Source organism: Marmota monax, unplaced genomic scaffold, assembly GCF_021218885.2.
Source record: "Marmota monax isolate L192 unplaced genomic scaffold, Marmota_monax_Labrador192_F-V1.1 WCK01_AAM20220418_F8-fsc00008, whole genome shotgun sequence".
Classification (NCBI taxonomy): Eukaryota; Metazoa; Chordata; class Mammalia; order Rodentia; family Sciuridae; genus Marmota; species Marmota monax.
In genome coordinates, this window is record NW_026694432.1 from 14,237,121 (window position 1) to 14,378,721 (window position 141,601).

Genomic DNA, 141,601 nt, shown 5'->3' on the forward strand with positions numbered 1-141,601 from the left:
ACTTAGTCCTTGTCCCCGTTCATTTATTGTAATGCAGTCTCCTGAAGGGCTGTGCATGTTTTTGTTCAAAATGCCCCCCGCCCCCCACCCCCGCTCCCCTGCTCACTCAGACTGACAGCTAACAGCATCATGGCGGCCTGGAGGACCCTATGCATGCAGGCCTGCCAGGCCTCACCTGCACACTCCTTCCCTCCTGTCCTGGCTCACTGGCGTCCTAGTGGCCACGGATGAACAGCAGGTCCTGCCCAGCCTCAGTGCCGTGGACGTACTCTTTGTCTGGAGCAGCCTGGCCGACCTGCCCTGGCCTTCCTGTCTGCAGTTGTAGTCCCCACTCCAGCTCATGGCAGCTGTTGAATCAGTTCCCCCCTAGCTTAGCGCCCCATCTCCAGAGGTTTCTCCCTGACCACCTGCTCTTCTTCCGGAAGCCTTCGGTGACCATGCCTCCTTTGCCCTCTCCTTCCCTCTACCAGGTGGAAATCCCAGGGGGCTGAGTGGCTGGCTGGAGTCCATCTGCTCATCCAGCCTCTGCTCCCTCTGGGTTAGCGGTGGGGGATGGAGGGCTCTTTGCTTGGCCTGTGCTTCGCGTTGCCAGAGTGTGGGACATCAGGATGGCTGGGGAAGCCAGCTGGGGGTGAAGTGTGTACAGCAGGCCTTGACGCTAGCCTGTCACCTCATGTGTTGGAGCTTCTGGAGCCTTGATCCTGGCCAAGGAAGGAAGGGACACTGGACATCGGGGAGGAGAGGCTTGGTTGGGTCTGGGTTGCAGGGGTGTGTTTGTTGCGATCACTGTCCCTACACATGGGAGAGGTCCTGACCTCAGCAGTGGAGAACGGGCTTGCCAAGGCTAAGCTGGGAAGTGTGGGTGAAGGAGCAGGTCGGGAGGGGGTCAAAGGGGGGGTCCCTGTGCCTGGAGTTGGCTAAATGACTTGTCGTGATATTCTGGTGCAGCCATTTTGATCAGGTCTTTGGGACATTCTGACGTAGTCCTGAAAAGACCCTTTTTGTCATGAGGTTAGGCGCACAATAGACAGCTTCACGTCCTCCCCCCCCCCATCCCTGAGCCTCACCCAGTTTTCCACACTTAGCCCATCCCGGAGCCTCAGGGGTGGGGTGCGGCTCTGGGCTGGCTGCCTTCACAGAGCCAAATTGTCTTCTGTACCCTCAGTGTGGCCCGTGCGAATGTGACATGGCGCAGTCTTTGTGGAAAACTGTTTGGCAGTTCTTCAAAAAGTGAATCAGAATTACCACCTGAGCCAGCGAGCCCACTCCTGGGTACACACCCAAGAGGACCAAGTGGAGGGACTCAAATACTGGGACGTGAATGTTTCTCACAGCAGCACTCACAATAGACAAGAGGTGGAGACAACCCAAATGTCCATTAACGATAAGAGGATAAACAAAATGTGGTCTAAACCCACGTGGGACTCTATTCAACCATAAACAGGAATAGAGTTCTGATACAGGCTACAACAGGGATGGATCTTGAGAATATTATGATAAGTAACATGGACCACATGCCAGAGGATAAATGTTATATGACTCCACTTTTGTGAAATATTGAGTGGGCAAACTCATAGGTACAGGAAGGAGGTGAGAGGTGACCAGGGACTAGGGTGAGGGGTGAGTGGGGGTTAGTGCTGAATGGGTACGGAGTCTTCATTAGGGGCAATGAAAAAGTTCTAGAATTAAATGCTGGTAATGGTTGTATATCATTGTGAATGTCATGAAAGGCACTGCCCTGTACACTTAAAAGTGGCTAAGGTGGTCATTTTGATGGTATGTGTCTTCTATCACCATGAAAAAATTGAAAGAAGAGAGTAGGGGTGGAAATATGGATTTGGGATTCAACATTGTCCTGGTGGGTTGTCAAGGCCACAGGAGAGGATGAGATCACCCAGGGAGGGTGTGGAGAATGAGGAGAGATGCAGGGTCTGGGATGGAGCCCCAGGACCTTCCCAGCTCAGAGGTGGGCTGAGGCCGACAGGGAGAGCTTGGAAGGAAGCCAGAGAATGGTGCTGCAGAAGCCTCGGTCGGTGCCTTAGCTGGGACTCTTCACTGCGAAGGACAGAAATGCAGGGCTGGGATTGTGGCTCAGCGGTAGAGCACTTGCCTGGCATGTGCAAGGCCCTGGGTTTGATCCTCAGCACCACATATAAATAAATGAATAAAGGTATTGTGTCCAACTACAGTTAAAAAAAAAAAGACAGAAATGCAACTTGAATTAGTTTGGGCATGGAAGGGGAATGTATGGGTTCATAGAAACACAGGAAGGGCAGGGATGGATGCCTTGGGCTCCTAACAGCACCTGGAGTTGGCTCTGGAGTGTGTCGAGGCCCTCTCCCTTTCCCTTGCCTCCTGCCTTTCCGGGTACTGGTGGGACTTCGCATAAGACTTTGCATGAGGTCACCAGCAGCTCTGAACTCATGCCTTCCCAAGTTTTGCCACCATTTGCTTCACTTAGAATCAATTGAAATAATCTGAAGATTATTTCAGGCCTCACCTGAAGCATGTATTCACCCTAATTCACTCCAAGGGTCCCCATGCATGGCTGACGGTCATCTTTAGAACCCCAGTATAGTGGGGGACAGTCCTGGGTGGACAGAACAAAGGGCCCATGGAACCGGAAAGAGCGTAGAGAAGGAAGGCGGCGTGCTGTGATTGCCAACTCATCAAGACAAGAAATGGAAAGTCTCGATGTGTGACAAAGGAATTGTAGGTGAAGCTGGCACAGGCAGGGCTGTGGGGTGTCTTGGCGCAGCAGAGATGGATCATTGCTGGTGGGTGGTGGGCGAGAGGGTAGGAAGCCAGGGAGGAGAAATGGCTGTGAAAGCCAGGAGAGAGATAATGAGGTCGCTGCAGGGGGTTAGGGTTGAGGAAAGGTTGGGCTTTTGTTTTATGATGGGAAAGACTGAACTTGCTTATGTGCTCAGAGAACTAGCGGGGAGGCCGAGATCACAGATTTAGGAGACAGCAAGGAAGTGGGGAGAATAGGCTCCTTGGCACTTGTAGGGAGATTAGAGAAGTAACAGGTGCAGCATCCTCGCCACCCCCGTCCCCCCACTGTGCTTCAGGGGGAGAGGGAGGAAGAGGAACTGGTGGTCTGTGGGCTTGGTGACAGTCACAGGGAGAGTAGGCTTCTTGGACAGCTCTGCTTTCTCGGAGAAATAAAATGGAATGAGCCAGAACACTTGCCAGGAGAGACATTGAGAACACTGCCACCATGGTCAATGGTCAGGAGACTAAGGCAGGGCGTCACCAAGATGGGCAGGGCTGGCTTTGTGGGCTGCCCTCATGGAGCCCAGCACAGGGAGAAGGGATGGAAACACTCATGAGGACTGACGGGGGCCAGGCGTTCTGCTCAGCAGGACAGTGGGGATACTGCTGGGACAGGAATTTGTCGCAATCTTCATCTGGGCAAGAGTTTGTTACCCTTTTACTGTAGGCCTGGCATGGGGCGGGTGCCATTCCTGCTGTGGTCCAGGAGAGAAGCAGGCATCTGTTGGCACGTGAGATGAGGGTGATGTCAGATATGGTGCTCAGCCTCGCCCGGATACAGAAGGAGGGGAACAGAGGAGCGGCTGGTGGATGGGGAGAAGGGCTGCGGGTGTCTGTGAGGTCCTGAGTGGAGGAGCTAAGTGGGGGGGCTGGGCGGCAGCAGCAGTCCACAGTGGGATGACCTGACCTTGCACGTGTCTCACACCTGTCCTTCTCTGGTCTGAGTTTGAGCCTCCCAGGGGCTTTGGATCCCATTCCTTTGGGCTCCCTTTGGGACCTCGACCTTCCCCTACCAACCTCATACCATTAAACATTCTTAAATATCCCTTTCAACGCTCTCCTCCATGCTTGCCGTCTCCATTTATTTGGCCCTCACTGTCCCCCCACTTCACTGGGACCTGGCTTCTTCCTGTGTCCCATCTCTGCAGACCACTCTACTGCCTCAGGTACCACTGTATGAATCTACTGAGTTCACTTCAACCCTTACTGAATTTGACCCACATCAGCCTTTGGTTCTGAAGATCACTTTCACCTTCTAGAAACTTCTTTCTCTTGGGCTTCTTCCTCCTCTGTGACACTCATATTCCCTTGGCTTTGTTGACACCTATTGACCTAAGCTTGGCTGACTTTCCTGCATTCCGTTTGGCCTTTCACCCTCCATCCTTGGGCATCTTTTCTGGTCTCCCTGCATCTCTGTACAGCATCACCGGCTCTCCAGGCTCATCACCTCCCATCACAGAGGGCAGCCCTCCCCTCCTCCCAATAAGAAGACGCTGCAGACAGTTTGGGGCTAACTGAATATGTAAACTTCTGGCCAGGAGTGGTGGCACATGCCTGGAATCCCAGGGATGTGGGAGGTTGAGGCAGGAGGAGCCAGCCTCAGACATTTAGCAAGGCACTAAGCAACTATCAAGACTGAAAATAAAAAATAAAAAGGGCTGGGATATAGCTCAATGATTATGCCCCCTTGGGCTCAATCCTCAGTACCAAACACACACCACACACACACACACAAAAAAAACCTTCTAGTGTGGGTAGAATAAGAAGGTACTCTATTACCTTCATTTGCTATATATATTTTAGAAAGTCATATATTGTATAAAATACATTAAGAAGTATTGCTTTTCCTCTCCTCATATTTTATGGAGCCATTTTATTTAATAACATCAATTAACATCAATTCTGGTCAATATTAGACTTTTGTTCTCATTGACATTTTACAGAGTACAAAAACTTTATTTTGGGGCTGGGGATGTGGCTCAAGCGGTAGTGCGCTTGCCTGGCATGCGTGCGGCCCGGGTTCGATCCTCAGCACCACATACAAACAACGATGTTGTGTCCGCCAAAAAAAAAAATAAATAAATAAAAAATAAATATTGAAATTCTCTCTCTCTCTCTCTCTCTTTTAAAAAAAAACTTTATTTCTGTCCAAGTTATTTGTGTCATAATGCTTTTTGATTCTCTATGAGAAGCTGGAGGTTTTATTCTTGGCCACAAAAGGCTGCATGATATTAGGTGCGTAAATTTTAAAAATCATCCAGTAGGTGTGTCTGTTCGCTCCACAACATAACCACTTCCTCTATGGTTTTTAAAGTATGTCTTATTTTTTTTTTAAGGGCTTGCTTACAAAGACAAAACTTGCAGTTGTAAGGTTCTACCCTAGGAATAATGATGAGATTTTGTGAAATGTCTTTGCCTCCATATTTTCCGATTCTGCCAAGTGACCTCCATGAATATCCCAGACTTCATTGATTGAGGTTATTTCAGGCTAATGAGTTTCCCCCAAAGAACATTTTGTTGTTCAAAATGCAATAATTGAGATCATGCCCCATAATGCATAACACTTCGTAGGGACTTGATTATAAGTCAAACCCTTCCTACAAGAGGAGTAATTTTGGAACAAAATCTTCCCTTCTGTTTAGGCATTTGTGCTGACTCCCAACTCTATATCTCCTGGTTGATCCTTTTGCTAGATGTCTCCACCTGTGTGCCCATCAGTCAGTCAGTCAGTCGACACTTTTTTTATTGAGTGCTTACTATATGTCAAGCACTGTCAAGGTGCTAGGGGGAGCCTGTGATGAGCACAGCAGAGTCAGTCCTTCCGCTCTAGGAGCTCATTTCTGTGGGGACGTAAAAAGAATAAACATGTAAACGAATAAGAAAATTTCATCAGCTAGGATGAACTACAAAGGAGACAAAATGAGGCCTGGGATAGAGAGTGCTGGTGTGGTGCGTGCTTCTGGGGAGGGCTGGTCAGAAGCAGGCTCTGGGAGTGGGGCTGTTTGATCTGCGATGTGAAAGCCGAGGAGACAGGTGTGTGAGACTCTAGGGGAAGGACCTTGCCAGCAGGAGCAGGTGCAAAGACCCTGAGAAGGAGAAGGTCACTGGGCAGGGAGTGTGGCCAAAATGGGGAGCCAAGGATGTGGGCTTGGTGAGGAAGCCAGGGCCCACCCACGGAGGGTCTTGCAGGCCGCGGTTGGAAAGGTTTGGTTGATTTTTGTTTTTCTGGTCTTGATGGGAAGCCACTTGGAGGGTTTTAAAGCAAGGGAGTGACTCGATTGATTTGATTTACTTGCCAGAAAGGTCTTTCAGGCTGTTCTGTGGAAGAGGAATTTCAAAGGAGCGAGAGTCGGGGCAGGGAGACCAGTTGCTGCAGGTGTCCAGGTGTTGAAACACCAAGTGGCTTGGGCTGGGGTTGGAGATGGTAGGGAGTGACTGCATTTTGAATGTATGTTGGAATTACAGCCAACGTGACTTGGCAATGGTGTGGGTGTCATTATGAGGAAAGAGACTCCTAGGCTTTTGAGTGGAACAGCTGGGTGGATGGAGATGACATCTTCCAAGGTGGGGAAGACTGGGAGAGAACATGAATCTGTCCTTGGTAAGGGGGATCAGGGGTTAGACGAAAGCGGATCCATGAGTCTGATACTCATGGAGAGGTTACATCCAAACTCATAGATGTGGGAGTCATCCACTTATAGATGTACTGGACGAGATCAGCGAGGAGAAAGAGTACAGAGAACTGGGCCCAGGGAGGTCTTTGTTTAGAGAGGAGGAAGAGACGCCCATGGGCATCAAGGCCTGTTGGTGAGGTGGGAGGAAGCCCTGACCTGCCCGGGAGCCAGGAGAAGACAGGGCTGAGGGAGGAGCTCTCATGGCCAGATGTTGCTGCAGGGGTAAGATGAAGCAGAAGAACTGGGCACTGGATTTGGTAACTTGGAGATCATGGGTTGGAATGAAATGACGAGGAAATGGAGACATATGTAGATAAATTTTTGAGGATTTTGGGTTTTGTCAATGGGATAGTAGCTGGAGAAGGATGGGATTGATGTCAAGAGAGAATTAAAAAGAGAAAGAGATGAACATATTATAGGATATTTGCAGAAAGGGAAATTGTGAGTTGGGGGAGAGGGTACCAACTGTGCTGTACAGTCTGGAGCCGGTGAGAGGCGATGGAGCCTGGCGACCTGGTGAAGGGGTTGTAACAGGAGCAGGGATGCTTTGTCCCTGTCACAGAAGGCATAGCAGACAGGTACGCTTGCCGGCGAGGTGGCCTGGTGGCTGTGGAGATGAGGCGTTGTGCTAGCACTCAGCTATTGCTCCTGTGCCCCAGGGACACAGGAAGCAGTCTGTCGGCTGGAATGGAGAAGGCAGTTTGAGGAAAGAGGAGAAGGTAGAATATATAGTCATCTGGGAGAATCGGATTCAAGTTTTAGAAAAATGTAGGATTTCTTTGAGATGCTGAGTGTCCATTTAAGCTTTGTGATCAGAAGTCTAAGTTGAGACCAGTCAGTCCGGTTGTATGGTGATGCCACATGGAAATGCCACATGGAGAGGGTCTTTCCAGGTCTTTGTGAGCACAGGAGGAGCACACAAAGGCAAAGGAGTGGAGGATAGCTAGGGATTCATACCTGTCTGGGGGCCGGTGGTGTCTGAGCTGGACAGGAGGGGAGGGAGGCTGTGGAGGGGGTGACCGGCAGGTCAGTGGATGGGCAGGAGGACTGCTGGTGTGGGAACGAGGCTGGGTGGGCTAGCCAGATGGGAGACGAGGCAGCTCCTGGTACAGACAAGGTCTAGGGTGTGGGAGGGTGGGAGGGTGGGACGGGTGGAGTTGGAGTGAGGAAGTCTAATCTCTCTTGGAACTGAGAGGTCTTGCTGATGGACATGAGATCCCTAGGGATGATAACAATGTAGTCATGGAAAGGCAACAAGCCAGGGCTCTGATGGCCCAGAAATGGAAAGGAATAACCATGCTTCCCTTTGAATCTCAAACTCAATGTGTTTGAAGCTGAAATCATGGCGTCTCCCTCAAACCTGCTCCTCCTCTGGGGCTTCTGACTCCAGTCAATGGCACCACCACCCCGAGGCAGAAACCTGGATGACACTTTGATTCCTCCCTCGACTTGATCCCCACACCCAACGGAATCACCCAATCTTTGTGATTCTATCTCCGTAAACATTTCTTAAATCCAGCTACTTCTTTCCATCCCCATGGCACACGCCTTGCCTGGTTCAGGCCTTGTTTTTTCTCTCTCAGACAATTGCATCAGGTTCCAAACAGGTAGCCCTGCCTCTGTGCCTCCACATTGTAACCAGAGACACTGCAAATTGGATCATGTCCTCTCCCTGCTAAATCTCTCTGGGGCCTGTCATTGTCTTTAGGTTAAAGTCCTAAAAATATCATGAACAGATATTTATAAACCAAACTTGCATGATCCTGCATGATCCCTGATTCCAGCCCCTCACCCGACTGATAGCCATCTGGGTTTCCTTCAATCTTTGTCATCAGATTTGCTCTCCTTTGCATACCCTGTCCCCTTGTCTGGAATCCCACCTCCTTCGCTGGGCGAAACCCTCCTGTTTCTCTTGCCATCAGTGTAAGAGGTCCCAGGGAGCCCTTTCCTGGATGCCTGGCTATTAGAGCCTCCTTTCTCTCTCCGCCAGTGCCCTGTGCTTCCGCCAGTGTGCCATGAGATTGGTAGCTGTCCTCTTCTCTAGAATATAAGCTTCATGAGGCCAGGAGTCCTGTCGGATTCTTCCCAGCACTCAACACAGAACTCTCAGGTGAAAGTTAGCAATCAGGATTTGTTGACCCGAATCCAATGGAAGATGGTAGGGTGGAGTGGGTTGTGGTCCTGGGAGTGGGCAGCTGAATGTTCTGGAAGGAGAGGAGGCCACAGAATGAAAAGGACAGAGTAATGCACAGGAGGTTACCACAGTCCCAGATCACAGGAAGACACCAGAAGACCCTTGGCCATGGGTCAGGAGTAGACAGCAGCAAAGGGCACAGGAAAGGGGGTGGCGGAGGAAAATGGCAGTAGCAGGAACAAGTGGGGATTCTTCATGAAGATGAGGGTGGGTCAGGGTCTGAGGGGCGGAGAGCGCCGTGTGCAGGGCTTGAGATCCTGGGTGAGGTTGAGGATGAGACAGTCCGATGGCCCAAGTGTGGCCTACAAGTTGAGTTTCAGCTCCCTTTGGAAGCTTCTGGCCAGTCTCAGGTGGTGTTCTGCCTCCACCTGGCTTGTGGCTTAGGACTTGAGACCTCTGGGGAGTAGCATCCATGGAGAAGATGAGCTCATCATAGGCAGGACCCCCCAGCAGCCCCTGGAATGGACTCCTAAACTCTCATGCGAGTTGGTTGCGTCTGGGCCTCTGGCCTGGACTTGGGAGCTATTTTTGTCTGAGCAGTGTGTGACCAGCTGGTTTGGTCAAGAGTGCTGCCCTGCTCTCCTGGGTTGGATGGTCACAGCTCTGGTTTGAATTGGGGGCGAAAGCTGCCTTTGTCTCCTGGGCTCAGGAGTTAACAGGTGGTGCCCTTGTCACAGTGTCCACTTTACGCTTGGAATATAACCTTGCTGCTCTGCCACTGCAGCAGATTTTTAAAATGGATGAGTTTCTGTCTCTTCCCCTCTCTCTGCTCCTCCCTGATCTCTCTCCTCCCTAATCTCATCTCAGGGGAACCGAGATTACCTTTCTTCCCCATGTAAACAGCGTTATCTGTCCTGAGTACACACCCACCATAGGAATGAAGTAATCCAGACTTTGGGGATGGTACCAGTGATCTCAGAAATGACAGTCTCCCAAATTAACGAGTGAATTACAACTCCAGACAGAGAACATGCGGAATGTAGCCTTTGAGTCACTGTTTAAAAGCCCCCTGTTCCTGCTGATGGGCAGAATCACAGCCTTTGGGACAGGGGTCCCCTGTGTTTCTCCTTTGCTAGCAAAGCAACAAACTTTTCTTTATCCTTTTTCTCAACACTGTGTCCTCGGTATAGGATTGGCATGGGGACAGGAGCTTTCAGCAACAATAGATGGAAATGGTGCCCTGCCCATGTCCCCTTTACTGGAGGACACCCATTTCCCAGCTGCTGTGAATATTAACTGCTCATGGGTTATAGCAGACCCTGGAGAATTAGCCTCAACTGCACCAAAGCTATCCCCACCCTCTTTTCAGCTGGCCATCCCGCTATCACAAGCCCAGTGTCCTGGCCTCCAGGGGGAGACAAGTTGGTGGTGAGATTTATGATCTAAATCCCCCTCACCGCACCAATCAGGCCTCGGGCTGCTCCCTTCCTGCTCAGTTCAGCCTCTGCTCTGACTGGCTTCCCTACAGCTTCTTTCACATGCACCAGATCCCTGCCTCTGGCTCTGCCTCTGGGAACTTGACTCGAGAGGGGGTGACCTCTGATTTTGTCCCATATTCAGGGTGGGCATGGAGGCTACCCAGTGGGCCTGGAGGGACCCCCCTCTTCTCTAGGTCCAAGTTTCCTCATCTAGAAATGAAACTTTGAGGCTGGATTTAGGTAAAACAACAAATCAATCAAACACGAAGCCACTTTGCTGACCTCCCGGGCTAGGTGTGGTGGAAGGTTCAGATAAACAGGACACACCATCCTTCCCCCAAGCACCTCACAGCTCATTTACTCATTTAACAAACATTTATTGAAGGCCAGCAGGGACCTGGTGACTCAGCATCCTGCCCTCAAGGGTTCATAGGCTGATGGGAGACACTGGGGGGAACTGGCCACCAGATTCGGGGAGAAGGGCAGAGGAGAGCAGCACCTGGGCGGGCGGGCGCATGGGGAGGTGGGGAGGCTGTCCTTGGGGTTTGAGGACAGGTCACAGAGGAGGCAGGAAGGACATCCCAGGGAAGGGGAGGAGCGTGGTAGAGGCCTGAGGCCTGCCACAGCATGACTATGGGCCCGGGAACCACCTGCCTTTGGTATTATTGTGGGTGGGAAGAGAGGGAGCCGGCGAGGTGGAGGGCTGCGGGGCCAGGTTGAGGGCAATGGGGATGGGGTGGGAGGATTTTTAAAGTGAGAACAATGGCATGGTCAGATTCATGAAGAGATCCATCACTCCATCCTGGAGAGGAGGGCAGGCCTGAGAGGCGGGGGTAAGGCTGGGAGTGGAAGGGGCCAGATTTGGGGGTTGTTTGGAGCTGGGAGTGCTGTGTTGGGATGCAGGTGTGAAGGCTGGGGGGATCAGCAGGAAAGGACAGCTCCCGGCTTGGACAGTGGGGTGGGGGGGTGGCAATGCCCTTCATGAGTGGAGTGGGGACTTTAAGAGGAGGCAGGTTTGGGGGAAGATGACGGGGTCCCTTTGGAGTTGCCGGGGGTGTGAGGTGACTGTGGGTCCCCTAGAGGGCTGTTTAGTGGCAACTGGTGGGACTCAGGGGCAGGTTCAGGCTGAAAGCATGGTCCTGAATCATGGAGGCCTGAGGACTGGGGTGGGGGAGGATGAGGCTGCTCAGGCAGTACATGGGGGTGAGAAGAAGAGAGCTGCCCTAGATCCAAGGATCCACCTGGGGACACATCTCCTGGACAGCCTGGGAAGTTCCATTCTGCCCTTGTTCCAGGACAGTTCACTCCCACCCTCAGGAACTCCCCTACTAGGGACCCATACTGGGCAGAGCTGGGGAGGTCAGACATGGGAGGCAGAGGCCTCTGAGGTCACACGCTTTGCATTCATCTGAGGGACACTCCCTGGGAAGGAGCTCCTGTGGGCACAGGGTCCCCATGCCTCCCTCTTCTCCTGCCTTGGTCAGCTGGTGGCAGTGTCGTGAGGCCCCTGGTTTAGCCCCTGCCTTTGGGCATTCCCCTCCACATTCTGGTGGCACAATGTGTGTGAGTGGGTGGGGTGGGGAGTGACAGGAGGATCTGAGGTTCTGGGGCTCAGATGACCATTGAGTCATCTGGGGCCCCTCTCTGAGGTCCATTGGAACTCCCGTACTTCCTTACCCACCACTCTTCACTGGGGCTGCAAGTACTTGGAAAATCATGTTTATTAACAGGTTTGACATAACCTGTTGTCATATACAAAATCCCCACCAGCCATTAGGTCCCCTGAGGCTCGGGACCCGGCACCAAAACCGTACCCCTCCACTGCGTCCTGGCTCCTGGGTGAGCTTCTTGAGCCCCCACAGCCACCTACCTGCTCTACAGAAGATGTCACTGCCCTTGTCCATTTTCCTTAGGGGACAGCCAGGGGATCTGGGGATCCTATCTGCTGATCTTGCAGGTTATGGATACCCACCTGCATCTATTGGGGTGAACCCTGCCTTTATTAGGACAGAGTTCCCATCTTGGGGGTGCCCTCCCTGGGAGACCACATACGGTGGGCACGTGTCGGGTAGACGACTTCGGCGACCAGACTTCCGGCGCCGGGGGCCGAGGATCTCCATGCACCTCTTGCTCACCAGGTAGGTGACCTCACTGAGGTTGAGCAGGATGCAGATGGCCGCGGTGGCCACCATGAAGTAGGTGAAGACCTTCTTCTCCGTGGGCCGGGAGATGTAGCAGTCCACGGTGTGGGGGCAGGGATCCACCGAGCAGGCCACCACGCGCGGCATGTCATAATCCTGGTAGAGGCGGTGGAAGATGTACAGGAAGCCCGCGTCCACGGCGGCCTTGAAGATGAGGCTCAGCAGGTAGGTCCACCACAGCCCGCCGCGCTTCTTGCTCAGGTTGCTGTACAGCGGCGCCGCCCCGGGCCCGTGTCTCAGGCGGTGCCTCCGCTCGCGCTCCTCGCGGTAGGCCACGTGCATGACGACGAGCAGCGAGGGGCAGGTGACCAGGATGAGCTGCAGGGCCCAGAGGCGCACGTGGGACACGGGGAAGAACTCATCGTAGCAGACGTTGGGGCAGCCGGGCTGCTTGGTGTTGCAGATGAAGTCCTTCTGCTCATCGTCCCACACCTCCTCTGCGGCCACCACGTACACCAGCACACGGAAGATGAAGACCACCGACAGCCAGATGCGGCCCAGCGCCGTGGAGTACTTGTTCACGCCGCTCAGGAGGCTTTGCAGGAAGGTCCAGTTCATGCTGATGGCTTCCTCGGCACCTCACACAGGGGGGTCTACACCTGGGTGCCACCCACTCAGGCCTTGGGAGCCTGGGAAGACCTGGAAATGGGCACCCTTGAGTACGATGTGGGGGACAATACCGGTTCACAACCGCGGGGTCATGGTGTCCTCACTCGCAGGGACTTGGAGGGGGAGGCATGGCCATCACCCCCATGTCACAGGGAGGTGAGTCCAGAGGCACCTGCCTAGGTCCCACAGCTGGAAGTAGCAGAGCTGGTCTTGAACCTTTGTCTTCAGGTTCGGGAATCAGGGATTATTTTATTCTACAAAGTAATAAATACACGTGAGAGTAATCATGCTGCCCCACAGGCCGGCCAGCCTCTCTTACCCCAGGACTGGTGAAGAGAATGAATGACCCCTGGCCAGGCTGGACCAGGCAGGAGGTGTGGGGGTGCATCCTTTAGGGTTGTCAGATGAATCCAGCTTTGACTGAATGCCAACAGGTGCCAGGCCCCACACCGGGCATGTCCGCATCTGCGCCTACGTAGATCCCAGGACAATCTCCATCCTCACTCCTCCTCCCTGGCTCCAGGAAGCTTCCCAGACATCCCCTCCTACACTAAACAGAGCCCTTTGAAATTGTGGTGGCTTGGCATCATCCCTGCCACCTCCCTGCCTTGGCGCCGGAACACTGACGGTCTCCACCACAAGTGGGTTCCTCTGGAATTCCAACTGTTTGAGCTCCAGGGAAGGCCAGGGATGGGCACCTGCTGGACCCTGGCACGGTGTGTAGCCCACCATTGCTTTTCTTTCTCCGAGACTCCCCTTCTCTGACGGCTCGGCGGCCTTGGCTGGCTACCTCTCGGGCTCTCCTCGTCCAGGCCCTGTTCTGTGTCTGTCAACCTCCACGGCCTCTTATCTGGAGTCCTCATCCTATTCCATCCCACGGCCTGCCCTCTCCTGTCTCTATCTCAGCCTTGTTAGGCACCAAACCCCTGGGACACCTGCCGAGCACCCTTCCACGGCAGGCCACGTTCACCTGTCTTTCTTGTCAGACCGCATCTCATTCATCTGTCCCCACCATCCAGCTCTGGGTCTGGCCCAGCAAACACGCAATACATGTTGGTTAAACTGCAGCGAAGCCCCACGCGCCTTCCCGATCCCTCTTCATCTCTTCTCCGGTCCTCTGGCCTCCCTTTGGTCTGGCAGGGGATTCCTTCCCCTCCTTGGAGCTCCCCTGGGGTTCTCTAGGGACCCTCACCCCTGTATTCTGGCCCCCAGCCCCAGCTCCCCCGGGGTTTCCTCAGCCCTGCTGGCCCCATCTTCCTGGCCCTGTCTCCTGCCCTAATAGGTCCTCACCCTTCTTGAGTCCAGTGGCTGCTCTCCTGTCCCTGGCTTGTCCGTCAGCCCGAGGGCCTCCCGGAGGCAGCTTTTGTTCCTCGCTTCTGAGTGGGGTGGGGCTTTCTGAGCCAATGAGCCGGGCGAGAGTGATCCGGGTGGGTGGGTAGGGCAGGTCGGTGGGCGGACTTCCCCGGGCACATATTCAGAGCAAACACCCGGGTGCTCCTCTCCTGGCCTACGCCTTCTCCCTAACCTCGTGGAGGTATGTGGGTGAGACTGCAGTGAGAGGACAGGACCTGGTGCGATCAGGCCCAGGATGGCACCAGTGGCATTGACTCTTCCCCTTCCTTCTGCCTCATTTCCCACACCCTCTTGTCCCCAGGGCCCTCTCCTGCCCTTTATTCTGGAAGCCTGGTTCTGATGTCCTCAGCAGCTGACATCTACAGAAAGGAGCAATTTTGATTCAGCCCAGGACCACGTCCTACTCTGGTGGGGATTTTTCTGGGGATTAGATCTTGAACTGCCTTTGGCTTGCTCAGGGGGGATGGGAGGGGCTGGCCGTGGCCTTTCTAGATGGGCACCTGCTGCCCTGCTTGAGGCAAGGAATGCAGGTTGGCAGCATGAAATGCCCCAGTTGTCAGGGGCCCAGACACAGCCTCACTCTCCCTTCCCTGTGGACCTGGGCCTCTGTGCTTCTGGGTAAGTGGGTAAGGCCTTCAGGGACGTGGGGTACCCACTGGGGCTGCAGAGGACCCTGGGCCTGCGTCTGGCTGGCACAGTGAAGGTTAATGAGCAGCCAGGGAGGGGCCCCTGTGCCTCATTTCCCACAAGCATTTATCGAGTGCTTCCTAATAGCAATGATTAACATTTATGTGGCCTTTTACAGCCAGCTAACCCAGTCCACAGCCATGAACTCATGAGTGCTCACAGAACTCGACAGGCTGGGCATTATTAACCCATTTTGGAGAAGGGTTGAAGCCACCTCCCCAGAGTCCTGTTGGTGCTTGTGCCTGACTACAGGTGTGCGCACCTACAATCCGGGGACTTCCCATTGCAGCATAGCCACCCCCACACTGAGCTCCATGACCTCTGTAGACAACCCTCGGGGGCTGAGGGCCAGCCTTGAGCATGAGCACGTGGCTTGGTCTCCAGCAGAGCCGGAGCACCCCTTCTCTGGAGGAGAGGATGGCTCCTCATCTGACCCAGTCAAGTGCATCCCAGAGATTGAGACAGTGACCTGGTGAGGGTGACAAAGCCCAAATGACCAAGGGTACCTTAAATCAATGAATGCATTGACCTTTATTAAGCCTTGTTGGTGGGCCATGCGCATGGGGGGGGTGGCTGGCCTTTCTGATCTCCTTTGACACCCCTCCTCACTATGGTCCTGGGAGGTGGCCCTCAGGATCTTTAGATGTGCCTAAGGCCACCTGCTGGAGCAGTGGCCAGAGTTGGGGGGTAGGGACCGGATCCCAGGCCTTCTGAATCCTCCCTTTGCCCCCATCCATGAGAGATGCTGGAACTTTCCGACCCAGGGCTCCCTGCCAGTCCCGTCCAGCCCGTTCCTCACAGGATGGTTTTCTTTGCGTAGTCTTGGGGGTGGTCTGGCAAGAGAGGCGGGTGAGGGTCTGAGCCCAGATAGATGAGGTCGTCCGAGAGGAGGTCTTTCGAGGTGACACAGTCCGGGTGATGACCCTTGTGTGTGGCCCTTGCTCTGCGCGCTGCCAGGCACTCACGACACCTCTTGTTCACCAGGTAGGCCAGCTCCACGAGATTGAGCAGGATGCAGACGACGGCCGTGGCCACCATGAAGAAAGTGAAGATGTTCTTCTCCGAGGGCTTGGAGATGAAGCAGTCCACTGTGTTGGGACAGGGGGCCGCGTGGCACTTGACCACGGGAGGGAGGGTGTATTTGGGGTAGAAGGAGTGGAACACGTAGAGGAAGGCGGCGTCCACGCCGGCCTTGAACACCAGGCTGCAGACATAGGTCCACCACAGCCCGCCCCGCTTCTTGCCGGGGTTCAGGTAGAGGCGCCCGCCGCCCTCCCCAGCTGTCTCCCGGTACTTCTTCTCCCGGGCCTCCCGGTAGGCCACGTGCATGACCACGAGCAGCGAGGGGCAGGTGACCAGGATGAGCTGCAGGGCCCAGAGGCGCACGTGGGACACGGGGAAGAACTGGTCGAAGCAGACGTTGGAGCAACCGGGCTGGCGGGTGTTGCAGTCGAAGTCCTTGTGGTCATCACTCCACACTCGCTCGGCCGTCACCAGGTAGACCAGCAAGCGGAAGATGAAGACCAGGGACAGCCAGATGCGCCCAAAGGCTGTGGAGTACTTGTTGACCCCGCTCAGGATTCCCTCGAAGATCCCCCAGTTCATGGTGGACCCACGTGTCAGACGCCACTGCAGGGAAATGAGAAGAGTCATTTCCCACATTTGCGGCTACTCACTGGGAGGCTGTCAGAGAAACGCGGCATGGACATCGCCGTCCTCTACGTGTTCCACTCCTTCTACCCGGGAGAGAGCTGGGGTCTGATATCGTCCCCATTTTACAGATGAGGGAAACTGAGGTGGAGAGGGGTAGAGAAGACTACACCAGTCAGAGCAGAACTGGGACGTGGGCACAGGTGGTTAAGCCAGAACCCAGCTCTACCCATAAGGCAGCCAAGGTGGGTCCAGGGGCCGCTCACTCCTCTCAGGTCGTAAAGAGTGAAGACGTGCGGGGTTGGGACCTGCTGCCCTCTCTCTCTTCCAACCCTGACCCCTCCTCAGGGGCCTCAGCCTGGGTGATCTCTTTCTTTGCTGAGCCCTGAGCCCGGCCCTCTCCCTGCAGAGAGCCCCCTCCAAAGGGGAACCTGTCCCCATCTAGTCCAGCCTTCAGTACATCCAGGCAGTGCCCTCTGCTCAGGTGTGACTCTCGGGAAGCCAGGCAGTGGCAAGCCAGCTGACATGCAGATGCCCTGGGCCTACCAGAGTAGCCTGGCAGTCCAGTGTTCCCCAAACCAGTGTTCCGTGGAACCCTGTCCCACCCGCTGGCAATATTGGCAATACGAGTAGCCAGAGAACAGGGTTCTGTGTTCACGAAAAGTCGGTGAAATCCAGGGTTCAGAGGCATGAGAGAGGTCCCTTTACTCAACCATGCTAATAAATCCCCTGTGTGATTCTCCAAAAGAGGGACAAAAAATACATAGTATTGTCTCAACTCCTTTGATGGCAGAACCCCGTTCCTTCCCGACACGTGTCTGATGGAGGCACGGGAATGCTTTCCCGTTAACCCGGCTGGTGCATGTGGCACGAGGAAACACACAGAGGCAGTTAAGGAAGGGGACTGCTGTGCAGGGCGAGGGGTGCCCTCCTCTCTCAGGAGGCCTCTGCCCGAGACCCATGCACTGTGGTCTCACCCGCTGCACACCCAGGACCTCAGGGAGCCTGTGGGCTCAGCCTCTTGCACTAAGGGGCGCTGGTCCAGTGGGAGGTCCCGGGCCATCCTGGGCCCTGCATGATTGCTGAGGAGGGAAGCCGAGGGCGGGGTGGGGGTGGGAGTGGGGGTGTGTTATCAGTTTGCTCACTGTAACTAGTAAGCCCTGGAGCGGGGACTTGAACCCATGCAGCCGGCTCAGGAGCCCACCCTCTGGGAACTCCCTATCTCGGGCTGGGCCTGTCCTTAAGTTTCCGTGAGCTGCCCGCCATGAGCAAGCCCTCCTCCACCTGGTGGAGGCTGGGCAGTCTCTGCTCTGCACTCCGTGTCTCCTCACCACCTACTTCTTGGCCGTGTGGCCCCTGCTCTGAGTCATCTGTGTGTCTGCTCAGTCCCGCCTGAAGTGGGTGGGCCTGGCAGGTTCCCAGGAGCACCCGGCAGGCCCCAGGGGCTCTCTCCCAGTCCAGCCGGCTTGGGGTGGGGTGGGCGGGACGCTGCAGGCCCAGGCAGAGCTGAGCTCCAGGCCCCCTCTCAGCCCCTCTCCCACTCAGCTCCTGGCTCCCACCTAGACCTGCCTGGGGAGATCAGGAAGAGCCTAGGGAAGAGGGAGGAGCCCTTCATTCCCCCGCGACTAGGACCCGGGTGGCCCATGTGTTCAGCCCACCTCCCCTAACGGCACCAGAGAAGTCTCCCCTGCCAGGTGGGCTGGGGACAGACACATCTGGACTTAGAAGTCTCTACCTGAGTGGCTGCTCCTCAGGGCTCTCCTGGTAGCTGCTCCTGGCAGCGGGTGGTGGGATTCAGCAAGCAGCCTGACTTCATGTCAGGAGGGTTTCTTGGGAAGCTCATTCCTGGGTCAGAGCTCCAGAGCAGCCTGGGTGTGGCAGACTTGCTGCGGGAGGAGGAGCTGCAGCCGGCACTGCCATTGGATGGGCTTCAGCCTCCCAGACAGCCTCTCATGAGGCTCAGAAAACTTAGGGGTTCACTCCTCTGAGGGTGGTGTTGAACCCAGAATCCTGGCTTCTCAGGGGAGAAACATAGGTCCACTATGACCCTCTGCTCATGGTATCCCGGGGCTTGTATGGGAGCATCTGAAGCCTGTCATACCCTCTCATTCTTCTGAAATGCTTCACTGCTGACTCTTGGGCCTCCTCTGGCTTCTGTGGGCTGCTGTTCAGGTTCTTGTCTCTTTCTGGTTGTTTCTGAGTGGCCTTCCTTCCTCAGGGGCTCAGGGGCTTTGGAAATCCTACGCCTCTGACTCTTGTTTCTGGTCTCTCCTAATTGTCCCCCCCCCCCAGGACGCCATTCTCCCCACTTCCTCCTTAACTGGCCAACTCCTGTGAACCTTGGAGGGGTCCAGTCTGGGCCCAATGTCTCCGCAGCTGGAGTTCACGTCTCCTCCTCTGGAGTCCACGCTCCTGTGTCTGGATCTCACACCCAGGTTTTAAATCTCACTCCTGGTTTTTGATCTGGGTGATTTATCTGGTTCCTCCCCTGTACAGACAGACATGCTGCTCCCACGAGGGGTGTCCTGAGAAGACTTTGTGACGTGCAGTGACTGGATGCACAGATGGTGAGGCCTGAGTCCTGACTCTGCCACTTTCTTGCTGTGGGATCTCAGCCACTTCACCCTAAAAAGGGAAAATATCGCCTGCCTCATAGGGTGGGCGCAGTGATCCACGCAGCCTGGGAGCGGAAGTGCTCAGCAGGGCATCTGACTCAAAGGAAGTCCTTTCCACAACTGCCTCCCAAACTGCCCAGCCTGGCACGTGGCAGGGGGAGGGGTACTCAAAAAATGTTACTTCCTTTTAAAAATGTCTACACCTTTTCTTCTGAGATGTGGGGAAGGCAGAGGAGAAAGGAGGAACACCTGGACGTGCTCACTAGAGATCATCTCATTTGGACAGATGTTGTCTTTGGGCTTAAAAGGCCAACTCGGAGCCCCGCTGGGGCTGTGGGAGGGGGCAGAGCACCTGGGGAGGCTCCTGGCTTATGCGCAGGCGCAGTCCGTTGGTCTCATTAACATCCAAGATGCCCAGCAGCAATATGTTACACGGGGCTGGAGTGAAGTCCACGGAGTGTCCACAGCAGGCGTGGTGAGCCCCGTGCATATGCACTCTCACACACAGGCCACCCTGTGGGCACAGTGGTGCACTCCCAGGGATTGGTTTTGATATACTGCTGTACCCCTGGTGGCAGAGCAGTGCCTGGAGAGTCACATACACCACCCCCCCATTCCCAAAAAACTACTGCCACACACAGGAGGAAGGACACATTAACAGATCAGTTACAATATGTGAGAAGAGCTATCAAAGGTACAAAGAACGAGTGTCAGTTTCTGTCAGAGGGACACCCAGAGTGGTGACTTTCAGGCTGGGTCTTGAAGGTTGTGTAGGAGTTCACCAAGAGGAGCTCAGGAAGAGGGGCCTTCGAGGCCTGGACAGTGTGTAGAGGGCCTCTGGGGAATGTGAGGGAGGAGGGAGCTGGGGCCACCGTGGAGGAACCACTTGGCAATGTGCCTGGTGGGTCGGCAGGGGCCTCTGGGCTGTGGAGGACCTGGAATGTCATGCCAAGGAATTTGGATTCACGTTGGGTGCAAAGAGAGACATGGGGAGTTCCAAGCCAAGAAGTGGCGTGGACACATTGGTAACATGGGTTTTCATCAGTCAAGGCAGTCACCGTGAGTACCAAGTTAGCACACAGTGACCACAGCTCCCGGGGGAAGTACAAGGTTAAGTTCCTGTAAACCTGTTTACAAGGTATCCAGCTCATCAATACGTAGCCTTGTCTTCCGTGTTTCTGTTTAAAGACATCCTACTTAATAGAGATCGGTGATTCATTAACATTAACTGAGGCCAGCACCACAGTAGCTCAGGCCTGGATGGAGCTCATCCACCCCACGGGTTTCCTCCCCGAGGGGCATCCAGCCTCCCTGGGCTTGGGAACACCCACAGTGCTTCGGCTCTGTGCTTGGGGCCATTTGAAGCAATAAAATCACCAACCAAAAGCACAAACATGAGAAAAATGTGGTACTAAATGGACCTCTGGCAAGATACGTATTTACAGAACAAGAGCAGAGAGAGCAGAGAGAAGGCAATTGGGTGACCTCAGCTGGGGACAGTCCATCGCATGGGGGCAGGGGAGGTGCTCAAATTCCTCACCTCTTCTCCTGCGGTGCATGGCCACAAAAGTGCCTCGGGTATCAATTTTGGGGTCACCAACAAACTTGAGTGAGTGGGCAAATTCACAGTATGGAAACCTGCGAATGTCACTATGGAAGCCACGGTCTGCCCCTGCTGCAGTGATTTAAGGCAGAGGTGAGAGGAGGGCTAGATTTGGAAAATAGCTGGTAAGTACAACTGGCAGGCTTGGGCCTGGTGTTGGTGACTGGGCAGGTGGTGGGTCCACTGGCAGGAAGCAGGACTGCGGGAGGAGAGGCGGCTGTGGGCAGGAGAGGCGGAGATGGGCCACAGAAGCTGGTGGAGTTGGTAAGCTCTGGTGCAGTGGGAGCCGCACTGACCACCCACGGCCAGCAGGAGGCAGCACCTCGGGGCTGGAGGAGACACAGGACTGGAAAGGTGGGGCCCCAGCAGAGCTCTGGGGAGCATTGCCCTGTGAGGAAGCCGCAGAGAAAGAGAAGGAATGGTCAGAGATGGAGGATCTGCTCTGGGGAGGGGAGCAGATCACGGAAGGGAATGCAGGCCGCAGAGAAACCACTTTCACCAGAGCTGTGTCAGCAGATGGGCGGGGACCAGGGCGGGCAGAGAAAGTGCTGGTGCATTAAGATGAGACCCACCTACTCCCCCAGGCTCTGCTCTAAAAAGTGACCCTGGCTTCCCCACCCCCAGGGTCAGCCTCAGGCGGGGGCGGGGCAAGGGCACCCTGGTGGTCCTCCCTGTTCCTCCCTTGTGGGTGGGGATTGGTCTGCCCCATCCTCAGGAGCTCCCTGTGAATGCACCAGGCCAGGGTGGTGTGCATGTGCTCCCTGGCCTCTTCCTGGCTAGCCCACCATGGAAGCACCTGTTCCCAAATGAAAGTGACCCTCTGCTCCTGGGGAATGAGGCAGTTGGCCTAGGGTGGCATGCCAGGGTGGTGCCCACTTCCCCCACCTGAGACAGGGGGAAAGGCTGGAAAACAGAGGCGGGCTGGAGTAACACCAACCCCACTGTTGAGCACCTTCCCTGTGCCAAACGAGGCCTGATGTCTTATATAACAACACCTCTCTCCGGCTGTGCTCATCTCCATTCAGCTCCCTACATACAGCAGAAGCGTCTTTCGAAAATGCAAATCGTACTAAAAAATCTGTTCAAGGCCTTTTGGTGGTTCCCCAAGGCTCTGCGTTGCTCATGTGGGACAGTCGCACATGAGCTGGCTTCTTTGCCCTCAGCCGTTTTTAGTCTTCACGGTTCAGCCACGCTGGCTGCCTTCTCTGACTTAAATATCAGCATCTCTTTCCTACCTCAGGGCCTTTGCATATGCTTTGATGTGCTTTCCTCATTTTCTCTGAGCCAGCATTGAATTGAGGCCTCAATTTAAATGTTGCTCTCTCAGAAGAGCTTTTCCTGCCCTGCAAACTAAGTCTAGTTCTCCATTACACAATCCCCTGGCTCTCCGAGTTATTGGTGTGCTTGTGTCCTTAATGTCTTTCCTCCTCCTTTAGACTGATCTTAAGAGGCCCAGGCTCAGAGGTGGAATCATGTTTCCTTCAACCGTTAGGTATTTTACTGGGCACCTAGTAGGTGCTTAATGAATATTTGATGATGAATGAATGAATAATTCTGTTTATCAAAAGTAAAGGAGCCAGCTGGGAGTGATGGTACACTTCTGAAACCCTGCTGCTGGGGAGGCTGAGGCAGGAGGATCACAATTTTGAGACCAGCTTCAGCAACTTAGTGAGACCTTAAGCAACTTAGTGAGATCCTGTCTCAAAATAAAAAAATCAAAAGGGTTGGGGATGTGGCTTAGGTTAAGTGCCCCTGGGTTCAATCCCTATTACCATCCCCCTCCCCCCAAAAGAGTAAAGGAGCCAGGAACCTTGCCAGATCCTTAGGCCCAAGTGTTGAAGCATCACTATGTAAAGAGCATGGGCCTTGGAGCCTGGCTGCCTGAATTCTAATAGCAGTTCTGCTTGCAGGCTGTGCAATCCAGGCAAGTTTATTAGCTTTTCTGGGCCTCAGTTTCTTCATCTGGAATGTGGGGCCATTAAAATTCTTACTCCATAGGAATATTGTGAGGATTAGATAAATAGAAATATGTAAAACATATATGCTTGGATGGTAATAAGTACCTAATAAATGTGAGCTGTTATTAGCAGCTGGGATAGTATCTGGAGCAAGACTGAATTTATGCTGATTTCTATTTTCTTTCTCTCTCCCTTCTTTCTCTCTCTCCTTCCTTCCTTGGTACCAGGAATTTCCGTGACCCGCATGGTCAATCTAGCAGGTTCTGGAAAGGGGCAAAGGGGGATAAGAAAAATAAAGACTCATACACATAGACCGTGAGGATATAGCTAGGGTCAGGTGGAGCACTGCTCTCTGATGGAGAAGCAGGTCTAAAGAATTCTGCCAGCAACCTTTATTTACATATGTCTCATCAGATTAAAGACTATGCAAGCATCATTCTTTTTAAAAATATTTATTTTTCAATTGTCATTGGGCACAATAACTTTATTTTATTTATTTATTTTTCTGTGGTGCTGAGGATCGAACCCAGATTCCATCACATGCTAGACAGCGCTCTGAGTCATAACCCCAGCCTCAGCATCATTCTTTGTATTGATGAAAGTTACACAACTAGAAACGTCTATACAGCTTATTCTGCAGTTACATTCTACAGTTGCAATATGCAATGTTAGGAGCTTTGTGTAGCTCTCAAGAAAGGCCATTGTTTAAAGTTACTGTTATGCAGGCAGGTTCAGGAGCAGGGGAGCTGGTGAAACATTGTAGTTGTTTAGCAAGAAATTTCCTGTGTTCCCGGGAGCTGAGTGCCTGAGATCAAGGTTGAGGCTGATAAGACTCTAGCACAGTCTCCTCATGAAGGGCATTATCATAGCAGCTAGGATCCTGCACCTTTGCACAGAAACTTTCCCAGGCACCAAGCATGCCACAGCCATGAAGTCATCAGAGACCCCAGTCTCAGACACTGCTCTCCACTCTCTGTCACTGCTCTCCACAAGGGATTGAACCCAGGGTGCTTAACCACCGAGCCACTTCCCCAGTCCTTTTTTAAAAAAATATTTTTACCTAGAGACACAGGGTCTTGCTAAGTTGCTTAGGGCCTTGCTAAATTGCTGAGGCTGGCTTTGGACTCACAATCCTCCTGCCTCAGCCTCACAAGCCCCTGGTATTAGAGGCATGTGCTACGGCTCTTCCTGTTTTCTTTCTGTCATTATCAGGTGATGGGTCTGGGTGAGCCTGTGTAGCTCTACTAAGAGGGGATGGAAGGAGAGGGATGCCCACCTTGGCATAAGAAGTCCAGTCCACCATCCCTGAAGGACACAGAGATGCCGAAGGTGCTCCTGCCGCAGAGCTGCTTTCATCCTGGAGCAGAGTGGGGGCCGCTCGGCTGTGCAGGGTCTGGCCGAGGGGCAGGGTGCCGCAGTCTGGCTGGGCACAATCAGGAGCCACTTGTCAAAAGAAACTAACTTTATTTTTAGAACCACACACGCCAAACAAAACAGCCTCTCAGGAAAAACCCTCAGAGCCTCAACTGCCACCACCGGATTTCCACAAGCCTCTCTCTCCCCCACAAGCTTCTCTCCCCCTCCCACAATCCTCCTGCTCTTGAGGCCGATTGGCTGGGTCACATGGGCGGAGCCAAAAAAGTCCCCCAATGAGCAGCTCCGTGGTCTGAAAGGGCAGGGAAACAGCCCAATGAGCATCACCGCAGAGGAGCCAATCAGCTAGATGTTGCTGGGGCCGCTGTGAGCCAATCATCAGCCGGCAGCTGGAAGTTTGCTGGCAGCTGGAAGTTTGCTGGGGCCCCTTCGGCTGTGGCTCTCAACAGCAGGGCCCAGCCTCCTGAGATCTCTGTTTGTAAATGATCTGCTTCTGTGCTGGGCCTGGGCTGGGCAGAGGAGAGCCCCAGAGCCTGCTCCTCACAGAGACCGGCTCAGCCTGTGCTGAAGCAGCTTTGGTTTCTTCTGGGAAATGGTCGAGTGGGAGTGGGGTGTTCCCCGGGAGGCTCCAGGATGGATCCTGTGCAGAGATGCCGCACACAGACCTGGGCCGATCCCATTGCTCCTCCTTGGCTGTGTGTCCCTGGGCAAGTCAGTTTCCTCTCTGAGGCTTTGTTTCTTTTCTGTTGGGTGCAGGGGGCTGTGGGGAGTGAGGGCAGGGTCCCTGGACAGCAGGGTGACACTTGGCAAGCTCCAGGAGTTTGCTCTCTGGTCTGCAGGCAGCCCCCGCCTCCAGGGCGACAGGTGGGGACTAGTGTTGTTGCTCTTCTCCTGGGAGAAGACCTGCTGCCCTTCCTGGGCCTCGAGGCTGACCCCTCCAGTTCTGCCTATGCTCCCAGCACAGCTCGAGGGGGCTGGGACTGGGGAGTGCCCCTGGGTCTCTTCCTACCATTCGGGAGGCTCAGGGTAGGCTGGAGTGTGGCAGCAGCCAGACCCACGTCCTTGAACCTGGAGGCCCAGTGAATCCATGGTCTCGGGCAGCGGGTGCCCTCTGTAGCGAGTGACCTCCTTGTAGAACATTGGGGGCTTGTGGGCAGTTCCTGAAGATTTGGGCTCTGGCCACCACATTCCCCTCTGCTGACTGAAGTTGTAGGGTCAAGGATTTCCCTTTTGGATTCTGGCCTGGGTGCTCAGAACTCTGCTCAGTCGTGGTTTAGGATGGGGACCATGTGACTTGCTGCAAACATTCAGATCTGGATTTGAAACCTCGTTTCAAACCTGCGTCCGTCCGTGGCGCAGGTGCTCCTTTCGATGATTGACAGGAACTATGCCAGCCTGCTGATTGACAGCAGGCAGGCCCCGTGTCCAATGACCACCACCTGCCACACTGCCTGGGGCTATCTGGCCTTCCGGGACTTCTCTGCCTGTCAGCAAATTGATGCCCCATTGGGAAGAGCCATCGAGTTGTGAGTGATAAAATGAGGGGACAGATTCTCCAGCCTCCTCACTCTTGGGCTGACACAACCAAGAGGCCCTGTTCTACTGTCCCCCCAGAGGCCCCCAGCAGGATTCAGCTCGGTTGCCCATGGAAGTCACCGTGTCCCCCCTGCACAGCCCTCATTAACTTCTCTCCCTTCTCTGCTCACTTCCTGTTCCCAGTTCCCCTGCCGATATTCCTCCCAAATAAACAATTTGCATGCAGATCTTTGTCTCAGGCTTGGCTTTGGGGAAAGCCGAAACTGAGACATCTCTTGTTTGCACAGAGCAGCAATCTCATTTCCTGGGGACTTCTCTCTCCCTGCTCTCACCTCTTCACACAGAGCTTGCTTTCTTGTTGATTGGCCCTGGGGGTGGAACTGACTCCAAACTGAGCTAATCAGTCTTGCTCTCCTTGCTCCTCACTTGATTGGTCCAGAATGACAACTTAATGCTCAGGGACCCTCTGAGACCTTCCGTGGCACTTTTGAACCCAGGAAAGAGAGAGTGTCTGGTGGTGGGAGGTGAGGCTCTCCCCCGGCAGGTGGCCTGGGTGGGAAAATGCTGAACGAGATGATGATTTTGATAAAGGAAGGGAGTCTGCTACAGGGATGGACAAGTGAACCCCAGGGGACATCGAGTCCCCCACTTTATTCATCTTCAGAGCCCAGGTGACCCTTTTCCTTCCTGCAAGCATGGAAGCCACCACATCACCCTTTGCCTCAGCCTGGTGAATTTCAGTTTCTGTCATTTGCAACCAAAAATATTCTGCGTGACCTTGGGTTTGCCATTTACCACTGACAGGCGCAGAGCTGGAGTGGAATAATGTTTGTCGACTGACTTATGTTCTCTGACTTTACTTCCCCATTTGGCGTCAGAGTTCATAATAACTACCTTGTGGGGCTGATGCACGGGCAGAATGAGAACACGAAAGGGAGAAGGCTGTCTTGGTTCTCTGATATAAAAAATACCATAGACTGGGTGATTTATAGAGAATGGGGATTTACTTCTCAAGGTTCTGGAGGCTGAGGAGTCCAACATCAAGGTGTGGGAGCTGGCGAAGGCCTGCTTCCTGCTTCCTGCTTCCTAGACGGTGCCTCAAATGCTGTGTCCTCTGGAGAGGAGGAGCACTGGGTCTTCACATGGCGGAAGGCAGAAGGGAAAAAAAGGACAGCTTCCCTCCATTTTGCCCTTTGATAATGACCTTCTGACCTAAATGTCTCTGGAGAGGCCCTCCCGCCTGCACTGCTGCATTCAGGATTAAGATCTCAACAGCTGAATTTGGGGGACACCTCTGGATCTCAAAAAGGGCCTCGTCAACTCCTGCATGCAGATGATGGTGTGACTTCAGAGACTTTTTTTTTTTTTCCCCTTTGAGAGAATCAATAAGGAGGGCAGAGAAGGGAATTAGTGTTTATTGACTCTCTGTTCTGGAGCCTGGGCTGGGCCCAACGCCTAGCATACATCAGAGAGTACAGACTGGTGACCTGGAGGCAAATGTTTTGTTTGGGCTTCACCGTGCTAGAGAAGCATTTCAATTAATCGCCAGCATATTCAAATCTGGGGATTCCTCAGCAAAACACGTTTGGGGGGATGATCTTGAAAAACTGGAATATCAGCGACATGGGCCTCTGTTCCCTGTCCTGCCCACAGTTGGAGCTGACAAGCAGGTCCCCTTGTAGGGGGCATCTGCTCTCTGATTTTCCACGGGCCTCCAGGGAGCCCTCCTGGTGTCGGCCCCTGGCCTGGCCACTGAAGTCCTTTGATAGTGTAACTCTGGACGTGCTCAAAGGACTTCCTGACAACCCTGGATAGGTAGTCCCATTTTATAGATGACAACGCTGTGGGTCAGAGGTGCTGGGAGCTGCTCCGGGCACACGGTTAGGGGATGACAGAGTGAGGCTTGGCTCTTCCTGACCCCTCGGCTCCCTGTTCCTCCACTGTATGCAGGGGGTGGGGAGAAGATTCGAAGGCGGCATGGTGTGTGGACAGAGGTGGGGTGAGCAGGGAACAGAATGCAGTCAGATCTGGCGTTGCTCCTGTGAAGGACCCATAGGCCGACCAGGTGAAGGGCCCTGGCCCTGCTCCAGGGAGCTCAGAGGTCAAAGAGCACTGGATGTCATGGCTGAAGAGGTTTGGGGGACTTGGTGGCTGCTAAGCCCAGGGAGAGCCTGGGTGGCTGGTGTTGAGGAGATGGGTTTGAAGGGCGGAGGGAGGGATGGTGTGGGGGGCGTGCATCCAGGATTGGAGGCCCATGGGAGGTGCCGGGGAGGGGAGGGGGAGCCAGCTGCACTGGGAGGCTGGGCACAGGAGGAGGCTCTGCCTGGAGATGAGGACCCAGAGATCAGGCCGCACTGCCGGGCACAGAGAGCGGGGCCCAGGACGGGCTGTCCCAACTGCAGCCTCGTCTTTGATGGAGGCTGGAGGGCTGCCCCCCATTCCCTCTCTCTGACCTTCTGCAAGGTAATGAGGATCCCTCCCCTCCTTACCCAGCGGGCCCCTCCATAATCGGCTTCCCTGGGGATGTTTGAGCGAAATGGAAGAGCGTGAGGCCGGCGGGGAAGGAGGAGGGAGGACTGGTTATCACTTCCCCTTGGCTCCAAGTGGATAATTACACGGCTCTCCGAGCCCCAGGACTGGGTTGGGCAGCAACCCATACAGACAACCTCTCAAAATTAATGGGACTCCAAGGGGTTTGGGATGGGGGAGGGCCAAAGCTGAGAGGCTGGGAACTAGACACAGGCAGAGAGGATGTCTGACGGAAAGAGTCAGAGATGCAAGGTCTGAAACAGAGAGGGAGGCAAAGAACAGAGAAATCGAAGTCCAGAGAGGTTCAGTTACTTTCCTGGAGCCACACCACAGTGGAGTTGAGTGTACTGTCACATACTGGCAAAGCTCCTAAGCGGTTTCACGTTCAGCACTGATTTGAATTCTCATAACATTCCATTTCACGGAGGAGTCTGGGGGCTGAGAGAGATTAAGTTTAACTTGCCCAAGATCAGACTATATTTTGGCCAGAGCTTTTCTGATAGTCAGGACAGGGACTGTTGAAATCCTGTCCCCCCCAAAGAGGGCTTGCTGTAGATGCAGCAATACCTCCTGGTCTCCCAGGGCAAGAACCAGGGGCCCACCAGGCTCTGGGCAGCCTGGAGCTTGGGAGCCAGTTGGATGGAGATCGGCTCTCAGTGGTCCTGGAGCTTCTTGGTCTCCCCATCCTGGCTGTCCTCTGCCACACTCCCCCGGCAGGCTGCTTGTCCCCTCTGCCCCCTCTGCTTGCAGTGAAGTTTTGGCCTTGTGCCGCGGCTCCTGATCTAGCTGAGAAGTGACGGATTGGGCCGGCTCCTCCTCTGTGGATCGGCTGCTCCCCGGATCCTGGCTGCTGTGACCAGGGTGGGCAGCACACACTGGTCAGTGTGGCTCAGCGCCGAGAGCCTGGACCCGGCCAAGGAACGGCTCGGGTCTGCATCTCACTCTGCCTGAGTGGCTCCAGGTAGGTCACTTCGCCTCTGGGGCCCTGCGCGCATCACCAGAGGGAAGAGGATCCGCCCCGCCGTGCGCACGGACGCCTGCGGAGCGCTGGGCTGTGGACCCTGCTCCCACTGAGCACGGTTATTACCACCATCAGAGATCAGGGGGCGTCTGCGGAGAGGGATGGGGCGGGGCAAGGAGTGATGGACAGATAGACTCCACCCAGCCCGCTCTTCACCTGTGCGTGGTCCTGGGGAAGCGCCCACCCTGGGGGTTAGGCGTCACGTGTGTGATCGTGGGTGTAAGTGTGTGTGTATCTGTGACCCTCCCCCCTGCTGTGGCTGGGCCCTCCTCAGCAGAGCACGTGGGTGTGTGTGTGCAAATGATAGGTTTTTAGGGGAAAAGTAGGGGCCTTTCCAGGATATCCAGGAGTCTTGCAGGACAGGAGAATCTTGCTGAACGTGGGCACATCCGCGAGGGGGCGATGGGAAAGGCTGGGGCACCTTCAGGGGCGCTGAGAAGGCTGAGCTGTGAGCCCCCTGCGCCTCCCGGTCTGTGGGATGCCCGTTTCTCCAGCTCTGAATCTCACAGGAGCCTCTTTGGACCTAACTGCTGGGCGCAGTGTGGAGATTGCAGGCAGGAGAAGGCTGAGGAGGCTGGTGAGAGGATGACTCAGACCTCCAGGCATGAGGTCTGGGCAGACTGAGAGGGAAAGAAAGGCGGGGCGGGGGTGGGGCGGGGTGGGGTGGAGGGGCTGGATAAGAACAGCAAACACAGGGCTCCCGTCGTGCTACACACTGTGCCTGAACTCCCCCGCAGCAGCCCAGGGAGAAGCTGTGACGTTCGTCTTCACCATTTTACACGTGGGGAAATTGAGGCTAAAAGAGGCTGAATGACTATTTTTCTGGGCACTTTGGACACACTACTTCTGCACTTCTACTCCAGGGCCTTTGCCCTTGTGCTTCCCTGTCCTCAGAGCTCTGCCCTAGAATTTTCACAAGGCTGAGATATTCGTGCTCTCTTGCCACATAACAAATCACCCCCAATTTACAAACACAAATACTTACTATCTCAAAGTTTCTGTGGGCCAGGAAATTCAGTAGCAGCTTCAGGGCCACATGATGATTTTCATGGAAATTATACACTAATGTCTTTTTGGCCCCTTCCTCTTAAGGGAATTAAAAAATTACAATTTATGATTGTTTTGGTATAAAGATACATGTATTACTGTTACATATTAAAACATTTTAGATTTAAAAGCTCTTTATGTCTTCTAATTTGAAAAGAAACTATACCATTTTCACCAGCTCTGAAGTGCTGTGGCCCGGGCACAGGGTGTCCAGTGGATGAGCTGGCCCTGAGTGGCCTGGCCTGGTGGCTTTGGCTTGGGGTCTCTCATGTGGGTTGGCACGGGCTGCAGTGGTCTGGAGGGCCACCTCCAGGCTGGCTCCTTCACATCGTGGTTGGAGGAGGCTTCGGCTCTGAGTCATAGGGTGTCTCCACAGGGAAGCACCTTCGTGTCCTCATGAGGTGGCAGCTACCTTCGTGGAGTGAGTGACATGGAGGTCAGGGGAGAGAGGACTCCATGGTGCCTTTCCACCCTACCGTGTAAGTCCTCCGTATCAACATACCATGCTTCCGCTATGTTCTTTTGATTGAAAGTTGAATCAGTAAGCACCCCCTGCACTTAAGGCACTTACTGGGGGGACAGTTAGATTTTCCGTTTTGAGAGCAGTGGACTTATTTTAAAGAACTTGTGATTTTCTAAAACCACCACACCCAGCTTTAGAAAGGCCTTGTCAGGTCAGGCAGTTTCGTCCCTCATTGACACCTTTCTGGTCCCCTCTGACATCGTTCTGTTTATCACTGTCTGAAATCACCTTGTTCGCTAATCTGGCTGGCTCTCTGCCCCAAGAAGAAGGTAAGCTCGAGAGAGGACCCGTCTGTCCACAGCGGTGGCCCCCGGGGTCCAGCATACAGCCTGCACCCACTGGGCTCCCAGTAAGCACCTGGGGAGTGAGTGCCAGCCTGAGGTGGGAGCCCCCCCCTCACTCCAGACAGGTGTATTCTGGGGGCAGGGCATGCAGAGGGGCTGAGGCTATAAGGGGGGTTGTTGCCCTGGGATAGTTCCCGGGGACACAGGGGCTTGGGAAGGAGGTCCTGGAGGGAAGAGGAGGGGCAAGTGGGGGAGGCAGAGGGGGGAATAGGTAACTGAAAACATATTATGCCAGGCGCATAATAGAAGTGTGTTCAGGACCCCTTAGGCTGGACCTGCCGCTGTCATTGCCCACAGAGGCCCTTGCTGTTGGCCTGACACTTGGTGAGACCTTGCTGATCTGCGGGGCTGTTGGGGGAGGTGGGTTGCTTCGCTGGCTCACCGCCTGTGCTTCCCCATCCAGCCTCTGGGTGGCAGCAGAGGCCCGGACTCACCTGCTGCTGGGCTCCTGCAGCCTCCGCCATGAGAGCCCAGAGCTTTCTCTGCTCTTGCCACCAGAGCTTGCCTCTGCTGGTGGGGCACCCAGGCCAAAGGTTTGGGGTGCTCCACGCTGTGCTTCTGCTCCTGAGTTCTTCTGTCCACTCTCTTCTGACCTTCCCATCATGCCCTTTCCTCCTCTATAAGTCTTCCTGGAAGGTGAGAGGGGAAAGGGGGGAGTTGGGGTAGGGACACTTGTTGCCCTTTTAAGAGGCACTTGGTCTCTTTCTCAAGGGCAATAGAAACTCCCTGGAATGCACGAAGCAGGGAATCAACGATAGAGATTCGTGGTTTTGGAATGGTCTCTTTGGTGACGGGCAGTGGAATGAGCGCGGGGGAGACTGCAGCCAGGAAGCTGGCGCAGTGGCCCAGGAGGGGAGGGGCAGCAGCTAGGCATCGGGGTGCACACCAGCGAGGCCCCATGGAGGACAGATGCCATCCTGGGGAGCAGCTGGGCAAGCAGGGGGCTGGTGTCAGTCCTAGAACAAGCCGTGGTGGCTGAGGGCTCAGGACACAGGGCCCAGGCTGAATGGGCTTTGGTTTGCTGGGGTGGCGGCAGGCCAGAGAGGAGGGACCAGTCCTAGACGGACAGCCTTGACAGGAAGAGTGTCAAGGGCCAGGGACCCAGGTGGCATCTGTGACAGACCTGGGCTGCCAGATGGGCCCTAGATACCTACAAGCCGTTCCCCCATGCCCAGGTGCCCCACAGGTGCTGCCACCAGGCATCATGGGAACCTGCGTGGAAGCCCCAGAGGACTGGTTTGGGCTTGGCCTGACCAGAGTTCCATGCTTGGCCACCATGGGCTGATCCAGAGCCTATGGGCCTTTGCATCTGCTGCCTGCCAGTCCCCGCCCCACCCGGCTCCAGGTCCTCCTCCTGGTGTCAGCCTGGAAGCTGGCTGTGTGATCACAGGTGGCCCTGTGCCTAGAGACTGCAGTTGGGCTGGGTCTAGCAGATCGCTGGCTGCCTCCCAGGGCTCGGAAGAGGGCCTGCTCCTGCTTCTGGCCTCCAGCTCTTGCTGAAGATGATAGGTTCATGGCTGGGCCTCCAGAAGGTCTGTGCGCCTCTCCTTCCTGCGGCTGGGTCTGAAGCATCTCCTGCTGCTTGTCTTTACCTGGCCAACTCATCCTCAAGTCTCCCTCGAAATGTCACTTCCTTGGGAACAGTTTTAATACCCGCATTATTCTTGCTCAACATGCCCTTTGCTTTCCTGTTGTGCATTTCCTGCCTCTTGTCGTTACACCTTTACTGTGTGTGCGACTGTGTGTATTTTAATCCCTCGATCCCCTGATTAGATTGGAAGCTCCCTGGAGGCAGGAAGCATGTCTGTTTTCCTCATCATTCCTAGACTCTAGCCCCATGCCCGGGGCACTGGAGGCAATCCAAAAATATCTGTTGAATGAGAGAAGGAAAGGAAGGAAAAGAAGAAAGAATTACAGACACCCCAGGAACATGCTAGGTGTTGGGATGCGTAAAGCCACGGAGGAAGCCCGGCGTCTCTCGGGATCATCAATTGTTCGTGATAGTGAGGAATTAGAAGGGTTATAGTCACTTATTAATTGAATATTTTACATTACAAAAGTAATACATGTTCCTTGTCAAAATTCAATCAATAGGCATTATTTTTATATTGAAACAAACCTCCACACATCATGGGGTAGACTGTAAAGTTATCCCCAAGGTTAAAGAGAACACACAAGGCCTCAAAGCCCTAATGCTCAGGCTCCTGCAGGGGCCAGGCTGCTCCTGTGGGTGAGGCGTTTCTGTGAGAGGGTCTGGAAAACTCTTGCCCACCCATGGCTCTGTTTTTGGTGTTGTGGCTGCAAAACCAGGGCACTGGCTGGATTTGGAGAGAAAGCAAGTTCCAGCTTGTCATATGTGACCAGAAGACTGCTGGCTGGACTTTGGGCAGGGTCCAGGGGAGACCTGGGAGTGTGATGGAATATAGGAATCTTTCTGGGGGATGTGAGAGCTTCTTCGCCAGGAGAGAGGTGCAGTAACAGGCCAGCCATTTCAGAGGGGCGGGGCTGGCTGCCCAGGACCAGGGTTTCAGAGCTGCACAGAGGAAACAGGGTAGGGGATGCCTTTAGGTTGGGGGTGGGTGGGCAAGACACAGCCATTCTGGAAGACACTGGAGAATGATAGTGTCAGGTGCAAAACGCACACGGAGCCAAATGAGAAGGGTGGACCTGTGTCCTCACAGATCTGGGTTCAAATCCTGACCCTAACGTTTGAAGTTATGTGACTCTCTGAGTGCCAGTTTCTCCATCTGCAAAAGGTGCATCCTGATCACCATCTGTAAAGAGGTTGTCAAGGTTACGTTAGGACTTTGCTTTCTGCTCATCAGAATCTCTAGGGTAGTGTTTGAAATATCCTGAGGAATCACGATCCCTGAGAGTGCATCCCCTGCATCCAGGATGCTTTCCAGTGACCCAGAAGATTCTTGGTGCAGTGGAGGGACAGGCCCCGTGATTGGTAACACATCTACAGCCTGGTGACAGACTCCAGCTGAGGAACAGTGTGTGTCCCTGTTAATCCACCACAGCCTCCCCCAGCCTCTTTGGTGCCCATGCTGCCTCGGTGCTTCTAACTGGACTCCTCTCCTAGCCTCTCTGCTCTTGGTCTGGGTCCCAGCAGTCAGGGTGAAGTGTGCCCAGGGTGATACAGCTGCTTTAGGTCCAGTGGCCTTAGGTGTGACCCACAGGGAGAATGAAAGGGACGAAGTCACACCAGAGCCAAGGGACATTTCTACCTTTCTTCCCTTGCCACAGGCAGATCCAAGAAGAGAGACTAAACTAGTGCTTCAGAAGCCCCCAGGGAGAGGGTTTGTTGAAACACAGATCGTGGGGCCCCCAGCCCTGGATGGAGTTTCTGACGCGGGTCTGGGGTGGTGCTGAGAATGTGCATTTGTACTGAATGCCCAGGCAATGCTACCAGCCCCTAGGGTTTACACTCAGAACCACTGGCTGAGAGAGAGGCCCAGGAAGAAGGCGGGCAGCAGGCCGACAGGACCCGAGACAGAAACCCAGATCTGTACCACCTCCATTCACACACGCCCAGAACCAGGGAGAGAGAGGGAGAGAGAAACAGGCCCAGAAAGAAGACGGCAGGCAAACCCAGAGACATGCTATGAGTCAGTCACAGAGGAGGCGAGAAGCCCAGTTGGGGGAGCAGGGACCCCAATTACACATCCAGGGAGGAGCCCACTGAAGGCCAGAGACAGTGACACCGCCCAGGTCCCTCAGGCAAGAGGGAGATGGACTGACCAAGGAAGACCGGCAAGCCACCAGAAACAGAGAAAGAAACCGACGGAGTGGACGACAGAGAGGCAGGTGAAAATCCAGAGGGAGCAACCAGGAGCCAGTGTGAGGACAGACAGCTCTCCCAGGTGAGCTGACACCTGTTCACGCCTGCTCGGCTCTTAGGTAATTCAGGAAATCTGCCAGCCCTAGAGGATTTGAAATTGGCCCAGAGCGAGTCCTCAGCTCATGTCAAGACCCTGGGCGGCGGTGGTGTGGGACTAGGTTTGCAAGCAATGGCTCATCTTTTCTGGGTTTGGCCCAGATGTGACTTTGTTCTTCTGCTCAAAGGTCAGGTCCTGTCACCTCCTCCAGGAAGGTTTCCAGGACTGTTTCACCCATGGGGCTCCTGTAGCCTGGGAACTCTGTGGCTCCAGCTTCTTGGACTTTCTGTGGGTCTCTCAGGGCTTGGCTCTTTGTTTCTGATGTGATTCTGGGTTAATCATGAGCCCCTTCTGACCCTCAGTATCCCCCTGTGTAATGATAAGGGTGGGGATGGGTAAAATGGCATCTCAGCCCTCTTCCATCTCAAATCATTTGTTCTACTCTCTCTCTCTCTCCTGCCGTCTTTTGGACGATAATCCCCTGTCCATGAAACTTTCTTGAGTGGAGCCTCTCAATATATATTTATAAAATACACACATGGTCAGACATACAGAAATTGAAATCAAAAAGGACGAGGTAGAAATACAAATAGAAGTTATAATGTATACACACCCTCCTTTCCTGGGAGACCTCTGTCCTAGTTGGTAAGTGCCCTGAACTGTCTCCTGCTTCCTGTATCCCTAACCAGACTTGTTTGACCCTGGGCAACTGCTCTTGGATTATTCCCTAACAACAGTGATAGAATCAGTGCTTGTTATGAACTGGGCCTCATGCCAAGTGCTTATGTGAATTATCTTTCTCTCTCTCTCTCTTTTATTGTACTGAGAATTCAATCCAGGGGTGCTTTACCACGGAGCTAAGTCTCCAGCCCCACTTTTTATTTTTTATTTTGAGACAGGGCCTTGTTAAGGTGCTGAGGCTGGCCTTGAATTTGCGATCCTCTTGCCTCAGCTTCCCAAGTTGCTTGGATCACAGGTGTGTGCCACCACACGCAGCCATGGATGAACTCTTTTAATCCCCTTAACCAGCCTCTGAGGTGGGAACCACTATCACCTCTACTTTCCAGTTCGGGAGACTGAGGCCCAGAGATGGTGGATAACTTGCCCATTATTACCCAGCCCAGAGTTGGTGTGGGTAGGATTTAAACTCTGGCCAACCACCAAACTCTAGCCATTTGTTAGAGGGGGAGGAGGGAGTTTCTGCCTCTGAGGCATGGCCGGGAACCGAGAGCCCCTGGAAGGTGAAGGTCATGCCCTCTGTGTGCCTTAGAACTATAAATCTGCTGATGAAAAATTCTCAGGAAACGTCCGGGGCCTGGGCCAGGAGTCAAAGCCCTATTATCTCATTTACTCCTTCCCCGATGCTGTCAGATGAGGATTACTAGCCTCAAAAAACAAACCAGGGAAGCGGTGGCCTCCCCTGAGACCTGGCTGGACCAGTCTCCCGCCACCCTGGGCTGCGCAGGAAGCTGAAATTTACCCATCAACACATTAGGAGATGCATCAAGTTGCCCTAGAAACTAGATTCTAGTTAAGTGCCTGAAAAGTAATTATAAACTCCAGAATATCTTTCAGCCGAGCAGGTGGCTGGAAAATTAGAAATCTATTTCTGAGACACCTTCTGCTTTCCAGAAAGGCCGAGGTGGCGTCGCAGGCACGGCGAGCTCGGTGGCCTCCGCGGAGCGTGTGCGCATGTCCGTGCGCTCGCGTGCTCCTGGGTGCTGACTGGGTGCGGCGGCAGCCAGGGGCCACAGGGAAGGGACACTCCAGTCTGGGGGTGTAGCTGTCGCGTCTGCCCTTCCCTGGCACTCCGTGCAGCGCGGAGGCGGCAAGTCGCCTCCTCTCCAGTGTCACCCCAACCCCCCCCCCCCCCCCCCCCAGAGTCGGGTTGCTAGGACACGGGAGCCAAGGAGATGCCAGTTGATTTACCAAACAATTTTTCTTCCAATTAGGAATAATTAGACAAAGGGAGAAAGTGTGCACTTCCATGGTGGCAGAGACGGGCTGGGAGCTCGGAGACCCCGTGCCGTCGTTGGAGCTTGTCGGCTGGGACTCCGGGGATGTGGGTCCCCCTGGAAGGAGCCCCATTCTGGCACCATGGCACCCAGCTGGGGGAGGGAGGAGGAAGAGAGCTCACATTTGTCAAGTGTCTGCCACATGTCAGGCATCCTGTCTGCTGCTTTGTAGGCACAGTCCTCTTTGGTGCTGCCACAAGCTAGGAAGAGAGACCAGCAGTCCTAGGCCCAAGCTAGGAAGAGAGACCAGCCCCCCTGGGCCCCCCTGGGCCTCCCTGGGCTTCCCTCCGTGCCCAAACACCTTCCATCTGCCTGGAGTGCTCTGGCTCCTCCCAGGGGTGTGGCTGGCTCCTTCTCAGGGGTCAGGTGACTACTCCAGATTCGTCCAAAATATGTCCCCTTCAAAATAGGTGTGCACCCCTGCTCTCCCCCTCAGCCCTTGTGCTTTCTCCCAAGGGGCTCCTTATGGCTCATCTCACTTTGCTTATTTCCCTGTTTTCTCCTCTGTCTTCCTTGCTAGAATGTCAGATTCTTGGGGACTGGGGACAGTGTGTGTCTCACTGGTGGCACTCTTCCTAGGACATGAAGTCTCTCAGTGCATATTGGTCGAGTGAATGAATGAATGGGCCCTCTGTTTCATCAAGAGGAAGCTGAAGCCCAGGGAGGCTCAGGTTCTTCCCTGAGGTCTGTGGCTGAGCGATAGGGCCAGACCTTGGCTCCCAGTTGATGTCACTCCCAGGCTGGCTTTCTTCCCCCAAGACATCGTGCTGTCTCTGGCCAGTGGCAGCCTTGGGCTCAGAGAGGCCTGCATGATAGGGAAGGCCACTGGGTCTTCTGCTATCCTCAGGTATCCAAGGGATGGCAATGTAGGCTAGCAGAGCCTGGAGTACCCCCGGTCTGGGCTTACATTCCAGGTGGGCCAATTACTAACTAGCTTTGTGCCTCTGGCTGGGCCTCATTGTTCTCATCTGTAATTTGGGGATGACAGGAGTGCATATTTCATAAGGTTTTTGTGAGGATATAAGGAGCTGATACACACGGACTGTTTAAAATGGTGGCCTGCATGTGGGCACCACATTCAATATAAATTATAGAGGAAGCGGGTGTGACAAACTGCTTTGATCCTTCCCACTTGCGCCTGTGACACATCAGAGGCCAGAGTCTGCAGCCCTTTGAGTGCCTGGTATAAATTATTCATCCCGGCATCTGAGGAATCAAACTCTTGGCAGCTCCACTGTTTGGAAGCTCTAGGAGCTTAGCAGATATGAAAAAGCCTAATTCAGTGCCTGGCCCTTAGTAGGTGTTCAGTGAAATGAGAGCCACTCCTGGGACAGCCAGACTGAATATGGAATTGACTATTGAAACTCTCCACGTGGGGGTGCCATAAGCTCCTCCAATGCAGCACAATAAAAATAGCTATGGAGTGGTATTATGTGCCAGGCACTAAATTATTTATAGATCAATATCGTTCTGCCTTTAGCTATAAGCTCCACAGAGGTAGAGTCGTTTGTTGTCTTTTTCAAGCACATAGTTGGCATTCAATGTACATTTGTTGAATAAATTAATGACCTTATTTAATCTTTCCCACTAACTTTATAAGATAAATATTATTATCCTCATTTTATGAAAACTAAAGGTGAGAAAGGACAAGTTTCTTGCTCAAGGTCACGAGTTAGCAACAGCAGAGTCGATGCCAAGGCCCCTGTTTTTAACAACTTCTTTCCTTTGGTTCCAAAACTCTGCTAGTCTAGAATGGGCCCACCATCTTCTCTTCCCCCTCTCCCTTTCATTACTGTTCCCCCCAAATTGAAAAACTGAGCAACGGAAACCAGACCTTGGGCCTTCTCTTGGCTCCCATGTCAATCAACGGTCTCATCGCAATAACCTGCCCCTTCACTTCCCTCTCTCCACACAGTGTCAAGAGCTGTATTTTAAAAGCTGCTATCAGATTATGTCCCTTCCTTGCTCCAGTGGCTTCCCATTACCTCGGAGTAATACCTAAACCCATTAGCATGGCCTACAGGCCCTGCGTGATCTGGAGGCTGCCCTCCTCCCTGGCCCCATCTTCGCTGTCTCCTCTTCGCTCATTTCTCTTAGGCAGCCTCACTTCTCTCCTCAAGCCCATCAATGTCATTTCCACTTCAGGGCTTTTGCAACTGCAATGCCTCTGGGTATATATGATGGAAGAAAGATGACCACTGATTATTTGTCCCTCTCCCCACACAGAGAGAGTGTCTACTCATCCACTCCCTTCAATCTGAGCTTTGATTGTACTATGGACCAATCAAATGTGGTAGAAATGATACCATGGATTGCCAGTTCTGCCTCCTTCCTGTTGGAACTCAGTTACCATACTCTGAGGAAGCTCAAGCAGCCTCATGGAGGTCCATGTGGAGGTGAGTTGACCTTCCTAATTGACAGCCCCGGATGAGTTTCCAGCTGGCATTGAGACCAACTAGTGGACCGTGTGAGTGGGTACCATCCTACCCTAGTTTAGCTATCCCAGCTGATGCTGCATGATGCACAGGTGAAGGGTTCTCACTGAACTCTGCCCGAACTGTAACCTTGGGAGCAAATAATGGCTGTTGTAAGCTGTTGAATTTTGGGGTGGCTTGTTACGCAGCAACGTTTCAACCATACAGTCCAAGATACACTTCTCTCCAGTCTTTGCCTGGCTAACTCTTCATTTCTTGGCTACCTCCTCAGGAAGATTTTTTCCCCCATCTAATCACAGGGGCTCCCTTCCTACTGCTATAGCTTTCCCCCATGTCACCTCTATTATTCTTTTCATGTGCTTTTAGCTATTTGAAATTGTCCCATCTGTTTAACTCATTTATTTACCGTCTCCTTCCACCAGAATGAGAGCTCCGGGGAGCAGGCTTTGCTGTTTCTCCAGGCCCTGAGCAGTACCTGCGCTCAGTAGGCCTCCAGGAAGTATCTGCTGTTGAATCGATCACCCTCATTGCCTATTATGGACCCTTCATTAGTTTCTCATTGGTGTTGCAACCAATTACCACAAATGTGGTTCAATGCAATAACAAATGTGTTGTCTTACCGTTCTGTATGACAGGCGTCTGAAATGAGTCAGCAGGCTGTGTTCCTTCCTGAGGCTCCAGGAAAGAATCTGTTTCCTTACCTTTTCTAGCTTCTAGAATTTTCCCACATTCCTTGGATTGTGGTCCAGCATCACTTGGGCCTCTATTTCTGTACTCTACTCTGGGCATCCTGCCTTCCTCTTATCAGGATAGTTGTGATGACATTGGAGCCCCCAGGTGATCCAGGATAACCTTTGCATCTGGAGATCCTTCACTTAATCACATCTGCAGATCTCTTTTGCCTTAGAAGTAAACATTCATAAATTCTGGGATTAAACTGTGGATATCTTTGTTGGGGGGTCTGTTACTCTACCTGTTGTAGACTGTAGTCCATCTGTCTGTCTGTCTGTCTGTCTCTTCTCTTTTTCCTTCCACCCCACACCCTTGCATCCTTGGCTCCCAGGTCTCAAAACCTCCCGGGTCTGCCTCACTGGACCATGGGTTCTCTTCCCTCCTGGCTCTTCACCCTGAAATCGGGGAGGGATAGGGGACTCTAAGACTTAAAAAAAAAATCATATTCTGATGTTCTGGCACACTGCATTGTCGTTAAGTGCTGAAAGGCAGGCAGTTTTTGTTAGCTGATCAGTGTTATTTCAGTATTTAAAACGACTCTGAATCAGGGATGTCTGCAGTCCACCCAGGAGTTACACGCTGCATTAAGATTTCCAATTGAACAAAGGTGCACTCGATTGGAAAGAGTTCTGAGCGCCTCCTGGTCCTGAGCGAGACCCTCCGAGGCCTGTCGTGCGGTTTTAATTCCCACACCCTGAGTCATAATGAGGACCAGTGGCTGAGCGTTTCCCCCATTTGGGTCACTTTATATTTCCTTGAGAGTCCTTTTGTGTCTTTGATGGAATCTGCTTCAAATTGGAAGGGGGGAGTGGGTGGAAATGGGGAGGACTTTAAAGAAAATAGGAAGAAGTTTTGGTAGGTGGACTTAGAAGAGGGGAGGGAGGTTTGGGGGAGATTCCCAGACCCAGTTCTCAGCCCTTCTCCAATTTCTTCACCAATTTATTACACAAACGAACATGTGCCAGGTACCGTCCTGAGCACTCCATAACTACAAGCACATTTACGCCTCAGAACAACCCATTGAACTAGGTGCTGTCATTATCCCTGCTTCACACACGTGAGCACAAGAGGATAAGCAACTCATTCAAGGTCACACAGCTAGTGAGAAGCAGAGCTGGGATTGGACCCAGATCCCATGAATTTTCCACTGCGCAATGCTGCATTTTCCTTGATGGCTAGATTCCCTCTGCTCCCTGCTCCTCTTTCTCCACAGCCAGTTGCCTCCTTTTGGGGTCTGCTCCTTCCTTTCTGATAATATATTTGGGTCAGGACCTTCTTCCCTCTCATCCTACCTGCAGGCACTCTAGCCAGAATGAAGTGGCACCCCCTTTCTCCACAGAAAATACTGACCTGGGTTTCTCCAGTAATCTTCACCATGGCTGACTTTAGGACTGTCAGCAAAACAGTCTCTGCAAAGGAGTTCAATGTAGATAAACTTCCTATTTTTGTGTCGCCCTGTTTTACTTGGCCACTGGCTGGGAAGACACCAGCACTCCAGGTGATGAACACCCCCTTACTGGTTTTTCATTAACATGTATCCAGTATAGTAGTTTGTAGAAATGTGCAAACAAGGCCTCTGGCCTTGAGCTGGGCTTCACAGAGATGTCTACATTTTTAAGATAAGTTACAATTGGGCTCCATGGTAACAGCTGGCAGGGGGAGGAAAGAGAGGGGAGAAGAAGCTCTCCCCTTCTCAGGTGTTGTCCTTGAAGAGTTAACTTGCCCAAAACAGTGAAAGAAAAAGCTGCTTTTATGTGAACTTCTGCAGAATGTGAACTTCTGAGCCCCTCCCCTTACATGCTGGGTATAAAACTCTGAAACTACCTGAATTTGGGGTTCAGGGGATTGATTGATTATAGCAAAAGCTGTGCTCTCTGAACCTGGCTGCAGCCAAATAAAACTGTTTGCTGCTATCTTTGGTGCCTTGCCTCGTCTGTCCCTGCTACAAGAAGAATGGAGGAAGCTCACCATACATGCTGGCCATGTGCGGGTTCTGTGCTGATCACAGCTTGCCTTTAACAAAATATTAGCATTTTAATATCAACGAAATTAATTACCAAAATGCAACCATTAATTATTTTGCTTAAGAACTGCAGTCACTGGATCAGAAACAGAGCCCAGCTAGTGATTAGGCTATGTGGACAGTGACCCGGGGCTCCCATCTATGAGGATTTTCAGGCACCTTTGGAATAAATTTAGAACAAACCGAGGTTTCCATACAAGACTGTGTATAGCGTGTAGAATGCCAATGAGTCTCACTTCTGCTAGGGACGTGACATCCTCAGAGGGAACACTGCACGACATCTTGGACATACATTATTTTACATATTATATTTTACTCTGAAAAGCAGGTCTGTGAAGTATTCATTGTCACGCACATTTTACAGATGAGGAAATTGAGACCTGAGGACACTGGGCAGTCTCTTCAAAGTCACATCTAGTAGGAGGCGGAACGGGTGTGAGGACCTGAGATTACCTGTGTCCAGGATTTGCACTCTCAATGGAGCTGCTTTGTTGCCTCCAAAGAGATGGATGGAGCTGGGTGTAGTGATGCAAAGCTGTGATCCCAGTGGCTTGGGAGGCTGAGGCAGGAGGATGGCAAGTTTGAGGACAGCCTCAGCAACTAAGCAGGACCCAGTCTCAAAAAAAATAATAAATAAATAAAAAAGGGGGCTGGGGAATGTGGCTTAGTGGTTAAACACCCCCGAGTTCAATCCCCAGCACTGAGAGAGAGAGGGGTGGGGGGTGGAGAAATGTATGGAGGTCTGGGGACACAATGAGGATAAGGCTCCTGATATTTCTTCCATTCCCCTTTCCATTTCATGGTGGAAGTGGGGTAAAACGCTCTGCAGTAAACTGAGGTCTGTGGCCAATAAGGGCCAATAAAGGTCTGTCTGTCACAGAGGCACAAGCATCATGATGGGAGAAAGAGGAAGGCAGAGATGACAAGGAGCCTTCAAGAAAGAGGTGGCATTTGAATGGGTCCTTAACATGCCGCATCTTCTCTCCTGATGGGCCTGCACACATGTGAGTTCATTCAGTAACTATTTCCTGAGCCCCTGCTGAGCCAGACACCATGCAGGGCACAGAGTACACAGAGCGAGTAGAAGAGACATTGTCTTGTCCTCCCCAGGCGACCATCCCAGAGAACCTTCTGGATGATGGAAATGTCCATGCTGATGAGTAGCCACTGTCCACCTGCAGCTCTTGAGCACTTGGGGTATGGTTAATGCAACCATCAGCTGAATTCCTAATTTTATTTAATTCAAATAGTTGCATGTGGCTAGTGGCCACTCTGGGACACTGCAGGTTTAGAGGGAGATAAGGAACATCGAGAAATGCTTCTGGTGATACGTGCGACCCAGGAAACAGGGGGCCGTGGAGGAGAGGAATGGGGAGTGTCCTCTTTAGGTTGGATGATCAGGGAAGACCTCTCCAAGGAGGTGACATTTCAACAGAGACCTGGAGGATGAGTGTGGCCATAGCAAGGGTCAGGGTAAGGGCACCAGGCAGGGGTGACAGTGAATGGTGGAGAGGCCCTGGTGTGGGGGAGGGATGAGTGTGCCTGAGGCGGTGAGAGGGTCCATGTCCTGAGAGAGCTTGGAGTGAGGGGAGAGAGAGGAACAGGGTCTGAGTGTGGAGACTCGTGGGCTTGGTTGGATAAGGAGTCTACATGTAAAGTGCAGTGGAAGACATGGAGGGTTCTTTAGCGCTGGCTAAACGTGGAGCACAGATTCTAGGTGACACAGTGGAAGTGGGGCATGAGGGGCAGTGAGAGCAACGTCCAGGTGGCAGATTATGGCATGCAGGAGGACGATGGCATGGAGAGGGGAGAAGTAACTAGTGTGGAGATGCAATGCACTTTGAAGGCCGTCATGGCGGGCTTTACAGACAGACTGGATGTGGGGGGGGCAAGAGAGACGGTGGAGTCAAGGTGCATGACCTGAGCCAGTGGGCAATGGTGCGCTGGTTCCAGAGAAGAGAACGTTAAAGGAAAACCAGTACAGGCTGTTGGATGGGCAACCAGATGGTTGCTCAAGTCGGGGGGTGGGAGCGGGGGATGCTGGATGTTTATTTGATGATGTTGTATCTCTGGGCCGTCTGTGAGCACACTCCGGGTGGGCGAGTGTGCACTGAATCTCTGCTTTGGGTAAAGTAAACTGCACACATCTGGCTTGGGAGTATGGTGTTTGCATATGAATGTCCATATTTTACATGAGTGTATGTGAATGTGTATGCACATCCACGTCGCTGTGGTTGGAATCAGCGTGTGTGAGTGTGTGCATCTGCGTGGGGTGAGGGTGTCTGTCTCTGATCAAGGGTGAGCCTAGGGCTGAGTTTATTTCTGTGCCATGTGTCTACAAGTGGAGATAATTGTGTGTGCATGTATGCGTGTGCAGGGGGAAGGCGTGTGTATATTTATAGGGTAACGTGTGTGAATCTGTGTGCATGTGTAGGTTTAGAAAGTGCACAGTTTTCTGCACAGAGTGGGACTGCATGTGGGTGCACATGTCATGTGTGTGCAAGGTCTGTGTTTGCACGTCTATTGGGGCATGTGTGCACGGACAGATCTCTGTGTGTCCATAGGTGGGAGGAGATCATGTGTGTTTGTGCATAGGTGTGGAGGGAGGGAGTTCCAGAGATGGGCATGTATGGGTGTGTGTGCCCATCTGTGTGCAGTGAACATGCCTGCCTGTGCCCTTTGGGGCTCCTGTGCCTGCAAGTCACAGAGGCAGCAGCTCGCAGAGCGTGTTATGACATGTTTATAGGTCTCTCAACCTTAATGCATTTTAAATTTCCAACCCAGGGCGATCCCAGTGGATTGCGCAGCCATTTGTTTCTTGCTCTGATTTAAAAAGAAAGTTTCCAGAGTGAGGTCCCTTCTGCCTCCAGCTTGGCAGTGCCACCTGGTCCTTCAGGATGCAGCTGGGAGGAGGACCCGGATGCGGGTCCCAGAGCAATGTGGGTGGGGGCACTGAGAGGGAGGTGGGAGGGGTCTTGGAGTGTGGAGGAGGAGGCTGCAGTCATAATGGGAACCAAGAGGTGAGGAGAGGTCTCTGGGGCAGGCCACAGACATGGAGGCCCAGGCTCCTTTGCATACCTTCTCGGTCTCCCGAGGATTTGCGCTTGGTCTCTGCTTCTCACAATACACACACATCCTGGGAAACCTGACCCTGGGTGCCCAAGGCAACTCCAGGTACCATGAATGTCTTTCTAAGCTTCTGAGCACCCCTGGGGGCTCCTCACTGAGCCTCTGGCTACCTCGGTGTCCACCACTTCCCTCCTGACCCACTTCAAGTTGCTGCCATGGTGTCTCCTCTCCCTGCTGAAGCCTGAAGTGTCCGCTGTGCTCTGAGACAGGAGGAGCAACAACCCTTGCTGGACAGCGTGTACAGGCTCAGCGGCTTGCATGGACCCCTAGAGGTGGGAGACAGACAAGGCTCCTCGAACTTTAGCTTGTGTATTTGGAGCCCCTTGTACCAGGTCTCAAGCATGAGGCTGCTGGGGTTGCGCTGGGACACCTGGGGATCTCCTCTACCTGATCTTGGACCGTGCTTGGACCTCCGTTCTCCCTTCCTAGGGACCATCTCCCAGGGCCTCCTTTCATTCTCTCTATAGACATGCTGGAGTCCAGGGACACACATGCACTGGGCTCGGCTGGGACCTCTGCGTCCATCGGTTCTGCCTCCCTGGGGCTTTCGTGCTCTGGCCCTTGGAGTTTTGACCAGGCTAGAAACAGCTATTGACCATAATAGCTGTTTCTAGCCTGGGTGCGGCCTGGGCCAGGAGCTGAGGTTTGGGTCTACATGCTCTGGGGGTCGGGGTGGGTCTCTTTTTTGACTCTTGGGAGCTGTAGGCTTGAAGGACCCCACGCTCAGCTAAATCACCAATTTGGGTCTCCTTCTCATCCCATTTCATCATGGGGCTTCCAAGATCAGACCTTGTCACCGCCCTCAGACTCATCCCAAGGGGATCTCCACTATCCACCCAGCAAGCGAAAGGGCTGGAAAATCCCCAGTGAGGATCTGTGGGGGCTCCTTCTGGAAGCTCCAGCCACCTTAAGGCCAACTTGGTGACTTATTTTTCTCTTTTAAGAGAACAGCTTCATCATTTTGGTAAAAATACTGTGTCTAATCATGGTGGAGTGGCAGGATGGCTTAATGGCAGTTGGGCTCCAGAGCCAACTGCCTGGGTTTGGCTTCTGTCATTGCTCTTTGCTGGCTGTGTGACCGTGGGGAGCCGTCTGTCTTAGTAGTCCCACCTACAATGGTGGTAATGAGAGTATCCACTTCACATGGTCTTCATGAGAATAGGGAATCAATGCATGTAGGGGATTTGCAACTACCCTCAGCAGTGTAGCCAGGGTGTAGGCATCATCATCATTATGGTTGTTAAATACTTTCAAACAATACAGAAATAAGCAAAATTCATACCAACATCTACCACGTAGGGAACCTTCTTTCAGATATCTCTTTTTGGGTGGGAAGTACACATTGTTTTATATAAATGTGATTTATAGTATGCATTGTTCAGATACTTTTTTTTTTTTTTTACTTAACCATATGTGTTGGAAATTTTCCACCATCAGTCTATATAGATCTACTTCCTTCTTTGAAAATTAGTATTAATGAGCTACAATTTATTGGCCTAATCTATCACTATCTTGTGGGCATAAAGACAATTTTCAATTTTTCACTATGATAAACAACATTATGGGCATATGCTGTGCATATATTGTCTTGCATTTGGAATATCTCCTTGGGCTAAATTCGAGAAGTGGGAATGCTGGGGCCAAAGAGTCTGCACATTTTACACTTTGATACACATAGCCAAGCTGCCCTTTGGAAAGGTTGTACCAATTTACACTCTCTGTCCTCTATCAATGACGTCTTCATGTGAACCTTTTTCATTTTGCTTCTGGGTCTCTCCTCTGTGCCCTGAGATGAGGCCACCTGAATGCAGAAGGAAGCTGGGTGAACACATATTTTCTTTATCAATCCATGAGATCATGAGCTGCCGGGGAAAGTGTTGCCACCGAGGGCACTTCCTGAGTGTGGCCTCAGAGGTACATGGTGCAGCTGCAGGGGATTTTTTTCTGAAGCCGGAAGGGCGAACCATGAAGCATGAGGAAGCCTGTTGAAAAGTGACTTTGATGAATGTTAAGCATTGTTCTCTCCAGGCTGCAGATTGAAGCAGCCAGGTTGATTTTACTGGATTTTGTGTGCAAGTAGAAGCTACGAGTGACAGATTGCCCTTTTCAAAGATGGCGGCAACATCCCCTTCAGAGATGGTCCCATCTCCATGCATGTGTGCAATGAGATCTCTCTGGGCCCCATCAGGAGGTGGAGTCTGATCCCCTTCCTCTTGAATTGGGGATAGCTTCTTGGACCAATAGACTCTGATGGCAGTGATGCCCTTCCCTAATTCTTGATCACACCTTAGACAGCAAAACAAAATTGTGTGTAATTTGTTGCACCACCAGAATAACTGGAATATTTAGCTACTGCTTACTGGGGAAGGCAGTCCAGTGGCTGCAGCAGTTGTCATACTTAGGGTACCTGAGAATCCACTGGTGCTCTCCTTAATGATGCAGATTCCCAGGCCCCACCTCCAGAAGATCTGTTTCCTACTATAGGGCTGGGGAATCTGCATCTTAAAATGAAAACTTCAGGAAATTCTGACCATAGTTGCTATTGAATCCGAACGTTTGGTGAGTCATTTAAGAGAAGTCAGAAAGACCTAGATTTGAATTTTCATCCAGCGACTACCCATTCTCTGCCTTTGATTCCTTATCTGTGAAGTGCAGGCAACCACAGTTCCTACTTCATGGTGGCACTGAGGGGGTTAAGTGAGATAATGCCTGTAGTGCTTGGCAAAATCCTGACAAAGAGTATGGAAGAGGGCTAAGGTTGTGGCTCAGTGGTAGAATGCTCGCCTAGCATGTGTGAGGCCCTGGGTTCGATCCTCAGCACCACATAAAAATAAATAAAGATATTGAGTCCAACTACAACTAAAAAATAAATATTAAAAAAAAAAAAGAGTATGGAAGAATCGGTGACTTCCATCCTAGCTAGCATCATGGAGCTATGTTGTGTTTCCCTATCTTTAACCAGGAACAGGGTCCATAGTTTTAATCAGATTCTCCAAGGGTCCTTTACCTTGAGATGTTCGAGCATGCTCAAGAGAACATGTTTGCTGTTCCATCCGATTCCAGGCCCAGGGTCCCTTTTCTTCTTAGCAGGAGCCTCCTGACCACACCCAAATGGGTCACCCTCATTCCATAGCATGGACGGAAGACCCGAAGGCCTCCCAGGTTCACTCTCGGGGACTCAATGAAAGCGTGAGATGGTTAGCATAGTGTGGACGGTGATCTGGAGGAGGAAGAGCTGGAGTTCACAAGGGCCATGACCCGATGTCAAGAAAGAAAAGCAGTCTGGGATCTCTCGCGAACTATTTAGAATGCCAGGCTAGGGAGTTAGGAGCCAATGAGCATCTCCGAGCAGGAAAGTGGCAGGTCCCCACTGTGCTTCAGCAAGGTGCCTCTGTGCTGGTGCTCAGGGGAGAACCTGGCTTGGCGGTCAAGGCCAGGGGAGAGCTCTGGATGCTGGCTCTTGCTCCCTGGGAGTTCTTGAGGAGCTGGTCACAGCTCACTGCTTCCTGCACGGTTGGGGGAAGAGCAAAGGGGTCCATTCTTTAGGCTGGGCTGCTAAGGCCTGGCTGGTGGTGTAGCAGAGAGAAAATCAAACTCTTGGTGTGTCCTTGCATGTGTCCTCTTGTCCTTGACCAAGAGGCACTCCTCTCTTGGTCTCAGTTTTCTCCTTAGCATTGTGTGAGGTCAGAAGATGGCTTGGCCTCCTCTGCTGTCATAGCACAGGGGTGACAAGAAAGTGTTAATTTGGGGGCCCTGTTTGTGCTGGGTGTGGCCTGTCTTCTCACACCCAGGTGGACGGCAATCTTGTGTTCGTACGGCATCCCCGCTCAGGTTAACATGGTCACGGTTTTGCCATATCTGAACACCAACTTGATTACTAACTTCATTCCGTTAACATTTCTTAAAAATTAATTTATTTTGATATTAGGCTGATGACTTACACAATTGTGGATCCCGACTGTGATGAACCAGACAGGCCGGGAAGTCTGGTTTTTATTCTTATTCCTTTCTTCTTGTTTTGCTTTTCCTCCAAAAGGTAATGGGTTTTATTTACGTTTGTTTTTTCTTCCCGTTGTTTCTTTTGAAAGTTACATAATACACTGTTATCTTTCTAAACTGTCTTTAGATCAATAAAGGTGCCAAAACATGATTTACTTTTTCTTACTCAATTTTCCTCGTGAAAATAATCTCTTCATTGTGGTATAAAGTATTTGCTGGGAAGTGCACACATCTTCAGTGCACAGCTCTGTGAATTGAAAATTTGGAAACTCTTAGGAGTGAATGGGTCCATCTAATCATCTCTCAGACTAAGCACGAGAACACTGTCAGGTTTCCCCAAGTGCCCCTCGGGCTCACCTGCTTATTAGATGTTTGAGCATCTTGTTTTGTGAAGTGCCTTTTTAAGTCTTTGGCTCATTTTCCAATTCCATTGTCTGTCTTTTGACAATTGGTTTGTATGGTCTCTTTATATATTTTGGTTGTGAGTCTATTGCTGATTATAAAACTTGTCACCATCTATTCTGCGGTTAATTTACTCTCTCAGTGGTCTCCTTTGATACACAGAGATTCTTAATTTTAAAGTAGTGTAGTTAATCAGTCTTTCCCTATGTGATGAGTGAGTTTTTATTTCATTGAAGAAATCTTTGCACCTCAAATTCTTGAAGAGATTCCCCTCTGCTTATTGTTAGGAGCTTTGTTGTTTTATCTTTTAACACACTTAGGATATTTGGAATTTGTTTTTTTTTTGGTACCAGAGACTGAACTCAGGGGCACTCGACCACTGAGCCACATCCCCAACCCTGAAAAATTTGCTGGAGGAGTAGGTTTTGAAAGAAAGGGAGTCCCTCCCAGTGTGATCCTAGAAACCACATCAGAGAGCAGACAGCAATAGCGATGAGTGTCCTTTTCTTGCTTAGTGCCCCAATTTTGCTGAGGCTGGCTTGGAACTTTCGATCCTCCTGCCTCAGCCTCCTGGGCCTCTGGGATTGCAGGTGTGCGCCACCGTGCCTGGAATTGATTTTTATACATGGTGAGGTAGGGGGGGTCTAAATCAGATTATTTCCCCATATGAGTATTGCTCAGGCCTAGCACTGTTTATTGAAAAGACAATGTTTCCCAATGTACTTTGGTGTTTCTCTCTCTTTTTTTTTTTAAATGAAGTATCAATTGAATCATGAGTTTAATGTGCTAATTTATTTTTGTACAATATATTAAAACAGATTTGTGCTTGTGAAAATAAAAAAAATACTTAATCTGCATTACATCACCTAAAATCATCTTACAGACCACACTTGAGGAAATCCTTGGCGAGATGCAGAGGTCACAGCAGTGGATAGGGGAAGATTTTCTGTAGGTATAAATGAAAAAAAAAAAAATCCTTAGGAATTTATTATGTAAGAAGTTAATTTTTGTTTTGAGAAACAACAGAGAATGCAGATAAATATAAAAAGCCACTTCTAACCCTCTTACCCAGAGGTAAATACTATCACCAGGGTGGTATATTTCTTTCCAGCTGTTTTTTCCTCATATACAAAAACATGCATTATTTTTAAAGGGGTTAATAAAATACATTTCTTTGCTGCATCCTTGATTTTTACTTAATATTTTCTTAACCACTCTTCATGTCCATAAGTCACATTTTTACATAATAATTCTAATGGATGCCTAAGCATGGTGTGCTGACCAGCCTGCCCATCCTCCACCCTCCTAAATACAAATTCTTAACCCTGTCTGCAAGCCCCTGCCTTCCACAACACCCCTCTTTTTAATGTTACCCACCACCAAGCTTCAGAAATAAAACCAAATGCCTGTGGTTCCCTTTCCTAGTTCCACTTCCTTTTCTGTCCCCTGACTCACCGTTATTCTAGAGTTAGTGCTTCTAACTAATTTAATTTGCCATGCATGATGTACACTTCTTTGATATTCAAGTGGACCCGTTAACAACACGCAGTATTGCTTTGTAGGCTTTAAAACTTAACATGTATAAATGATATGCTGCTGTACACATCTTTTTGTAGATTGCTTTCTTCACTCACAATTATGCTTCTAAGTTTTATCTGTTTTGCTATAGGTAACTTCCACTTCTTCATTTTTAACCACAGTATAGCATTCCATTATATTCACAGTGGACTTACCCATTTCCTAGTCAGAGGCAAAGAAAGGAAGGATGCTCTTTTTCTTGTGTAAATTTTAAGTGAATTCTTTAGCATTCATGCCCAGGACAAGAACTGCAGCACACGCAATTTAATTTTACTAGAGTTATTCCCTGTCAAATTATTCTCTAAAATTACTATAAATTTGCAGTCCTGTCAACAATGCATAAAAGTACCTATCTGAACCAACCTTGGTATGGTTACCTTTATATATATATATACTCTCATGGGTGTGAAATGGCATGTACATTAACCAGAACTCAGTTAGGAAACCAGACATGACACAAGGTATTTTGGACAGGCAGAATTTAGTGCAGGGAATTGGGTGTGTAGGTTTCTGATAGAACCAGAAAGGAAGGCGAGGTAACTCAGGGATAGTAACTATAGAAAGCCAGTCCTGTCCTTAGGGCTAGAGGAACAAAAGCAAAGGTAAATGGGCATTGGGACAGAGGAGTGCAGAGCCTGGTTCCTGCAGAGCTGGGGACCTTGGAAGGGGGCCAGCCAGCTGCTGTTAGTTTTTGGGGGGAGTGCGAGTAGGATGAGGCTGCGAGGGGTGCAGAAGGAAATTGGAGGCTGGAGCCAACTGCTGCGCCTGGGATGATGTTGGCAGGAAAGGAAGAAATAGGAACTGAACCCCTTCTCTGCTCGCCTTCCAGTCTTCCTCAAGTGCCTCCTACGGTTGGAACCTCACAGGAAACCAGCTGGTCCCAAGTCTGGGAAGCGTCATGTGTGGAGTCCTGGCCCTAGCAACGGCAGAACGGGGAAGGGTGGATTCCAGCTGGGAGACATGGGGAAATAACCTGGATAGCCACATATATAGTCTAGGTTCTTTTTTTATGGGTAGCTATTTTAAATGGTGCTCTACCAACATCCTTGCACACACATTTTCTTTAGAATAAGTTTCTGGAAGCAGAATTATAGAGTCAGAGAAAATGTGTATATTTAAGGCTTTTGGTCCAGGCTGAGAAATTTGCTGGAGGAGTAATTTTTGAAAGAAAGGGAGTCCCTCCCAGTGTGATCCTGGAAACCACATCAGAGAGCAGACAGCACTAGGGAAGGAAGGGTGTCCTTTTGCACTGAAGTGCACTTACCTGGGGACGACTTCCTGCACATGGAATGAGGATCAGAAGTTGTAATTCTGACCATCCTGTGTCCGATGACCTTAAGCTTCTGCATCATTTATATGAAGGATATTAGCCTCTGAATTCTATATAAGAGATTTATGTATCTATTGCCTGTTGACCACAGAAAAGCCACGGTGAGTTACAAAGGGTCTCCACACAAGTAGAGCAGGTGAAGATACAACTCTACAGTATCATGCATGTAATCTACCTCCCAGTGATGGACTCTTACTCAGTATTAAGTTAACCACGCATGCATCGGCTACCTTGGGCGTACAAGGACCAAGAGTGTGCATGGGTCTGAGGGGAAGGTAAGGAGGGATGAGGGTCTAAGTTTGGGAGGGTGGAGGAAGTGGGGCCCAGTTGGGGCACACTGGGAACTCTGGAGGTTGGGTGGTACTGTATGTGTGGGAAGGAGGAAGTGTGGAGAGGAAGGCCTGGGTACCCATAGACACTGTTGCAGAAAAATCTCACGTACATCACAGTACAGGTAAGAACTCCTCTACCTGATCCAGATTCTTTGGCCTGTGTCTCGGCTCAGCTCGGTTGAGAGCATGTATCCTTAATCAAATGATTGCAATCACCGAGACTCCCCACCAGCAGGTAATCAAGAGGCCAGAGCCCCTGTCCAGTGTGCCAGGTGTGATCTCCAAGGGAGCTGCCTCTGCCACGCTTGCCTGGTAGCAGTGCCTTGTGGGAGGACATGGGCCTTGGGAGGGGGGGTGTGGTAGGAAATGAAGGGTTGAAGTCTGGGCCATGACCAAGGTTCCTACAGATTTCTCCAGTTTTGACACCTTCTGAAATACACATCCAGTCATTGAGAGAAATGACTCCAAGACTGTCCCCTGCCCCGAATTGCCTCCTGGATATCCCATAGCTGCCTTAGCCATCTTCCTGTACCAGGCTGTACTTCCCACGGGAGCAGGAGCCCTGTGGGTTTGACATTGAGTATTTCTCAATCTGGGTGAAGAAACAGAGTTCAAAACACAACATTTCCACTTGCAAGCGTTTCCATCTCTGGACACCACATCCCACGGCCTCCACCCCGCTGGGTGCCTCAAATCCACTCCTCCTCTTCACCACTACAGACCCCCCCAGTTTATGCCACTTTCCTCTCCTGGTGCCACCCCACTATTTCCTGTCTAAGACTCCCTACTGCCTTTGGTGTCAAATGCAGACTCCTCAGTTTGGCCTTCTTGAACTTCAGAACTGGCTTCCCCTGCCCTTCTGTCTGATCTTCTGTATCCTGATTCTCCTCTTCTCCTGTTCCTGCCAAGCTGGTCTCCTTCTTATTTCTCAAACCCATGCCTGGTTACCTGTCCTCACATCTGGGATAGCTCCCTGTCTGTAATCTCCAGTCTTCTTGGCCAATCTTGTGTTTGATCATATCTCTTTCCACTGCACTGAGAATTAGAGCAAAGCTACTCCCAAGACCCACTGTGTTGGTTGCTGAGATGAAACTCTGGCTTTGGTACATTCAGTGATGGTCAAGGTCATGCACTTGGCATAAATAACACGACCACTCCTTGGGTGTCCTCCATGTTCCAGGCCCTCTACTATGTACGCATCTTACATGTTCCTTTTCCAATCCTCCTAATCAACATGTGAGGTATCATTCTGACGAGGGCAGATGCAGTGTTGCTTTAAGTCAAAAGTCTGGCCAACTTCAAAATTCTGAGGGCTTCAGGATTTAGGGTGATTCCTGGCCAGGATCCAGGATGAGTCTACACTTGCGGGGTTCGGCCAGTCTCTCATTAGAGAATTTTGAAGTTGACCAGAGTTTTAACTTAGATCAACACTGAATCTGCTTAACCTACAGCCATGAGCCATATTAAAAGACAACAGAAGAGTGAAGGAGACAGGAGATACTTCCTTCAGGGTAAAGGGGAGACATGAGGCAGATGGGGGAAGGATTTGGAGCCCTCAGATTTGGCTAGTTCTCAACTTACCTTGTGGGAAGTCTTTAGACAGGAGAGTCATCTCTTTTTTTATGTAGAGATAATTTCTCCTTCTCACCACCCGCTTCACTATTTCAGATATATTCCTAATAAAGAGCTGGATGGCCAGAGCCACCTCTGGGGGGTCTTCATGGAGCTGGGTGGCCAAATCTGTATCAGTTTGGGAGGAGGCAGCACGGAATGGAGAAAGGGAATGGTTATGCTAGACTAGAAAAGGCACAATATAAAGGAAACCAACATGTATTGAGTTCCTACTGTGTACAAGGCACCACACCAGATGTTTCTGTGTAAGCCAACAATTTGATCTCCCCAACAGATTAGAAGATATGTTTCCTATTTCACAGATGAGAAAACTATTGTTCATAGAAGCTAATGCACACGTTCGTGGTCAGGACCCAACCCAAAGTCTCCAAGACCCTTGCTGCCTTCTGGGTCCTGGTAAGATGGACTCAATCCAGGTTTGGATGTCCTACATTTGAAGGGCCCATGGGATGGCTGGAGGGAATGCTCAAGTGCCAGGGTTCCGGTTTAGGATTGCTACACCATAGGGTGTGGGGAGAGAAGGGTACACAATAGAGACTGCTCTCCTCTTCTTAAGTATTCAGATTTCCCAAGTTTTAGCTGGACACAGCTATCTGGAATAAAGACTGTTTCTCAACTTCCTGTGAGGCTAGGGGTGTCCATGTTGTGGTTTCTGAGGAGTGAGGGGTGGTGTGTTCTGCACACCTTTGCCATTCTCTGCTCCTTTCTCCTTCCTATAAACTGGAATAAGGATGTGAAGCTCAAGCAGCCATTTTGCACCATGAGGCAGTAGTACTCTGTTCCTGATCATGGTGGAACAAACTAACCTGCATCTCCAGAGTCCATACTTACAAGAGACACGGACTCCTTCCTGCCTTATCTAAGTAACTGGTATTTTCTTTCTTTTTCTGTATACTCGAACTTAATGAACACAAAGGTCAAGGGCATATTCTTTATCCAAGGCTGTAGTTTTCTGACTACAGTTGTGATCCCTGACTCTTTGATTCAAGCAGCCTTCCCTGGAGAGGCGCCCTTAGAGAGGACAGTCAGACCATCCAGGGGTTCAGGTGAGAGGCACAAGGACATGGTCGGATTTGGAATGGGCTAAGAGGGGTTGAGGGTCTCAGGAGGTTTAAGAAGACTGGTAGCAAAAGAAAGCTGAGAGGCTGCAGGCTTGACCACACGGTGAGCTAATACTCATAACCACGCCCAGGTCCTTGAGTAAGGACAGGGCAGACACACCGGACCAGCCCTTCTCGGCATCTCCACCTCGTTTCACAGAGATCCTGGTATTTCTACTTTATAGATCTAGAAACTGAGACAGAGATGAGATAACAGGCTCAAGGTCACAGAGCTGGTGAGGGACGGAGGCTGAACTTGAAGCACAGATCTGTCTGATCCTGTGCTGAGGCCATCCTGGAAAACCCAGCTCAAGCCCAGAGGATCTGGGGACTGCTCCTACTGGGGAAAAAGGAGAAATTTAGGTACAAACCTTTGAGGGCCTGTGTGAGGGTGAAAATGGACTTCAAGTTTGACCTTGGTCAGAGAGATGGGGGGAGGCAGTTGGGGCCTCCCAGGGCATCTCCATCTCTTCAGGAGGGGAGACAGGGGTGGTAGGGACTGACTGATGCTTAGAAGCTGGTGGTTTATCTTCAGACAGAGTTGGCCTGTCTGTGGCACAGTTTTGAGGCCATGGGACCTTGTGATAGAAACCCAATTCCAGGCTCCGATAGTGCTAAACCAAGCGGAGCTGGTTATTAAATGTCCAAGGACGCAGCTTCTGATAGAGACGTGGGTGAGCTGCCCATCCCCAGGACAGCTTGATAACAGGATCCTGTTGTGGCTGCAAATGAATTTCCCATGATCCCTGGCTCTTTGATTCCATCAGCCTTCCCTGGAGAGGAGCTCTTAGGGAGGACAGCCAGGTTACCAAATTTTCTGTGCAGGTGAGAGCTGGCTGACCACTGCCCGGTCTGCCTTTCAAATCTCCCCAAATTATTAAGTTAACTACTAGATGCTCAGAATATCTCAAGTTCAAAGGCTAGCAGGCTGGAACCAGGCATCTGAGGGACCTGTAGAAATCTTAGCAGAGGAATATTGAGATGTGGCAGGCTGGGCTTATCAGGAGACTGGATAGGGATCAGAAGGAACGAATACGTTTTTATTCTGTGAGCCACAGGGCTCAGGAGTCATTCCTCTCATGTCAGTCCTATTGATGGATCTAACTTTTGTGCAAGTTTCTTGGCTCTGAGGCTTGCCTGGGAGGGAGAGGAGTGCAGAGTTTTGGCCTGTGCTCCTTGGAGCCTTGAGTCAGTGGGGGCGGGTGACTGGGGGAGTGCATGGGGGCTGTAAAACCAGCAGGGCATGCTGCTCCCCACTCCTGCTTCCTCAGGGAGAGAAGCTCTGGTCTTAATTGTTACATAAATTGGGGCGTCCATCTATTTTAATCCATTTGTGCTACAATAGCAAAATAACACAGACTGGGAAATTTGTCAACAACAGAAAAAAAAAAATATTGCTCACAGTTCTGGAGGCTGGGGAGTCCAGATCAAGGCTCAGGCAGGTTCTGTGTCTGGTGAGGGCTGGTTCTCTCTGCTTCCAAGATGGCACCTTGGTGTCCTCTAGCAGGTACAAGCACTGTGTTCGGACAAGGCAGAAGGGCATCAGGGCCACAGAGGCAAAGAGCTCTCTCCCACCTCTTTTTATAAGGTTGTGAATCCTATTAATTACCTCTTCACAGTCCCACCTTTTTGTACTATCACACTGGTGATTGAATTTTAGCCCATGAATTTTGGGAGATGTTCAGGGCATATGTTATGTTTCAATGGGGAATGGAGTGAAAGAAAGAAAGAAAAGAAAAGAAAAAAAAAGAAGAAATCCTCCATGAGGTGGCAGGAGTTTGGCATAAGTGAAGTGGGAATCTGGATCCCAGCTTTGACTCTGACTAGCTGTGCATCCAAGGCACAGTCGTAAACTCTCACTTAGCCTCTTGGGACTTGTTGTCTGCGGCGCGGGATGATAAAGCCTTCTCAGCGGGATGCTTCGGAAGACAGAGCAAGGTAACAAAGTTTCTAGAGCAGGGTTTGGCATGAAGGTGTGTGTGTTGGAGGAGTCATTCGTTTTCAGAGAGAGTAACTGCAACTCAGATCTTGAGAGCCCCTCGCGTGACAAGCACCACACCATATTCTCGCTCATCCCTCCCAACAACCCCTCGACAGGGCATGCTGCTGCTGCCCTGTCCCCTTTCCACTTTTCAGAGGAGGAAACAGGGTTCAGAGAGGTTAAGTGACTTGCCCAGGGCCTTGCAGCCAATTCATGGCAGAACTGGAAATCCAGCAGGCAGAAAGGCTCATGGGTCAGGGACTTAGTGTTTCTCATTCATTTCCTAGAAGTATTTATTGAGCTCCTAAGTATGGACCCAGTACATTCTAGAAGAGGGACTTGGAGGCTGTTGGAAATGTATCTGAGCATGATGTCCCATGTCTTCCCCAGTCTTTGCAGATCTTCTTCTGCTATCCTGCTTCACACACAGGACCTGGGGTCACCAGGTGGTCCTCTGGCTTCACCAGCCCTTGACCCTGCTCCTCCTCCTCCTGGGATCGCCCTGGTTTCCACTCTTCACCTGGAAAGCTCCGATTCATTTATCAAGGCCTGACATCACCTTCTCAGGGAAGTCTTCCTTGCTTGCTTAACTTGTATATTTGCATTTTTAAATTTCTATTATATTTTTGAGTTTCTAAGTATTTGTATAACTTTTCAAAGTGCACACAGCTAGTCAATTCCTGAGTATTTGGACTCAGGTAGGAATTGAATTTGGACTTCCTGATAACAAAGCCAATGCACTTAACCACTGTATCATGTGACCACAAAGTCTGTGGCTCCTTTTTTGGGCTCCCATATCACTCCTGCTCTGCCACGGACCTCATCATACCTGATTGTAATGATTCATTTGTTGGTGCGATTTCTAGAAGTCAGTGTATGGATGAATCAACAGGTTAGATGCTCATGGGATAATAATCATGTTAATTAATATGCCTGTTACTGGGCTATCCTTTCTATATTTATTATTCATTATTGATGATGCAACTGTGAGATGTGATTGTGATTAATATTCCCATTTTGCATTTGGGTCAACTAAGGCTCAGAGACTTGAAGCAACTTGTCTAGTCCTGCAGCTTGACGAGGCAGTACTGGGACTCAAACCCAGCTCCGCCTGGCTCCAGAACCCCCTCTTTGAACTGCGACATCACAGCGCCTCACTGGAACACTCAAGATCCTTTGGTGGTGCTGGACCACAGAGACAAGTGTCATGGAGCTCCCGCCCTCAAGTAGCTCCCAGTCACGTGTAGAGACAGACATCCCAACACGAATAGATACTCATAACTTACAACGTAGCCAGGAGGAAGGGGTGAATAATCCATCAGAGAGTGGGGAAGGATTTCATTGTAGAGGCGATACATGAACAGGGTTTTGAAGGTTAAATAAGAGTCTTCCAGGAGACAAGGAGGTGGAAGGAGACCAGACATATGTAGTAGCTGAGAGAGAGAGAGAGAGAGGGAGAGGGAGAGAGAGAGACAGATACTGGGTGGCAGAGAAACTGAGTATTTGGAAATGTCACCCTGTCCATCCTCCTCCCAGCAGTCTCTCTGCTAGATAGGCACACAATCGCAGCTGCAGACAGCTGGCCGCGACGCCTGCTGGAGTTGTGCTTCTTCTCTCACACCTGTCTGTTAGAAAGGAGCAGGAGGGCTGTGAGACTCTGTGGGATTCTTCTCAGTGCTGGGTAGGAGGGGAAACGTGGGGGCGGTGGCCCTGGGCCCTGGAATCCAACACCTGCTCCCCATCCCCAAGGTGCACAGCCTGTCTCCCAGCTTCCCTGGCTCAGGAGGACAGGCCTGGCTCTCCAGTGCCCCCAGCTCCCCTGACTAAGACCCCTAGGGCTGCCGTGCGGGCAGGGCCCTGAGGGAAGCTTCTGCAGGTGGAGAGTGAGTCTTCTGGGTGTCTTCCTGGACACTGAGGGAATAATAGAGTCCAGGGTCTGATTGGCTCAGGGAGGAGTGCCCGGCTTATCTCAGTCCCTGCAGCAGTAGATACCGAGCGTCCCCTGCCTAGAGGCTGCTCACCTGACTCAGCCTGGCTCTGGGTGGGGAGCCATAGGGGATGGGGCGGGGAGGCTGGTATCACTTGTGCTTCTCTGTACACAGGCTCTGAGAGCTCGGGGCCCTGAGCACCTCACCCATGAGTCCAGAACCTTTTCTCACTGTGTATCTAGCCAAATGGCAGGTTCCTCATTTGACGGATTCTGTGCTGGGCTAAGGCCCTGACCTACAGGTTCTCCTTTGGGAGGGAGGCCTCTTCCCAATGGCTCTTCCTAGTCCAGGTTCCCTACTGCAGTCGGGGTACCCGCTTCACTGATGAAGGCCCCTCTCCCACTCCACTAAGAGGCTCCATGTTCTGACCCATCATATTGGACTCTGGGTGTGACCTTGGGTTAAACCCAATTTAGCCACCTCTCCTTGGTTCTATTAGCAGTTTGGAATCCAGACTGTGCCCTGCTTAGCCACCTGTGACGCAGGGTCCATCTCCCATCCCAGCCTCTTTCTTAGTCTCAGATATATGTGTCTAAGTACAGGTGCTGGTCAGGGATCAAGCTGCAACAGCTGGCTGGACTTGTGTTGGGCGCACGCATGTTCATTAATGCTGTCTCACGCTGCTGTGCACCGTGTGCCCAGTCTGACTTGGGTGTGTATTTGTGAACATGCCTAGGTCTACCGTGAACATGCCTGTGTGCCTTGAGGGGGATCAGCTTGCATGTCTTCAAGAAAACAGGTGTGTATTTATTTATCCATACACATGAACGAATTTCTCCAATGTGCACGCGTCTATGTGTCCATATCTGTGTGTGTGTGTGTGTGAGAGAGAGAGAGAGAGAGAGAGAGAGAGAGAGACGGGCCTCCTACCCATTCTGAAAGGAAAAGAGGTGGGTGGAGCGTCCCTTCCTGTAGACCACCGGGGGACTGGGCTAGCTGAAGGAGTGGAGGTGAGGGACTCCGGAGCCTTCTGGAATTTCCCTGCCAGCACTCTAGGGCTTTCCCATCTGTTCCTACTCCTGTGGTCTCAGCTCTGAGTACTTCAGGACTACAAGCCTTTGGTCCAGCATCCAACCCTTCACTTGGAAGGTGTGTACCTGAAAAAGGGACCAAAGTCCCCCTACATTCACCATGGACAATGATGCCTGCCATTCTGGAGACACCCACTGTGGCCTGTGGGCGTCTTTCTCCATCACTGACATCTGGGCTGTTCCCCTTCGTAGAGCGGAGGGGCCCACAGAAGGGGCCCCTGAGCTGACATTGTTGTTCCTGAGGCTTGGGTTTGCCTGAGGCCTTCAGCCTTGGCTGAGGACCTGGGTCTGGTTGGAGGCACTTCGGGGACCCTGGGCTGTGTCCAGAGCTTCCCCTTCCCAACCAGCCTCTGGATGGGCAGGGGGAACACTTGCAGGGAAATTACCAATTTAAATAGGAAATGCAAGCAATTTGGATGGAACCCCAGGACGGCAGTTTGAGAGCTCATTCTCTGCCCCGTGGGGGTTTGATTACAACCAACTTGGCTGATAACATGCAGAGAGGGCCAGGGAAACGGTTTCCAAGGAAACTCGGATCTCTCTAAACCCCTTCTGGCTCAGGTGGGAGCCAGGGCTGGCTGGAAAACCAGAGGTTGTACTGGGTTCCAGTGGCCCCTCTGTCCTTCATGAGACCCCCCCCCCCCCGAACTCTGCTTGCTGCTGCTCCTACCCCTGTGCCTCCAGACTTGGCCACACTTCCATGGCTGCCATCTTTCTTTCTTCAGTCTTATTATTTATCTCAGCCTGAACAGACTTAAATACTTGGGAAAGTTGAAAAACAGTTAAACAAAAGTTGTTGTTGTTTCTATTTTTCACTATTCATATAGTAACTACTCCATTCCAGAAAAGTGATAGGATTTATAACTATGATTTCCATTTTCACAGCAACCCTGTGGTAGAGAGGACACTAGGTGCTCATCAAATCCTCTTTTTCTCCTGGAACTACGTTTCCCAGCATCCTATGCTATTGGGTTGCATCACGTGAAGGTTCTGGCCAATGGAATGTGGGCAGGAGTAATAGATGCATGTCTCGCATGTCTGGCTTCTAAAGAATATCATGTGCAATCTTTTTTACACACCCACACTCACTCTTCCCTTGTGGGATGCTGAAATAGAAAATCTAATGATGGACTCAGCCACTGGACTGAATTTCTGTATAATCATAGGTAATAGTCCCCTGGCCTCTGCTCAGCTTCATTGGACTGAAATATTAAGTTTGTTTAGTCACTGAGATTTAGGGGGAGGTGTTTATTAGGAAGTTGCCTCACCTAAAGCAGAGGTATTTGTATCATTGTTTTTGATACAATGACTCAGAGACACTAAAAAAAAAAAACCTGCCAAGCTCACAGAGCACACGGGTGACAAATCTGGTTTTGAGCTCAGGTTACGTCTTTTCCACTCCACCAGGCTAACTAGATGGCTGCTCCTGTACAGATGTTGCGTTGGCCTTTGTCTGTCTCTTGAGGAGTCACAGAAGGAAAGACCTGGAGCAGAACTAAAAGATAGGGAAGCAGGGTGCTGCGGGGGGGGGGGGGCGGCGGGGGGACAGGCCTGTGGAGTGGCGCTTCACAGCAGGGAAGGGAGGTGGAGCTTCAAGGAAGGGGTGGCCAACTGTGTCTAAGGAGACCTGGGCAGGCAGAGGAGGAAGAGGCTGGGAAGAGACCGTTAAATGTAATGACTTCAGCGACAGTTAGTCAGCTGAGTGATGGGGCAGAGGCCAGACTGCAGAGGTTTGGGGAACAAGTCAGGGATGGTGCTGGGGAAGGGAGGGAGAGCCTTATGTGGAAGCTAGTCTGAGAGAAAGCGTCTTGAGCAGGGAGCCAGTGGTTGGGGGAAGATTAAAAATGAGAAGGGGAATCACGATCTGCACAATGCAGCCCCTGCATGGGAGGCTCTCGCCCTCTGCTTGGTTCTGATGGGCATTCGTGAAGTCAGGCTGACGGAGTGGCCAAGAAAGAGGGGGAGTTGGACTGAGTCAATGGGCCGTGCCACGTTCACCAGGCTGCAAGGTCGTCTCCTGTGTGGACAGAGTGGTCTCAGATGACAGGCTGTGATCGAAGAGCCTGGAATTCTTCGGGGCCTTCTAATGTTATCCATTTGACTGGGGTAAGGAAATTAATTCAGAGAGGCTTAGATGGTTCACCAGGGAGCAGAGGGGATTGTCACCTGTGGAACACTTCCCATGGCTTCCTAGAAACCAGCAGCTGGGCTCTCAAAGTGTCCTTTAGCCAAAGCCCCTTGAGTTTTAGGAAAGTACATGAGTACTTGGCTTGGGACCACAGTTCCCAGGCTCCTTGCAGCTGGGTGTGACCATGTCTTCATTCTTATCAAAAGGAAGCTTGGGACTTCAGATCGCATCCGTACATGGAAGCTGTCCTCACTGAGTGTTATGGTTTGGATGTGAGATGTCCCTCAAAAGGTCACGTGTGAGATAATGCAAGAAGGTCTGGAGGAGAAATGATTGGGTTATAGCCTTAGACCAATCAGTGAATTGATCCCTGATGGGATTAACCGAGTGGTAACTGGAGGCAGGTGGGGTGTGGCTGGAGGAAGTGGTTCATGGGGGTGTGGTGTATATATTTTGTATCTGTAGAGTGGAGTCTCTCTCTCTGCTTTCTTTTTTTCTTTTTAAATATTTATTTATTTTTTAGGTGTAGATGGACACAACACAATGCCTTTATTTTTATGTGGTGCTGAGACTTGAACCCTGGTCCCACTCGCACTCTACGGCTGAGCCGCAATCCCAGCCCCCGCCCCCCTTGCTTTCTGATCACCATGTGAGCTGCTTCCCTCTGCCACTCTCTTCCACCATGATATTCTGCCTCACCTTGTGCCCTGATGAATGGAGCCTGCTGCCTATGGACTGAGACCTCTGAAACTGTGAGCCCTGAGATAAACCTTTCCTCCTCTACAGTTGTGCTGGTGGGTCCTTTAGTCACAGTAGTGAAAAAGCTGACTAAAACACTGAGCATCGTCTCTTTCCCCTGACCAAGGGCTAGGATCTGGTCATGCTGGTGACAAGCAGCTGTGAATGTACAGAGACCCTATGGTATGGTCAGGCCATTGGATAGCAGGATCCTTGAGACCTTGTAGAAAAGAGCCACCCCTGCCCCAGGCCATCTCTCCTTCTGGCCTGTTGTGTGGGAAGGAAAATGATGTCTTTTATTTAAGCCATTGTGCTTAAGGATCTTGTTAAAGCAGCTTGGTCTGTACCTTAATTACTGTTTCCCATCCATGCCAAGGTCTCTTTCCACAGTGCTCTTGGCCCCTCAGCAGCCGCTCCAATCCCTCCTCTCTCATTTCTTCCCTTCTTTTTCTCTCCCCACCTCCATGGCTGCAATCTTTCAGTCTCCATCCCATACCTGGACTCCTATGTCACATTTTTTTTTTTGTAGTGAGGGGTGCTTAACCACTGAGCAACACCCCCAGTCCTTTTTATTTTGAGACAGGGGTCTTTCTAACTTTCTGAGAGTCTCCCTATATTGCTGAGGCTGGCCTTGAACTTGTGACTCTCCTGCCTCAGCCTCCCATGTTGCTGGGATTACAGGTGTGTGCCAGCATACCCAGCCCCTCTGTCACTTCTCTGCCTTTGTCTTCTACAGAGCAATTTAGCCTCCTGCCCTCCCAGTATCAGTGCTTCCTGGGGGTCATTCCTCGATGCCCCTCTTCCTTTATGTTTACTCTGTGTTCTTTGCTCAGTTGGCCTTGTACCCCCTCAGGTTCAATTCCATGTGATGACATCAGTCCCACCTCTCCAGCTTGACCTCTACCCTGAACTTCAGATTTAACAGCCATGTGTCTGATGGGCACTTCTCTTTTAGGTCCCATAGGTCACCCTGGGGTTGCTGCATTGTGTAACTCCAAGGCGCTCCATTCACTGTCACCTCAATTCAACATATCTGTGTCAGGCCATCTGGGCTGCATGTAGCAAAACGCCAACTCTTAATAAGGAAATTGGGGCGGGGGTGTAGCTCAGTGGTAGAGCACTTGTCTAGCATGCGGGAGACCCTAGCTTTAATTCCCAGCACTGCAAGAGTGACAGTAAGGAAATTTTTTTGGCTTCCATGGAGGGAAAGGCTGACTTTTTGGGTGGCTTCACCCAGCGCTTCAGTGGAAGTCATCAAGGGCCACGTCTCCCTCTCTCCGTCATACTCTTCTTCCAGAATTGCCTTATCCTGAGCCTTCTGAATTGGAGGATTGCTGTGGTAGCCAACAGGACGCCTGCTTCTTTGTTCTCATTAGGAGAGGCTCCTCTCCCACAATTGTTGGAGCCGGGCAGTTTTCTTTGTTCCCAGTGAGTCCACTTATGGTCTCTACACCAATAGAGTCACCGGAGAAATGGCAGGTGGCAAGGGGCGTTGTCATGGAATAGGTTGCCATGATGGGTATGGTACATGGATCAGGGCCCACCTTGGATCTGGAGTGAATTCCTCAGATTGCATTTCTGTGACAGATGGCCGAGGGGATGAATGGATGTTGGGCAATCAATTACTATGTCAGCTCCAATCTTAAAATCTAAACTCATCCTGTCTACTTGTTTCACTCAACCCATACTTTCCCTTGTATTTAATTAGTTTATTTTTATTTTTGTGGTACTGGGAATCAAACCAGGGACACTGTACCACCAAGGTACATCCCCGTCCCTTTTTATTTTGAGACAGAGTTTTGCTAAATTGCTGAGGCTGGTTTTGAATTTGCGATCCCCCTGCCTCAGCCTCCCAAGATGTGTGCCACCACGCCCGGCTTCCCCTTGTATGTCTATTTCAGCTCATGATCCCACCGTTAACTCAGCTACTTAAACCAAAAACCAGCGTCATCCTCGACTTGCTCTCCGTTGCTCCCACTCAGTGATGACTCCATCACCAAGAACCAGCAATTTCATCTTGTGGGTGCCCCTCTCATATCTGACATCTCCTCTCTAATGGCTTTTAAATTGGTTTCCTTTCCCCAGTCCCAACACCCTCCAATTTACCCTCCCTGCTGCTTCCAGAATGAGCTTTCTAAAATGCAAATCTGATCTTCTCTGTCACTCCCTTTGCTTAAACTACTCATTGGCTTCATAACATTTATAGGATAAAAATCCAACCTCTTCCTAGGTGGTTGGGAGCTAAGTAGGATTTAAAATGCTTTATCTTGGGAACAAAGGGACCACAGCTAATGCTGACACACTGTGGTCTGAACAGAATGCTGGGTGGTGTGCATGTGTGCGGGGAGGGCCCGATGAGAGGCTGTGAGCCGGGGTGCAGGGAGGAGCCAGTACCAGGCAGCCTGAAGTTTGACAGGGCTTTTTAGATTTATACTGGCATAATGGATTGTTCTTTTCTTTCTTTTTACTTTTTTTTTTTTTTTAAGTGTAGTTTGGTGCTTAAGAGGTTTAGTTCAGAAGTTGGACGGCCTGGCTTGGGTTTGAATTTTGACATTGCTCTTGCACCCTGGGCAGGTTGTCAAACTCCCCAGCCTCAAGATCTTCCTCTGCAAATAAGGACAATAATGTACCACCTTGAAGATTTCTTTGAGAGTTTGATGAGATGAGGCTCAAAAATAACAAGCACATGGTAAACATGGGCTGTTGAGTTTGCTTAATCGAAAGCTAATATAAATTACCAATATCCAAAACAGATTGAAGTGTTTTGCTAGTACAAGCTCATCCTATGAGATGATGAATTCAGTCATCTGTCCTCTCAAATGCAAACCCAACTTTTCCTACCGATTGTCCTTAATGTGTTAAAATTTGGGATGGAATATCTTTAAGTGTGATTTTTTTAATATTAGATTTTAAATTGTAAAAAAAATTAAATTGTAAAAATAAATGAAATTGAAACTGAGCATCCAGGGAACTCGTGGAATGCTTCCAAGGAAGGCTGGGTGCAGTGAAACACAATTTTAAAAACCACAGATCTCACCTTGCAGTATGATAGGGCAGCCCTTGACCATATTAAGCTATTGAGCAAGTGAATTTGGCCAGTCTACACTGAGATGTGTATAAGGACCTTAAAGACCTAAGCCTTTTGGGGATAAAAATTACAATAAAATAATGTGTTTCTTAAAAGTTTTCAAAAATCAATTACTTAATTTATTTTTTGGGTACCAGGGATTGAACTCAGGGGTACTCAACCACTGGACCACATCCCCAGCCCTGTTTTATATTTTATTTAGAGACAGGGTCTCCCTGAGTTGCTTAGTGTCTCACTGTTGCTGAGGCTGGCTTTGAACATGTAGTCCTCCTGTCTCAGCCTCCCCAGCTGCTGGGATTATAGGCATGCCCCATTGTGCCTGGCTTGCTTTATTTATTTATTTATTTATATTTTTGAGACAGGGTCTTGCTACATTGCCCAGGTTGGTCTTGACCTTCTGCCTCAGTCTTCCAAGTAGCTGGGACTACAGGCATGCACCACCACACTCAGCTTGAACAAGTTTTCATATTGATTGTTGAAATAATATTTGGGATATATTTGAGATACATTGGGTTAAATGAATCTATTTTTATATCCACCTGTTTCTTTTTACCTTTTTGATGTGGTTACTACAGAATTGTATGTGGCTTTGCACTGCATTTCTACGGAGTAGGGCTGGTGCAGACCCCTGTAGCCTCGCCTCCTTCTCTACCTTGTGTTCCAGTGTCCCCTGTTCTGCTTTGCCTGTTCACGTGTTCAAAGGTCTCCTGCGTTCACTTTTTGCTCCGCACATCTTGTGAGTGACCTTTGGCCTGAGGGCTACGATCTGCTTAGGAGTTCTGTAAGTTCTCAATTAGAACTTCCTTGGCCCATTCTGCAACCCACCATGGGTGGAGCTGAGGCCCAGGAGCACAGTCTGATGTCCCTGGAGACGTCATTAGGGCTAGTCCCTGTGTGTAGAACTCAGCAGATCCTACGGCTGAGCGGGGGCGGCTGGGTGCAGGGCCAAGTACTCTCTGGGTGTCCCTGGGGGATGCTTCACCCTAAATGCCTCTTAGATTTCTGCATTGTGGTACTTATCAGTATGATGGTGGGGATGCAGGCTTTGGAGTTTGAGAGGTTCTGATCACAACTGCACAGCTCTACTAGCTGTGAGACATTGGGCTCGTTTCTAGATTCCTCTGTGCCTCTTGTCTTCTTTTCTGTGAAATGGAGGCAATCACACCTTCTGGGAATTACTGATAGACTGACATGGGATTATTCATATGAGCTGCCCATCTAGAGCCAGGCACATGGGAGACGCTCAGTGGATCTTGCCCCACTTCCCAACCCTCTCTCCACACTTGGTGAGGAGTAGGCATTGGTAGAGGAGGAGAGAGCGAGGACCAAAAGGGCTCAGGACAGAAAGGCTGAGGACAACAAAGGAAAACTTCCTGCCTGCCCATTTTTGCCCAGGGCCAGCCCTGAAGGAGGAGACGGGGCTGGGGCTGCTGGGAGCTCGGGGTTAATGAAGAATGGGAGCCCACTCCGAGGCTGTCACCATTGATTTTTCGTTCCAAGCAGCTTGCAAGCTGCCCCCGGAATCAATGTCAGAAGGTGAAAACAAATTTCTAAAATTAGCCTGGAATATACTGCAAGAAAAACCTTCTGCACAACAAATAGTAATAAAGCAAATACCCAGGGAAGGTGTCGCTATGGGGAGTGCAGGGGACAGTCAGACCACCCTGAAGCCCGCTGCCTCAGTGTGGAACTCTCCCACCCTGGGAAATACACTCCATCACCACAGGGACACACACACAGTCCATTCCGGCACCCGAAGTCCTGACTTCAGCCATTAAACTAAGCAGGAGGGAATGGCCAAGCGCTCTGAGCTGACTTTGGGACAGTTGGGAGGGAAGGGCACCCTTGTACCCTGCTGGTGGCGCTGGAAAACAGTTCAACTGGTCAGAGGGCTCATATTTTGTGGGCAGGCAATGCTGGGAAATTGTTTGGATTTTTGGCCAGGCTACGCTGCTGGGCAGAATCAGATGTGACCATTCCTGCCAGGTTAGGAATCCCAGACGTGACAGTTTCTGCTCACTTTTCATGATGATGTATCTGAGGCAAACCTTAGTGAACAGGCTGTCAGAAGCCCAAATGTCTGAGTACCTTATTTTACAGCTCCCCCTGGCCCCACCACGGAAAAACTGTAAGAGGGGACATAAACAACGAATTTCAGGGGGACCATTTTGTGGCAGGAGGTATCCTCTGGGGACCTAGCTCCCAGACTGAGAGGCTTCTAGAAGGGGAGTATGAGTGGGGAGGATATTTATCCTAACTTTTGTGACTTAGAGATAACACAAATGGATGCAAGAACACGCCTGTGGGTCCCCCCTCCTAAGTGGTCTCTGGAAAGTTTTGGAACAACTAAGTGTCTGAGTTGGAAGGTTCTTGGCCCATTGTCTGCTCGCAGTGGGACTGAACATCATTACCATCCACAGCAGCTGGAAAAACTTGGGTTTAAGGCTCTAAATCTGCCAGAGTAGATAGTCACCAACTGGGGGAGGTTTTGAACAAATTCCTTTTGCAAAGTAGACTCTGAGGAAATAACCAAGAGGAAAACAAATATTTGCAGACCCGAGTATGTAGCTGCTTGCTTCGAAAATGTAAAATACTGCAAACAAACCAATGTGTAACTTCTGGGGCTCTGTTAAGTGGCACAGTGGTGTCATGGGGTGCTATGTGGGGCCACATGGTATAGCCACTAGGGTGAGATGATATGGGCTGAGAGGCACACAGTGATCTGGGGCTTCAGCTGGGATCATTGAGGGCAGGATCGTCAGAAGAAATGAGCTATGATGAACACACTTCACGGACATTGATTATAAAAGTCACCAAGATCAGAAACTCAGTTCCAGAAGGGCCCTTGGTGGTAATCTTGTCTAACTCTTCATTTCACTAATTATTAATTCAACACAGTTTTTTTTTGAGCACCTATTATAATCCAGGTATGTGCCAAAGACCTGGGGAAATAATGTTGAGAAAACCCAAAGTCCTGACCCTCCCAGCCTTCCAGGTGTAGGGCACAAACACTGTCTACATTGCTTCTTATAATTAGTGACCATCTGACATCTGCCGGAGGCCATTGCTTTCTGGGGCCAATGTCCCTCCATAGCAGGGAGTCACCAACTGGGAGCTGACTTGTCTTGTTCCTTCAACAACAGAGTTAGCCCTGTCCTCTGGTTCACAATGGACAGATCTCCTCCTCCAGATTAAGTCTGGGTGTTCCACAAGATTTGGGAAGAGAATTTTAAAGTGCCAGTCCCCATGCTCAGCCATAGTCACAGCTGGTGGGTGTGCCACCAGGGAGCTGCCACCCTGGGTCCCAGGTGGGCTTTGCTTCCCAGTGGAGATTTGCCTGAGGTCTGGCAAACCCTTTGGTTTACTTGCACCTAAAGAGTTGCAGATATTTTATTTTGTTCAGTTCTTGATGAGAAGGAGCTGTAACCAAGTCTCCTCGAGGCTGGGCCAAGTTGGGGTGGGGAGGATTGTACCAGTTTTTTATATCACTCTCTGCTAAACATTCCTAATCTTCTTCCCCCATCTCAATATCATGTGCTTTGGTCTTCCCAAGCCTGAGAGTCATCTATTAGAGATGGTTTTAATTCCAGAGTCCAAGGGCTGTAATTCAGTCCAGATGGCCCCAACATTGAGTTCCAATGGTGCCTTCCCAGTTTCTCCCAAGAAGACTAGGGACTGTTGATCAGTTAGAACGACCGGTGTCCAGCTGAATGCAGAGGACTCCCAATGTGGGTCTGCTGGGGATGCTTCACACTCTGCTAAACTTACAATATTTGCAGGGAAGCCATCTCTTTCTAGTCTCCTTTACCTGGGTCTTATGCTTCCAGCAAATCCTGGTGCTGTGTGGTCTTGGGCAGGTCTCTTGGTCTCTCTGTACCTCCTCTAACAGGGAGAAAGCACTGGTATCTTGAGGAGCCATGAGATTTCGGCATTACTGAGTGAGATAATGATTTCAAGAACTGTATGCTTCCAGGCATGCTGTAAGCCCTCAGAGTGTTTGCTGACACCATCCATCACTACGTCGTCAAGCAAAGCACCTGCAACTAGACTCAAGACCCTAGTCTTGGTTGTGCCAAAGCACAGTGAAATTTCTTTCACCGACTTAGAAACTAAGATTCTATATGATTGAGAGTCTCATTAACTTTCTCAAAGCTTCAAGAACTTTATACACTGAGACAGCCCCCTGTCCCCAGATCACCCCTAGTGCCACCCAGAAACTGTCAAGTTTACATTTTGCATTGTATCTTTCCATACCTTTTTTTTAAAAAGTAGAAATCGACTCACACTGTACATATTGCTTCATAAGCTATTGATTTTTCTTTAATATGCTTTTCTCAGATCATTAAATATATTCTTGGGCTATTGCTATTTTTAATGAACTTATTATTTTCAGCTGTCCGGGTGAACTCCAGCTACTGGATGTCTAGATTGCTCCCAGTGTTATGCTATTATAAACAATGCTGTGATGAACATCCTCAATTATTATCATTATCTTTTTCTTAAGTGTTATAACCATGCTGATCATGTGGACTCAAAGCTCTGAGTTTTATTAAAACCTGCCACTGCGAAGTCTCATTACCGTCCCGCCCACCTCAATCCCGTCCTTGAACAGTAAGTGTTTCGAAGCCAAGTTCAGGACCTGACATTTATCTCTGTTTTATTTTATCTTATTAGATTCAGCCCATCAGTCCAGCCTGTCTAGAGCCATCTGGATTCTGTCGCTGTTTTTGCAATCTGCCTAGGCCTTTTTTTTTTTCTTTTAAGATTAACTACAAATTTGGTAAACAGGCCCTTTATGTTTTCAACTAAGTCATTAATAAAAATGTCGTGCAGGTCAAAATTAAGGCCAGAACTGTGTGGCAGGTCCCCAGAGGACTTCCTCCAGGTTTGATGGACACCCTCTGCGTTTGACAAGTTACAAATTCTCCTACGTGAACCAGCATTTGGCTCACATCTTCCTATAAGTTTATTGCAAAGTTCATAAAACAAAGTCGGACCAGATGGTTTCAATGCCCAGGCTCAGCCGAGGGGAACCATCCTCAGAAGCCGAGGCGCAGGTTTGGATGAAGCATGGGCTCCCGTTGTTTCTGTTTTAACTGGGGCACTTGGCCACCTGCTCTGCTCACTGCTATCTCAGTGACCCAGGCTGAGGGCTCCCTGGGGTCACTGTCCCCCCATCAGTCAGTGACAGTCCAGGGGAAACGGCTGACAATGCCAGCTGAGCCCAAGCGGGAGTGATGTCTGATGCTGAAGGAACTCAGCTGGGAGCCGCACCCCAGGCCTCACCCCATGTGTAGCTCGGAGAGACAGGCACCAGGATATGGGAACCACGCATCCAGGGTCTCACCACATGGGGGGCAACCTGGAGCGCTAGGGTGGCTAGGACCCAGACTCTGGTTTGAGTACTTAGCTGTGTCACTCCACAAGGTCCCTTTCCTTCTCTTAGTCTCAGTCTCCTCATCTGTTAAATGGGGATAAATACTATTGACCTTTTAGGGACTTGAATTTCATGAGATAAGGTAGAGAGGGTGTATATAGGGGACAAGTTGCCAGCAAATGTGTTTTATCTGGCATTATAGCATTAAAAAAAATTAAGCCAGTTTTCAAAAGTCAAGAGGTTTCCCTTAATATTTTGGATCTGGATTTCTCTCGAAGAATTGGAAGATTTGGCAATGTTAGGCCTTCTTTTCCAGCTTTTTGCACATGGCAGCAATATAGGGGACCATTAAGGACTGTCCCCCTTAGACAGGCATCCATTCCAATGGCTGTGGTCTCTGCCACTCACACAGCATGCGTCTGGGCTCAGCAGCGTGACCTGCTTACCTGACAGGCCTGGGCACTGGAGCTCATCACCGAGGCGCAGGCGTTAGATTGCTCAGCCCTGTGTGACCCCTCAGGGCCTCAAGTTCAAGTTCTTCTCCTATGAGACTAGCATGATAATGGGTGATTGCAAAAGCCATGTTTGCTGTGGCTCTAGGTTGGTGTTCAATGGGCTTGTGCTGCCTAATGGCCACCCACGGTGACCTCAGCTGGGAGACGGAGCTGGAGACTGAGTTGGAGACCGGTGGGAGCTATGGGAATTCCAAAGTGCGAGGGGGCAACAAGCACAGCCCCTGTCTCAGAGGTCACCGCTCAATTCCAAGAGGCCCCTGGGGAACCATGGGGGCAGAGAGGACATTGGCACGTGGCACTCATTACAGATAAGAAATGTGTGTGGTAGAGGTCATCTGTCACAGAGATATGCTTCCCTGCAGTACTGTATCCCTCGGCCTCCCCTGTCTCCTCTACTCCAGGGGTCCTCATGGGCTAAGCCATCAGCCATTGCTTTCCCTCTTCTCCATCCTTCTCCCCCGAGTACTGGGGCTCTTGTCTGTGGATTTCCCTGTGGATCTCAGGAGCAAGGCCTCAGGTGGCATGCAGCTTGGAAACTGACCTTGGTACCCTTCTGTCAAAACCCTGCTGGAGTTACACAGCAGCCCAGCTGGGCACTTTCTGGGTGGTGGTGGGTGGAGTTACTCACCATGTCCGCAGGTGCAGTGATTGGAGAGCGCTGGCCTGGGGAAGGAGCTGGCTTCTGCCTGGCTGGTTTGGTCCAGAGCACTGGCCTGTTGTACACATTTGTAACTAACTTGGCTGGGTGTTATCAGCAGATTTCAAATCTGCCTCTCCTCTCTGTGTTCCACTCACTGCTAGAGATCTCTCTTTTGGGGTTGGCGGGTGGTGTTAATGAGTCCATGGACCCAGCTGTTGGAGTTACAGGACTCTGAGAGCCTTGACCATGTTTGTGGGCACATCGCTGCACTGCCTAATTTATCCTCTTCAGAGTGTGAAGACCGTCAGACCTGAGCTCCCTATCTTGATATTTCTCTGCAAGTCTACCCCTTACCTTTTTCTTCCCTTTTGCTTCAGAGCACAGTTGTTCAGGTCCGTGTTCAATAAGCACCTACTGTATGTCGGCAGTGTGGTCGGCACTCAGTGGATGAGATCTTCCCTCCCTCCAAAGTTTATCCTCCCCTGCTGCTCCTGCCCAAGCACCTGAGCATCCTTTGCACCAGAACAGGATTGGGAATCTAGAGCCCATGGGCCGAATCTGGTCTGCCACCTGTCTTTGTAAATAAAGTTTTGTTGGGACACAGTCACGCTTGTTTGTTTATGCCTCGTCCATCACAGGTTTTACACTGGGATGGAGGTTTAGTGTCTGTGATAGGGACTGCAAAACTGAAAATATTTACCCTCTGGCCTTTACAGAGAAAGGCTGGGGATCCCTGCTGTAGACCCCCCACTGTCCTGCCTCCCCGTTCTCCAAGATCTCAGGCTGAGAATTGTCGCTGTCCATTTCCATGGGCTCCGTTCTCTTTGGTCCACCTGAGAGGCCGAGGGGGTCTGTCTCCCCAGGCACTGATGGCCGTCCTGCTGGGGCCTGGGAGGGTACCGCACAGTCTTGCAAGGGACCTGCCTGCAGGGTGTTCCTTATTGCCACTCTTGAGTCCCCTCTGGCTGTGCTCAGTGATGATGTGGGGAGCAGGCTGGGGGCTTCTGACAGCTGTGGGGCGATGCTGTCACTTGCTAGATGATGATGGTGGGTTGGTCTCTCACCTGGTCCATTCTCTCAGCTTTCTCATCTCTGCAGGGCGTGTGCTACCTGCTTCTGGATCATGGTGACGGTGAAGCTGCCCAGCACCTGCTTCTTGTCTGAACAGAGACAGAGGCTTTGTAGAATATAGACGCAGAGAGAAAGGAGCCCCTGGAAATGGAGAGGGGCCATTCACCTGGGAGCTAGGGCCTCCTTCCCACCCCTTCCTCAGGACCTGGGGTGGGTACTCATTCCTCTAAGAACTACAGAAGGACAAGAGGCACACGGTGCTGACCAGAATGACTCAGGAGCTCAGAGGAGAGACCCATTTCTGGACCCCAGATTCCTGCACCCCAGCCCTGAGCCTTTTTCCCAGCTGGGGGCTGGGATGCGTGTCCCTCGCTGATGGTGGGCTGCAGAAGACAGCGGCCACAGAGCTGAGGCACTTCCAGAGGCGCAGGTGCCAGGGCCAGGCAGAGGAGGCCAGGCCGGTTGCTATGGAGAGAGAAATGTTATGCGGTTAACTTGTTTGACTGGCGGCCTTGAGAAATACCCATGTCCCCTCGGGGCCTGGGAGCCATCCATCATTCGGAAAGGTTCCTTTCATGATGAGGGTTATCTATTTGGCTAATAAAACCACGATCACAATCCCTTACGTGCGACAGCCCTTCCCTTTCCGCACGTTTTATGGAGCCCTCTTCAGTTTATAAGGCGCCCGAGGCTTGGTTCTATGCAGCTCCGCCTCTGCCTGGTGACAGGCCTTTGGTCACACACTGTGTGCCGGGCACAGAGGGGCAGGAGAAGGAGGGCTCTGCGTGGGCGTGCGGGGACAGTGGAGGTGGCCTCGGGCAGGGCTGCCCCACCTGAGACGGGAGGGGAGGAGGCAGAGGATGGAGCTACAGGGGTGGTGCAAAGGACACTGACAGCGACTGTGCATCTGCGGGGACCCAGGCACCAGGCCAGGCATCTGGCGCCCATGGATTCATTCATCACAGCAGAATTCTTTCGGTAGCGAGCGACAGAACCACAATGCTCACCAGCTGGGACAAAAAGATGATTATTGTCTCAGGTGCCCGGATTACTGGAAGGGCTGTGTTGACAGAGCATTCAGGGTCACTTTTTCACTCTGGGTGGGGGGGACAGGCTGTCAGCCGCTCCCAGCCTCACCCTTTTGCCTTGGGGGATGGGGACATTTTCTTCTTTTCTCGGCTGTGGTTTTAAGGATCCCAGGGAAGGACCCTGATGGGTTCAGACCTGTGCCTGTCCCCTGAATCACTCTGTCCCTGTGGCCTAAGGCAAGGATCAGGACAGCAGGTGGCTGGTGGCTCCCACCTAACCTGAGCTAGAATGGGGATGTGGGGATGGAGTTGTCAGTTTCTAGGTCCAACATGATGTTATTATTTTTTTTTATTTTCAACAGAGATGGTTACTTACATTTTTAATTCACTGAGATGAAATCTTGCCCATTTGTAGGGGATGTGGTGGTCACTTTGGTAGCACAGAGATGGCTCTGGATAGCCATTTCAGTCTTAGTGTTTTTTATTCATTTCACAAGATCTAATGAATTCCAGCCACAGGCTGGGGATTGCTTCACCCCAAGACAGCCTGGGATCTCCCTGCTGCCTGGAAACTTACTTTTCGAGGGAGATGGGGAATAAACAAGTAGAGTGATATAATTTCATGGGGCATTCCCTGATAAGCGAAACACAGAGAAACAACGTCAAGAGATCAGGAATCGTGGGTGCTGGTTTTAATGGGGACAGAAACGCTGGCCCTCCTCCCAGCTGAGGAGGCAGCTCAAGTGGAGTACTGTCTGACTGACTTGACTCATGCCAAGATCTGGCAGAGGGAAAAGAACGTGCAAAGGCCCTGAGGTGGTGAACGAGCTTGGTGTGTTCTGGGAATAGCCAAAAGGCACTGTGGTGGGTGCATCATGAGTCAGGGAGGGCAGGGTGTCAGACAGGGTTAGAGTAGACAGGGCCATGGTAAGAGTTTGGATGTTGTTCTAAGTGTGATCAGATGCCATCTTGAAGGGATGACCTTCTTCTCAGAGATAAATTGAGCTGCAGTGAGATGAAGTTGACTTTCCTAGGAAGGAAGGAAGGAAGGTCAGTCTTCTATGGTGAAACCATCACTTTGGAGTCACCTTGTTTTCTTTCTCCCATATAATGCACCTCCTTCTAGTAAGCTTTGGAGAAAGGGGGGGCGGTAAGAAAAGAAAATGGGCAGCAGCTTGTGACCCTTCCTCCTGCAAAGTGGACAGATGACCTTCTGGGAGTAACGGGGAGGGAGGGTCCATAGACCCAGCCGGGGTCAGAGACACTGGCCCAGATGCAGAGCCAACAGGTCATGCACAAGCCCAGGAGTGGCCAGGAGGAGGGCAGAGCTGCTGAACCCCCTGAAGGAAGGTGGAGGCCCTGGGTTCATAATGGAGGGGGTCAACACTGTGTCAGGTTTTCTGCAGCAGTACTTGGCAGATCCCTGGCCTGGGATGGGAGAGAGAGGAAGGAAGAACCCGCGAATGACGGTGGGCATTGGGCCTCCAGGTTCGGGGGGAGGGGGACGGGGTGAAACGCCGTCTGTGCCTACCCAGCCATGTGCTTTGGTTTTCCTCGGGCTGGTCCAATAGGAGGCTATTTTCCATTTTCCACAAAGGTAGTTTAATTCGTTGGGATTCACTCTTTTATACTCTTACAGGCTCTTACTTACAGATAGCATCCCTGTAATGGGCTGAGTTACAACTCAGGTTGGGTAGGTTGAGGCTTCTCTCCAAAACTCCCATGTTGAAGTCTGAAACCCAGTGCTCACCTCGTGGCTGCAGGGCTGACTTTGTAAAGATGGGTTTACGTTAAAGTGGGGCCAGCTCTGTGGGCCTCAGTCTAATCTGACTGGTGTCCTCGTAAGAAGAGGAAATTTGGACACGGAGACACCCAGGTTGCTCATACCCAGAAGTTGGTGAATTTATCGCACTGGTTGTAGGTAGGAATTTCTAGGATTCCTTCCTTAAGTTGGCTTTTCCTGCTGGCGTGGAGCAGAGGGGCGTTCCTGGGTGGTAGAAGTGACGCTCCATTGGGCACAGAGGAAAGAAACATGGTGGACACCCCGATGCAGGGAGGGTAGCTGGACCAGGAAAGTGAAGAGCAGGATTTCAGGAAAATCTAGGAGGAGATGCTGCGTGGCTGGGAAGGACTTGACATTGGTTATTTTTGCAGGAGAAGCGGGAACGGGGTGGGAGGGGAGTGTTAGCTCATTTGCCGCCTGCTACGTGCCAGGCGCTTTCCCATTTAATCCTTATAACAGCCCTGGGACCAAGGATTGTTGCAGCTTGAGAAAGGTTGATGAGGGTTGGGCATCTTTAAGAGGAGGCTGAGTGGTTGGCTGCTAAGAGGGCTCTGAGCTTGGCATGAAGTTGGTGAATTTATTGTAGAATAAATATGGCCAGCTCTGCTCCTTGGGCTCCCTTGTCTCTGCCCCAGGCTAGGCATGCTGTCTGTGTTCACATCAGCTTTTGCCAACGGATTTAGTTAATTAGGTTTCTGCTTACTCCATTACCATCACCCCAACCCCCAGCCCAGCCCGCCTCCCTCCCTGTGACTATACCCAGGCCACCATGACTGGCGTTTGGGGTCTTCCCAAACTCTTTGGTCACATTTTCAGTTTTTTTTTTCTCTTGGCTTGTGCCAACAGATGGCATATCTCCTCATTCTGCATGGATTTTGTCCACCTAACTCTCAGAGGGCAGTCTTCCAGCTTAACGGTCACTCCCACCTATGGCTGACAGGTATTGTTTTCATCGCTTTGCAGATGAGGGGCTAAAGCTCAGAGAGGTTAAGTCACTGGCCCAGTATAGCCAGGATTTTGGAGCCAGGTCTTCTGGCTCCCAAGGCTGGGGGTGGAGGGGTAGATAAAGGGCAGGAAGGTCAGCATTGCACAACCTCGGGGAATGGGAAGTTCTGGGCAGAGAATGTGTTGTGTTCTTCTTTTTAGGGTCCCCAAGACTTGGTCCACAATTGCAGTCAGTTCATCCCAAAGCTACTGGGTCCTTTGAGTCATGTGCATGCTTGGCCAGAGCTGGACCACCGCTCTCAGAGCAAGGACAACCATGGTGGCCATTGTGGGAACTGGGTAGTGCTGCTGAATGTGTTTGGGTAGGTTGAGGCTGGAGGGTGGGAAGGGTTGAATTCCAGCCCACTTTCCACTCACCAACCTTTGCAACCTGGTTTGGAGCTGGCATAGCTGAAGGAAGGAGCAGCCTCCCCCTTCCAGAAGAGGGTGCCATTTTGTAATTCTACCACTGGGGTGGGGAGTCTCTTCCTAATTCCCTTGAGTCTCCCTGTGTGCTGGAGGCTCTCACTGGTCCTTGTTCCTTTGCATATTCTGCTCACATTCTGAGGTGTAAGCACACATTCAGGTACTCCACCATGTCCTCGGCAGGGGTCATCAGAAGCCATCTGGATACTCCCACTGACCCAGGAGTGGGTGGCAATCCAGCCCAGAAGTCATCTAGGTGGATTGCAGACCCCTCCGGTGCCCCCAGGTTTCTGGAAAGCCTTCTAGGCAGCCAGCACAAGGTCAAATACTTCTGCACAGAGAATCCCTGCAGGGGGATTTGTTCCGGGAAGGGAATTACATTTCAATTTGATTTAATTCAATGAGAATGACACCAAATTGATCAGCTGGTAAAATGCCATTTGATGGGCAGATCTGCTCTTTCCAAGTCAATAGGAACCTCCAGAAAAATCAGTCTTGCTTTTTCAGACAGAACTGAAAGTTTTACCCGTTTCCTTTGCCTTTTAAAAAGGGCTCAAATTCCCTGAAGGTGGAGGGCCTTTTCCTCATAGATTTAGGGACCTGAGCAAAGTAATTAACCAACAGGCACCCAGGGGACACTGTGCAACTTCTGTATCAGGTAGAGTGTGTGTGTGTGTGTGTGTGTGTGTGTGTGTGTGGTATCACATCAGTCATCTTGTTCCAGACTTTCCTGTGATCTTGACAGACTTCTCAGTTTCTCTGGGTCTCAGTTCTACCATCTATAAGATGGGCATTTAGCCTCCCTCGGTCCTGCACTGGGCCATGTCCTTTGGAGCAGTGGCACGAACAATAACCACAGTCCCCAACAACCACTGCCACGGTCCCAGCAAATCATCACTAGCATTATTTTTTCTTTTTTTGGTGCTGGCAAGTGTTAGGCAAGTACTCTGCCTCTGAGCCACATCCCCAATAGTGTCATTCTTGAGCAGTTACTCTGTGCTGGGCACGATTGAAAACTTCATATGTTTTTATGGTTTGAGTATGAGGTGTCACCAAAACGTCCTGCATCCTGCGTTAATGCAGGAATATCCAGAGTGAAATGGTTAGGCTATGAGAGTTGTAACCCAATCAGCCCTTTCTAATTCGATATGGACTGACTAGGTGGTAACTGTAGGTAGGTGGGGCTTGGCTGCAGGAGGCGGGTCACTGGGATCACACCTGGAAGGGTTCATCTTCCCTTCGCCTTCTCCCTCCTTACTTCCTGGCCACCATGAGCTGAGCAGTGGTCCTCCATGGTGCCCTCCCGCCATGACGGTCTGCTTCACCTCAGGCCCACAGCCATGGAGTCAGCCAGCCAGGAACTGAACCTGTGAAACTACAAGTTGAGATAAACTGTCCCTCCTCTAAATTATTCTTGTCAGGTATTTTGGTCATACCGATGTAAAGCTGACTAACACGTACGCATTATATCACATGATATTTGTAATCATTCCATCAGGTAGAGACAGTCAGTTCTGCTATTGCACTTATTTTGAAAATGTGCATTTGTTTCGTCATGATCCATGTATTAGGGAATCATCGGAGCATCATGTTAATTTTGCAATTGCTTCCGTCTGGTATCCTGGGCGAGGAACACTAGATGGGCATAGAAAACTGTACCCAGTTGAACTGGGCTGAGTGGAAATACCCAGAAAGCACAGGTGCACACACCTCAGAATCTACGGGCTTCTTCCTTCAACATGTGTTTTAGGAGACGCTGACCTGGTGCCGTAACTTTCCTTCTGATTTCAGATCCTCCTCCTCCCCTCTCTTGACAGTGACTCACAAGCTGCTCACTTCTGCAAGCAAACAAAAGGTCCTTTGCACGGTAACCCTTTATGCTTATTGTACATTTATATGTAATTTTTACATTTTAATCATTTAATGTGTGTAAAACCATGCTGCCATTTTTAAAAATCAGGTTCCTCTTTAAAGAAATGTTCCCGAAGAGATTTTTGAGTAGTTCCCAATCCACTGTTTCCATAAGCCCTGTGGTTTTTGTACAGCATGGTGATTTATTTTATCTTATTTTAAAATTTCCCCCAATTTTGATAAAATATGCAGAACCTAAAATGGACCATTTTAACCATTTTTAAGAAGACAGCTTGGTGGGACAAAGTCCATTCACATTGTTGTACTACTGACCTCGCTGTCCATCTGCAGAATTCTCTTCATCTTTCTAAACCGAGTACCCTTTAAACGACAGCTCTCATTTCCTCTCCCCACTGCTCTTGGCAACCTCCATTCAACTTTCTGTCTCTCTGTGTTTGGTTCTGCTGTGTACCTCACGTCCTCAAGTTTTATCCACATTGCCTCGGGTGTCAGAATGTCCTTTTTTTAAACGCTGAATAATATTCGATTGTCGGTAGAGAACCAAAATTTTGTTTCTCCCTATCCTGATGAATTTGGGGACTGCCTAAGTGGAATGACAGCGGAACTGTACTTTTTCGATTTTGCACACAAGGAAGCTAAGGTGCCGAGTGGTTAGGTGACTCCCTCAATTGCCAGCTAATAAGTGGGACATTCAGGATTTGAACCCAGGTCTTGCTGATTCTGCAACTTGTGCCTCAAATGCTGTGCAACTCTGCTTTCTTCTTTTCATGTTATTGTCACCAATCCAAATGATGTTGACTTGGAGTCAGTTTGGTTATTAATTTCCTGTTGTTAACAGAAGCTATAGTGTCTGAAATCTCTGCTGCACCATCTGGAATTTTTAATAAAAACTTGAGGAATTTCCAGGGGTTCCTGCACATTGCATATGTGTAATAGCAAGGGGAAAACTGACGTTTAAAAACAGAAATGCCTGCAGCCACTTTTAAACTCCAGGTGGGGATGAGGGGCTACCTGACAGAAGGAAGACAGCTCTTTTGTTTGAGAAAATGCTATCAGCAGCCTTTTTTTTTTTTTGATTATTCAAGGGCAGGCTCGCTCTCTGCCCCCACCTCGAATAATCTGGAAGGAGGAGGAGGCTCCAAATTAAATGGCTCTACAGAACAAACTAGCGGGAATTTAAGAACTGTCCACTGCAGCTCTAAAGGGAGGGAGTCTTGGGCGCCTGCAAGATGCAGGAAAAAGAGGAGATTAAAGCGAGCTGCGGTAGGGAAATTAAGTGCCCCAGAACAGGGCACCAGGCTGGGGTCCCCAGAAGAGTGATAGCCAGATGGCCCTATGAGAAATTTCCTGTGTTGGAGTGGACGAGGGACTGTGAGATGAGGACTATTCCAGTATCAGTGTGCTCCCATGTGTGCTGTTTCGTAAGCTTTGCTCTCAGCAAGGTCAGCAGCTCAGAGCAGGCTCAGATGTGCTACCTTGGTGCCCAGAGCTGGAGGCCCTGGGTTCCCAGGAAGGAGCAGGGGTAGGGAAGGAGGATGCTTGGGATGGGAAGTGCCAGGTGAGAGGGCTGGAGAGCTGGGAGGGGAGCAGGGGCTGGGAGCAGGAGGGGACTGGCAGAGTGGAGGTTAAGGAATATTAGGGAAGTCTCTTCTCAGGTAGCAGGGATGGAGGCTGAGGTTACTTTTGTGGATAGGAGAAGAAAGAGTGGTCCAGAACATACCGTGGGTTACCTTCTGGGAAGCTGGCTTCCTGCTCCACGTCTGGCTCTGCCTGGGCTGTTCTGCCAGGGCCAGTGCTTCGTACAGATAAGCACAGCCGTTTCCACTTGTGGTTCTATTGTGCCCGTATCCAGGCTCCGTGGCACAGCTAGGCGCCCTTCTCAAAGTCCTCCTGTTAGATGTGATGCGTCAGTGATGATCGTTTCCCACAGGTGGCAGTAATGCGGGGCGAGGAAGGGACCACTGTGTCTCATTTGCCAGGAGTCAGCCTTCAGGCTCGGGGCAGGCGTGTTCAGCTGCTCCACGAGCCCTGTCCTGATGCGTGTCACCTTGAGGCAACCCTACGGGTAAGTGAGGCTCAGAAAGGCTGAGAGGCTGATGACCTCCTCGAGTCACAGCTGGGAAGTGGCAGCAGCAGAACATGAGCCTGGATTCATCAGTGTGTGGCTTCTGCCTCTGTCCTGAGACAGATTGGAAGGTCTTAGATCGTCCTGTCCCCTCTGCCCCACTCGGAGCTCAGGCTCCTCAGGAGGGTTCCTTGAAGCACACTGCTGGGCCCTGCCCCGAGAGTTTGGGGGAGGGGATGGCTGAGAATTTGCATTTCTAGCACCTTCGAAACCCTCTGAAGATCACACTTGAGAAGCACTGTGTTTGGTGAGATTACCATTGTCCCCAAATCCCATGGTGTGCCCTGCCCTACGTCCACAGCCAAGGGACCCAAGCTGGTCGGACTTCAGCGTGCCACCCTCTCAGACTGGGCTTGCTTGCTGTCCCTGTCATCCTGGTCAGCTGCCTATCTGGGCCTGGCTTGGTCTGGTGCCCGGGACTCTCCCTTTCTCCTCCTGGGGACATGCCTACCTCCTATGGCCAGGGCTTCTGGTTAATTCTAAGCCCTGAGGCTCTGGAGGGTGGTGAGGTAGGACCTTGGAACCTTGGCGGAGGACAGGTGCATGTGGCAGGGGGCTGAGCTGTCTGAGGGACTGAACTGGCCTCGGCTGTACCCCCTCTCTGCCTACCTTACACAGCCAGCTTTTACCTGGGAGACAGGTTGAAATTCCAAACAGAAAGAGAAATATCTTAATATGTATCAAGTGTCTTTTGACAGTGGCTTAAAGGCCCCAGAGACAGACTGTCAAAAGCAGTCCCTGGATATCTGGACGAATACGCCTCCACTGCTGGCGCCTGTCTCTCACCTCCACGGCTGGAAGTGGGGGTGAGTGTGTGTGTGTGCAGAGGGGAGAGGTGTCCTCCCTACAGGAGGAAGCTCAGACACTGGTGTAAAGCTCCTGCCTTGTGGGGGGATCTGTGGGTAAGTGGGGGTAGGCACACAGGGCACTGGGATTGGAGAGGCTCTCACAATCATCCCACGGGGAAGCGCTGTCTTTATCCTCCAGAATCTGGAATCCGGGGCAGAGTGGTTGAGGTACTTGCTTGAAGTTATGCAGCTGGTGAGTGGCACTGGTGAGATTTGAACAGACACTTCACCAACGAAGGTGCAGGGGTGGCAAATAAGCTCAGCACTATTAGTCACCAGGGGTATGCATATTAAAGCCACCGTGAGCTACCACCATAGTACTGGTCCCACTGGAATGGCCAGGGTCAGGGTCCAGTGTTAAAAAACTGACTGTATCCAGTGTTGGCAAGGATGCCGAGGAGCTGGAATTCCCACACACAGTGGGTAGGATGCAAAACGGTACAGCCACTTTGGAAAACAGATTGGCATTTTCTCAAAAAGTTCAACATATACCTATCCTAGGACGGGCCATTCCATGCCCAAATGTTTACCCAAGGAAAAAAGTAAGTGTAGATCAGTGCAAAGGCTGGTACATGCATATTCCTAGCAGCTTTATCATGGACTCAGAATGGAAACAACTTAAATGCCCATCAATGGGTGAACTCATAAATCATGGCAAATACACTAGTACTGAACAATAAAAAGGAATGAACTATTGATACGTGCAACCACATGGGTGTGTCTCAAAATAATGATGCCGAGTGCAAGAAGCCAGGTATGGAATGGGCACCGCAGGATTCCATTTGTACAAAAACCTTAGAAAATACAAGCCAAACTACAATGACTGGAAGCTCATCAGTATAGCCCAGAGATGGAGGGGTGGGAAATGGGCAGGGCCAGAGGAAGGGATTGCAAAGGGCACAGAAAAGAGAGTACACTTTGGGGGACAGAGATTTTAATTACTTTGATGGAGGTGACGGTTTTGGGGGTGAATGGCTTGGTCCTAACTTGTCAAATGTTAAACTTTTAAGTATGCATGGTTTATTGTATGTCAATTAGGCCTCAATAAAATAACCGTTAATGATGATGATGATGATGATGATGATGATGATAAAAAAGGACCCAGGCAGCAGTCTGTCTGTGAGCTGGGGCTCTTACCTCCACTGTGGTATTTTGAAGCTGACTTTCAGAGCAGGCTGGCGATGCGTCTGTGCTTGGTGGATGATAACGGCACCCTATTCTGTAAATTTAAGTAATTTAACCCTCTTTTTCAATAATCTTCAGCAATTCTTGTCCGCTTATAGCCATTATATGATGTGAAATGAAGAAGGTAAGTGACAGGCTTGAGGTCACATGGGTGGGACAAGGGAGAAGGGTGGACCTCCATCCTTCACCACTTCCTCAGCAAGAGGACAAGGGAACAGCAAGCCCAGACAGCTTCCGCGGGCTTTGGTCAGGGTCCAAGAGCCGGCCAGCTAGGACTATAGATCCCTTGTCCTCCAAACAGATTAAGCCAGATCTCTAAGGGTCCCGCCAGCTCTGGTGTGTAATGAGTTTGTGAAATTAAACGGCTCCATCCCCTGAAAGGCCAGCTGCCTGGGTGGATTCCTTTGCCTGTGTTTTAGAGATAATGGGTCTGTGCTTTGCCTTTCTGGTGGCCTTGAATACTTAATGCTTTGGATCTTTATTTCCTCGTCTGCAAAATGGCAACAGCTAGAACTAATTTGTGCTTTGGAAAATGATGGACCCTAAGAAGTTTGACTGTCTTTGTATTCCCTGGCTCCCTGTCTGCCTCAGATGGAACCTGTTTAAAAAATTGTGATAAAATATACATAACAGAAAATGTAGTATTTTAGTTCCTTAGAAGTGTGGCATTAGGGACATTTGCAATGTTGTATGCCGTCACCACTATCCATTTCTAGAACTTATTTTTATTATTCCAAACAGAAATTCTATTGTACTCATTAAATACGTACTCCTACTCCCTCACTCTGGCTCCCAGTCTCTGATAACCCCTATTTTATTTATGTTCCTATGAATCCGCCTGTTCAAGGTATCATAGGTAAGTGAATCATGCAACGCTCAAATGGATTGGTAATCCCACTTTAACTCCCACTGTTTTCTGGTTTGTGTGTTAGTTAGCTTTTCATTGCTGTGACAAAATACCTGAGAAAATCAACTTAGAAGAGGAGGAAAGATTTATTTTGGCTCATGGTTTTGGTTCATGCTCAGTTGGTTTTGTTGCTTTGGGCCCAAGGCGAGACGAAACATCATGGAGGAAAGGTATGGCGGATGAAGGCTGCTCAGTTCATGCAGTTCACAGTAGCCAGGGAGGAAATAGTGAGGGGCGGGGGAGAGAGAGAGGTGTTCTGGAATGAAATATACCCTTCAAAGGCATACCCCCGTGGTCTACTTTCTCCATCTGGACCCCGCCTCCTAAAAGCTCATTCAGCTATAAACTCATCAATGGATCAACCCCTTGGTTAACACTACTGCATTGGGGACTAAGCCTTCCACACACGAACCTTCGTGGGGGGGGGGGACATCCAGACCCAAACCATAACCGTTTACTTGGTTTTGGTGTTGGGGGTGGGAAGAGATGGGGCTTGATAGATCATAGGGCCCACTGTTGCAGAGCAAAAAGTGGGGTGGTGGGGAGCCCTCTGCTGGAGACAGCTTCGGGGGGCTCTCAGGCTAGACTCTGCGTCTGATTTAATATGACTGGTGTTGTTATAAAAGGGGGGAATCTGGATACAGAAAGAGAACACCATGTGGAGATAAAGCTTCTGTAGGCCAAGGATGGATAGCAGACCTCAGTAGTTAGGGAAGAGATTCTCCCTCACCCTCAGAAGGAACTATAGGCACAGTCTTGTCTTCACTCTCTGAAGGTTTGCTCCAGGGAGCTGACAATACCCAGACTACAGGGAAGAGAGGACACACAGTGTGTTAACACGCACGGGGAAAACCGCAGCACAGGAGCTGTATGCAAAGCTGGAGCCTGTCTGAAGGGCCAGATGGTTGAGGCTTCAATAACTTCCAATTTCAGGGAGGAAGGGGGTTTGGATGGTGGTGGCGTTGGGGATCCTGGAGGGTGGTGATGACAGGCTATGGGGCTCGAGGGGAGCAAAGCACCGAGCACAGTTTGTCTTATCAGATAGATAAAGTTTCTCAGGGAATTTTTCAGAGCTGCCCTGAGTATGGATGAAAGCTCTGTCCAGGCAGATGTCCTGAGGCGGGAGAAGGTTAATTTCCGGTCTCAGGTGTTTGTGATTTCCTTGTTAATGAGATTTCAGAGCATCTGCATTGCCTCTGGGATGGGAGCCTCAGAGGAAGCCCTGCCCTGCACTTGGAAGAGAATGAGGATCTGAGACAGGGCAGAGGGTGCGGAGGTGGGAGAGAAGCCTCGAGGTGGCTCCTTCTGTTCAAAGTCACCACCACAGTGTGGGGCTTGGGTATTGATTTTCGATCCCCAACAGAACCAACCCTGCCAGTACCTTGGTCTTGGACTTCCAGCCTCCAGAACTTTGAGACGATACGGTTCTGCTGTTGGAACTGGCCAGTTCGTGGGACTCTGTTACCGTAGCTCCACAGACCCATGACCTTGACCTTGACCTTGACGCCACTTTCATGTGGAGACAGGTCTACATCCCTCTTCTTGCAATTGGGTGTTTTGTGACTGTTTCAGCAGGTAGAGGAGTGCAGGATGGACATGGTGACTTTTGAGGCCAGGTCATAAAAGGAGATGAAGCTTCCTCCTGGCTTGTCAGGATACTTGTTCTTGATGCCTCCACGCACGCACCTGACTTCCTGGGTGTCTTCGGGTTTCAGTATGTGGGAGGCAACTGAACTGCTGTGGATGGGAGAGGGGGGGTGTAGGAGCTGAGAAGCAGCCTGGGATGGCAGGAAGTTGGGAGACCCTGAAAGGCAACCAGGGGTCGGCTCTCTTTGGAATCCCTCTGGAGTCCGCTCAAAAATTAATTAGACACAATGGCGCTCCTGATGAGGAATGAAGAAAGGCAACTGCAGTTAGATGACTGGCTCTCTTTCTCAAGGAAATCAGTAACTGTGGACAGTCCAGACTCTGAAGAAGGGTCAGGGGATGGGAGGGTCCTTCTTGCAGGGCTGCAGAGTGATTGGCCACATCACAGAGGCCAAGTTAATTCCCCAGACATCTCCTCTGCTCCTCCACAACCTCCTCCTGCTCCCTGCACCTCCTATGAGCCTTCACTCAGGCTCGACACCTTTTTTAATTTTTAAAAAATTTTTTGGTACTGGGGTTTGAACCCAGAGGTGTTTTACCACTGCGCTACATTCTCAGCTCTTTTTATTTTTTTTATTTTGAGACAAAGTCTCCCCAGTTTTCGGAGGGTCCCTCTAAGTTGCTGAGTTTGGCCTTGAATTTGAGATCTTCCTGTCTCAGCCTCCCCAGTTGCTGGGATTATGGCCTGTGCCATTTTGCTTGGCCCAAAGGCTTTTGATTGAATCCCTTCTCTGTGCCAAGCACTTTACCTACATTATCTCATTCAATTCTGCCAGTGATTCTGCTGAAGGATTTTTCTTGTCTTTTTACTCTATCATTCACATCTCAGTAGGGATGGATTAACCAAATTAATCCTGTAAGAAAATCTCAGTAGCACCATGAATATTTTAGGCAAAAGAGCAAGCTTTAAGCACTGTGGAGGCAGGGCCACCCCTTTAAGGAAGTAGTCTTAGCAGGTTGTAAAATGTTGAAATCTGCTGAGCTCTGGAATGGAAATTTCTTTCAATGTAGATTAGGCCTTGATTCAGGGGATGGAGAGAGACTGGTACCTGTGGTTCCCTTGGCAACCGCTCTCTGATTGGAAGAAGCCAGGGTGCAGAGAAGGGAGCATCTGGGAGGCCTGTATGACTCACCGGATGTGGACAGGACAGTTACAAGGCAGTCACCCAGTGACGCTGTGGAGGGACAGGGTCTTTCCTTTCTTTTAATTAACCTGCCAATGTCTTGGGAGGGACCCATGAGGCCAGAGAGAGCAGAGGCCTGAATGGCTGGCTTTGGAGAGGCCCCTTGGTTACAAAAGTCTTGTTTCGCCCAAGCTCAGAAGGCTTGCAAGCCCTCTCCTGCAGCGTAAAGAGAGGAGGACTCAGACAAAGGGCTCCCCAGGAGTTTCCAGGCAGCTGCGCAGGTTTCAGGGCAGAATCCCGAGCAGAGGAACATCCCTGGTTCTCCTATGAATGCCTTTTGGCGTCAGGAGGACTAAAGGGAGACAGAGAGGGTGGCAGAAGCATCAGTTGCCTCAGAGTCCAGCCTTTGGTCAGGAGCCGTTGGAGGGCCTAAGGATGGTGTCAACTGCAATTCTGGGCCGTCCGGTCTGCATCAAGTGCACAGGGATCAGAGCCGAGCTTACACAATGCTTGCTTGGGGTCAGGTGCCCTTCTAAGGGTTCTGGGGGCGGCGGGGGGGTGGCGGTGCTTGCTTCCTTTAGTCCTCACAGCAGTCATAGGGTGAGTTCCTTTGCTGTCCCCTTTTACAGATGAAGACACCGAGGCACAGAGGAAGCAGGCCATGGGACGCAGCTGGCAAATGCCAGAGGGCCTGGACCCGGGCGTGTTGGCTGCTGTGGACCAGCGGGAGATACCAAGGGGCACTAGTTAGAGAAGGAGACAGGAGGCAAGAGAGAGGAGACCCTGGGCAGAACAAGGCCAGAGAGCCTCCTCAGCCACGTCTCCACCTGATGATAGACATGCTTTACCCTGGCGGATCTCCAGCATGCAAAGGTCCGTCCTTGTGGTGGCCCTGGATGGTCCCAACACTAGACACAGGTGTGTTTCCAGCACCGCCACGATGAAAACATCCCTTATCTGTAAGATAAAGCGCAGACTCCCTGATGCGTCCTCCCCGGCCTCCCTATCAGACCTGCCCCCTGTGAGTCCCACGGGGGTCTCTGCAGGCGATGTGCCCTGCCCCTACAGTGATGAGCTGTCTGTAGAGAGAAGCTCGCTCGGCCCCTCCCGGGAGCCAGGCGGTCATGGCAGAGATCACCCACACCAGCAAGCAACATGCAGTAACTGTCAACCTCGAGGTGGATGGAAACACAGGGCAACAAGTGCGGGGTTCTAGAGGAGGAGCCCACTGTGTTCACTATACAGCAGGCCCCGTGGGCCACCAAGCGTGCAGGAGGCCAAACAACTCAGCTGCCCCGTAAATTTGGTACAAAACAGATATGCCAGTGGGGAGGGGGAGTGGGATGCACAGACGGCTCAAATCCTGCCAAAACCAACCCTGTGGGAGTGGTTCCAGGAACAGCCACAAATATTCCAATCTCGCAGGTTCTGCCACTCTGTCTGACCTGGAAAACAGAGCTCTCCAAGCCTCAATTTCCTTATCCCTGAAGAAGAAATGACAATAGTGTCCCCTCACCATGTTGGCATGAGAATTAAATGATACAACAGGCGTGAGGCTCCGAGCCGAATCCTAAGACTCGCCCTTCACCCTCAGTGGGAAAGATGAACTAACCACCAACTGTTCATGGCAACTTTCCTCGTTTTCTCAGAATAATTTTTGTGAGTTATAGCATCAAGGAGTAGAGCTGAGGTTGTCTTGCCCTTTGTGGCTTCAAACCCTTGGGCTGTGTTTAGAGACACCTGAACTCTTTCTCTGTACTTAGAGACCCTTAAAATCTTCTCAGACTGAGGATTCCCCAGATGTGGTCCTTGGCTGCACAGGACCTCTTTGTGGGCTGCAAAAGGGTCCAAAAATCCAACTTCTTTTCTTTCCCCCCTAAACAGATAAATGTGTGCCGTCTGCAATGTTTTGTAAGGGCTGCTTACAGAGTGAGTTATTAAAGGTCACCAAAAGTCATTGTTATTTTTAAAAATTTACTTATAATAAAACCTCCAAAGCACAGTAAGTGATTGAGTAACTTAATTCATTTTCTGTTAATGTAACACGAGGTTGGATTTTTTTTTTTGGTGGTGCTGGGTATTGAATTTAGGGCCTGTGTATGCGAGGAAAGCACTCTACCAACTGAGCTCTATCCCTAGCCTGAGACTGGGAAATTCATAAAGGACAAAGGTTTGAGTCATGGTTCTAGAGGCTAGGAAAATTAGGAAAACCCGATTGTCCATTAAATTGTGAATGGATAAGTAAACAGCGGTAAATTCACACAATGAAATAATACTGAGCAATGAAAAGGAATGGACTACTGATACAACAACCTGGATGAATCCAGAAAAGAATTTGCTAAATAAAAAAGGCAAGCAAAACAGTACTTTTTCTAGAATTTCACAAATTTTTTACATTTCTAGAAAATGCAAACATTTGTGGTGAAAGAGCAATGGTTGCCCGGGAACTGGGGCAGGGAAGAAGAAGGGGGGTATTCCTAAGAAAACCCTGGGGGTAACAGTTATGTTTGCTATCTTGGTTTTATTTCATGAGTGGTCAAAACTTATCAAATTGCACATTTTGTATTATGTTTATTATGTGTCAGTGAGACCTTGCTCAAATCACTGAAAAATTCCACAGCAAGAAAATAATCTCATAAAAGAACTGACAAAGGTTTGAGCAGAGAGCTCACTGAAGGACCTATACAAATGGCATATAAACACAAGAAAGGAGCTCAACATTAGCCATTAGAGAAACATAAATTAAACATAAATTAAAACAAAAATGTCTATATGGTTATTAGAATGGCTAAAATAAAATAATGAGGGGAAAACTCTCACATAGACAAAAAGCCTCTGGCTACTGCAAATGCTGGTGCAGGAAGCTTGGTGAACTTGAACTTCAGGTTTGGCTGGTGGAGATGAACATGGTGCGGCCCCTCTGGAAGAGAGTTTGATCAATTTTCATAAAATTATTCCTATACTTACCCTATGATCCAACCATCTCACTCTTGGGTATTCAGAGAAATGACAACCTATTTCACACAAAACTCTGGGCACAAATAGCAGATCCATTCATTCATTATTGCTCAAAGAATGGAAACCACCCAGAAGTCCTTAAAAGTGTGCATGGATAAACCCGCTTCAGGACAAACCTACAACAAAATACTACACAGCAATGAAAAATGAATAAGCTGTGGGTTCAAAGAATAGAATCTCAAAGCTCTATGTTGTGCGAAAGAAGCCATTTTCAAATGTTATGTACTGTCTGATTCTGTTTATACGAAGTATTAGTCTGTTTTGTGTTGCTGTAACAGAATGCCACAGACTGGGTAATTTATAAAGAAGAGAAATTCCAGTTCTGAGGCTGAGAAGTCCAATATCAAGGTGCCAACATCTGGGGAGGGCCTCCTGGTTGTTATCCCAGGGTGGAAGGTGAGAGGGAACTCGAGATGGAACTCCACCCCTTTATGATTGGCACTGATCCCTTCATGAAGGCTACACCTCTTGACCTAAGCACCTCCCACGAGGCCCCACCTCCCAGCCCTGTGGCCTTGAGATTAAGTTTCCACTACTTAGTTCTTTGAGCGACCCAATCAAACAGTAGCAGGTGCCCTCCTGGGAGACGACAGAGAGTGGCTCAGTGACGGTCATTGGGGGGGGGGAGAGTGAGCCCAAGGGGCTGGAGTGGAGTGTGGGTGTCCCCCGGGGGAGTCGCACAGTTCTGCACCCCGGTGGTGGCGGTGGTCACACGTCTCTGTACACACGTTACAGCGCACAGAACTGCCCACGAAAAGAGGTCGATCATTCTGTATTTAAATTTAAAAAACATTGAAGGGAGGATGGAAAGCAGCGCCCCGCATGACACTTACCATTTAGCGCTTGGGAGGCGAGAACAGAGGCTGCGACAATGAGCCCGGGCAGGGTCCCAACCCCCTCGGCTGCTGACTTGGCGGGCTGGACGATTCTGGCTGTCGGGGTCGCCTTGCTCCGAGTGGGGTGTTCACCGCAGCCCCCTGTCGCTCACTGTCACCCTGTCCCCGGGTCCGGAGCCGACGGTGTCTGCCGATGCTCCTGCAGGTCTCAGCGCCTGCGGTGGCCTCTGCTGAGAGCCTCCCACTAAGGAAACAGCCCAATTAGCCGTTTAAAAATGAAGACCTAAAAGTGATCCAAGAAAGGCAGAAGGAAAGCAATAGTGAAAAACTACAAAGGAGAGCAAACGTGTGTGGGGAGAAATCACACACACCTCAGGAAGGCCCGGCTCCAAGTCGTTTCTTCAAGAAAACTAACAAAATTGAAAACTCTCCGGTGACATTGATCAAGGAAAAAAAAATACAGAAGATAAACAGGGCGAGGAATGAAAAAAGGAGTGTGTTCACAGATGCCCCGACTCGGAAGACAAGAGAGGGTTACAGACAGCCTGACGGGACACGGCTCTGGAAAATAGATGAAATGGGAAGATTTCTAGAAAATGCAAACTATAAAGTTGATTCAAATAAGTGGAATTGAAGACAACCAAATAGATAGGATTATTAGATTTAAGACGCACACTAGGAAACATACCAGATCCTTCTAAATCATGTTACTTGTGAGTTCTACAAATATTCAAAATACTGGTGTTTCAAGTTTACACAAACTAGTCTATAAAACAGAAAAGGAGGAGACATGACCCAACCTATTTTATAAGGCTAGCTAAATCTTCAAAAAAAATTTTTTTATTTGCTCTAATTGGTTATAAATGACAGTAGAATGCATTTTGACACGTTATACATAAATGGAGTATAACTCATTTTTCTGGGTGTACATGACGTAGAATCACACCAGTCATATGCACAAAGGCAATAATGTCTGAGTCATTCTGCTATCCTTCCTCTCCCCATATACCCTTCCCTCCCTTCACTCCCCTCTGTCTAATCCAAAGTAACTATTTTTCCCTAGCCACCCCAGTTTGTTGTGAATTAGCATCCGCATGTCAGAGAAGACATTCGGCCTTTAGTTTTTTTGGATTGACATATTCGGCTTAGCATAGTATTCTCCAGCTCCATCCATTTACCAGCAAATGCCATAATTTCATTTTTCTTTAAGTCTGAGTAATATTCCATTTCGTATATGTACCACATTTTCTTTATCCATTCATCTGTTGAAGGACACCTAGGTTGGTTCCATAGTTTAGCTATTGTGAGTTAAGCTGCTATAAACATTGATGTGACTGGGTCCCTGTAGTATGCCAATTTTAAGTCCTTTGGGTACATGCTGAGGAGTGGGATAGCTGGGTCAAATGGTGGTTCCATTCCAAGTTTTCTGAGGAATCTTCTTGCTGCTTTCCATAGTGGTTGCACCAATGTGCAGTCCCATCAGCAGTGGGTGAGTGGGACTCATACATTTATTGTGGCTTGTATTCTTGATAATTGCTATTCTGACTGGAGTGAGATGAAATCTTAGAGTAGTTTTGATTCGCATTTCTCTAACAAGGCTGGTATAATCTTGATGCTAAATCCTGACAAGAACAGTATGAGAAAGGAAAACGGTAGAGACAAATCTCACTCAAGAATATAGACACATAATTCTAAGGCAAATATTGGTAAACACAGTCCTGCAAGACAGAAAAATGATAATACGGCCATGAGCCAATTTACCCAAGGTATATAAGATTGGGTAAACATTAAAACATGGAAAAAATCAATGTGATTCCTTACATTAACAAGACAAGAAAGTAATAGGATCTTTTCAATAGATACAAAAAATTTAATAAAATTCAATATCCACCTATAATGTTTCTAAAAAGTTTTTGCAAACCAGGGATAAAATAAAATGTCCCCATCTGATAAAGACCTCTTAACAAAAACCCTATGCCAAACGTGGCATTTAAAGGTGAGGCGTCAAAAGCACCTCTTGAAGATGAGAAACCAAATGTGTGCTATCGCCGCATCTCTTCAGGGTACCGAGGGTCCCAGCCAATGGCACGCAGCAAATATCACATACAATAAAAAAGAAGAAATAAGGATTGGGAAGAAAATCTCTACTTTCATTATTTTGAGAGGATCGCGTATAAACACAGAAACCTCCAAAGAATATGCAGATACATTATTAGAATTAATAAAAGGTCTCTGAATGTAAAACTGGAGCAAAAAAATTAATTGCATTTTTCTACATCAACAATGAATAGTTAAAATTGTTCTTAACCAAGTACAATGCCTCCAAGTCACACAAAATATTCAGGCATAAATCTCAAACACATGTGCAGGAACTGAAGGGAGAAAATGTAAAACTACTGAAAACCACTAAAAATGGTGAAGTCATAACACACCAACTTCATGGAGGGGGAAGTAATGATGTGAAAACTGTTCTCCCCAATTGATTTATAGATTCAATGCAATTCCCATTGAAATCCAGCAGGTTTCTTTTGTAGGGATCTGAACAAACTGACTTAAATATGTAAGTATTAAGTCATCTGGGGTGGAGCTCAGTGGTAGAGCCCTTGCCTAGCACTCGAGAGACCCTGGGTATAATCCTGGCCCCCAAACTCTCTCTCTAGATGTATTCATATATATGAATATATATTCATTAATTGATATGCATATGTATATATATACATATATATATATATATATATATATATATATATATATATATATATATATATATATATACATATGCGTGTGTGTGCGTGTGTGTGTGTATGTGTGTGGCCAAGAATAGCCAAAATTTGCCAAAGAAGTAAGGTGGAGAGTCAGTCTTCTTGAATATCATTACAGCAGTTAAGACACAGTGGCCCACTGCCTTAGGCAGAGACCCTTGGAAGATAAGAGAAATCTCAAAACAAATTCCACACATGGGTGAAAATTTGATTTACCATCGTTGGTCTTGCAGTTTGGTGAGACTTAAAAAAGTGTGCTGTGTAAATCGATGACTCATATTTATTTAAAAAGTTGGACCCATACCTCACACTATATATAAAAATAAATATTAAGTAGTTAGAGATTTAAATGTCAGAGTTAATATTTCAAAACCTGGTGAAGATGGTGAGGATACAGGCTCTAACATTTACATACACCAATCTTCAGCTGCTTCAGCATATTACTTTATTTTTTTTTAAAGAGAGAGAGAGAATTTTAATATTAATTTTTTAGTTATTGGCGGACACAACATCTTTGTTTGTATGTGGTGCTGAGGATCGAACCCTGGCTGCACGCATGCCAGGTGAGCGTGCTACCACTTGAGCCACATCCCCAGCCCCAGCATATTACTTTATTTAGGCCTGAGAACAACTGTGTGATCTAGGTACTGATATCATTGCCATTTGGTGACTGAGTAAATTGAGGCATAAAGAAGTTAAACAAGTTGTCTAGGATTTGAATCTAGGCAGTTTGGTGGGGGCGACTATGTTCTTAAATACTGTGACGACACGGGAGGTATTTACGACTTCAGGACAGGGAAGGAGTTCTTCAAGTCTAAGAATTGCAATCATTCAGAAAAGTCTGAAAAGTTTGACTGCATTCAAATGTTTGTTCATCAAAAGACATCCCAACAGATGTCAAAGGACAAGCCCACAAACTGGAAGAAGAGATTTGGAACACACATAAGTAGAAAAAGATTCATGTTGAGAATATGTAAAATGAGTAAGCAAGCAAGTAAACAACAAACAAACAACAGGACTCCCTCAAATCAATGAGAAAATGGAGAATACCCCCCACCCCCGAATGGACTAAGAATTTATATAGATACTTAATCAAAAAGCAAACCTGAATATCCAAGCTTAATTTTGCATACAAAATAAATGCAAATATTTGTAATCTGGGAAAATCAAATAAAACAAGACAGCATTATAACACCAACGTCTATCAACAGTGGAATGTACCCTGGAGTACTATATAACAATAAAAAATGAAAAAAATTAGTCTATTTTAAGTGAAGTTGAGAACAACAATGTTGAATGAAAAAGCAAGCCATGAGATGGATTACAGAGAAAATATTTTCAAACCAATATCTGACAAAGGATTAGTATCTAAATTATATAAAAAACTCCCCAAACTCAGTAGTAAACAAACAAACATTAACAACAACAAAACCCAAATGATTCAATTAGAACATGGACAAAAGACATGAACAAATATTTCACTGAAGAGGCTGCTCAGAAGACAGGTAAGCAACAAACTAATATTTGACATCAAAGTAATACAAATTAAAATCATGATTCTGTATCTCTCTACATTTTTTAGAATTGCTAAAATTAAAAGTAGTGAGAACACCAAATGTTGCCATGGATGTGAAAAAACTGGATCACTCATAAATTGCTGGTGAAATGTACAATAGTAGAGTTAGTATAGAAAATGATTTGTCAGTTCTGTTAAAATGACATGTGACCAGAAATTGTACTCTCAGGCATTTATCCCAGGGATATAAAGCTTATGCCTACACAAAATCCTGGGAGGCTTTATTTGAAGGAATCAAATGTTCATAGCAGTTTTGGAAAAGGCCCAGATAACCTTCAACAGGTGATTGGTGAAACAAACTGTGGTATATCCATACAATGGAATAGCACTCAGCTATAAAAAGGAACATGCTATAGACACACACAACATGCATGAATCTTCAGGAGACTTATTATGAGTGAAAAAAAGGCTAGATACTCTATGATTCCATTTCCATCATATTTTGAAGTGACAAAAGTAAATGGAAATGGAGAACAGATTAGTGACTGTTGGAGGGTACTGAAGGGGTGGGGTGGGAGGGAGATATGGATGGTTATATAGGGCAACGTGGAGGGTCCTCAGGATGAATGGGCTTGGCCAGTATCTCGATGGGTGATAAATACACAAACCTACACATGTGATAAGATGATAGAACTAAACACACACACCAGTACAAGTAAACTGGGGCAATCAGAATTGACTGGGAATTATATCATGTCAATATCCTAATCGTGATATTGCACTAAGCTTTTAAACATGTCCCTGCTGGAGGAAGCTGCATGCAAGGTCCACAGAATCTCTCTGTATTTTTTCTTACGACTGCGTGTGAATTTACAATGATATCAATAAAAAATTCAATTAACACCCATGAATCCTTTCCCCCATAATTAAAAAAATAAATTGATTCTAGCTTTGACCTGCTGGCAAATATAGGCCGTGGAAGCATACTGGAACGTGGCGGTTCTAATTTGAAAGATCAAAGACATATGAAACAGTATGGTAATCAGATATAAGGTCAGAAAGATAGAAAGCCTAGTTGTCTATAATCCCAGCAACTTGGGAGTCTGAGGCAGGAGGATCACAAGTTTGAGACCAGCCTGGGTAATTTAGGGAGACCCTGTCTCAAAAACAAAACAAAACAAACTAAACAAAAACAATAACAACAACAAAACGGGCTTGTGGTGTAGCTCAGTGGTAAAGTACCCCCGGGTTCAATCTCTAGTACCCCCCACTCCCCAAAATTCACCAAACAAGAACAAAACAAAACAAAAAGACGTAAAGGTAATAAGCAGAATTCAGTTTAGGAATTAGGGATTCTCTGGGGAGATAGGATGGGATGGAGGAGGAGCATCTGGGGGTTTCAAATTTAATGGTTATATTTAATTTTTGAAACTGGATGGTGAGATACTGTTATTTTTGGTATAGTAGCCATATTTATAAATACTTTTGTATCGACTCTAAAATGTATTTAGCAAAACATTTTAGAAAGACTTTGGTGCCTATTGGTGTGTATGTTGTCAGTATGTTTGTGTCTGGCAATGTAGTTCTACCTCTGGACACTGGCAAGTTCTTTCCTGCCACAGGATCTTTGTGTTTGCTATAACCTCTGTTGAGAACTCTTCCTCTGGTTCTTCATAGACTTGGTCCCACCTCATCCCAGACAAATGAAGTGAAGAGACTTTCAGATAAACACTTAAACATCTAGAAGTGATTCTATATGTATATTCATTTATCTCACTCTTGTGGCTAGAATGTGAACTTCCTGACATCAGAGACTACTTCTGGTTCATTCACCCTAGCATCTAGACCAGGGTTGATAGAACAAATAGGTCTTTGTGCACATTGATTAATTAATTAATTAATTTTAAAAATACATGCCAATTAAAAGCGTCGGCTTCCAAAGATTTTGTTTGGGATACTGATGTGCCCTTCAATGATACTATGGTAAACCAGGGGTTAAATTGCTTTTAAAATCTCTGAAGACATCTGATGGAAGAGGCCAGGTATATAGAATATCAAGGAGCCTGTCTTTGAAGGACACAGGTAACAACACAGAACAAGTTTCAAAGAGCTAAACAAATTCAAGCTAAAGAGAGAATAAGTTTAAATTGGGTCATTTTCCCTAGAGATTATTGCAATTTTACAGGTAATGCTGCTCCCAAAAATGTTAGCTTTACCCTTCGTCACCCTGGATGTGACAGTGTGGGGCCCATCATTAATCAGGATAAGGCATTACAGATCTGGGTGCTATTACTCCAAGTTTGTTTGTCAAATGGATTTCTTTGCAGGAAGCGCTGACCTGTGACCATGTGATGTTTGGATTGCGCTCCAGAGCAGGGGCCGACTGGGCAAAGCCTTTGCGGTTCATAAGCTATTTTATTTCTGCAATTGAATTTTGAATTTTGAAGTCCAATAAGTTTGATTTCTTTACCAGCATATATATATTTTTTCTTACCTGCAGAATAGTTTGAATTTAAATTTCAGGGAAGTAAGTTTGTGTGTAATTTGCGTTTTTAAAATTAATTTGGATTGAAAACATCTCATTATTCTGAAATGTTTGGTGATAGCAATTAATAGCAATTGTGAAGCTAGAGCTGCTTGCTCATAAATGGGGCCATTATTGGATTTCCTCGTGTCTTGATTGACAGATAGTAGAGATACACCTGTAGCATATTATTATTATTATTTCTCCTCCTCCTCCTCCTCCTCTTCCTCCTCCTTCTTGTAGTGATTTTGGGTACAATCATCATGGAATATAAAACTGGGAGATACAGAAGTAGAGAATTTAGCTCACGTGTTTCAGTGTAATCGATTTGAATACCTCCAGCCAGAATGTGTGCTTATGGGGAATTAAAGGATCAGCAATTTACAAATGTTGCCATTATAATCGGATCCGAAAGAGAAATGAGTAGGACCTGCTGAGTGATACTGTGATGGGGAATGTATCTTTGACAGAAACCCCAAAGCCTAGCATTTTCTGTAACATTAAAAGGAGTGGGTGTGCTCGGCTGGGTGGAAAGCCACCCGTTCCAGGATCAAAATTATAAAAAGAATCATGACTACTGCTACTTCCTGAGCATTAGTCGGGTGCCAAGCACTTTGCTAAGAATTTGTCTGTATCCCTTCATTTAAGAAGCCCAATGTGGCAGGTAGCACTGGGCTGTTGGCTGTCCACCTGGCATCACCGGCACCTGTTGCTAGGTATCCTTTGCACTGGGGAAGAGGAGCTGGGGAACTACATTTCCCAGAATGCCCTTCTCCATGTGGTTCCTGTCAAGAGAGGTGCTCTAGGGAGAGTTGGAGAGTGGAGAAGGCAGGGAGGCCATTATTCTTGGAAAGCAGTCTTAGGAAAGTAAGTAGGTAGATGTGATGTTGAAGGACCTTCCACCTGAGTGTCAGGAGAATCACCTGCCTCATTGCCGCAGCCTGGGAAGGTCAGTGGAGATTCCCAGGGTAAGGCTTTGGGAAATCCCTGCTGTTACAACGTAACTGAGGTGCTTGGTGGTAGCTTCCCCAATTGTGGCTTTCCCAGCCCTCCTGGGTGCTAGGTGGAGTCTCCTAGCACCTCTGTGTGGGCTCTTTTTCCTTTCACTATGTATAGCAGCATTATTCTTCTTTCTGTTTTTTTTTTTTTTTTTGCAGAAGAGCAAGCTGGGGTTTAGAGGGTGTGTTGCCCAAGCACACACAGAAGACAGCCAGGTGGGATTTATTCCCAGGTTGGCCTGTTGCACTTCTTAATTGCAAGGCTCCGACCGCTCGGAGCCTCGTGCTTGCTCCACCGCAGCGCACCCTGAGCGTGCCTCTTAGAGGCAGGGTCTGCCATTTGCTGGTCACTTAAACTGCCGGGTCACCAGCCAACTCTGGTTGCTCTTTCCTTGCTAGAGACCCAGACAACCTCTGCGTTTAACTTGTAGATGAAAATCAAGAAATATATTTTCATGGGAGGTTTTTGTGTTCATGATTTTAGGGATAGCTACAATTATTCCTCAGAGGTGCACATTTGAAGGTTACAGGCGGAGATGTTAGTGTTGCTTTCATCAGAGGAGAGAGAGTGGGAGGTAACCTGAGAAAGCTGGTAATTCATAAATCTTTCCATGGCCACAATCAGCATGGATTGGTCTTGTAATTTGAAAAATACCCTGTAAACAGCCTGAATATAAAATCAAAAGATATGTCTGCCTAGATACAATGTCATGTGGCATGATGTATGGAGGGGTGACAGCAAGATGACAACAGACATCTATAATGTCACATGGTGTTTTAAGTGATGGCACAGGACTTGTGTATGTAGAAGTGGGAGAGAAGTGGCTTTCACATCTTTGTTTGGCTGGAGAATCTACTTAAATGACACACAGGACACCAGTATATAATAGTGATATGAGGAAAGCTAATCTGGATGAAATTACAAACATCCCCAGGGCCTCAGGGCCCCACAGCTGAGATTCTGGTTCCAATACCATCCATTTCCAGCATCCCTTGGGAGACCACCACAGAACCTTAGGCCCCTAAAAACCACCGTTTGACATCTTTTGCCATGTGGGATGGAATGTAGTAGCAAACCCTGGAAGAAGCCTGTCATTTTAGGCAGAGATTGAAAATTGGTTAGGGCGCACTCCTACTAATGAAATGTGCAGGCTGATGTAGAAATTAAATAGCCATTTAATAATCGACAGCAAGGAATGGGCTCTCACACTGATGGGTTACTTGTGTTCTCTCATTCCTGCCTTTGTGTCTGTCGGGTGGGCTGTGGGGATGAGTCCGAGGTGTCTGTCCTCACTAATGAGGAAGAGTCAGGCTTCTCTATGGGGGAGAACAGGCTTGAACACTAGCCGGATCAGTGGTTGTCTTCGGAACCTCATGGAACACAGAAGAGAAGGTGTGGGTGAGGCCTGTTTCTCTAACAGAGCCAGCCCCTCGGGATGGGACAAGGGGTGTGTGTTTCAGCTTGACATGTCCTAACACCCTGAGTCATCTCAGATTGGCAGGCTGACACCATTAGACAGGGTTGGAACAGAGTGTGGCTTGAGGGCTGTCCGAGCCAGAGGGAAGTGACCTAGATTCATGCCTCCACAGAGAATTGTGAGGTCCCCTCGTCCCACTGGTAGCTCCCCAGGACATCACAGCAAGAGCACCTGTGGCTAGTCCTGGGCTCCACTATCAAAATGAGTGAAGGAAGCCATTGGTTCCCTATGCGTCCCCAGCAATGCCCTGTACAGGGCTTACTTAATACAGGGGACGGTGCTCTCTGCATGCGGCCCAAGTGGCTTTGTTATCATATCTCAGTCATTTTCTGCTGCTATGAAAAATAACAGACTATAAATTTATTTTGTCACAGTTCCGAAGGCTGGAAAACTCAAGGTGGAGACGTGGCAGGTCTGGCTGTCTGGTGGGCTGTGGTCTGATTCAAGATGGTGCCTGAGCGTCGTGCCCCCTGGAGAGAAGGAGCACTGTGCCCTCATCTGGCAGGCAGAAGGCAAGAGGAACAAACTTAAGCCCTGTCATGGGGCACCTGATCTCATTCACCAGAGTCAACACTCACAATTTAGTCCCCTCTTGAAGCCCTGCCTCTTAATACTGTCACATTGGACAATAAGTTTTGGCTTCTGAAATTTGAAGGGGACCTGTTAAAATCAGAGCACCTTCTCTCCACCTGAACGTGAAGCTGGTGGCTCCATCTAAAGCTGGGCTTGGAGACTGGAGGCCTGGTGTCAGTTCTCAGGATCTCTGGACATTGTGCTGGTGACTCAATGGAGCAGAAATCTCTTGAGGTTTAAAACCTTTGTCAAGGGACTCATATGCTATCCCAGAGCTCAGCTATGCCCTGGGAAATGCAGCGAGGAAGAGGGGGTGGGCTCTCTGAGCTCCTCATCTGACTTGTGAAGATGGGCCTGAATCTGAGAAGCATGGTGCAGGGGGTAGCTCAGTCTTGGACCAGCCCTCGTGTAGGTATCTACTGTCAGGTCTGTGCTCAGCATCTGCTCAGAGGGAGCATCTCCAACAGGCCCCAACACTCACTCTCTTCTTTCTCCTCCTCCTTCTTTCTCTTCTTCATTGATTCTTCAGAGAGACAGAACCAATTAAGTATATAAAACAAGGAATTGGCTCAGATTATGAAGACCGAGAAATCCCAAGACCCGTCGTCAATAAGCTGCAGAGCTGATGGTGTCATTGCAGTCTGAGTCTGAAGTCAGGAGAAGATACTGGTGTCCCAGCTGGAAGACAGGCAGAGAGAATGGATTCTCCTTTGCTTTTGTTCTAACCTGATTCTTTAATGGATTGGATGAGGTTATCTGCTTTACTCAGTCTACTGATTCAAATGCTAATCTCACCCAGAAACACTTCACAGACACACCCAGAATAACATTTAACCAAATATCTGGGCACCCTGCAGCCCAGTCAATTTGACATACAAAATTAACCATCCGCAATCATCCTCATCCTCATCCTCATCCTTGCCAAAGATCTCTTAAGTACCAGATCAAGGGTTGGCCTTGGTGAGAATTTGTTTTAATTGCAGTTGCCACAGGAAGACTTCAAGCAAGAGGATGATGTAAGCAGGTTCACAGTGAAGAAAGACCCCTCTGGCAGCTGTAGAGGTGGGGAGGCCTGTGAAGAGGTGATTGCAGCAGGATAGATAAGAGATAATGGGCTTAGGCTAGGGGCTCTGGAGGTAAATTGGATAAATCATGTGGAGGAGATTTGAGGAGCAGATTTGCAAGGGTGGTCAGTAGTAAAATCAAGTGTTACCTGCTGAATGTTATCTTGGATTTCCATACAAGATGCCCTAGTGAAGACTGGAACTGGCAGTTGGATATATGAATCTGAAGCTCAGAGAAGAGATTTGCCTGGGGACAGACATATTGGAGACACCAGCATACAAATAGTACTCAGGACCATGGGATGATATGAGATGTTGTAGTCAGCTCTCAGTAGGTTGTGCTGCAGTAACAAACAATCCCCCAATACTCACAAATCCCAGTGGTATATAAGCAATATGTGTTTACGTTCCTCTCACTTTACTTATTATATGGAGGGCGAAGCCGAGTCCCTGCTCTGTATGTCTTTTTTATTTTGACAGCCAAATAGAGGGACCTGCCTCTCTGACTAGGCCATGTGGTTGTAAGGCACAGGAAAAAGCAAAGACAGAACATGTGCTATTCCTGGAAGGTCTTGTTCAGATGTGGCCCATGTCACTTGTGTGCACACTCCATTCACTGAAGCCTAAGGTCCTCGGACCGAGCCTGATGTCAATGGAGTGGGGGACTACAACTCCTCCAGCAGGGTATGGTGGGGGGACTCAGGTCACATGGAACAGTCCAGGAGGGCAGCAAAGAGCTGGCCTCATGGGAACAAAGGACTGAACACCATGCACATGCTCCTTCCTCACAGGCTTGTCTGCATCCCCCAACGCCAACAGTCACTGGGTGTGCCCTCCCCCTATGGGCCCACCATGCTCTCAGGTAAGTGGCCCTCCTGGTGACAGGCGTCCCTGATACGTGGTGTAGGAATGTTCTCCAGGCCTTTGGAAGCTGAGCCTGTGTTTCTCCCACACAGCGCGTCTCCCTGCGTGAATGGCATGTGCTGGCCTGGCTGTCCCCTCCCTGCAGGCTCCAGATCCCTTGGAAGGGGGGTCTCAGGCTGCTTCTGGCCATCCTCTCCTGGGCCTTGAGGTCCTCTCCTGCCCGGGTCTGGAGCATCCTCACTCCATCTCCAGGCCTCGCCTCCCACCAGAGCTTCTAGTTTAGGGGAAAGGACGGGAGGGAAGAGCAGCCACCCTTGATGGAGGACCTAAGGGAGATCATCTGTCCCCAATTCCCAAAGAGTAAGCAGGCAGAGATGGTCTGTCACCAGAACAACAGAGAGGTGACAATGACGTGCGTCGATGTGACTGAGGGCCTGTGCCTGTTGGCAAGGGGGTGGGGGGTTTTCCAAGGGAGGGAAGCACGGTGTCGGGGAGAAGCAGCTGCAGAGGGGAGGGAGTCAAGGTGGGCAGACACCGCTGCACAGGGGAAGCCTGGACGTGGCGGTGCTGACGAGGGGCAGAGAGGAGATGAAAGCACAGAGAAAGGGGGTGTCCCGAGAGCAGGAGCAGGCGGCCAGCCAGAGAAGATGGGAACGGGGGAGTCTCCTCCTGAGGGCTTTTACTTAGGAAGCTGGGACAGGTCCTAGGAAGGACAGTCCCCAATGGGTATCAGTCGGGGGTATTGAGAGCTCAGTCCATCCCTGTGGCTCTAAGCCAATGTCAGAGGGAGGTGCCGTCAGCACACACTGGCTAAGAAGGGCTGGTGGTAGATGTCCACTGGCAATTCAGTTAGACAGTCAGCAAACACAGACCGGTCACCCTTAGGGGCCAGGCATGGTGCTGGGTGTCGGGACTGGAAGAGATGGATGAGGCAGTCCTGCTCCTGACGGGGTGGGCGACACTTTGCCATGAGTGAACACTGCCATTTAAGGTCTGCTGAGCCCAGGGCGTCTGCATGGACCACTTGCCCCATTTTACAGAGGAAGAATCTGGGCCTCAGAAAGAGTAAGTGACCAGAGTCAGACGGAGCTGGAGTCTGCACACTTGGCCGTCGGGTTTCCGAAGGGGTTGCTGTAGCCGGCCATACTTCCTCGTGTCTCCGCACCGCAGCAGAGGACTGGGGGCTGACGGTGCATGGGTGCTGCTGTCTGATGAGGTGTCAGAAAGGAACGAGAAGGACTGGAAGAGAGAGCAGCTGGGCAAGGGCAGCTGAAGTCCTGGGATCCACCATTTCTGGTTCTTTCTACTGGAGGATGGTATTGAAACCAGGGTGTGGGTGCTCAGGGTGCCAGTCACTATGGGGATTTCTGTGCTTGTAGGCGCTCACGGCAGGCAAGGCCGGGAGACAGATGTTATGTTTTTGTGTGTAATACACATGCGTGCACACCTGTACACATACGTGCGGGCACACACTCTTCTCCAGTGAAATCTGAGCCTGCCTCTCTTCCTCACAAACAATGGCTCACCCCGTACCACCCATGCCCTGGGCTTCCCGCAGCCGTCCCTTTTCCATGGCCAACATTTTGGAAGCCCTGACAGGTGCCCACTCAGTGACCACAGGTGCTGGAGCTGTAACTGCTGTCTATCCTGCTGGAACAGAGACTGTCAGGGATGTGGTCTCAACCGCCGGAAATGGCTGTGATCGAGGACAGCAGCAGGGGACCTTGTCTGCCTTGGGATCTGCAGGAAGACAAAGCGAGGTCTCTCAAGTACCCAGAAGCCTGACGCTGTACTTGGACTTAGGGGAGGAGGTCTGAGCAGGGCTGGCCGTGGCTGGGGCTGCTCAGGAAGCCCACCAGCACCCCAGCCGTCTGGGCAGCCGATGGTGGGGTGATTGGAGAAAGCATTCGAGCGCTCTGGGGCTCAGGGCTCTGTGCAGCAGGCTCCCCTCCACCTCCTCGTCCTCCCCCAGCTCCTGTTGCAGCTCGATGGTGGGGGGGGTGGGGCAGTGGTGGGGGGCACGGGGCCAGCACCATCACCTCCCAGGAGCTCTGCAGCCCTGATAGCAGGAGAGAGACCGTGCGTCTGGCAGAGGGAAGCCACCAGAAGGCAGAGGAGGAGATGCCTGAGGTTAGGAGCCAGGGACTGGGAGGCCCACAGTATTGCCAAGTTCTTCTTGAGGACCACACCTGCCTCACCCCTGTGTCCTCGCTTCAGCATCGGCCCCGAGGGAGCACGGCAGGTACTCGAGGAGGGACTGAGTGTCCCCAAGCACCCAAGGAGGCAGGAAGCAGGGAAACTCAGGACGGGCCACCTTTCCACAGCTCCGGCTCTGAGCCCAGTCTAACGGTGACATTAAGAAAAGCCCTGGACCCCCATTCAGCATCTGGGCACTGGACAGGGTTGGTCCAGATGCCTGTGTTTGTCCGTCTCAGGAATAGCTGGTAACGAGGTCCCAGTTTGGGGAGAGGACAGCCAGTCGGGGTTATCGCTGGGTGCCCCTGGGGATAGGCTTGATCCCACTGGGTCCCTCCGGGTGGGGCAGGGTAGACACTGGAGTCTGGGGCTGCCGGCTGTCCTAACGTGCACCCCGGGGGGTGCAGGATCCTGGGGTCCTGTGCATTAGCAGTTTCACTTCCCGCAGCCTCTTAAAGCACTTTCAGGGTCTCCTCCCTATAGAACCATCTGTGTCTGGCCTTCGTCTTGGAGAGGGTAAATATGATGGCACGGCTTTCTTTCTAATTGCCGTGGAGCTCCACACCTCATTGAGTCCTTTTCGGAGGTCACCTTTGCATCTCTGAAACCTCGTCCTCCAGTGGCCTCCCCGCCAGCCGGCTGTCCCTGCAGGTGGAGTTTGATGTCTGCCCTCCACATTGTTGTCCCCACCTTCCTGTGTTGACAACATAAACCCAGACACCAGAAAGCTGTTGTGCGTTGATCCTGCCGGGGCCTCCTGCCTCCACGGACGGTGTCGGGCTCACCAGCCCCGGGCGCCCTATTGGGACCCGCAGAGCCGGAGCTCGGGCACTTGGCCCAGGCTCTGCCCTGACGAGGTTTCGTTTTTTTCTTTTTTCTTTTTTTTTGGTAAAACCTACAGTTTCCTATTTGTCCTCTCTTGGCCTGGCATCGAAGAGCCAGGATAATCCAAGGCTGGATGAGTTTTCTGGTTCTGCCTCCTGTTAATCCCTGCTCTCCGCCATCCTCCATTTCGATCTGTGTGCCTGATCGCACTGAAGGTCTTGTCGTTTATTTGTTGATTTTTAAAAGTCTGATCTCTCTGTTGATTGGTTGAGGTACACCCTGGCTCTTTGGCTCACCTGTTCCCACTTCCCAAGTGTGGAAATCTTCCTCCTCCTGCGACTGTCACCTCTCCCAGGGAGTCTGCCCTGTGCTACTCCTTCTGGGCGACCTGGCTCACAGCTGTCCTCTCTTTGTGGGACTGATGGCTGACCTCGGGGACTAGGTGTGGGCTCACCTGTCTCCAGGTCCTGAGTACCTTCTCCTTGTGGACAGGGACTGTGTTTATCTGTCTCTCGTATGATAAGCCAATGCACACTGTGGGGGAATGACCCAAAACGATTGCATTGAATCAAACAAAATCATCTCCCATGGATTTTTTTTTCCCCCCTCTCAGTTTGCTCTGTTTGTTCTTGCCCACAACTCACCTGCTAATTCATAGTGTGGTCCAGACACCAGCCACTGCAGCAACAGGGAGTGTGTTAGAAATGCAAAATCCCAGGCCCCACCCCAGGCTACTGAATCAGAAACTGCATTTTAACAGGAAGTCTGATTGATTCCTATGGGCATTGCTCTAGCCTATTTGCTGAGGGCTGGGATAGTGGGGGAAACAGGATGGCCGTGTACAGCTGTGCAGGTTCTACACTGCACAAATGTACCTGGCGGAGGGGCTGAGCGGGGGCCAAAAGCCAACCTGAAGGCCAAGAGGTTTATGTGAGCTGTTAGTCCAGAGAGGATGCCTTCTAAAGACCTGAAAAAATATGCACACTTTGTGTTCACGACCTTCTGGCCTTCTTTCATTTCTTCAGGTACGTCGTGTTTCTTTGCTCCCTGGGCCCTCGAGCAGGTTCTCTCTCTGCCCTCTGTCTTCCCTCCATCTTCCTCTCGCTGCCTCCCTCGGCCCCCGTCCATCACCACCTCCCGTTTAATCCTGCCAGTTTCAGCTTAAATGTCACTTCCCCCGGAAACTTCCCCTCCTTCTCCGGATGACATCAGCTCCCTGGGTGTTTGACTCCACAGCTCCTTGTACCCCTTCGTGGCATTTAGCTCCGTTTATCATTAAATAACTAATTGCATAATTAGCTCTTCTGGGCCCGGCTCGGCCCTCTCTTTGATGTAGGTGCCTGGAGATCTGCAGCCCCGGCTCCTGGCTCACTCGTTTGCTCACAGGTGCTCAAAAAAAAAAAAAAAAAAAAAAAAAAAAACAACCAAAAAAAACATTTGTGGGCTGAATGAAAGAGACTGCAAAGACACCAGCCAAGGATCACAGGGCCAGCCCGGCCTCTACTCCCCTGTCAGAGGAGTTTCCCACTCCCTGGGCATGGGCCCAGGCCACAAGGGTACGGTGACCTGCACTGTGGTCCTTTTCATCTTTCTTTTGACACAGGCCTCACTATGTTGCCCAGGTTGGCTTTGAACCTCTGATCCTCCTGCCTCAGCCTCTCGAGTTGCTGGGATTACAGGCGCGTGCCACTGCTCCCGGCACCTGCAGTCTTCCTGATGTCCCTGGAAGCTGCATGTCCGCAACGTGAACAAAGAGATTGGCCAAAATCTGCTCCTGAAATAGACCTAAAGCGCTTCCCCTCCGCTTCCTCCGGCGAGGTCTGTGCTTCTGTGCTTTGTTTCACCAGCTACGCGGCCAATATTGACCTTCCCGTTTCCTCGCCTTGCGATGGGTGTGTAGGGAGGGATCGCAGTGCAGAGAAGAGCCCCCAGTTGGACATTTGACTTGACTCCAGCCACAAGGTCACTTTGGAGACGTTCTTTCTTTTTATTTTCCATCTATAAAAAGGCAAGTTGGGCTAGATCAAGGACAGCGACCGGGCAGCACGCACCCTCTCCTTCCTGCTCTGGGATCCATGACAGACATTATTAATTGATCGTTTCTTTCCTGCTGAAGCCAGGCAGAGCCTCGGAATTCCTCCTAAGGCAGGGCTGCGGGCAGCCAGTACCCGTTGATGGGAGTTGGCACTTGGGTTCAACTCCACCTGCCATCTGAGGACCAGGTGTTCCCTGAGGCCTGCTGCTCAGGCGTGTCAAGATTCTGTCTCTTTTGCGGTTCTCGCAGCCTTTCTGAGGGAAGCCTGGTCCGTGTTCCCTGCTCTCAGAAGCCTTCGGCCTTGCAGCCTCCATCTCGACCACGGGAAATACTCTCTGCTAAGCATTTTTGACATTTTGTTCCTCTCCCTTGGGTGGAGAGAGCCACCTCCCCTCCACACATATGCAGGCCAGTCCCCGAGGTCCCCAAACGGATCAGGATTTCAATTCAATTCATTGGAGCCAGCCTTGAGCCCTAAGCCTCACTTTAATATTTAAAGAAAACAACTGGAACCCAATTCTTCCTTCACAGCCTTCCCCCTGGGTTTCTGCAAATCTCTGGCCCGGGCTGGTTCTCAGACTTACCTTTCAATTCCGACTTTGGCCTCCCTTGGACTCCTCAGCCACCCCCTTGGCTTTGCTCCCGTGTCCCTCTGCATATGGTCTCTTCCCTCCGTCTTCCCCAGCTCCATCACTGAGCGGCTTTCAGAGACTGTTCTCGAAGGTTTGGCACAATGGGTGAGGGCGGGGCAGGGTATGTGCGTGTGAGTGACAGCACAGGAAGGGAAGCACTCTCACCCTGCCCCGCCCCCCCTGCTCCTCCAGGTTCCTCAGCCTGCACTGCCCAGAGCTACCCGCTGCCCTTCCCTCCTGTGCCCTCAGCCCCCTCACGGGCCCACCGTCCCCTACTTGCCTTCTACACACCACCGCTTCCCCAAGATCTGTCCAGAGTTTGCAGAGATGTTTTCCCCACCTCGTGTGCGGTCCTGTCTCTCTCTCTTCTCGGACACCCAGGAAGAGTCATGTTTCATTCCAAAAAGGGACCCCAGCTTGCTCTCCTAACTAAGAACACATCTTCTCCGGTGGGAGTTTTCCACGGCTTCAGGAGGCGGAAGCAGCTGCAGGCTGATCCCCTGTTGACTGGCGACCAGTGTGGCTTCCTGGTAGCACAGAGGACTGAGAGGTGTCCTTGCCCTCCAGGTGCTCGGGTGGCTGATGGTGGAGACAGAGGTGAGCAGAGCTGGAGGGGACAGCAAGTGAGACAAGTGGGAGGACACGGGGTGGGGGGCAGGGGCAGGAGGTGCAGGCCAGGGTGAGGGGGACAGGGTGAGGGGGACAGGCTTCGAGGGGCTGGCAAAGGGTGGAGGGGGTCCAAGTCCACTTCCTCTCCAGGTGGAGAGCAAGTAAGGAAGGACTCGAAGCTGTAACGGCGGGCAGGGAGCAGGGCTTGGGGACAGTCCATGGAACTCCTGCAGGGTTGGAATCTGTGGAGTGACAAGGTTGCTTCTGGAACACTCCTGGGCGGTCACTGGTGTAGGAGCCAGACCGGGACGGGGGGGCGGGGGGGCGGGGGGCGGTTGACGGGAAGCCCAGAGAATTATATTTGGCTGGTGAAGGATTAAGGATCTGATCAATGGCAGGGGTGGTGCCCACAGAAGCAAGACTGGATCCGAGGGCTGTTTGGGGGGCGGTGCAGGTTGATAGGGCCCATGGAGCTTGGTGGGGCGGTGAGGGCCTGAGTGATTGACAGGATTAATGCATTCATCAAACATTTATTGAGAAGCATCTGTCTAGGTTTGCTCAGGAGTCCTGGATCCTTCCACCAGGGGCAGAATTCTCCCACAGTCTCTGATTTTATTCCACTAACACCTTGAAGACTTCTTACACCTGCCCCATGGTGGGCGACCTGGGGAGCAGGTGAGCGCCCCTGGTCTCTGGTTCCCAGCTGCCTATGACTCAACAGCCCTATCACCTTCTCATTCAGTGGCACTGGGACCTCCAGTGTGCTGGGTGCTGAATTCAGTGAAAGAAAAAGCAGTTTTCTCTTTCATGGTAGCTGAGGGAGAGGTCTTCAGATCCCGGGTGGGGCCTCCATGAGAGGTGGCTCATGGCAGGCATCCCATGAAAAGTCCCAACCCAATAAAACCAGTTAGAAGACAGTTCCTAGGAGAGCTGAGAATCTCCATTCCCTTGCTGGGCTGCTTCTCTCCGGATTGCTGTAGGAGGGGCTCATGAAAAGGGACTGACACCTGCCTTGGGATTTCAGACTCAGGGGTCTGGGACACAGAGTTGGCTCTGGGTCTGCACATCTCAACACACGCAGGCTTTGCACTGAGGACTTGGCTTCTCCCTCCTGGGAAGGATCCCTAGCTTCTTCCAGACCCCCACCATCCCCACAGCCAGCCAAGAGGGTGGCATCTGGAGTTAGGGGAGACTCTGTGCTCTAGGCTCCCCAGTTGGGACAAGATTCTTAACCACTCTGAACATTTTAATTAAGATTCTTTTGTTTGCAAGTACCAGGGACGAACCCAGCTTAAACAAAAAGAGAAACTCCCCACCCCCATCCACCCCAGGGATACAGATGCATCTCAGGAGGGCAATCAGCCCTCGCAAAGGGATCCAAAGGATCCGGAAGCCACCCAGAGCCAAATGGTCGCCCTGTCTGCTGTCTCTGGAAGCGGAGGCCTTTCATCTTTGCGTTCCTCTGATTGTGTCACCCCCTCCCTCCCAGGGTCCTCTGCTTCTTCGGCATAAGGCCCTCAGGTGGCTGTCCCAGTTTCCAACTTCCCTGGCCGTGGGCACCACTCCTTGCGCTCAGCCCTGGGAGGCTGACCGGGTCAGCTCTAGCCATGTGACCACCGCCCTCCAGTGGAGCTACCTGCCATGTCCTCCCTGGAGGGCATCCAGTGGAAAGGTCTATTATCCTGAGCCCCAGGTCTCCCTCTTACCTCCCGACTGTCCCCACAAAAGTGAAAGGCGTTGACAGATGTGGAAGTTCCTTGTGAACTCCATCGCACTTAGTACAAAATGCTCCCTCCCCTCCTGTTTCCCCGGGGACTGGAGACACTTGCTGTCCCTGACTCCGGTGCTGAGGGAGGTGCCCGGCAGCTGGAGGGTCCAGAGGGCTGGGCCTTTAACTCCCAGCGTGGAGTCTAATGGGCGGCTTTTGACCAGGAGCCGGAGGAGCTCCATCTCGGGGTGGCTGCGCTGCTTGTGGGCATCCTTGGATCAGTGTGGCCCTGTCCTGGCTCTGAAGCTCTAGAAGTGGGCGTCAGGGAGGAAGAACAGGATGCTGGAGCTCCCTGGTGACGTGGGCTCAGAAGCTGTAAAAATGCCTGGATTTGAGGAATGGAGAAAAGGAGACGAAGCTCAGGGCAGGAGAGGTGACTTCTGAATGGTCTGGGTGCCCCGAAGCAGACCTTGCTGGAAGCTTCATCAAAGAGATTAAGTTCCTCTCCCTAAATCACACAGCCCCGGGGGAGAGGAGATTCAAATCCATCCCATTCAACACCCAGGCCACCTGCCTCCCCGGCTCCTCACTCTCACCCTGACTCTGGATCCTTTTCCAGGGGGAGGTGCATGTGATACTCAGGTCCCTGTCCACCATGTTTGCTTTCACTACCCTGGGGAGAGGGGCCGGCTTCCTGTCTGACTGGTGAGTTCAGGAAAGACTGTGGGGCTGACCGGGACTGCACCTCCTCTCCTGGGGTTGCAGTGACTGGGGAGACCCTGAGGGCCTGCCACCCTGAGTGTCTCAACTGGGTCCCCTCCCATGCAGAAGTCAGCCCTATTTGGTGTAGCCAGCTCCTAACACCCGGGATTCACTCTCTAGCCATCGTCTCCCAAGCTTAGCTACAGCCGCCAACTCAGCCTCTGTCAGTAGCAGATCTCCAGCTACATGTTGTATTTTTCAAAAAAATTTATTTGTTTAATTTTGGTTCTGAGGATTGAACTCAGGGGCACTCAACTACTGAGCCACATCCCCAGCCCTTTTTTGCACTCTATTTAGAGACAGGGTCTCACTGAGTTGCTTAGTGCCTTGCTAAGTTGCTGAGGCTGGCTTTGAACTCGTGATCTTCCTGCCTCAGCCTCCCATATTTGTTTTACTTAAAAAAAAAAACAAAACAAAAACTCTTCGGGGCTGAGCCAAGTGGAGGGTTGCTACTTACTGGAAACCCTGGAGACCCCAGCTGTAGTGCGATGGTTACTACAGCATAAACAGTAATAATAACCATAGCAATGGAAACAGTTCCCATTTACGGAGGTTTCATTTGGGGCTGGTATCCTTACAAAGTCAGTCTTGAGACTGTTGTCCCCTTGCAAACATCTCCGGAGGGAGGTGCTGTTTTATCTGCACCTTACAACAGAGGAAACAGGCGCCTGGAGTCCCTTCCATATTAAGCAACCTGCCCAAGTCACACAGCTGCTCTGTGACAGGACCAGTCTGGCCAGGACAAAGCCACGCTCTGAAGCCCTTGCTTTTACGTGGGAAAGGTCCCCGGAGGTGGAGTCCTGAGGGAAGGCTTCCTGCAGGAGCAGGGAACAGAGCCCCCAGCGAGGAGCTGCGAGTCTAGCCGTTCTGTTCCGCTCCGTGCGAGCTCTGTAACTCTTGGGTGCCTCTCCCTTGAATTTAGATATCATATCATTTGTTTAACTTGCTGAATAAAGTAATTAGTACCTGGGAGCCTGCCTGCCTGGCAGGATATATTGGTGCAGCTAACAAAGTTTATGCCTCCCGGCCGCGCAGTGGAATCTGATTTAATTTGTCCCAAGGTTAGGGAAGAGGATGGGAGACGCTGGCATCTCTTCCATCTCTGTCCTGGGATAATTCACTGAGAAGGAGGGGAGGCGTCACGGGGCTGTTCTGGCACTAACGGGGCTCTAGAAGCTTCCCCCTGGAGTCTGACTTGCCTTGTGGGTGCCGCTGAGCGGCGACCAACCTCGCTTGCTGGGAGGTGCTGCCTTTCAGAATCACGAGGACCCAGCTGGGGAAGGGACCCTCGCAAGCCTGTCCTCCTGCAATGGCTGCTGCCATGGCTTTCGTGCCATCCCGAGCTCCTTGGGGTGGGGACTTTATTTTGTTCTCCATTTCTGTGTCTCTGACCCAGGCGTGTGTGGAACTTTGCCTCCCACCTCGTTTGGGTGGTGGTAATTTTCAGCTCGAGACGGGGAGCACAGTCTACCCTCTCCTCCAGCCACAGCCTCGGCTTCGGCCAGCCGACACCCTCCCCGCCCCCTGTGCCGTGCCAGGCCCACCTTGGCCCACGCTGTTCTGCAGGACGATGCCGTCTCTCTCTGGGCTACTCTGAATTCTCCCACCCTAGTTCTAACCTTCCTTCCTCTGTCCCTTTCTTCCCTGGGCATGGTATTGGACACAGTGTTTTCCAGAGGTCAAGGGCACGGGCTCTGGAGCCAGATGGCCTGGGTTCAGACTCCACTTGTATTGCTTATCTGCTGTGTGATCTTGGGCAAGTTACTACTTAACCTCTCTTTGGTCTGGTTGGCTCATTGCTCCAAGGGTCTTGGGAGGACAAATGTGTTCATCCACAGGTGGCATGTGTGATCTGAGGGTTGAGCCACCCTGCTGCTGATCTGTCCCTCCTTCCCCAGGCTTTTGGGGCCTTTTCTGCTTTGGGGCGCTGCCGGGGATGCGCACTCCGTCCTGCACCCACTGGTTACTGGCTACACATTCGGCTTTCCCTGGGGCTGAGTGAAGCGGGAGCTGGGAGGTCAGGGGGTCAGGAGGTCAGGAGGCCCGTGTCTTCCATCATCTGCTCTAGCAGATGCTGGCCCTCGCAGACAGACAGGCCTCTTCACTGCTCAAGGGTCCCATTAACCCCAGGGGCCCTGCCAGAGCAGGGGTGGAGGACAAAGGAGTGTTCGGAAGTCCTAGCTTGGTGACAAAGTGCCTTGCCTCTGCACTCGCTGTCCCGGGGACATGTGTGGAGGCTGGTGACTGACTCAGGATGCTAGCTCTCTCTGGGGTCTCTGCAGAACTGCCAGGGGAGGAGGGCTAAGGGCTGCCTCCAGGACAGAGCGAGGACCCAGGGGAGGGGGAGACCCGTTTTGGTTCAGTAATGGGGTGGCTGTTCTATACATAGAGCTGCCCAAAGTGTTAGGGGCTTGGTCAGGTGACGAGTGCTCTGTCACTGGAGAGGCTGACTGCAGCCATGTGTGGGGTCTGTCATGTTGATAAAACTCTTAAGAGCTTACCACGTGCTAAGCCCTGATTTCAGCCTTTTATTATCTCGCTTAATCTTCAGCGTAACTTTTTAAAGGTAGGTAAAAATGATCATTTCCCTTTTATATAAATAAAGAGGTTAGAGCCCAGAGGGCTCAGGTGACGTGCCCAGGTCAGGCAGGCCAGCCTTCCATCCTGGCTTGTTCACTTACTATAAATCGCTGGGTGAGTTGCATTCGATTCCGTTAAGTTCCTGCACCTGAAAATCGATGTGCTCCAAGTGCCCCGTAGACAGGAGTGTGTTGCTCCACCGGGGGCTTCTGTCAGGTGAACTCATCAGACTGCAGGCTTCTCTCTGGTCAGCTCTCCGTGGTGCTGGGTTGTCAGGCACCAGTCCCTTCTCCTACCTGTCATCCAAAGACCTGGCTGTGCCAAGGAACCTTTCCTCAGAGAGTCCTTTTTTTTTTTTTTTGCACCAGGATTGAACCTAGGGCTCTCAACCGCCGAGCCCCATCCCCCAGCCCCTTTTTAAAAATTTGAGCCAGGGTCTCCCTGAGGGGCTTAGGGCCTTGCTAAGTTGCTGAGGCTGGCTTTGAACTCACGATCCTCCTGCCTCAGCCTTCAGAGCCCCTGGGATGACAGGCGTGTGTCACTGTGCCCGGCTTCTCAAAGAGAGTTCTGCCCAATGTGAGAAGGAGTCTTGAAAAAGATCCCATGGTCAAAGTGGTTTGGGAAGCAATGGGTTAAACAAGGCCAAACGGGTTATATATTGCAGGACTTAGGGGCTTTAAGATGCTAATATCATGGCGTGTCTCCTAGAGAAGGTTACAGTAGGCAGCATTCCCCAAATATATTTAATCACAAACGTCTCTCCAGCCTTGTCCGTATCATTTTCTGGGACCGTGCGCTGACTCTCTGGTCAATAACTTCTGGGAAAGCTCGTGCCTCTCTGGCTATGGGTAGAGGGTTGGGAGAAAATTCCAGATAGGCTGTCATGATGGCCAGCACCCACGTGGGTGGGTGGAATCCTGGAGCCCCTGGGAGTCCGGCCCTCCCCTCTGTGCTGCGGCAGGTAACAAGCAGGTGCTTGATGTGAATGCACGGACACCTGGCTATTCATGTAGAAGTGACAGCAGGGACTGTGCCCAAGACATTCTGGAGCACACGGTTGTTATGTGTCTATGCCACCCCAGCGGGACCTGTGAGCATTCCTTCCCCGCCCTGAGCACAGCGTCTCCCAGGACCCGTCCTGGATCTCCTTCCCAGGCTACGAGAATGTCAAAACCATCCATCCCTCTCCTCCTTGTCGTTTCTGGGTCACCAAGATTCTTCCTGACCGCAGTGTTTTTCTTGCTGACCAAGATGTTTGTTTATTCTACTGATTTAATGCAACCCATGTCTACCAAGAAAACACGATAGATATTCCCAGGCACGTGTAGTCGAACGCGGAAGCCCTCGCGAGGCCGCTTCCTCCCTTATTATCTAACCTCATTATTTCTCCCCTCCACCCAGCAATGCATTTTCCTCCTAATCACTGGTCCATTTGGGAAGCTCCTCTGGAAGGCACCTTGGGAACAGAGGGTGAGGGGTTTTGCAGGGCGGAGAGTGGAGGGCGAGGGCTCCCCGTCTTTAGCTCTGGGGGTGCCCAGGGATTGGGGTGGGAAGGGTCAGCTCTCTGCCAGGAAGCGTCCAGCCAACTGGTCCTGACCCTGTGGCCTCCAGACCCTTTTGAAAAAAGAAAAATGAGTCAGCATCTGCTCCTGCGAAGTTTGCTCGCCTCCTAATCGGTGCCAGGGCCCCAGACACCAGGGCTGTAATTACTTATGCTGTCGAGAGAAGGGAGTTCTTCCAGTGATTTATCACGGAGGCGCCGGGAAATGACAATTGCTCATCTCTTAAAACAATGAGCCTGCCACATGCTGACCACGCAGGCGTGGGCACGTGGGGCCGCGACAGTCCCTCTCTACAGGACTTCCTTGGCAAAGTTAATTAAAGATCAGTCCCCCAGGGCTGTCCCCTCCAGGGACAGGCACCCACAGTCAGGCCAATGCCTCTCACCAGGGCCCTTTGAAAGGTTTTAAAAAACATTGATCAAACCTTTCCTGTAGCGGGCACCAGGCTAAGTGTTTTGTGTATATTATTGCATGACACGAGGCAGGTCTTACCTCTCAGATGTGCTCAGAGAGGATCTCATCGAGGCAGGGGCTCCCACAGCTGGACCACCCCAAGGGCCTAGAGAGACGGTTGCCATGGTAACCAGACAGTCACACCCATGCCCCTGCGCCTGGAATCACCATGGGAGTCGAAGTCCTGGCTTACGATCCAGGGGCCAAAGTGAGCTTTGGGACTTTGGGTGGCCTTGTGTTTCACCCCCACATCATAGATCATGGCTGGCTTCTTACCTCGGTACGGCAGCTGGTATCTTCCTCTCCCATGAACCCTGGCTAATCTCTGGTAGAAGCAATGCCTTCTACACTGCCACCCTCCCCTCCAGAACACCGTTCACCTTGCCCGTTCCTCAGTGATGAATAGCACTCCTGCTGGGGTTTGAGAGTTACCCTTCAAATCCCATCTCCACTTGTTAGCTGTGTGACCTGAGCAAATTGGCTAACCTCTCTGTGTTTTGCCTTGTAAAATGTGGGTACCGAAAGTGTTCATTTCAGGGTCCTCATATAAAGGAGTCGATGTGTATAAAGTGCTTCAACAACTTGGTGATTTGTTGGTAGTCACTCTTATCAGTTTATATACTGAGCACCCACTATGTGCCTATGCTGGGACAGATACTGGGGCGACAGTGTCCCCTTCACAAACACAGCATCACTTAAAATCATGATGAAGACTACACAGAAGAAATATAGAAGCTAGGAGCACACATAATGGTCATGTGACCTTGTAAGGACAAACAGGAAGAAGATCAGTTTAAGATAAAATCTGAACAATGAACCAGGGGGTCACCAGACAAGTGACAAGAGAGTGTTCCAAGTTTACAAAAACAAACCAAAGCATGTACAAATATCCTGAGGTGGGAAGAAGCATGACGGTTTTGCAGAACTGAAAGGGAGACCAGTGTAGACAGGGCATAATGTGGGGTGAATGACCTTAGAGGGAAGGGCTTATTTCCCATTCCTGGCATTTCCTGTCCTCTCTCTGTCCCTTGTCCCAGAGAAGACAAATGATTATTCTGTCTAGTGAGTTTGGGAAAGGGGTTGAAGCTCAGCTACAGCCTTAGTCTCCCTCAGGGATCTCTTGGCAGTTAAGGTTTGGCCCCTCTGGGGTGAAGACTGTAGTCCTGTGTCCCCTGGGGCTGGCTGTGTAGGCTGCTCAATGCTGTGGAGTTAGGAAGCCCAGTGTCGACACATAAGCCACCATCCCTTACAGGACATACCTGACCATGCAGCTGGGGTTTTGATCTTAATCTTCTGGACTCCACAGAGTTTACATTCAGGCAGGTAAGGAAAGGGAGTCACTTATGGGGCCGCATGGGAAGGGCCAGATCTTGCAAGGTCTTCCCAGCCACGTGCTAGTCCTCCATGTTTCCAGGGGCCAGATTCGGGTGTTTTTTAGTTTGGAGGGTGATCCAGCTCACGTTGTTAATTTTAATACCATCTCTGTTTTTCTTTCATGGTCAGAGGGCTGGGGGCTGGGGAAAGGTGTCCGGGAATCACTTTAATATTGGAGGATGGTGACTTGCTTCCACTTTTCTTGGCCTGACGGTCAGCCAGTGTTAATGGAACACACCAGCGATTTAAAGTAGTGCTGACTCTTCTCCACGGTAGGAAACTTGGTGTTCTCTAGCTTTGTCTCGGAGCCCACCCAGCCTCCGTGGGTGGATCCTGGCCCAGAGTTCGAGAGCAAATTGCAGGAGCCATTAATCCCTTCGCAGCTCAAGATCACAGGGACAGGTCTCCACCCTGTGTCATCCTCAAGGGGACACTGCCGAGTCAGGGATGCTCATGTCCTCTTGCAGATGGGGTGACTGACGCAGAGGTGGTATCTGTCCCTGGGCCACACAGTGGGAGTCCAGAGGCCACATCACCGCGTGCTGGAAGGAAGCCTCGTGATTTTGTTAGGATTTGCTCATTAAGACCATGAAAGAAAAGTGGGGTGACTTGGGGAGTCAGAGGAAGAATGGCAGCTCGGGGAGCCTCAGACTGGGGCCCCTGGGAACACTCACTTTTAGGACCCTTTCTTGCTTGCTTCCTGGATCCCTGGGGCGGACAGTCCTTTTTCACTTGGTGGGGAACAGGATTTGCCTCCTGCCTGTTCTGAAACAACCCCTTACCTCCCAGTTTAGAGGCCCTTCCTCCAGGAAGTCTTCCTAGACTCCCAGGTCAGGAGTCGGCTCTTCTCCATGGCACGGATCTTGGTTTCTTTCTTTCTTTGTCCCAGTATTGGGGATCCTCACACTCTACCACGGAGCCACATCTCCAGCCCTTCTCATTTGATTTTGAGACAGGGTCTCACTAAGTTGCTGAGGCTGGTCTTGAACTCACAGTCCTCCTGCCTCAGCCTCCCAAGTAGCTGGGATTAAAAGCATCTGTCCCTGTGCCTGCCTTCATTTTTTAATTCTATATACCTGTGTGTGATTTGATTAATCTGTGATTCCTCCAAGAGACTCTAAACCCTGTGAGGTCACAGCCTGACACGCTCTGTCCCTCACAAATGCTTGTTGGATGAGTTTTCTTTTCTTTTCTTTCTTTCTTTCTTTTTTTAAATAAATAAACTCAGCAAGTGAAGAGGGGGACAAGAGTTCTAGGCACAGGAAATAATATTTACAAAAGCCCAGAGGAGAGAGGGCAGGAATGTCAGGAATGTGGCCAGACTGAACTGCAAGGTGAGGGACGGGTCATTAAACCCAGCTAAGGATTTCAGACTTTCTCCCAGGCTGGCATTTTGAGCAGGACTGTTGTTGGTCCAAGTGGTTCATAGGGATGGGTAAGGCCCAGTTCCCACAGGTATCTTGACCTCCCACGCATCCCGACAAGGTCCTTCCACCTCAGCTTCTCATCCTGCCCGAGTTCCAGGGCTCAGTGGCTTCCCCCAGTGCCGCCCTCAACTGGGGGGATGTATTCTGTTATAGAGAGAAGTTCACCTGGTCCACCTGGGTCAGCTGTAGGAGCTCAGGTATTGAAGGTGGTCTTTCGTGCGGAGAAGGGCACTGTCCTGTGGGAAACCAGCCATCCCTGTCTGCAAGGCGGTGGGGAGGTCTGGAAAGAGGGTCTGGGCTGGGTGGTACAATGTGGGGCACGGGCAACAGGGGGCCCTCTTGAGTCTTGAGAAAGATGGTCTTGGGTCAAGAAAGGAAGTGGGCTTTGCTTACCTTGGTCTGGAGTGCACGTAACAGACTCATGTACCTACAGGCACGGTCCAGGAGGCTGGGGTGGATGGATCGATGGATTCACAGTGATTTGTCCAATAGATTGTGATCCAGAGCCTAGCTGTGAGAGTCACAGGTCTCAGATTTGCTGCCATCTGTATGGGGCAACCGTGGACAAACACCTCCTCCTAGGATGAGTAATCGTAGAAGCCATGCTTAATTGAGCCTCTGACAGGTTCAAGTGGCTGATCACTTTAACAGCTTAGCTTTGGGGTAAACATATTATTCCCATTTTACAGACGCGGAAGCTGAGCTTGGGAGATTTAGTAGCTCACTCAGGGTTACGAGGAAACGAGGTGGCGCTGCATTTTACATCCAGTGCGAGTGCACTCTCCCAGGGGGCATCTTGGCAGTGGGGCACCGGGAAAGGATTCTAAGTAGAAAGGTGACGCCGACAGACTCCTGTAGGGGGGTGGACTGCATGGGAGCTACCAGACAGAAGGTGTTCTAATGCAGGTCGGGGCGAGGCTGGAGCTAGGCAGAGGCCATGGGCTGGAGAGACTGGGTCAGGCATGAGCACAGGGTCCAGGGCCAATCTCCCGATTGTGGGGTCTGGGTGCACAGAGTGGTGGGAGACTCTGAGGGTGTCCATGGCTGGCAGCACATGGAGCCATTGGCAGGGACAAAGAAGAGTGGCAAGTGAGCAGGGCTAGGGGACAGAGGAGAGCTCTGTGACCTGGAGGTGGCCCTGTCCTGGAGCCACGGAAGGGCCTCTGGGCGCCCACAGCAAAGCCTGAGAGGACCCAGGTCTTTTTTGGTTGGAATCCTGTGTTTCCTAAGGGCTGCCCAGACGGGGCTCACATTTTCCTGTTTAGTTTTTAGGAATCATTTGAAATGGGGTGTGTGTGTGTGTGTGTGTGTGTGTGTGAGGGGGGGGAGGGGAAGGGAGGGAGAGAGAGAGAGTGCGTAGTGTGTATGTTTATTTCTCAGCTTTTAACCTTGCCAACTTGGGCAACCTCTTAAATACTAATGACTTTGTGGGCTCTGACAATTGTACTTTCTTAAAGCAGCCCCCGTGGGCCCCTCCCATCCACGAAAGACCAAGAGCGCGACTGTCTGTGCAGATGGCCTCTGGACAGCGCAGCAGATTCCCGGGATAATGAGTCAGGGAGGGTGAGGCTCCAGGCAGAGCCAAGGTGACTTGGAGCTGCAGACACCCAGGTAGAGCCCTGGCGCTCACCAGTAGAAGACGCTGCAGCTGCCTCCTGTCCCCTCAGGCCTAATGAGAAGAGACAGGCCCACCTTGGCGCCTGCTGGGGGAGGTGTAGGGAGCTCCTTGGGGTCCAGCAGGCCCTTCTCTGCACAGGCTGACGGCCCCACTAGTTCCTCAGTGCTGGAAGAGAAATTGGCTTCCTTTTAAGGGGACAGAGCTCTCTGTTGGGGTCATAAGCTCCCCATCTCCCAGGACCAACTCTGGTTTCCCTCCAAGACAGCTTAGGTGTATGTGTGAGGGTTTTAAGAGGTGTGCAAATTCAGGGTCTGTCTCCCCAGGATGGAGGTTTGGGTACTAGATACAGGTGAGAGGTCATAAGAGCCACTCAACCCTCTCCCCGTGCCCCGTCCCCACGCCAGCACCTGATTACAGTGTGGTGCAGATTAGTGGTTAATGTCTCTCAATAATAGGCTGACCTTGGCTTAAATCCCAGCTCGGCTTCCTCCTAACTGTGCCAGGGCAGGCAAGGTACTCAGCTGCTACACGCTTTGTGGAAAATGGGGATAAGGCCAGAATGGACCTTCCAGAACGGTGCCGATGGCTTGATGAGATCGTCCTGGTTTGCTAGGGCTGATGGATCAAAGAACCAGCGATGGGTGGTTTACATAACAGGAATGGATGATGGCACCCTTCTGAGGAGGCTTAAAGTCGGAGACCATAGTAGGTGTTTCAGTGTTATCGCGGCCATAACCAAAAGCCCTGACAAGAACAATTTCAGAGGAGGAAAAGTACTTGGTGCTCATGGTTTCAGAAGTCCGACTCCAAAGACACTTGGCTCCATAGCTCTGGGCCTGGGGTAGGTGGACCACCATGGCCGAAGGGCACGGCAGAGGGAAGCAGCTCAGGATGTGGCAAAAAGAGAGAGAGGTCTGTTCACCACGGACAAATAGATAACCTAAAGCCCACCCCCTCGGCCACCTCCTCCAGCCACACCCTACCTGCCTGTAGTAGTTACCACCTGTTAGTGGATGAATGCACCAATTAGATCAAGGCTCTCCTAACCCAGTCATTTAACCTCTAAGTTTTGTTACATTGTCTCACAAATGAGTTTTTTGGGGACACCTCATATCTAAACCCTAAGAACAGGGTTTTTCCTTCTGAGGGCTGGGAGGGAAGGATCAGCTCCAGGTCTCTCTCCTTGGCTTGTAGATGGTCATCTTCACATCACGTGGCACATTCTCCCTGTATGCATGACTGTCTTCAAACTTCCCCTTTATTATAGGGACACTGTCACATTGGATTAGGGCCCATCCTAAAGACCTGATTTAGCCTTGATCATCTCTGTAAAGACCCTGTCTCTAGGTAGGGTCACATTCTGAGGTACTAGGGGTCAGGATCCAACATGTGAAGTTTTGAGGGTGGAGGTGCACAATTTAAGCTACAACAGAAATACTGCATGCAGCACACTCAGTGTGGGCACAGGGTAAGCACGTTGTAAACCACTATCACTGCTGTTGACGTGATCTCTCAGCCCTCGTCTCCAGCCCCCATTTCCACCCCAGTATCCACCTGTTCCCTAGTTGCTTTCTGCTCTGTTCCTCCCACCTTGAACTTTATTTTCTATCCTCCCTGGCCTGTGGATTCCATCACCACCCTCAAGATGGGAAAGGGTTGCTGGGAATGGTGTGACAAAGGCGGAGATCATTGGGCTTGGGAATTGCATGTCCAGGCCGCTGCTCTGAGGCTAGTCCTGGCTGATTATCTGCAGCCTGACTCCTGCCCCTTTGGTGGAATGCTCTGGGACTTGCTTACCCTATCCTCTAGTGAAAGACAGAGGTGGTAGCTCCGAATTTAGACCTTGAGGTCCATTACTCTTAGCTTAAGGATGGGAAAACTGCAGCCTGTGGGTGCCATCCGGCCTGCTGCCTCGTGGTTGTTTTTGTGGGACAGTTATGTCCATCCATTTACATACTGTCCAAAGTGGCTTTCATCCTACATCTGCAGCATTGGGTGGGTGCAACAGAGATCAACCACGTGACCTGCAAAACTGAAAGTATCTGGCCCCTTACAGAAAAAGATTGCTGACTCCTGTCCTAATGTGGCAGGGGCTCTCCCTGAACGAAGAAAAGGCTATGTGCCACAGTTTATGTGCGTGCCAACTCTGCCATAAATCTGTTCCGACTCTGTCATAATTCAGTTATGCGTGATGCTGTTGCAACTTTGTTCCAACTGCATAGCATAAGAATACCCAAACAAAATGTGTATTACCTTATATGGGAGCCGGAGAGCTTACAAGAGGTATATAAGGAGATGCCTCCCTGCGTTTGGGGCTTGGCCTTTGGATAATAAACTGCTGTGCATGTTGGCACAAAATAAACACCACTTCCTGTTGCCCCGGTGCCCACCTCTCTCTGCTTGCAAATCCCACAAAACTAGCTCTATGATCTTGGGTAAATATCTTAACCTCTCTGTGCACCCTGCAAACCCCATTTATTCATTAGAGATGGCGTTGGCAAATTTCTCATGAGGGTTTTGTGATGATTAAATGAGCCAATAATATAGTGCCACATTGGCTTTTCGTTTTTCTTTTTCTTGTTTTGGTATGGGGGATTAAACCCAGGGGTGCTTTATAACTCAGCCATGTCCCCAGTCCTTTGAAAATTTTGAGACAGGGATTCATCAGGTTGCTAAGGGTCTCACTAAATTGCTGAGGCTGACCTCAAACTTGTAACCCTCCTGTCTCAGCCTTCCGAGAGGCTGGGATTACAGGTGTGTGCCACCTTACCTGGCTACATCAGCGATTAACATTATTACACAAGTCACGGCCAAGCTCCATGGACTCAGAGCCACATGCTCTCACCTGGGGTGTAATCAGGACCAAAGACCCTTGCAACTTGGCCTCTTTAAACCTATACCCTCATCCTGCCCGAGAAGACCTCCCCAGGCCACTTCTGGCTTGCATGGATAGCTGTGCAGAGCCTCTCTGGCTTTCCTTCCAGCTGCCCCAGCCCCAGCTGTCACCCTCGCCCCAGCCTATACCATCTCATTCAGTGACTATTAATTGAGAACCCATTAGGTGTGCAGAGGCTTGAGCTGAGCATCCACGGGGCTAGAGATAAAAACAACACAGTCCCTGCCCTTATCGCACGAGCTCCTTCCATCCCTTACATAACTGGGTGCCTGGTAAAGACTTGGACCTTATCATTTTTGAAGCTGAAAAACTTGAAAAAATTGTGTGCAGTGCCTATCTCCAGGGTGGAGGCTGGAATTTACCTTGAGGGCAGAATGTCCCTTTGTTCTTGGCAGAACCTCTCGAGTGGGCCCTTGTAGTTATGTAAATGAGAAGCAAGTGCTGGCCCAGGTTCTCGGAGAGGACCTGCATGCGATTGCTTCAGACTGAGTGTCAGATGTGCTGCTTAGTAATGTAAATCAGGAGGTATTTCAGCGGAACCCTGACTCTGCAAATTATGTTTCCTTTAGAGAAATGTTTCCTTTCTAATTCTGGATCGAGACTGCCCAGTGCCTGTAAATTGCTGCATTTGTACGAGGTTGCAGAAATTCTGGGAGCAGTTGTCCCTGGCTGTACTTTTGGAGACCCAGGTTTCAGAAAGGATACCACCATGGGATTCCTGCAGTTATTGCTCCGTTGGAAGATCCCATCCTTGAGGGTCGGTGGGGGTCAGTTTCACTGCGTGGGGAGGTTGGGTTTGAGGATCTGGGAGGCAGGTCTGGACTCCAGGCAGGGCAGGCTGGCTGGCAACCAGTTAGGGAAGCTGTCTGATAAGACGGTCTGGGGTTGGGCTCAGGCCGGGGAGTTCCGAGTGGCAGCTCTAAACTCTGCTTTATGTCACACTTTTCCTTTCATGAGTCCCAAGCCTTCTGTGAATCTTGCTCCAGTCACAGTGGTTCTCAGCAGCCATGAACGGGGGTGAGGGACTGGTGAAGAGAGAGAGAGAGGTAACCCAAGGTTTAAAAGGAGCAGCCAATTCTGAGGGAGGACACCTGGGGTCAGCAGCTTGGTGACCTCGCTGAGACCTTTGAGGGGGGAGGGGGCCCATTCTGGAGCACTCAAGGCTGTCTTTGGAAACTCTTGGAAGTAGCTGGAGGGCAGTTGAAGGGCAAACCTCCAGCCCTTAGGGGAGGTTCTCCTGGATTAGGCAAAACCAGCCTCCTGTCATCCTGCATTTCTCTGCCTCTTAAACAAAACTGCACAGTCATGGTCCCTAGTTCCTTTGGTCCTGGAATAATTCACTGTCACCTTTCCCCCATTGATATTTGGGATCTATGTAAATTTAACGTCTGTCTGGCCTGTTGATGTTGGACATGACAGAGAACACTGAAACAAGACCACTCGAGAGACTTTCTCCAACAGCCCAGACCCTTCAGTTCTTATGAACAGGTGCTGAAAGTCACAGGTGCCAAGAGCCCACATGAGGGATATGGGAAGGGACTTCCCAGAACAAGCATCCCTAAAACAGGGCAATGGGCAGGATGGCCTGAGGTCCTCTAGGAATTTGTTGTCATGGGGATGAAAGGAGGTTGTCACCATGGTAGAATCTGGTGTTTCTTGTTCTTACCCAAGTATATGCTGAATGTCCACTTTTGAGCTTGGCAGGTGATATGTGTCTTCAGCATCCCATGGTGAGTCACTCAGTAAATCTCTCCCTGTGCCCGATGCCCCACTGTGTCCACCAGAGCTGGTCCCAGGAATGTCCTCCATGGGGGGACAGGGGCAGTGCTCTTGGGCTGGAGTTAGCTACGTGCACAGAGGCAGCAAATAAAGGCAAATTCTCTCTGAGGACCGATAAGAACTGATCACAGAGAAGAGAGCAAGAGACGCTCTGGAGGAAAACCCACAGTGCACGAACCAACCACTTCACGCACTTTCAGAGCCCTCAAGGGCGCCATCGCCTTGGTGGGGGGGCTGCGTGGAAGGAGCGGCATTTCATTTGGGTAATTCAGGTCAACATCGGGGGGCCAGATGCCTGTTGGTTCGTAAGGTGTGCCCACTCACACCTACAGGTGACTTGCCCAGGTGGGCTCTGCCTGTGACTCTGAGTAGCTCTATTCAAGAAGACCCCGAACCTTAAAGGAGAACAGCATGTATAGGCTGCGGGTCACGGGGTTGGAGAGAGCAGAGGCAGACATTGTTTCCAGGATGGATGACGGTGAGCCCTGTCCCTCCCTGAGGAAGTGCCCACGATTCCAAGGAGAAGAGAACCGGGCAGAGGCAACGGAAGATTTATGGGTCTCCTTCGCCCACGGGCTGCTGCTCCTTACTCTGGAAATCACATGCAGAGAGGGTGTCCAGCTTTTCCTTAGAATAGGAATTGAGTTTTCCATGGAAGCACGTTTAATAAGTTTCACTCAGGAAGTCTCTGTTACCAATAAAGACTTAACAAAGTTAATTAGACTAAACAGCAATTATCGTGTCTCCTCATTGTTCAATTATCTGCTGAACTGGTGTTTCCTGATTAATTTTCTGATTAAAATGTATTAAACCAAAAAGACCAGCAAACAGGCCCTGACAGGTTCCTGCAGAAGGAGGGAAGCCGTGCTGCCCAGGTTGGGCAGTGGGCGCCAAGGCTGTGGAGGCCGGTTCCCACCTGCCCAGGTGGGGGCCCAGGGCAGGTGAGGGGGGAGCTGGCGAAGGGAGGAGAGGCAGCCTGTGCACCCACATCGCCAGAGACACTGATTCGCATCACAGCTCAGGGCTCTCCTTCCCCAGATCGGGACTTTCTCCCAGAGGGGAATAATATTTTGGTCCATGGCAGCTGGAGGTGCGTGGCAGAGACCTGGGATTTGCTCTCAGTTCCCTGGAGGCCCCTGTGTCGTCACCACTCCCGTTATGGCATCCTGCTCATTTCCTTACAAATGCCCTAAACTCCCTTCCTAGTAAAGCCCAATCCCGTGGAACGCATCCCTGGGTCTTCCCCGACTCTGCACCAAGCTTGGTGTGCTGCAGACCATCTCACTTTGAATTCATGACCACAGACCTCAGATGGACATTTGACACTGCCCAGCAGTGCCAGGACATTTCTTCCCTGTGCTCCTTCCCCACTCGGAGGCAGCAGTCTCTCAGCTCAAACCCCCTCCCTCGCCGTCAGCCGATGACCTTGCCTTATTCTTCATTGAGCCGGAGAAGCAGTCAGACAAGGAATCCCGTGTCTTCCCATCACGAATACAAACCTCCTATGACAATGGAGGACGCGCACCCCTCCTCTTAACAGAGGCAACCGGATCCCATACTCTCTCACCTTCTCAAGGACTTTGTTCTCCTACCTGCAGCACAGGCCCTCTCTTCTCTGCTCGCTGGTTCCCATTAGCATACGAAATGCCATGGTCCCTCTCATCTGAAAAAAAGACAAGGAATGGCTTCCTTGGAGGAGTGCTTATCTGCTCTAGTTATTCTTTTCAATGTCAACTGCATTTCACATTCAGGAAACTGTAAAGCAAAAGTTCCTTCCCTTGACCCCCGCGCCCTGCCCTGGTGTCGCCCGTCTTTCACACACTCCTAGGATGTGTCTGGGCTCACCGTCTTCACTTGCATCTCTCCTGTGCTCATCTCCACATTCTTGAACTTGGCCTCTGTCTTCTCGATACCACTGCAACTGCTCTAGTCTCAGTCAACAGCAGCCCACCGGTTGCCTGGCCCAGAGTTTCTCTTTTCTCATCCCACCTAACCCCTCCCAGTTTCTCCTTCAAGTGCCTCAATCTGTCACGCCAGTCGGATTTTTTCTCTCCCTTGCCTGCTGCGACTCCTCAGTCCACGTCTACACCCTGCAGGTCCTGGGCCCCTTTGGCTCCCCTTTCTGTTCTCTTTTTAGGTGATCCTATTGGGTCCGTGGCTTTTAATTCCTTCTATAAGTAGAACGACTCACAGACAAATCTCCAGCCTCGACCTCTTCCTTAGCTCTGAGGTGGGTGTCTGACTCAGAACTCAGCCCTCCCACTTGGGTATTTGGTAGACATTTCCAACTAAACCCACTCAAGAGTGAATGGTGTCCCTCCACACCTAACTCACATCCACTCCCCTGCAAGTTTTTAATGCCACCATAGTTTGATTGCTCAGGCTAAAAATGTGCCCTCTTTCTTGAATCCTCTTTTCCTCTCACACCCATATCTAATCAGCAACTATGGATAGTTATCTCCAAACCTTACATGGATTCAGGCCACCTCTCTCCATCTCCACTGCTACCATCTCATGCCAAGTCCCATCTGTTCTTTCCTGGATCAGTGCCTTCTAACACTGGCTTCCCTGTTATTCCTCTAGAGCTCTTTCTCCATAGAGGGGTGTATCAGCTATCTACTGCTGTGTAACAAAGCTCCATAAACTTAATTGGTATAAAACAATGACTTTTTGATTTGCTCAGAGTTCTGTGGGTCTAGTTTGGTCCAGGTTCAGCTTGATGACTTATTTTCTAGGCCACTCAATTAGCTGTATCAGTTGATAGATCAGTTGGGACTGATTGGTCCAGGGACCCTTAGCTGGGACAGCTTGTCTCTTCTGCATTCTGTCACCCTCCAGTTAGCTAGCTTGGGTTTCTTTACATGGCAGGGGACATATGCCAGCTTTTAGTTTATGAAGGGTGATGACATGGAGAAGTCACTGCCACTGAAACCAGTCGAATGTTATACTTCCCCTAGAGACGAGCAGCCTGGTGCGCCAACAGGGCTCCAGGGAGAAGCACCGGGGTTGGCCAGGAGGTAACAAGAAGCCAGGGAAGGGACAGAGCACAGCTTTACTTGGGTTTCTGCAGAAGAGCAAGGCAGGGCAGGTGGGGCCCACAGTGTAGGACTGGCAGGTTGGAATGATTCTGGTGGGCTTTGGGGCATTAGAGTTGTTCCTAGTTAGTACCTGGTCCTAGGTTGATTTAGGGTGGGGGGATTTTGTCAGTGGTGTGTGAGTTAGATAAAAGAGGTCCTTGGGGATATGAATTTAGGATCGTTTGGTTTGTGATGACCGTCTTTAGGGATTAGGCAGCCCTGGGAGGGCTGGTCTCTCCCCAGCTTGCCAGGTCTCCTGATGATGCCCAAACTTCATAAAATAGAGAAAGTTTAAAAAAGTAGTAATGCACAGAGAAGCAAGAGGGGAAGAGTGGGGTGTGGGCTGAGGGCCAGCTTTGGAACTCCCGAAATCACCTCACTGTCTTCTGCTGGTCAGAGTAATCTCATAAGTCCAACTTGGACCCCAGGGCGTGGAGAAGCAGATTCTTCCTCTTGATGAGGGCCTGGCAATTTGGCAAAGGTTGTGATACAGGGACTGGAGAGAGTGGTAGCCATATTTTTTTAGGCTGCTACCAGAATCCAGAGGGTTGTTTTAGAAGCTGGAATCAGAGGATATTCGACCTATGTAGAACCCACGGCGGTTTCCTTTCTACTTCTGTGGCCCACACATTCTCCACGGTCTGGCCCCAGCCCACCTCTGGTATCCCTCTGCCCCACCCCTTGTTCACTGCTTCCAGCTTTTTCTCCATGCTCCTAGCTGATCCCAGCCCCAGGACCTTCCCCTTGTCTCCAGTGCTCTTCCCCAGGACTTGGTATTCTGGGCTCCTTCATCCATCATTTAGGTTCCAGCTCAAAGAGTAAAAAACCTGGAAATCCTTTCCTTATTCTACTAACTAAGGTAATTTCCCCCTAGCTCTGCTACTGAAGTTCCTCTCTAATGTGTTTTGCCGTTGCTTTTGCTGATCTAATAGCTCATGCTTACCTACAGCTCACTGTGGCCTGGGCTCTGTTCTAAGCCTGGTTTTCATTCTGGCTGCCCCAGACCCAACGCTCACCCTTTTGCCCCAGTTTGTGCAACTTCATTCAATGGCTGTTTATTGAGAAACTATTATGTGTACAGAGGCTTGAGCCGGGCATTAGCAGGACTAGAGATGAATGTGACATCATCCCTGCCCGCAAAGGCATGGTCCTCCTTCCTTATGTAACTGGGTGCCTTTCTCTTGAGCTACAACCTTAATGATGGTTGAAGGAGCCCCAAACCCAAGTTCTCGGGAAGAGTGCTTCACATCCATTCACGCATCGAGTTCTCGCAGTGAGACTGTGGGGCGGGTACAATGACGTCCCCATTTTACAGTTGGGGAAACGGAGGTGAGGAAAAATCGAGCGGTTTGCCCAGGCTCACCCGCCTTGCTTGCGGTTCTGTCACGTTTCTTTGTGTGTGCTATTTACCTGACCACCCCCACCATGATGTAAGTTCAACAGGGGCAGAGACGCGGCATTTCCTGTTCAGTATTAGAGTCTCCGTGTCTAGAATGATGCCGTCCATAGCTGAGTTTCCATCAGTATCTGTTGCATAAATGAATATAAATTCCAGGCTAATTTGTTGTCAAATCCCCTTGGCCACACTTCCTAAGCAGCTCTTCCTTTCAGCCAATACTGTCCTCTCCAGACACATTCTCGCTCCTTCCAACCCATGGCAGTGTGAACGTACTGAATTAAAAAGGCCACTTCTTCTGCTCAGAAGCCCCAATGGCTCCCAATGACCATGATGACAGACACAAACTCGTTGGACTGACCAGTGACCTTCCTCCTCAGACTCCCTCTGCCTCGTCATCAGATCCCCCGGCTTGCGGTTCTTCCCACTTCCATGCCCTTGCCTGGCATTGCTTTCCCATCCCCCTCCCATGCACACCTCTATTTCACCTTCGAAGCCCAGTTTAAACCACCCCTGTGGATCCTCATTGGACATTGAAGGCTTAGATCTTAAAATGTGACCCCAAGTCTCATGGGTCATCAACTTGCTCCCCAGCTGATGGCCTTACTGGAGGTGGTGGAAACTCTAGGAGGTGGGGGGTAGTTGGAGGAAGTAGGTTATCAAGAATGGGCCTTTGAAAGGTATATTTTGTCCCCCAGTCTCTCCCTTGACCTCCCCCCTGGTGCCCTCCCCCCTCCCCCTCCCTCTCTCTTTCCCAGCCGCCATGTGGTGAGCAGCTCCGTCTCCCCACACCCTTCTGCCATGAGGCTGTGCCTCACCTCAGGCCTAAAGCAATAGAGCCAGCCAACCGTGGACCGAATACCTCGGAGACCACAAGCCAAAATAAATCTCTCCTTGTTTTTCTTGAGTATTTTGTCACAGGGCTGGAAAGCTGACTAACACAATGGCCATGCAGTCTGGAACTCCCTTCTCTATGCCACAGACACTCATTTCTTTATTCATGCATCCATTTACCCATGCAGCAAACACTCACTCACCCAACCTTCAGAAGCTCAGTCTGTGGGTCAGAGAGGTGCAGGAGTTGTGTGCATGTGTGTGTGCCCATGTGTGTGCACGTGTGTGCATTTCATCTATTCATCTGCATATCTGTTTCCTCTTTTACCTTGAAAGCCTCCTTTAGTTTTATAACCCTAACCCCCTCACTTAATAAATGTTTGCTGAATAAATGAAGATAATTATGGAACAAACAATCACAGACTACTGAGGGAGAATCAGAAACCGACTTAGCCCTTATCCCGTGTCTGGTTAGTTATCCTAGTTGTCTGGTTGGTACCTGGCCCTAGGTTGATTTAGGGAGGGGGAATTCTGTCCATGGTGTGTATGAGTTAGATAAAAGAGGTCATGGGGATATGAATTTAGGATTGTTTGGTTTGTGGTGACTGTCTTCGTGGGAGAGGCAAGACTGACTTATTTCCTGCCTTCCTCATTTGGATGGTGAGTGTGCGCTTCTTGAGGGCAAGCATCATCTCTTATACCTACTTTTCTCTGGCCAGTACATAATGTAGCACTTGGCAACATATTTTCTCAAGAAAAACTTTTCTAGTTTTTTATTGTGATGGAATACATACAGCAGAAAATTTACCATCTTCACCATTTTAACAGTACATTTCTATGATAGTAAGTAATTCATATTATTGGGCGACCATCACCGCTATCCATCTCTTCCATCTTTTTCACTTTGCCAAGTAAGAAATATTGTAGGGATGGATGATTGAATATCCTTTCCCCTTGCTCTCCATTCCTGCATGCCGACCCCGTTCCCAGTTTTCAAGGTAGTTTGACAATCTAGTTTACTCACCGCCTCTCTGGCCAAAAATGACGTTTAGACATATTACACACATCAGTACAACATGACCTCGGAATCTACAGGGAGCAACTAGGTTCAGACAGGAACCATGTGGCACTTTGCTTCCAAGCTCCTCATATACTCAGATGCTCCCCTACCCGCAGACCTGCAAGAGTTTTATCAACTCTGCTACCGAGTTGGAATTTGAAATTGGTTGCTGACATCTGAGCCCAAGGGCCCTAACTGGAACCTGCAGCTGGCTGGGTACATGCTCACCTCCTGTCCCTACTCTCCTCCTCTCTTGGGTCAACTGTATAGGTGCTCCTCTCCCCTGCCGGATTACATGCCCCTTTGAGGCCACATAGCATACCTTCAGTATGTTTAGATTCCCTGCTGTGTCCGCCATATTGCAGGCAGGCATCGATAGAGGGTTGTTAAATAAATAAATAAATAACCCACACCCAAAGATCTATCCTAATTAACTTCTCCAAAGTAATTCCCTTGGGATGGATTCAATATATGGGGTTTATCTCATCTTGTAAAAGATTTACCCTTTATTTATACCACACGATGGTCATGTGGGCTTCTATGCTCTTGATCTTCTGCATAAACTGCCTCTCTCCATCTAAATCCATAATGGCCAATTTCACTCCATACTCCAGAGCCCTCCTTACCTCCCACATTGGTTCCTGGGCACACGGGTTAGGTATCTTTGATTCCTGGATGTAATACCGTGGTGTGCCTGAGATATGAGAGTGTGATGATCCTAGGCTGGGATCCCAGGACAACCCAAGGGCATTCTGTGTGCAGGAGCCCAATATTGTGCACCAGTCAGCTGGCCTTGACCTGTTGGGGGGCACTTTTGCCTTAGCAATGTTGGCATCAGTGGCCTAAAATGTTTTGGTGCTTTATCTTCTTCCACTTTAAGTCTTCAACCTCAACCTTGAACCATTTCAGTGTGAGGACAGATTGGCCCAGAGGTTTTTTTTTTGGGGGGGGGGTGTACCAGGGATTGAACCCAGAGGCACTTGACCCCTGAGCCGCATCCCCAGCCCTATTTTGTTTGGCAATCTAGTTTACTTTGTTTTTTATTTAGACAATCTAGTTTATTTTGGGTTTTATTTAGAGACAGGGTCTCCCTGAGTTGCTTAGTGCTTTGCTTTTGCTGAGGCTGGCTTTGAACTTGCAATCCTCCTGCCTCAGCTTCCTGAGCTGCTGGGATTATAGGCTACTAAATGGCCACAGTGTTGGCTTGGACCCTTGGAAGCCCATTCAGTGGGACTGTGGTCCACAATGCTGGTCCTAGACAGAGCAGCCCCCTTGCTTCAGGAGACGGGGAGCAAGGTGGACGGAAGGCACCGGTTCCCTGATCTCCCCAGCACTGAGCATTCCCTTCCCCACTGTCTTCAGATTCGAGGACCAATGCAGTTCTGAGGAAATGGAAATATAAAATCCTGCTGTGGGACTTCAAGGACTTAGTCTGGTCTTGATGAGGATTCTTCTGCTTAATCCTGAAGCCAAGGCCTAACTTTGTAACCCTGATGTCTGGATCTTATTTTATGTGTCCCCCCTCCTTTTTTATGCTCTGACCTGGTGCCCTAGTCCTTCTAACACGAGGGCTTTTCGTTCAGACTATCCTTGTGACCCCAGTGTCCTGGAACCTGAAGCGTCCTTGCTCCCTGCTGGATTCTTGGCGTTTGCAGGCTCCACTCACCTGCAGAAGCTCTCAGTGCCCCTTAACCCTTCCTGTGACTGGGCTTCCTTGGACAGTTGTTCCTTTATTGACCACTTGCTAGCCTGTCTCTAGATCCAGGGCGCCCAGGCTGTGGACTGGCCTATCTCAATGAGCTTCGGCTACACTAAGCTGCCAGCTCTTCCCTCACTCCAACAGTGTGCTGGGCCTCCAGTTCCAGCCCTCCAGGTCCCTCTGAAACCCCCGCTCCTGAGTTTCAAGCTTCTCTCCCAATCGATCTTGCAGGAACACTAACTAGGTTTAGACACCACTACTCTGCTCCTGATCATTGCTATCCTGTTTAGTGTCACCCGGATAGCAGCTCAAAATAATGAAAAGCATAGTTTTTTCAGCATTATCGATTTACTATCAGTCATTAGTCTCCAAGGAGAAAATATTTTAAGAGTGGACTCGGATTCAACCATAATAGGAGAGGATAGTAATGGCCCCATGTTAAACAGAATAAAATATGAATGCGTACTGTTATTTCACATTTACATCGAAATAACCTATTGGCTTTTAGCTGACCTGGATATATAGGCTCCTGCTATAGCATTTTTGGAGACAAACAAGTTTTCTTTTTTTATTTTTGTTGTTGAAGGCTGGCTTGACAAGTAAAGAAGGTTTAAAAAGTAATTATTGCATTTGTACACTCATCCATTCATGCATGCAGACATGGACTTTAGGCATTTTTTTCATTCTACCAAACACCCTGTGGGTGCCCAGCACATCCCAGATAGTAGGTTAGGTGCTGAAGACTCCAAGGTAAATAAACAGGGGTTCCAGCCTCAAGGAGCAACTGTTCTAGAAGAAGAGACAGATTATGACAATGCTCAAACCAGCCTCTGTGATAGCCCCCCACGGTCCCCACCTCCCTGTATTCACACCCAATGGGATAGCTCCCTGTTGTATGCAGGCTGGTCCCAGGGAGTCACTTCAAACAAAGAGAATACAGCCAAGGCCATAGGACTCTGTCTCCTGACTTGGACTGTCCTCTCTCCCTCGTTCCCTTGGTTGGAAGGAAGCTGGGCTGCCATATTGTGAACTCTTCCATGGAGAGACCATGTGGCAATGAACTGCTATCTCTGCCCAGTAGCCAGTGTGGACCTGCGGCCTGCCAATAGCCACATGAATGAGTGTGGGAGTGGATCTTCTGAGGCCCACCAACAGCTGCGCCAGTAAAACCGGGTCCTGTGCTCGTTCACAGTGATGTGTGGGACTCTAAGCAGATGCTCTGAGCTCAGCCCACCTGGATTCCTGATGCTCTGGAATTCTGAGATCTTAAATGTTTGTTGTTTTAAGCCACCAAGTTTTGGGGTACCTTATTATGCAGCATCAGACAGCAAAGACAAGATGCTTTCTATCGTAGGAGTAGAGGCGGCAGTGAGAGAAGTCGGGCAAGGTTCCCTAAGGAGGGGGTGGTCCTGGCTAGAGAAGAGGGCTACAGATGATTGATGGGACTCCACCTCCCCTGCCCTTCTCTGTTATCTCCACTGCACGATCTCCCGGCTCATCCCCCACAGTCCTTCACACCTGGCGTGGACTCTGAGCCTGTTCCTCCATGCCATGTGCTGTTGGTAAGGTTCTAAAAGAGATGCTGGCGGTCGCCCTTCCCTCCCCACACCTCTCTTCCCACCATAGTGGACTGGCTCTGTCCTGGCTATCTCCGCTGGATCAATGGACCCCAGTCTAACTGCCTTGTCCCCCAAAGGGGACCTCAGATGTTCCATCTTTCATTTGCAAAGTCTCAGCTCAGTGCATCTCCCTGTGCCCTCTTCAATTAAAAATGACACAAAAGTAAAGGAGACACAGAGCTCTTTGAAAAAGCTTCCAGATCCAAACTTCTTAATGAAGACAGAATATAAAGAGCCTGTCTTATCTCTCCGATGCGACTCCCATGTGCTGTAATCAAGGAGAATTAATTAAAAGCAATCAAGTGGCGAGTTGGCATGGGGGCCTGCGGCACCAATCTTTCATCTTAGCCACATGAATGCTGTCCCCAGGGGGTGGGGCTGCCGGCAGGAGAGGGGTGGGCCTGGTGCTAGGCGGGAAACCAGCTCACCCAATAAGCCTGAGATGGCATGGTATGACCCTGTCTGCGGGAGGGAGTTCAGCCCCCTCAGAGCCTCCTTGCCGTGTTGTCGTGGTAAAGGGTTTTGCCTGGAGTTTTCTAACCTCACAGCCTATGGATAGTTTGGGCTGGATGCTGCTTTGATGTGGGGGCTGTCCCAAGTGTTATGGGATATTTAGCTTCATCCTTGGTCTGTACCCAGTAGCAGCGCCCTCCAACAACCCCCAATGGCTCCGGCGTGTCTGACGGGTCCAGTCTAGAGTTCCCTCAGTAAACACGCATTATATCACTGGGGCTAGGTTGCCTTTCAGTCACCATGGCCCCTGGGACACTGGAGTGCGTAATGATGACAAAGACTTTCTGGCTTATGGTATCTTGGCAACTGGTACGATGCTGGTGGGACCAAAGAGCCAGTAGGCAATGTGACATCTCCAGTCCAGAGGGGAATGATCTGTCCCAGGAGTTCCATAGGGTTCAGGATCCATCTCTCCTGCCAAGCGATGCTGTTTAGCTATGGTCCAACATGGCACAGGCCCTCCTAATGTCAGTCACCTCCTCATTCTGTGACCTTTCCCAGTACAGAGCAGTGAACCGTGGAAGTGGATGGTCAGAGGGTTTGCACCCCCAATTTGGTCATGTTTTTTTCTCACGGGTGGGTCCCCTTCTGTCTCTTTGTTCACAAATACCTTATGTGATCTTTGGAACCTGTCATACCCGAAGGATATGAGACTTGCTAGACTTTTTCATACCAAGGGTAGGACCTAGACAGCTCTGTCCTGGTCCACCATGAAGGCGGGGGGAGTGGAAAGCAGGCTGAGGGACCCAGGGAGTGCTGGCTTCCACCCAGGAGCCCCGTTGAGTAGAAGAAGAATGACAGAGAGTCGAGACATGGCTTAATGCAGGATGGCAGGGCTGAAGCATCGCTGGGTCCTGGAGAACAAAGGAGGAGTCTCATCCAGGCTTGTTTGGTGCTGTTTAAGTGGAGGGTCCGTTACAGTCCCCTCTCTTTATGATCACCGATCTTTTTAGGCCTCCCCATCAGAGGATACCTGCAGGATGGGGAGGGGGGTCTTGGAACCTTCCTGGATGTGGACAGAAGGAATAGGTGGCCATGAGAGGATCCGCTGTTTTCAGAATTCCCATGATGTGCTGGGCAAGAGGCTCATGTTTCATTTGCCCTGATGGCCCTGGGGGACAACAACCAGGGAATGACAGGGCCAGGATTCAAACCCAGTCTGCAGACTCCAAGGCGTAGGGTCTCTCCCCTCTCCAAGCTCCTTCCCTTAGGTTTTTAGGATAGGCTGAAGGATGTGGGATCTCAGAGCATTTAGAGCAGGGCGAATGATGAGCAGGCTGTGATGTGGGCTCCGGTTCAAGAGGAAGCAGAGGCAGGTTGCTCGGGCCTCAGGATCTGGTCCACTTCTGGTGCCTTCCATGTTTCCTTGGGGGTTGGGGATTGTCAGGGTTTTAGTGAAAAATTAGGGTGCATTTTAGAGAACAATTTGGTTGGTGCTTTTGCCCTCTCTGTCCCCTCTGTGGAGCACTGCCTAACCTCATCAGAGCTTGTATTTCCAGGAAGATCTTCTGTTGGAGAGTTAACCCAACTCACCCTTCTCTGATCAGGTTCCCAAAAGACACACTCATGTCCTAAGCCCACAACCCGTGAATCTGGCCTTATTTGGGGGGGGAAAAAAAAGGAGCTTTGTAGATGTGATTAAGTTAAAAATCTCAAGATGAGATCATCTTGGACTGTCAGGGTGGGCCTTAAGTCCAATGATCAGTGACTTTATTAAAGACAAAAGAAGGGAAGACACAGGGATAGGAGAGGCGGAGGCCATGTGGACGTGGAGGTGGACAACAGAGTGATACGGTCACACACCGAGGCCTGTTGGGACAAGGGAGTTTCCTCCTTAGGACCTTTGTTGGGTGCGGGACCCTGCTGACACCTTGATTTCAGACTTCTGGCTTCTAGAACTGGGCACCAATAAAATTCTGTTGCTTTCAGCCCCTAGTTTGTGGTCATTGGCTACAGCAGCCCCAGACAATAAGTACAGAAGGATGGGACAGAAGGTGGAGCGTGGAGCTATGGGAGTTTGCTCCTGCCCCATTCGCCCCATTGATAGGAGGCCTGATACACCCGGGACCTCCTCCCCCAGATGCAGTGAGGGGGCATCAAGGGTGCTCTGGGAGTCATGTGGGGGCCACTCGCCGTGCTGATGCACAGAGGGTTAGAGTTATATGGGGCTACAGAGGTAGCCTGGGCCTTTATCCCAAATCCCTGTATGCTCCATTTAGGATTTTGAATTCACCTCCAGGGCCTCCAGAATCCCTGGAGAAGAACTCAATGAAACAATGAGTGGTGTCTCCGAGCAATTCAGGTTGAGAGCCAGACAGGAGTTGGACTCTGAGGACAGGATTCCCAGGCCCTTCCATATAGCACTGCCCTTCACCTCTGAGTCCAAGTGGTCTCCTTACTGAGTGGGCCCTCCTTGGTCAAGGAGCTCACTTGGGGGAAGGGTTAGTACCCCAGGGAGCCAATGCAAGGGAATCAGGCTCACAGTGGTAGACCTGTTGACTGTTGGAACTCTTCAGGCATTTGAATTTTCATTTGTCCCCAAGGTCTCTCTGCTAGTGGCCTATTTCCATGAAAGTCATCACAGAAATTGTTTTTTTCAATCAGGTCAATTAAATTAAGCTTCCCCCTCAGTATCCTGGAGAGACGGGAGGTCGGTGACTCTAAACCCAGCGCTGGCTAATGACTTTGGGATCCCTGGACCCTCCATGCGGCAGCACGGCAATTAACCAATGTTGGTGACTTTCGTTCTGCTTGTGTTGACAAATGGAAACAGAAGCAGCTTTTGGGTCCAGGGCAGAAGCCAGAACTGAGTCAATACTTCAGTTTGCATTGAGAATAAAAACAGAACCACTGGGCCGAACGGGGCTGCCTACTCCTCTCCCTTCCTCAGATACGGTGCTGTGTTCTTCTGCCAGGGCTCCTTTATTCCCCCGGAAATCTTCCAAGTTGTTACTTGTCATTTGTCACCTGGGTCACCCTGAAGCCTCCCAACTGGTCTCCTGTCTTTCTGACCCTTTTCACCCACCCAGAACGTTACCCATGGAGAGCTCCATCTCAGGCGCCAGGTAACCGTGACTCCATCCCACCTCTGAAGGCCCACGCAGCCATCTCTAAAATCTTGCTTTCTAGTTGTCTCCTTCAATCTTTTCCCTTGTCTTCTGCTCTCTGCTTCTCCATACTTGCTAGAGCTGACACCCTGCTGGTCCAGGACCAGCCTATTGCCATTTTTGTCTTTGTTGGATGTCTCTGCTTGGGACATCTTCCTGTTTCATCTCTGCCCACGCCTTTAGAGACTTTGTAATATATTCATTAAGCATGTAGCCCTGGAATCTGACTCTTTGGGTTCATATTCTGCCTCTGTCAGTTACACGAAATAAAATATATAAAACTCTTAGCTTGGAGCCTGACATAGATAAATGTTTAATAATGTACGCAGTGACAGCATTATTACCACCGTGCCTCACTTCCTTTGACTCCTGGTATTCACTTTTTTCGCAGAGTCTTTCCTGAGTACAGCAGCCTGGCCCTCCCCGACCCTCTGCACCCATAGGCAATACAATTTCCCCTGGTGGGTCCCATCAGGACAGGGGTCCTTTCAGTATCTGATCCCATGGATGAACCTGGGATGACAAGTTCTGTCTCTCTTTGGTCCACAATTCAATATGTTTTATTAATTTTTCTGCTGAACTGCCCTGAATCAAATATTTCTCTTAACATCAGTCACGTAGCATCCATCCACCCACCCATCCATCCATCCATCCACTCAATTATTCAGCAATATTTGGAGCCCCTGCTATGCCCTGGGCTAAGTGTTAATAATATGGTGGACAAGACAGACTTGGTCCCAACTTCATGAAGTCATTTTCTAGTAGGGAGAAAGACACTTAGATGGAGAGAGAGATGGGGGCGGAGAGGAGTGCATGCCTGCATTTGAATATGTGGGTGTGTGCATGGGTGTCCATGAGATGAGGCTGGAGAAGCCATCAGGGGCCAGGATATGCAGGGACTCATAAACCACATTAAGGAGTTTAACTTGCACATGACAGGCATGGGATAAATGTTTGTTAAGAAAGTGAGTGGGACTGTCTCATTGGGGAATGGCAGGATCAGATAGATTTATAATTGCAAATCATCCTGGCTGGGTGTAAAGAATGGAAGGAGGCTGGTTTGTTAGTCTTTGTAGCAGAAGCGGACTTGGTTCTTTCCCCATGCAGCCCAGTTCCTGGCTGGGCTTGAACTCCAGCCGCCCTTCTTGGTTCTTTTCAGGTTCCCTCCTGGGGGGTTGGATGGTCTTTTATTCTCAGCTGTTGACTGAGGCTTTGTTCAAAGTGGACAAGTGACCTGGAACAAGTATTCTGTCCCTCTAGGGACAGTCTGTGCCTATAGGGCACACCTGTCCATGTGATCTGGACTTGTGTACTGATATCCTTGACTACTGGTTTGGGCCAAGGTTAAGATCGCAACACATCTTGGGACAATCCAGTTTGGACCTTTGGCTATCACTTCTCGGGTAGCAGTGAACTTAGTCACTCAATCATTTGTCTCAAACATTTACTAAGTATCTACTATGTTCCCAGTGGTCCACTAGGTCCTGGGGACCCAGTGTTAGTGTGGCCATCATAGGTCAGTGCTGTGGCAATTATGAGGGATGCACCTTTAATACAGGTAATTTGTGGTAACTGTGATGAAAAAGAATGAGATTCTGTGGGGGTAGCACAGGGAGCACGCACTGGGTGGGATGGTGGGCCAGGTGTCTTTATTTGACTCCTCCAGGTCTCCTTTCCCTTCTTTACCGGATCTCTTCCCTGATGGTCTGAACTAGTTAGAACCCATAGATGGGTCCTCTTGTCATCTGGCTCCCATAGTGTTCATCCAAAGAGAGTCCCCTGCAGGAGATTGCAGGGCGAGACGCGATGAGGCTGGGGTCTTTATTCTAGCTCTCTCCATACAGGTCACCTTGGATGGCTGCATTCATTGTCTTGCTTAATCCCTCCTGCCTTGGGGGTGGCCCTGTCCCTCGTGGTCTCCTTGCCTCTTGCTGCCTGCCTGTATGAATCCTCCTTTATCCAGCCTCCTTGAATCATCCAAATGTGAAAGTGCCATTGTTTCCCGCCAGGACCCCATGAATA

General features: G+C 50.4%; 3 protein-coding genes and 1 long non-coding RNA gene across 12 annotated transcripts; 1 reads left to right on the forward strand and 3 right to left on the reverse strand.

The window, feature by feature from the left end:
• Nucleotides 1-10,427: 10,427 nt before the first annotated feature.
• Gjb4 (gap junction protein beta 4) lies at nucleotides 10,428-14,560 on the reverse strand. The gene is made up of 2 exons (XM_046469172.2): nucleotides 14,162-14,560; nucleotides 10,428-13,125 (listed from the first exon to the last, which is right to left on the reverse strand). Exon 2 carries the CDS (start codon nucleotides 12,818-12,820, stop codon nucleotides 12,020-12,022), a length of 801 nt encoding a protein of 266 aa, XP_046325128.1. The 5' UTR covers nucleotides 12,821-13,125; nucleotides 14,162-14,560; the 3' UTR covers nucleotides 10,428-12,019.
• Nucleotides 14,561-15,414: 854 nt separating this feature from the next.
• Nucleotides 15,415-18,436, reverse strand: Gjb5 (gap junction protein beta 5). The gene is made up of 2 exons (XM_046469270.2): nucleotides 18,297-18,436; nucleotides 15,415-16,540 (listed from the first exon to the last, which is right to left on the reverse strand). The coding sequence occupies exon 2, from the start codon at nucleotides 16,514-16,516 to the stop codon at nucleotides 15,707-15,709; it is 810 nt and encodes a 269-aa protein (XP_046325226.1). The 5' UTR covers nucleotides 16,517-16,540; nucleotides 18,297-18,436; the 3' UTR covers nucleotides 15,415-15,706.
• Nucleotides 18,437-27,972: 9,536 nt separating this feature from the next.
• LOC124110168 (uncharacterized) lies at nucleotides 27,973-104,312 on the forward strand. Of its 9 annotated transcripts, none has more exons than XR_009224317.1 (10): nucleotides 27,973-28,110; nucleotides 28,927-29,137; nucleotides 39,234-39,403; nucleotides 58,071-60,407; nucleotides 77,914-78,007; nucleotides 78,214-78,374; nucleotides 80,269-80,344; nucleotides 82,280-82,414; nucleotides 101,692-103,816; nucleotides 103,911-104,312. XR_009224317.1 is itself a non-coding variant. In XM_058570918.1 (3 exons), the coding sequence occupies exons 1-3, from the start codon at nucleotides 34,517-34,519 to the stop codon at nucleotides 88,934-88,936; spliced, it is 753 nt and encodes a 250-aa protein (XP_058426901.1). In that variant the 5' UTR covers nucleotides 33,701-34,516; the 3' UTR covers nucleotides 88,937-90,669. The 9 variants fall into 9 exon arrangements, 1 of the variants encoding a protein (XP_058426901.1); XR_009224318.1 differs by lacking the exon at nucleotides 103,911-104,312 and adding an exon at nucleotides 30,621-30,723 and having other exon boundaries at nucleotides 101,692-103,400; XR_009224319.1 differs by lacking the exons at nucleotides 82,280-82,414; nucleotides 103,911-104,312 and having other exon boundaries at nucleotides 101,692-103,400.
• Nucleotides 100,998-110,390, reverse strand: LOC124110169 (uncharacterized). Its single transcript, XR_006857199.2, has 2 exons — nucleotides 109,459-110,390; nucleotides 100,998-102,568 (listed from the first exon to the last, which is right to left on the reverse strand). It is a non-coding gene; the product is annotated as an uncharacterized LOC124110169 (long non-coding RNA).
• Nucleotides 110,391-141,601: the final 31,211 nt, after the last annotated feature.

Coding starts and splice junctions, on each gene's coding strand:
- LOC124110168 (XM_058570918.1), top strand. CDS start 34,517: ATGCTACCAGCCCCTAGGGTTTACACTCAGAACCACTGGCTGAGAGAG. Junction 34,978..39,233: donor AGGACAGACAGCTCTCCCAG/GTGAGCTGACAC, acceptor CTCCCCACACAG/AGAGAGTGTCTACTCATCCA. Junction 39,404..88,814: donor TCATGGAGGTCCATGTGGAG/GTGAGTTGACCT, acceptor CCCCTTTTACAG/ATGAAGACACCGAGGCACAG.
- Gjb5 (XM_046469270.2), bottom strand. CDS start 16,516: ATGAACTGGGGGATCTTCGAGGGAATCCTGAGCGGGGTCAACAAGTAC.
- Gjb4 (XM_046469172.2), bottom strand. CDS start 12,820: ATGAACTGGACCTTCCTGCAAAGCCTCCTGAGCGGCGTGAACAAGTAC.